At 40.5% G+C, this 117636-nt stretch overlaps 4 protein-coding genes across 17 annotated transcripts; 1 reads left to right on the top strand and 3 right to left on the bottom strand.

Moving 5' to 3' along the window:
- Positions 1–1956: 1956 nt before the first annotated feature.
- On the bottom strand, positions 1957–43732 carry SHLD2 (shieldin complex subunit 2). Of its 14 annotated transcripts, none has more exons than XM_054205397.1 (15): positions 43527–43732; positions 33959–33999; positions 32762–32845; positions 24908–25318; positions 24059–24174; positions 21995–22079; positions 21540–21646; positions 17340–19838; positions 15723–15830; positions 14732–14926; positions 12230–12364; positions 9185–9391; positions 8070–8304; positions 4114–4229; positions 1957–3491 (listed from the first exon to the last, which is right to left on the bottom strand). In XM_054205397.1, exons 8-15 carry the CDS (start codon positions 18859–18861, stop codon positions 3319–3321), a joined length of 2691 nt encoding a protein of 896 aa, XP_054061372.1. In that variant the 5' UTR covers positions 18862–19838; positions 21540–21646; positions 21995–22079; positions 24059–24174; positions 24908–25318; positions 32762–32845; positions 33959–33999; positions 43527–43732; the 3' UTR covers positions 1957–3318. The 14 variants fall into 14 exon arrangements, with proteins under 14 accessions (XP_054061372.1, XP_054061376.1, XP_054061378.1 ...); XM_054205401.1 differs by having other exon boundaries at positions 25162–25318; XM_054205412.1 differs by having other exon boundaries at positions 3338–3491; positions 4118–4229.
- Positions 43733–44017: 285 nt separating this feature from the next.
- On the top strand, positions 44018–74650 carry GLUD1 (glutamate dehydrogenase 1). Its single transcript, XM_054205898.1, has 13 exons — positions 44018–44562; positions 56407–56487; positions 57346–57401; positions 58274–58337; positions 60040–60134; positions 64600–64779; positions 66543–66680; positions 67641–67778; positions 67904–67984; positions 68846–68969; positions 70212–70303; positions 72580–72642; positions 73284–74650. Exons 1-13 carry the CDS (start codon positions 44130–44132, stop codon positions 73401–73403), a joined length of 1665 nt encoding a protein of 554 aa, XP_054061873.1. The 5' UTR covers positions 44018–44129; the 3' UTR covers positions 73404–74650.
- Positions 74651–88281: 13631 nt separating this feature from the next.
- ADIRF (adipogenesis regulatory factor) lies at positions 88282–91843 on the bottom strand. Its single transcript, XM_054206618.1, has 3 exons — positions 91724–91843; positions 90010–90072; positions 88282–88873 (listed from the first exon to the last, which is right to left on the bottom strand). Exons 1-3 carry the CDS (start codon positions 91782–91784, stop codon positions 88767–88769), a joined length of 231 nt encoding a protein of 76 aa, XP_054062593.1. The 5' UTR covers positions 91785–91843; the 3' UTR covers positions 88282–88766.
- An 8605-nt stretch (positions 91844–100448) lies between these two features.
- SNCG (synuclein gamma) lies at positions 100449–117191 on the bottom strand. The gene is made up of 5 exons (XM_054206262.1): positions 116638–117191; positions 111561–111602; positions 110544–110671; positions 101862–101948; positions 100449–100783 (listed from the first exon to the last, which is right to left on the bottom strand). The coding sequence occupies exons 1-5, from the start codon at positions 116756–116758 to the stop codon at positions 100763–100765; spliced, it is 399 nt and encodes a 132-aa protein (XP_054062237.1). The 5' UTR covers positions 116759–117191; the 3' UTR covers positions 100449–100762.
- Positions 117192–117636: the final 445 nt, after the last annotated feature.

The following is a 117636-nucleotide window of genomic DNA, read 5'->3' as shown; positions in this document are numbered from 1 at the left end:
GATGCATAGCACAGAAAACCCTCACTCAAGAAGTACGCAAGAAATAGATACAAGATCATACAAAATGTGACCCCTTCCTCGATACTTTCCATTACTATTGACAAATACAGGGATTTCTAAAGCTCTGAAATAAATCTAACATGTAACTTCATGAAAGTATAACCCCTTCAAATGACAGTAAGCAGCAATTTAGCACCATTGTAGAACAGACATGAATAATGGTTACATTCTTGTTCTAGAGAACAGGATCTTGGAGAAGAAGCCCTACTCAGTATTTCTATTCCTTTGTGGATCACTGTCTACCTTACCTTCTCTCCCAATTAAAATTATACCTATACTAATCCTTTAGGAAGCCTAATGATGACTGCAATCTGCACTACTCTATCTTTCCTCCGAGGAAATGAGACCAAGCTATATATCCTAAAAGCAGCAGCTTGATGAAACTGAAAGGGAGCAAGATGCATTACAGGTGATAAAGGATCAGAAAGCTCCTTCAGAAGAAATTTCTATGCCAGATGGAGGCACAGAAAGTGAAATGGCTTCCTATTTGAAAGGCAGGGAGTAAACACAAGGCAGCAGGACCTAGAAATTTTACATGGAATTACTAAAGTGAATATAGGAACCAAAGAAACAATAGAAGTTGTTAAATTTATTAAAGTTAACACTGAACTATGGTATCTGTCATGTTTGTAGCTTGGATTTCAAGACAGAATACTGTTAAACAGGAGTCAGAGTGGTGATCTGAAAAGTCAAGAAGGGGAATGAGGCAGTCAGGTCCAAGTCAGCTGTAGAGTCCTAACCATAGTACATAGAACTTGGTGGTTAGCCACACAGAGCTCACCAATCCAGATAGCATGGCCTCCACCCAAAGCTATCAAATCATCCTAATGAGATGCACATTGACAGGATGTAAAACAATCTTTATGATTTCTCTCATGTAATCAATATCCGGTTTTCAAGAGCCTTACTAAACTCAAAATACTTCTAGAATGTTTTCACTCATATGTTAGCATTGGTGCTAATACCTCATTTAAATCCAAACACTGAAATTCCTCTTCCCTTCAACATATTTTTCCCTGGCATTAAGAAATTCACATTCGAGAACCAGACACTTCTGAGAAAAGCAGAGTTAGAATAAGGTATAAAAGGCACAGACGCTTAGGACTTTCCCCAAGGTGATGGGTTAGGACAATATCATCCTGTTTTTGCCAGTCACATGAAACTAGAAAAAAGGTGCTTTTACAGTGAGGCAAAATTCAGTCATTGCAAGCCTCTTGCATTCTCCTTTTACAAAGCTGTGATTTTCCATATTATCTTTAGCACAATTTATTAACAGTAGCAAAAGTAAGTTTTCATTCTAGATTGTCAGATGAAGACACTCATCTGAGGACACAATTAGTCTCTTCTGTAACTGGTTCCTCCCTTGCCCTAGGCTTGACATTGTGGAAATTATCATTCCTCTACAGAGAGTCTGCAGTGTTCCCTTTGTATAAGGGACTACCTAGTTTCTGGAGATTTTGTCACACCATTTGCACACAGTTTGCACACCAGTGGTGCTAGTGTTGAGCGTAGTTTTTGGTTTCACTGTGCTGTCTTTCTTATACTAGTCTCAGGTATCCTGGCACAGCAGGAAATTGATTTTGCTGCTGTGAGATCAGCATTTCTATGCTTGCTGACAAAACTGTCAGAGACTGTTTCAGAGATAGACAAAAGTACTGGGGAATTATTTTATCACAAGATGGCTAGGGCTTAAACCAGAAGACTAAGTCTGCTGTGAGAAGCAGTGCTGCACAAACTTGTTTGATCAATATAATCTGACCAGATTGATCAGTACACAAGTAGTTAAATACAGAAATAAGATCAGTGACCTTGTGAAACTTCATCTGAAAATTCAGTTCTTCAAAGTCATCCAATAATTCTTTGGATTCCCTCTTGCTGACAGACTGATCAAACACATTACTACCTTCCCCTTTTATTGGTACACAAGAAAACACATGGCTTACACATAGCTCTAATCAACATCATTAAAAACCCGACAGTCCCAAATTGGTTTCACATGAGATACAACGACAGAATCCAAACTAGCACCAAGAAACATGGCTATTCAATTGGAAGTAGCCACTTCCAAGAAACAACATACAAAAGCTGTTCAACAGTCATATCAATTGCATTATAATACATTTGACAACTTGATTTATCAAATTGAGTTTTGAGAACAGTTCTGTTGGAAGCCTGAGGACAGCTGAAACAGTGTATGTGGAAACACATTTTCTACATGAGAACAGCGCAGGCGAAGATCTGCAAGGATCAAGCCAGAAAGTAAATATGATTCATACCCTATGGCTTCTACCAGGCTCAGTAAGAGGCACAATTTATGTCAGAGAAAGACACTTATATCAGAGAAAAATACTGATCTATATATTTAATCTCTTTCACAGAGTAATAGTTACGAGATTATTACTGTATGAAGTCAGGTACAGTCATAATGTACTCAGTCTTTTACTGATAAAAATCACTATCAGAATACACTAAGACTTTAAAAAGATTTAAATTAATTTCTAAATTTGATCAAGTTTGGAGAAAATTTTACAGACCAGTGTTAAACTGATTAAACTGGCTTAAGGCAATTAAGTTATTTGCCAGCTTATGCTGGATAGATACTACAACAATAAATGCTACAAAAATTAAATAACCTAAACAGTCCATGAAAGAATGCACCAGTTTAAGCTGTTTAAAACCTCTTAATTTGGTGCAACAACTTCTAGATACACAAAATTAGATTCAGTGAGACAGTTCTGTTTTACAAGAGAAAACAGTGGCAGCAAAATTGCTGAGGGTAAGTGGCAGAAATTCTGCTGTTAAAAGAAGGTAAGCAACCACAACAAAGCAAGCAAATGCATAACCAAGTTACAGATAATGTACAGGATAAGACACACAAAAATCTTATAACTAAACTAACATTACTGAATTGTGTCTGTCTTCCTCTAAGCTGCTATATCTGAGAAGAACTCAGTCTCTCCATACTAGTGAGCTTTCCTGAGGAGGAAAGGAAAACAGATACCCAGTAAGAGTTTATTAAGATAAAATACATGTATAAAAATATACTTTATAACAATTTATCAGTAGTACAGCAGCAGTATATACTATTAGCAGATATTCCATACCAGTCCTTTTGGTGTTTTTTGTGTAAGTTAAAAACAAAATCCTTTCTTGTATTTTTAAAAATATTTGCTTCCTTGAGTTAATTCATTTGTCTTCTGTTGGCCATCTGTGTGTTCCTATAGTCTCTGTTACTCAGTTATTGCAGAGGTCAATGCTTCAAAGATCAGGATGGAAATTTAGCAGATGGAAGTCCTTTTGCAAAGGATAGCTGTTTTCATCTAGCACAAAATGGCTCCTAATTTCCAACAAATAGGATGCTTCCATATCTGCTAGCAGCAAATGACACAGATCTGCTACTATTGTGCTGTAAGTTATATCTGAAGAGGGGACTGCAAAAAACCAGAAAAATCCAATTTACTCTTTATTTTCATAATAGCACCTAACATTCAAGATCAACCTCCATGAAAACTACACTGAATTACTGGAAGTGTAGCTCAACATCTGAATAGAAAGTTAGCTTTTGTTTTAAATAGTTTTTTAAAAACCAGATGCTAAGACTCACTCTCATTAAACTGTAGCACCTGTGAGTCATGTGAAACACCTCACTAGAAGCCAAACAGGATTTCTCAAGGGAAGCCTGTCTGAAACACCACCCGGTTATTTACATCATGAAAGCACATCAGCTATTTCTAAAAACTGCTAAGAGATTCTATTTTACACATAAGGAATCCATTTAGCTACTGAATACTTAGTTATATAACATATAATAAATGTTCGTACCATCTCACCTCTTGTTGCTACCTCAACTCTGAACTTCTGAGTTTGTCAGAAAGCAACTGAAGTTTTCTCTTGGAGGTTGGTTTTTTTTTTTTTTGTAAGTCTCATACAATATGAGCAATCACATTTCCAGAACAATCTCATACCAATTTTAAACTGTCAATAATTAAAAATTTTATTTCCATTGTGAACTTTACTGATTGTTTCTGTCAGAAGTAATTCATGAAACAGTACCTACTAATCTGTTCAGCCAGCCTGCAGGAATATTGAGGAAGATTTTTTCCATCAACTCAGACACCACATGAACATAAATTTCATATCCTCCATCTTCTACTGTCATCAAAGCAGGTCTAGATAAGAAAACAAAACACTCTTGGAAGTTACTTGCTATGTTTTTTTGACTGAAGCAAAATTTCTAAATGAGAGTAATATAATGTAATATTACCCCCCCAATATAACACCAAGAACTAGAAAAACTAGAAAATATGCACTCATCTCTGTCGAAACTGTAGAGTTGGAATGAGTTTGAGATATATGCTGAGTTTACTACTCAATGTTAAAACAACTTCCTAAAACTATCAAGTAAGCCTTACTTTCAGACAACTGCAGAAAACAATGCTAAATAAATACTAAAAAAAAATAATAAATGTTCATGTGTAAGTATACATACCTACAAATATACAAGGAATAAATAAAAATTTGAAATGCAAAGTAGGGAGACAGGCTTAAGTGTATCACTTGGAATTGTATCATCTGTATCAACATCACGTAATATTGTCTGTCTTCATAGCCACTACATAATACCAAGATAGTATCTCTTCTACTGTGACATATACCAAATAGTTTCACATACCACTGAACAAGTAAAAATTTCTCCTCTTGCTGGAAACCATTTCCTACATAAGGTATGGTCAATAGTATGCCTATTAGGTCTGAAATGAACCTGGTTAGGGACTACTGTCCTACAAGCACTGGTCTTTCCAAGTTTTGCTGTTTCACATGATTCAAAAATGATACTGGATGACAAGCAGCTGGTAAGAAGTGATCTTTTTCTTAGTACAGGTATTCCCTGTACTTTGACTGTTTGTCTTTCCAACCTGTCATTATTGATGCCATACCTTTTTTTATTGTTCTGCCAAATAAGTTTTGGTTTTTGCTATACTTCTGTGAGATGCTACCTTACCAGTCCTCTATAGTACTGGTATATACTACTCAACAGGTAGTTTCTGCATGTTTTCAAGTTTCTGAATTATTTTACTAAGCCTAATCACTTATACAGCTGATACTGCTTCTACCCAGCATATGCTCTTTGACTACGCTGAGACTATTGACAATTTGAACATCTGCACCATCACAATCCTCACACTTCCTAGAAAATCTGCACTGCTCTGATCACAGCAGGATGCAATGCTCTATCCTGACCATCCCACAGAAGAAACTAAACTAGTAAACATCAGGATATATCACAGTAATGTAAATCCTGGTTAGAGCAACATTGGAAGAGTACCAAACCAGTTTATGTTAAATAAGGTAATAAAATAGTGCACAATCATCTACGGTGCAGAACTTTTCAATAGGAGATCCTCCCAACTGAAGAAAATGTGCTCACTGCAAAGGTGGTAGAAATTAACGGCAGGCAGTCACTTCAAGAGAGTAGCAGACCTGCACTGTCAAATAGGACCATCAGCCAGTACTTCAGTATATTGGCAACTGGAGAGTTATTAATAGATCTATTTAGTTAGCATGATGCAGAATATTCCTAACAGCACTAATTTGAATGCCTGTGAGGCATGAAGACAAATGACTGCAAATATCCCACTTTCCCAGTAGGCAAACCATTTGACTTGCCATCTGTTAATCTAAAAGCTAGTGCTAAATTTCATAATCTTAAGTGAAGTGATCAAAAGAGATAAGAGAACTCCATGTCTGATCATCTGTGGAATTATTTCAAATCTGTTGGTTTAGACAGAAACCAAGGCCCACACTGTCTGTAGTCATTAAAGACTGCTGGGTCTCTTCATGAGAGAAAGCTTAACAACAGTACACTTATATGCTCAGCTTCCCAAATAATGGTGGGCAACAACACAAAGTATTTTTCCTTCTATTAGTTTTCATGATTTCTTCTAGCTTGATATTCATATTGTCCTAGCTCAAAAAGAATATGGAAATATTTACACACATTATATGACAGCACTTAAGTGTAAGTTTCTAGAATCTTCTGCCTCATTATTACTGCTACCGTTAAAGTGTTCAGTATTCTGGGTACCTAACATAGAAAAAAACCCAAAGTTATCTAAGCATATACTCATGCATCTATCTTAAGCTTGTGTCTTCAGAATCTGAAGGAAACGACAAACTTCATTACAATCACAGCAGATTAACAAAACCAGGCTCCTACATTTCAAAGGAAAACGATGATAGAGGATAACTTCACTGACCTACAGTACTGAAACCCAAGATTTTAAGGCTATGTAAGTTTCTTAAATACCAATATCCCTGACATATCTATTTTCCTATCATAGTGCCTATTTCATATCTTAAATAGTCACACCCTTAAAATAAAAGAAATTCTATGTTAGGTTAATAAGTTGCTACATTCCCTGAACTAAAGCAGCAAATCAAATTACAGACTAATCCTATGTTTTAAGAAGTCTGCAGTATTTAGTATTATTACATTTACTTACACTAAGTAGAAAACAATATGGAGATTTTACTCCCAAGATGATGCTGGTAGCATCACATTGCTAAAACAGAGCATACTCAACTTCCTACCCCCTTATGCTGATGGATTAAAAACAATCTGGGATAAGAGGACACAAACTAGTAAACTACAGAAAAAATAAGTAATTTTCTAATAGTTGTGCATACAATTTTTATAAACAAGACTACAACTAACCATTAACATATCAAGCTCTTGAGTAGTGCAATAATGCTAAGACAGCATATTTAGTCAATAAGCTAATTTCATTTTAACAAGGTATTTCTGTAGCAAGAGACAGATTTTTTTTCCTGTTAAGATGTAAATGTACTAAGTTATCCTACAATAAGAATTTGGAAATACTACCAACGAGATGCATTCTTACTAACCAGAGCAAAATTTCAGTGCAAAAATGACAGACTTTCTTAAAGAAAGTTGTGCATTTAAGTTCCACATCAAGATGTGTTTACATGCTGAGAATACAAGTATTGGAAGTCTTTACCATTTTTCCTATCACCTTTTGCATGAGAGAGTAAATTGAGGCCTTCAGGACTAACATGAGACATCAATCTCATAAAAGAGAGGGGGAACCTTCTCAGTTAAGAACAAACTCTTTGCACTTAAACCTCCCTCATCACAAAATAGCATGCAAACTTAGAAGATGCAAGACTATTTTGCAGAGGAAAAAGACTAAGTCACTACCTTGTTAGACAAATGGGCATCTAGTATTTCAATCAAAGCCAAGTGAGAAACTACTGAGTACGCAATGATTCATTAAACTCAATATGAAGTAGTTTAGGAATAATTTTAAAAAGAATTTTGGTAGAAAATTTACATAATCTAGAATTCTATTATGTCTATGATTGTTTCAACTTTCTCTACCTACACATCTTGCAAGTTGATATATTTGCATTTCGAAAGCCCAAGATAAATTTAGGAATTGAACAATCAGTTAATAATGTTGTTCCTACTTCACCTGGATCTGTTTAGTTTTTATTTTCTCCAAGTAAATGTGCATATACATCTCGTCTCACAGTGCCATCTGCTGATAACTTAGTATCTCTCCTCACTATGAGAATGTTCATTGAAAACATTTGTTAATATTATTTCTGCAAGGCTAAAATTGATTAATCAATTTAAAAATATGGTTGTGCGTTCACACGATTTCAAACTCAGGCTGAAACAAAACACTTAAGGAGCCTTCCTTTGGTCCTCAAGCTTCTACTCCATCTTAGCTTACTGACAGTACTGGGTAAACCTTGTTACTGTATGACGCAGTATTAAAAAAAATTAAATGTTAAAATTAAACAAAAAATATTACGTATAAATAATGGCAATATAATACAGCAATTCAGGAACAGCTCCTTGAAAATTCATTAGAAAAACAGAAATTGCTAGCCACACCTTAAATATAGAATTTTATATATGGGTGAACTTAAAATGGAGTTTACTTCTGTAATAGTACACATTATTTTAGTTTTATTTTGTTTACCTGTAGAATGCTTTTACTTTATTGTACGGCAAACATCTAATACATTGCTTGTAGATCATGTTCTCATCTGCCTGCAGTTCCAAACCACATTTAGCACAACCCGAATATGTAATCATAGGCAGAGCAGCCAAAACACACTCCAGTGAAGTGTCAGCTCGGAAGATGAGTTGCTTGTACTGACCAGTTGAAACAGTAAACTTCAGTTCTAAGATACGGGCTTTCACTTGAATGACTCCTACAAAAACAACAATTTCAATCAAATCTGCATTCAGTTTTATTTATAATTGAAAGCAAAATCAAGGGTTACAGCTGATTCAAACACAAAATAATTATCAATAAAACTTTATGAATGTTTTTTTCCTTAAGTAGCACATGGTCATATTTTTAGAGACCATTTATGCAGTGAAAAATCATTGTGGTTAAATATTATTTTAAAATGTACAAAAGTATTACATTTTTAGGTACTGCTGTGGTAGATGCCAACACAGAAGAGCCTGAATCAGAGACCAAGAGATTACAATTGTATAAATAATTTCCAATTGCTTTTCTTTCCTGCTAATTCAGAGACACTGAAAAGCATAGCTTTAACAAGTTAGCTTTCCACTATTTATACATAAGCTGGACTTAAATGCTGCAATACCAACTCTATTTAGTTACTTAACATTTAATACCAGCCTTAGCAATCTTCTAGGTTTATGTTGGAAGGGGTGACTGTGAGTAAAATGTATTCTTTGTTCTTTTGTAAGGAGTTTTCAATAGCACTATCTATTTTACTCTTGCTTTAGAAAATTCTATTTTTGCAGAAGAACTATTCAACAAACTTTCAGCGATTAATCACATCATTACTAGAGTGGTTGGCATGAACAACAAAAGGCAGCATTTCTCCCTATGTTCTAGAGCTACCACATACCACACCTATCTCACCTCTGCGCTCACTGAATGAAGGCTGCATTCACAATTTGGCTGGGTACTGAGCAGCAGCCTCCAGAATAAATTCAGACTCCAAAAACTGTGCTAACTTTAAAAAAAAAGCATTTTACTTGATCAACAGAGCGTCTGTTTTGCTTAGTTATACACTGCACAACAGACATTAGAGCTATGGATAACAACTTTACCTGAGCATTTTTCCTCCAGATGTGTTGAGAGCTTTGTCATCTGCATGCGGGATGTTTTGCTTTTCTGAAACTTTTCTTTAAATTCAATTGCCCTTTTGTCATCATCAAACAAGCACTCATAGGATGACCATGGAGTTGTGTGCAGTTCAAAGTCACCCGAGACAGAACTGTGTTGAACGAGAAGGTATTTAAAGTCCCATATGTGATCTACAGACAAAAAAAAGCAAAGAGAAGAGTTTGCTTTCTATACCTTGGTTAATGTATAGAAAGCCAAGGTCACTTACAAGATTGAGAAACAAATTAGCAAGACATTCTTATATGGTCAGCTCTGGCAATTTTATTTCAAGCCTGATCACATGTAGGATTTTTTGTTTCCTTTCCCTCTAAACTTTGCACAAGTTCTCCCATAACAGAATGATGCTTTCATTTCACTTGTACTGAATTCAGCTTTCAGGACAACTCAACTTTTTGAAAAAATAAACCAGCTTTGAAATTTCTTCTCAGCTCTAATAAGGAAAAGGTGGCAATGTCTAGAAGAAAAAGAAAATCTTCATGTAAGTAATCAACTTCCATCTTTAATATGTCCCTGTTTTTTCAGTCTTCTATCTCCGTAATGCTCAGATTTAAAAATATTAATTTCCCATCTTCCAACTGACTCTGTAATAAAGAAAAATACTTTAAAATGGAGATTACAGAAGAATAATATATTTTGGGTTGTCCCTCACTTTGTTATAAGAATCCAGTACTCACCTACTAATCAAGTCTGATAACCATTTAGCTGTTATTTTTTCCCTGTGTTTGTTCAAGCTCACAGTTGCAGCCAAAACAATCATTTTTGGAAAAAAGGTTAGAAAAATACAGATTTTTTTTTAATTTACTCATGTGTCTGCATAAGCATTTTATTACCATGTTTCAGTATTTTCTTATTTTGGATTAGTCTGATTTTTGGTGGTAGCTTGGTAAAATTGCAAGCTCCTGAAAAATCTGCTGTCAGATGCAGAGTTTTACAGTACAATACTCCAAAAAAACCTTCTCCTCTGAGCATCAGTCCAGTTTCATGCACCTCTTATCTGAAGAGAGATCTTGCAGCTCCCCAGAACTGACTATGATCCAGTCCAAAGCAAGATTCAGGCAGTAACAATAGAGCAACACTGAGGGAAAATCTAAACAGGAGGAAACAGAGGCACTTGGCAAGCGGGGATACATGGAAGTAGAGGACGTATTCTAACTAAGGTACAAGATTTGGTTGATACCTGAATTTAACCTATTATTCAGATCTTCAACATTCCCCTATTGATTAGAAAACCGATCACAAAACAGGAGTAAACTATAAGTAATCAAGTTTACAGAAATGTATTTAATGAAATAAATTTTTCTCTTTTGGTAACCTAAACCAGATAAGCGTAAAGCATGAATTGAATGTCTGACAACTGTATACTGGAAGCTTGGACTGATTTTTAGCAAGAGATGAAAGTAAATTTAACTCTTTCTGGCAACAATTTCTAGATGCTCTATGCACTTTATGCTCTTATGCACTTTTAAGTATGTAGATAGTTTAAAAATTACAACTCTCCATATCTTTCTCTACAAGACTATGGAGGTTTCAATCTGCTAGTGCAACCAGTAAACACATACCACAGCTGCAGTAAACACATACCACAGCTGATCTATGACTCCTAGCAAGAACAGACATTGTGCTCTTCCTGTAACCCGCTCACACTATTTAGCAGTTGTGTTGTGTATGCTTTAGTATCATGTGAATTTATCTTTTTGGCCATCTTACTGGGATCAAATGTTCATGGTTTGTCTGTGGTTAAGTATTTGAACAGTTGAGAAATCACTCTTATCTTTAATTTCAGGTAATCCTTTAATCATTAAAATGCCAACTTCTAGATGCACAGAATACTAGCTGGAGAATAAGACAAAATTTAAATCAAAACTTAATACCACAGATATCTACATCTTATACTTTTCTGCTTTAAGTATCAGAGAATGATATATTATTTTGTCTTAGAAATTACCTTTTGTATCGTCTTTTAGTAACTCCAAAAAAATTCAAAATTCTGTACTTTGAAAAGTGTAATATTCTAGCATACTAAATTCTGTAAGATTGCTAAGCATCTAACAAACAGTATATACCTGCTCACACTGAAGTATGCACAAAAATAAGAGCGATGTAGGTATTATGTAGTAAATTTAACTGGTTAATGCTTACATTGGACCACCTTCAAGTAGTTTAAGAGGTAGGTCTTGCAGTTAAATGATTTCTAGGAGTGGAGATTACTTATAAATTGAAGTACAATGGGCAGAATTCAGAATGACTACATTTGATAAGTAAAGATTCACCATGAGGTCGTTTAAACTTTTGGGTTTTACTTTGTGCTATTCAAAAAACAGACTTTTAGGCAGACATATTCAGCACTTCAAGTAATACAACATTTACTTCCTAAGCGTATCCATTGATCAGAAAATACAAACTGTTAAGTTATCAATTTAGCAAAAACCTAGTTTCACTTATTTTTAAAAAAATCAAAACAAGGAATAACCCAAAATTCAGTAGAGTCACTGCTAAAACACAGCCTATGTAATTTTTGCAAGAGATGCTTTTAGTCAGTTACAGCTAGACTTTATATCCTAATGGTCTTGCTATCAAGCCTGACACTGTAGTAAGGCGAAAGCAGAGAATGAAAATCAAAAGTAGAAAAAACCAGCAAGTCATGCTAAAGCAGACAACAATAAGGAAGACTGATAACATAGTTAATGCTCAAGTTCTTTTTTTTATAGTTACATGACTAGGCACCAGTGCACCTTGTATCTAGATTCACTTTTCTAAATGCTCAAGCTTTCTCACTCTTCTGAAGCGAGTGCATTCAAATTATGTTGCTGATGGCACTGCTTCTAAACAGAGGAAACATTAAAATCGGTATCACATATGTTGCCCTTCTAAAGGGAGTATTTAAAGGTTGAATGGAAAAAGGTTACCAGCTGACCACTTTCAAGATATCAATAGCATCACAAAGCTACCTATAAGTACAAGGACTTTACCTTTTTTCCTTTGAAGTTGAGGGCACCAGGCAGCCCCTGCTCCCCACAGCACCATCCTATATTGCTGATCTCTGTTTTGTTCTACTGTTAGAATAATTTTTCTTTGGTTGCCACCTCTGTAGCTATACACAGATTCTGAAAAAGTTTGAAGTTACATGACTTGTACAGTAAAAAGCACATAAACACACAAACCCCACACACCTCAATATTAAGATGAAATCATGCTGCTATTGTATTTTATGGTACTATTATAACCAAAGAAGAATATAACTACAATTTCTTCAGGCTAGAATGAAAGCAAGCTTATTTCTTCAGCAACATGAATCTAGTTTGAAGGAATGCATAAAGTATATTACTTTATCTTTGTCTACCTAAATACTCAGCAACTGGGCACCTCCCTTTGAAACAGCAGATATCTAAGCATCTTTCAGTTCCCACTCATCCTGACTGGTATAAGTGGAAAGAAATTATTCTCAACCTCTCCGCAACAGACCGTCATAATTGTCAAAGTTCCTGTAACTTCTGTGGAATGCACTGAAACATTTCTCCAGACTTTTTCACATAGAAGAAAACTATAGTCATGTACAAGTACATTAAGAGGATTCGTAACAGTATACATAAATTGAAAAAATTAAGATCTCTCCAGCATTCTTACCCAGGATACTACCTGTAAGTTTCAGTTCCAACTGACTAGAATATTTTTCATAAACAAGTATTTTTTTAAACAAGAACTCTTGCTTTAAATATCTAACAGTTCTGAGATTTATGTACAATAGTAAATTATCAAGATTTCTATCTTCAAAATTTTCCATTTATAATGAATAAACATAATACTGACAGTGTAGGTAAAAATTTGTATCTTACTACTACCAGATGATAACACAATATGATCAAATTTATGTGCAAAGCTTGAAGTCAAGCACTGAGAAACAGTGGTACTGTAAAGAAAAGATAATCAGAACAGTTATGCAGGGGAAAGAAAAGACAACTCCTTTTCCAGGTGGGAACAGCAGTCTTTAACTGCCCAAAGCATGTTAAAAAAACATGGTAAGACACTGCATGAAATACTGAGAATGCCCCAAGATAATTTGGTTTTGTTCATTTCAGAAGGTGGAGAAGATGCTAGGAAGCAGCTGTAAGGCTTAACTATGAAGAAATGGAAACAAATTATCAATTTTAGCATAGAAAATTGCTTCAGCAAAAGGAATCCTGAAGTAACTGCATTCACTATTAGAAGAAAAGTAATTTACGGCAGAAGAACAAACTCAAAAAAATCAGTACATGGACCATTGACCATGATCCTTTGCAGGAGAGGAGTCTTTACAACAAAAATATACAGGAAACTCAGATTTCCAAAACAAATTCTATTAATAAGGTAGTTTTGTTGTGCCTGTGTGAAAGAAATAGGAGTTTCACAGTAAGATATCTTAATAGTTTCACACTGTGCATTTTCCAGTGTTGAAAATCAAAAAGAACTTGTACAGAAAGGCACACAAGTAAAGATTATAAAGAAATATTGCATGTATTTAAGAAACCAGAAATGCTTAGCTTTAAAAATCTATTTTAAGTAGGAAAAATTAGAAAGGCATAAACAAGAAGTGTTCTGAATAAAACATTAGAAAAGAGCAACACAGTTCCATTATAAAGTATGAAAGGCAAGCAAATCCTGTAACAGATTAAAATAATCAACAACTTATTTAATTCTGAAAAACACCTGTTTTATAGTGCAATCATATTTTAATTACAGGATGCTTACATGAAGGTAGTTGGCAGGCTTTACTTTGAATAAGTAAAGCTTGACTATTCCACATGACATTTTCATAAGCCAGCCCCTTTCTCAAGCAGTGGGCTGCAGCAAGAATGTACCTCTTGAATTTCAAGAGCCATTAAAAAAACATATTTATGTTCTTCCACCATAACTGCAGTATTCCCTCTTTTCTGCACTCCTGCTATACACAACTATCTTCCCTGAAAAGGATTTCAAGCCCACATTCCACATATCTAAGATGTTCCTGCTGCCAACACTATACTTCGTACCTGCATCTCTCTTCAGTCCTCCATCTTATTGGAGATCAGGTCCACACTATTTGGAGCTGTGGAGATGCTCAAGCAATCTCACTGACAAGTCAATACATTAGTAACTGCGGTCTGTGGTGAGTGGTCATTCCTTAGAGAAAACACAGCAATCTCTCAGTACTTCGCGCTCACTGCCTGCATGCTTCTCCCACAGATGCGTATGCTATTGATCAGTGCTAGTAACTAGTGTGTAGTAACCTCCTTTCAGCAGATGACAACAGTCAATATTTCCTTCCTGTCTCTAACTCCATTTCTTTAACTGCTGTGCCTCCCATGAGTGGATCATTAAAAAGGTTTTCCTTGTGACTCCTATGTCAGGCACTGGTGTATGAAATAGGAAACAACCAGAACTGCCTTGCGAAATTATTATTTAAGTTTCATCTGTTGTTGAAGTTCTGGAAGTCGAAGTCTAGTGCCTGAACTTACCTGTTAATACAGCAATATTGACAATTTTCAAGATTGAGTGAACCAATGCATTTGGCTGGAGCTGGTCTAGCTGCACATACTGAACACTATCCAGTCTCTGAACTTGCCTTCGAGGAATGTCTCCAAAGTGCGGAAATTCTGATGATATGTATGCCAATAAACCATGGAGAACACCACCATCCACTACAGGATAAACTTGTATAAAAAAACCACAAAGTTAAAGGGACATATTTTTTTTTTAAGCTTAGAACTTAAAAGTTTATCAGTTGGTACATATTTACACTGACAAAACCAAAACCATTTCACAATAATTCTAAGGCAAGAAATTCTTGAGATGTGTAACACTTGATCCAAAATTAAACTGTACTTCACCTGTCTCCTTCATCTGCCTCCTCCATAACACCTCAAAGTTAAGCTAACTACAATATTTTAAATTACACCAAAAATAGGAAAAAAATCTTCTATCATAGGTTGGTAAGAAACACAGCTGTTCTTGATTATTTACCCCAGAACTTGCCTTAAATAGCTGGCAATAATGGACATCAGGAAGACCATAAGAACAATGCAAGTTCATGGTCATACTTACATTGTATTTTCCCCTTAGTCTCCAGCCCTCCATGGCTCAGGTATCTTTAAAGTCTTTGTGCTTAATAGCCTGCAGTGAATTACTTTCCTCGAAATTTAATCCTCATGAAATCTCAGACATCTTATGGTTGAGTCCTGGGATAACTGCTGTTTCTTAAACTAAGCTCAAAGAATTCAGGTTTTCAGAGTTCTGAATGGTAACCACCCAACTTCACCATGAACTTCACACACTTATCTAATGTCATCTTGTCCACAGGTGTTCCTTTCATACTTTCTCATAGTGTTTTGTATCTCTCAGTTGCTCACATTTCCATTTTATCCTATGTATGAGGCATTCCCAACAAGAAGTACTTTAAATAGCTATTTTACTGTGATTTTTGTGGAAACTTATGCAGAATAATCTTACATTCTTCTGGATTGAGGGCAGAGCAGTTTCCTAGATTCAGTAGCTGACTGGTAAATGTAGATTGCAGCATGATTTCTCCACACCAAAGATTCTCATACATTATTATATCTGCAAGAAAAATGCAACCTTATCAACAGTATTGAAGTGTATCGTACTTTTCTTGACTATAGAACCATCATACATATAGGTGTGAAGCACAGTTTGAAAGAGATCACTTGGAAACAAAGCAGTTTTTTTTAATCTACCAACACCATTTACAACAAGTTAATAAAATTTTCTCAATAGTTTGATGTAATTCTTCAAGTCATAAAATAGTCAATAGCCTCATAGCAGGTACTGTATAAGTGAGGGACTGTATTGGGTAAATTATTATAGTGCAACATTTCAGGATGAGTAGTAAAGCATGAGGCTTACCCAGAAACACTTATGATGTATTTTGAGACAATAATGTCCAAGAAGAAAAGAAAAAGCCCAGCTTATCTTCACTGCCTAAAATATCTACCTTTGCACCTACCTATAAGCACTTAAAGAACTCTTAATGAGAAATCAGCATCTTACTACCTGAAAGGAGGTTGGGGATCGGTCTCTTCTCCCAAGTAACAAGTGATAGGACAAGAGGAAATGGCCTCAAATTGCACAAGGGGAGGTTTAGATTGGATATTAGGAAAAATTTCTTCACCAAAAGGATTATCAAGCATTGGAACAGGCTGCCCAGGGAAGTGGTTGAATCACCATCCCTGGAGGTATTTAGAAGATGTGTAGATGTGGTGCTTAGGGACACGGTTTAGTGGTGGTTCGTCAGTGTTAGGTTTATGGTTGGACTCAATGATCTTAAAGGTTCCTTCCAACCTAGATGATTCTATGATTTTATAAGTATTCAAGCAATTTTATGTTGTGTAATTTTTTGCATATTGCAAAACCTAAATGGTCAGATCACTCTCAAGTTCTGGTCAATTCCAGCCTTAAATTAGGTGCAATATCATTTGTATAGTACGGCATTCTCTTACACAACACGTGGATTTTCTCCTATTAAGTATTAAAGAGTACAAAGAATTTATCAGGAAGAATATTCTTTATTAGCTGACATGTTATGAAGAAAGTGAACTGCAAACAGCATTTTATATTTCTGCAGTCTACATCAGTTACTAATTCACAACACAAGATGCTAATGCTAAGCTGCAAAGTCCTTCCTACGAGGAAAAGTATTTCTCATCCTGACACTGAGCAAAATCACAATTTTCCAGTCCATCTACCAGTCCAACAGCAGAGAATTACAAAAAGTCTATAAATCAAATAACTAGCACATCTACTTTGTAGTAGCACTTTCACCTTTCATGAACAACTGTTTTGAAACAGAATATACCTGACTACCTATGGCACTGCTGTGCCTCAGACCAAAGACTATACATGAGAGATGTACAAACTTCTATGGGACAGTCGATGTTCCACTGGCAGGATGACTGAGAATTCTAAGTGATGTTGAGCAATGCAAGTGATGCAAGAAAGATACCTACAAGTGCTTAGCCATAGTTCCAAATTACTGGTTACATATTGTTCTATTTTAAACAGGCATTTTAAAGAAACACATTTTAGAAAGGCAAATAAAGGAATTCTCACCTGTAAGCAGTACAATATCCCCAGGAAACACAGTGAGTGACCAAAATGCAGCACCACGCCACAGCACCACCTTTCTCTCAATTTCCGACTGGTCAATAACTACAATTGTTGCTACAGGAACTTTACAAGAAGGTTTTGGTCTAGTCTTCACCTGTATTTCTTTGATATGACAAGGATGTACTATTGTGACCAAAACATTGTACTTCTGATTTTTGCAGCAGCAGTTCTTAAGTGGTGATAGTTTCTTTTGAAGTTTCTTGAACTCTGTCACTCTCTCTTGATCCACTCTCATCCCAGGACCAGCTGGAGAAGAATTCAGTTTAGCTCTCTTTGATTTCAGCTGTGTTTTCAACACTGAGTGAAAAATATGAAAGGAATCTTCACACTTGCGTGCTCTTTTAGAAGAACTCTTATGAGAACTGTCTACTTGAGAGCACAATATTCCTGAGCTCAGTGGTTCAATATGGATTTCATTTACAAATTGCTCAACAGGAACATTAAGTTCTTGAGACTTCTCTATATTTTCCTGAGCATTTCCTTCTTGTTTTATGGCTCCAAAGCAAACATTTTTCCCATCACCCTCAGAACTGAAAAGTTCAAGGGAACTTGTATATTCTTCCTTATACTCATTTTCAGCCACATCAAAACACATTCCAACATCAGAATCATATTGGAAGTAGTCATACTGACTTTCTTTAGGTTTTTTGCCTGCTTCTGTTTCCGATAGTTTTATGATTCTTTTCTGCATCTCATTCCGATCCTGTGCAAAAACAGCCATCTGACTTGATGTCATTATACCACGAAATTCAGTATCAGTTGACACTGCAAGGTCTGAACAATCACGTGGTTCTCCTTTCAGTTTTGACTCTTGATCTTTGGGGAATAACATATCCAGATATTGAGTTAGATCTTCATGGCAATCACTTCTGTGATCTGATTGAAAACCTTGTCCCACAGACCTTAGATGTATGCTAATCTGCTTAGTACTGGCAACCAAATCAGAAATGTCAGAGCTGTTAACTTCTAAATGATTGGCTTTTCTTTCAGTGAGTTTTGAATAACAGCCATGTGATTGTTTATCCTGCCTATCTGATTCTGCAAATTTTTGAGGAAGGTGTTGGTCTGCAGCTTGATTTACATTTGCGTGTGTGCATTTATCTTTACATATTTGACAATCAGAATAAATTAAGCTTTCAGTCTTTTTAGGTGTGCTGCTACAAGTTACTGCCACAGGTATAAAAGATGTCAAATACTCTTTTGCTGCCATTAATCTCCCCTGTTTAGATTGCTGAGAGCTGTCATCATCTGTAGGAACTGCTGTGACTACAGAGCTTTCTGCCTCAAACACTACATGGTCAGGACCTTTGACTTTTTCTGAAAAAAGATTATGTATGTCACATGAGTAGTGGAGTTCTCTCCATTTTTCAGCAGCAGGTGCTGAACTACTTTGCACTGACACCTCCAGCAGGCTTGGAATACTGGGTGCTCCCACAAAAATATGAATTTGAGGTCTTTTTGACATTTTTTATCGCTGTGTAAATTTGTCTTTAAACAATATGGTTTATGCAATAAATACAACACTAAGCATTAGTAAATGCCAAAAATTATATTTGGCCTTTTTGTAACATTTTAAAAATACCTAAAATTCAAAGGACTACTTCATAATTTAACTGGTAAAAACACCACTTTACCACTTAAAGCCTATAAAATGAAATGTACAAAATAAAACAGTGAGTTATTTATTGTGTCAAACTTCCATAGAAAAAGAAATTATTTACAATAGGGCTTAATTTCTGATTCTGATACTTGGAAACATGTAGCAAATGCAGAACTATAGTGAAGTTCAATTTAAGTTAATTATTGAGCAGGCTTATCTTCATTTATTATTGCTAATTAAACAGCCAAATGTGAATTTACTATTCAGTACTTCATTTTAATCCATGTGAAATAAATGACTGTGGGAAACCGTCACAGTATATTTAGAAGATATTTCACCTCCCAGAAAATTACAGTTTCAACTAAAGGATTAAAAATACTAGAGCTATCTAAAATCACTTTAAAAGCTGTCTAGAAATGCAGTATTTTACATGCTCGATTAGCATGAAATACTGTATTAAGTGATTATTTCATGAAATGGAAGGTTTCAGGATATTACTGATAAATTATAAATATTTAATAAGCACTAAGATGTCAGTGAAACCTGAGCAGATGATTTAGAATTAGCTTTAATTCATTTACATAGTATCATACTAACCAAGAAGTTACTAGCTTTTTCTAGTTTATTAAAAATAAGCCCACCTTACACAGCACAAAAGATCCCTTTTTTGGGGGGAAAAAAAGCTATACTGTAATTTTAAAATACTCAGCTACAGCTACAAGTGTTCATTAAAATGCAGACACCTAGCTACATATTTTGGGAATGTTGTTAATATAAGTTGCTGCAATAGGTAATTCTGCAGAGGTAGGAACACCAGAAACGAAATTCAGGAGCTAATCCAGCTGCAAACAGAAGAAAAAAGACCATTGAAACACAAACAGTATTAAAAATATTTAGTTTTTTCATTTAGCACTTATTAAATTAACAACCATTTTCCTAACAATCCACTAGGGGTCGATAAATCTTCACTCTCATAAAGCTCACAGTAACATGGAAAAAACTATGAACATCCTGGAACACTGATCCTGGGTATATTATAGGTGTAACTGGAAAAACAATATACAAAAACTAAAATTAGATATATCATGTCATAATACAAAGAAGCTACAAAATGCAGTGACTGGTATCACTCCGTTTTATGCCTATTGCAAAATGCACAATACTTAAGACTGAAGTACCAAAACTTCTACAGTTGTTCACTGAAATTCAGGTTCATAAGAATGCAGCTTTTAAAGGACAATTCCCATACTTGTGAAAGTTTTAAGTTATATAATTAAAGAATGGTAATATACAAATAACCAAAAAGACAGAATTTACAGTTCAACACTAAAATAATGGATCAGGCAAAAAGGGAAAGACAAAGCAAAGTGACAGTGAGGTTGAATCCCTAAAGGAGTGATGTTAAAAGTAAGTTTTGTAGATAAAAGGCTGCCCAATATCTGATGTAAAAACAACTTCAGTAACAGTTCCCCCATGACAAATAGAAAACATTACCACCACTTCAAACGAACTTCAGAGGTGTAACCTAACTGATGAGATTAAATAATTTCTTCCATTTCAAAATGTGTAAGTCTACTGGTATTTTTTTTCATTTATTACCTTGGTTACAGCCATTACAGATGAGTAGCTTTCTTAATTAGGTACTCTATAGTATAACAATATAAATGGCTCTCAATAAGGAGGTTCAAGTGAATTACAAAACATTTCTTCTACACATATAGTACAGAAGAGGTTGAACAGCAGAATTCTGACACAAGTCTGAGCCACTTCTAAAGAACTTGCATACCATACAAAGACTAATGAAATAATCAGTTATTTCCAAACTGGGCTTTGGTACAGTGAGCAGCTCTTTCACTTCAATCTGTACCTTCTTCTACAAGGGCTGAATACCAACCTGTCACAGATATAAAATAATGTCTTATTCAAGCCTTACTGTTTTGTTACATGTCTGTAACCTGGAAGAGATTTCAAAGGCTTTTCCTAATTCCGCAAAAATTCTCAAGCTTTTGTACATTAAGCTTCAGGGAGACAGAAATCGTAAATTAAGTGAATTTAATTTAACATTAATTTAAAATATGTTCAGGACAAAATAATTTGCTTACCTACTTTCTATACCCTCAGAGTAAGCTAATAAAAAACAGAGTTCTAAGTTTGATAATGAAAAACTGAGATTCAACAACACTGTAAATGATCCCATTGGATACTTCAGTTCTTGACGAGTTCTGAGAACACTAGAAAGGCAATTTGGCTGCTAAATAGATGAGATTATTAGAGCAGTATGTTTAGAGGCCAGTTTACAACCTGGAGTTGCAAGACCTTTCAGAGATTTTGTATTCGTAGAAAAGTTGGTGCTTAAGAAGCCATAGTGTAAAGCACCCAACATTAAAATTAAAAAACTGTCAAGTGTACTAGACTACTTCATATAAATATAAAGCAGGGCCTCACATATCATACTAGAAGAATTTTTGCACTTTATAGCAAACTAGAAAGCAGTAACAAAGGAAAGCTTTTAGATAACTTTATATTTCATGGGTTAAACATACCTTTTCAATACTTGAAGTTCAGTATAAAAGTTTAAGATCCTAGGAATGCAGTTGTATTTCACTCTACCTCCAGAGATATCCTGTTTCATATTTCAAGTGTATTCTTCCTATAATCAGGGTTGAACAACAAATTAATCAGTTAACACTTGAAGGAAAAATATCACTGAAGAATCATATTAAAGCATGCAGTTTGTTTGCAATTCTGTCTATTCCCCACATTAAAACCATGGAAACTAGCTGTTTTTAATTCCCAAGCACTACTATATTATTTTTAATGAAAAGCTTTACTAATCTGTGAAAACAACAAAACGTAAATCTAAATGCATCCCAATAGTCCCAAACTTTCTTCTCAGTATACATATATATATACACACACACAAACTCTTTATGCAGAGTCTGAATTAGACAAAGCTGTTATCTTGGCATACTTGTGGTCTTCATAGAAATCTACTTACTATTTTTATCCTTGAGATTGAACTGTATGAATTCTTCTTACATTAAGATAGGATCCTTGTGGCAAAACAGGAGTTTTAGTTTAGACTTAAATAAAGGGAAAAATGAAGATATAGGAAGATAAAGATTACAGCAGAATTATGTTTAATGATTTTCATTTGTTATGTATTAACTTGTTCTGTGGTTTGCTTTAAGTAGTTTTGCTTGCACTACAATATTAAGTAGTATGTGTGTGAGGATTAGAATACAGCAAGACAGTAGTTATATATGTATCTCCAGTTAAGGAAGTAAGGGTTCATTGCAACATGAGACAATTAATGAAAGAACAGACTATCAAAAATAAGGGAACAAATAACTGGAAGGTTTATGAGATGAGCTTAGGAACAGGGAAGGTTGTATTCCAGAATCTCAATGTAAGCCGCTCTTGGATCAGAAGTGCATCTAGACTACATCCCACTACCTCTCATCTTCTACAAAGGTAAACTACCTACTTGGACATGCACTGAGATACTATAAACAGGGCAGAAAAAGACAACTACCGTGCCCCTTCCACCTTTTTTGCCTTGAGGATTTCATTTTGTGGACCTTGAAGATCTTGGCAGCCTCACACTATACTCTAAAAAAGCTAATTCCTCTTGTAACTGCAATGTTTTGGACTCAAGTTACAGCAGGCATGACACTGACCAATATGATTGAAAAATTTCTGTGTTTTCTTCCAAAGTAACTCATCTTTTTACATCTACACTATAAATGCACATTAAAATCTGTGACTAATATTAAGAAGTACTTTGAAAATACTTTTTTTAGACAAGTACCTCAGTATTTGCTTTTATAAGCACACCTTACAGCCAGGTAGCTTTGACATGACAAACATGTATGAATAATAAATGGTGACTGATTTACTACAGTACTAAAACGCCAGTGACAAAAATCTGTGAACTACTGATCACAAAAACTGAACACTGCCAAGATCTACCACTGTGTACATATAGGGACAATTGATATCATTAAGCAACTGAATTTCCCTGAAATAGATTAAATTGAATTTACAATAGGATGATGGCAATGCCAACTTCTAGTACAAAAGTGAGCTTAGCAAAAATGTGAGCCTCTGTACAAGTGTTCTGTGTAAATATCTGGTATATAAGAACACACCTGAAACAGTATTGCATATAATACATGTGAAATCAGACTAACAGAACTAATTAAGATGACAACAATACTTTACTAGGAAAACACTTTTCAAAACAAAAGTAACTTCTATACCTTGGTAAACTTGCAGTTATATAGTATTTTATCAGCCTCTTATTTTAACTATCACGTCTCTTTTGTTTTTTGTCATGTTTAAAGATTAACAAACATCACACATAAATTCAAAAAGTTTTCCTTAGCTTTCCAGTTCTGTGACTTCTCTAAACTTAGGATTTTCTTTCCTGATTCATATTTTGCAGTGCAAGTATATTACATCAAAGCAATCGAATCTTGATATTATTTAATGAATTTTTGCAACTAAAATATAATTTATATTTTCAAAACCTAAAATTTTTATTTTTCTTAAGATATTTAGAGCTTAGGAATGGTAAGTGACCTCTGCCTACTTCCTGCTTCACCTAATGAGCCCACTATTGAATGACATGCTTTGGTAATTTCTGAGTGACTTTTTAGGTCAAAGATACCGAACTCCACTACCAGGAATCATCAGTACTTATAACCATTTAAGTCTGTAAATAGGAAAAAAAAGAAAGTTCAGGTAAATTCTCCATGTGCAAATTTGCTTAAAGAATCTTTGCTATGATTCCTTAGAACAGCATTATTACTTATTTAATGAGTTTTGTTAGTGAAGTTCTGTTTTAAAGAAAAAGTCTGAAAGAACAGCTCTTAAAAAAATGAGCAAAAACCCCACTTATCACATTAGCAAAATGCCACTGCCACAAAAAAAAAAAAATCCATTTTTATACTGCAGTTAAATTATCTGTGGGTAGACAGGGGGTTAACTAAACCAAAGATAACAGGAGCTAAAGCTCATAAAGATATAAATGAAACCTGAATGCACATATCCATTATACCTGTTAATTATTACACCACTTCTTAATATGTGGAAAGGTGCTCTAGTCATAATAGCCAATGAAATCCCAGCTTCTTATCTCTGAAATGGTCAGAGTCTGATTGACGGGTCAATGATCTATTCAAAAACAGCAACTACGTCAGCAAGTTTTACATTTCCATGACACTGCAATTAAAGTTTAATATACCTATTACAAGAAATACATTACGGTACATAAGACAGGAATCCTAAATTTAAAGGTTTTAAAAATGAACAATTATGTCATTAACAGTTTCTTAATCTCCAGTAATTTGCTACAGATAGGAAAAAGTTAAAAATAGTTTTAAAAATTCTCTTTCAATGGTTAAATACTCTAGGACCATGTGTGCATGGCCTTAAGTTACCCTTAAAATACCTTAGAAGTATTCATTACTTTTATTCCATATTTCACTATTCATGATAGTATTCGCCCACCATGATAGTCACTTAAGCATTAGGCCAAACTAATTTAAAGAGGGTGACACAGCTTCAGCTTCCTGTCACTCTTGAATGTTAATGGTAGTGAGATGCATAAATTCCTGTTTTTAAAAGTTACATCCAAATATAGTTTCATCTAGTCTTTACTTAAGTCCTATACACTGAAAGTAAACCATGCTAATTCCACCTCCAGGTAATGGTTTCTTTCTTTGCTTCACACTACAGCTTCAAGCTATAAACAAAATTACAGACATAAAAGACAGCAGTGCATCAGAAGACAAAGGATTAGTGCAATATAATGCAAAAGTTTAGCTTCTTTTCCTCTCCAGAATTCTCATACACCCCCCAACACTGATGATTTTGGGAGTAAAAACAGTGTATTCTTTTAACTTACAGCTTTGATAGAACTTGACGATGAACATCCTAATCTAAGTAGTTAATAACTTGATTCCTGCAATATGCAAAAGCAATTATACCATCCTTTACTTGCTGAAAAGCTGGCCCTGTAGATAACAAATAAATAAAGTAGGATATTCTTTAAATTCTAAATTTTAACTTCTACTGTGAGCTTTCCCCTCCCTCATTTGCACACTTGATTTTACACTTCTATCTGTAGTATAAACAGAATTAAAGGACTGTTTCACTAACCTCACAAAAGAAGAAACTGAGTTATTAAAAGCCATCTTCAGAGTATTTACTTTCAGTTCAATTCAAGCTGTAGGGTTGGTTGGGATTTTTATTTTTATTTTTTATTTTTATTTTACAGTTACTCCCATATGATGGTAGAGTAGAAAATCTAAGACACCTGCCAACCAAAGAAAAAATAGAAATAAACCTCTGGATGCAGAATTCTGATCCACTACAGAAAACTCTTCTGGCACTTTTACCATGCTACTCAAATCTTCCTCCAAAATTCAATTTGTCTTTTAAAGCCAGGTACTGTAGCTGTATAATAATCTTGAAAAACTGAAATAACAGCAAGCAGTGTAGTAAGTTTCACACACTTAGAATCTGAAACAACTCCAGGATGAAGTGATGAACACATTACATGTTTGCTTGCAACTTGTGCAAGAAACAAGAAGGATGGGATGATCTTTATGCCAACAACTCCTACTGGCACTGCAAGTGAATCAATATACTAGAAACAGCACCTATCCACACCAAATCAACAACAAGCTTGGCCCCAAATATATATATGCATGTATTAAGAGGAACCCAACGGAAAATAAAAACTGCCAGAATAAATCAAACTAAGCAACTCATAGCTGAAGCAATCTTATACTCTACATAAGAGTGAGGGATGTACCATATGGGCTTCAAAGAAGATTATACCTCTAAGTGAATGGCAGCTCAAGGAATCAAAGTGGATTGCTTTAGACTAGGCTAGTGAGACCTAACAAGAAATCAAGAGAACACATGTGGAAGAAAGTACGCGTGCATAAGGGCAACTGGAAAAACAGACAGGACAGGTAATTACAGGTCTTATTTTTGTCATGCTTTGTTTGGCAATAGTAGCAATCACCAATTATCTTTAATCTAAATTTTAAGACAAAGTTTCAGTCAAAGACTGTAGTCCTATTTATAACTGACCTTTTTAACCAAACGTAATTTTACTCAGAGATGGTTATTTGACTCACGTAATAAAGCCATGTTTCTGGAATACAGCACACAGAGGCAGTTGTCGACCAGACGCGGTGGAACAGCAAGAATCCTGCTACTCAGTATCTAAATTTATGTAAATCACAAGCTTTCATTTGCCTACAGCCGCGCCTGTAATAATTAGTATGAAGTTACCTCTAAACACTATCAGAATATAGATTATTCTTGACCATACAGTAATTTCTTTTCGTATTTATTATTTATGTTAAACTGCAGCTATACTAATCCATTCAGTATTTAGTTCTTGTCACTGGCTGTTAGCAGAGGACTACAAAACCATTTGACCTCAAGACAGATACAGCTGGTTTACAAATACATAAAAGCTGTTTTCTGCAATATATATAGCCATAAAACAACATGTATCCAAACTTTTTTCCTTATCTGCAGTGCTTTCAGTAACAAAACGCTTTTTTGAATATGAAATACCTGATTTAGGCATTGCAATAGAAACGTTCTTAAATACTCCTACAGCATAAGCAGGGAGATCAGAGATTTAAACCAAAAACAGTGTTTTGAGAAGTTCCATACAGTCTGTCACTTTCCAAAAGTTAAATCAAAATACCGAATAAAAGGCTAGAAACACTAAGTTGTTCTTCATAACAATTACTGAATTATAAAATACATAACTAAGGCAAGCAACCAAATGGCATTGCTAACATTTAATGAGTACCAACTTATCTGCAGGATCAAGGCCTGTGGTTTCTAGAACTGTGCCCTAAAAGGAAAATATTTTCCTTGATCTGAGAGATTTATTCTGAAAATACAAGTTTGGATCACATGGAGGCATCCACTCAGCAGTTTCATCAGCCATTTTACTTTAAAAGGATTATTTTTTGGAACCAAATGATGCAACAATCTGAACACTGATAACACATTTTCAATTTGGCCACTGAGATGGTCTTCATTGTGTTTGAAAATTGGAGTAAAGGTAGTAGGCTTTTGTGATTAACTTGATAATTCTTTCCTCACTGCTTTTGTGCCTTGCGAGAGCTCCTTTTAAGTAAAGGTTATTTATTGATTTTTGTTTTGCAATACATGAAAATACATAATTAAGGAGATATGAACATACAGAGGCTGTTACTAACAGAAGAAGTTAAAAGTCCTGAAGAACAGTGACCTTTTGAGTAGGAAGGAAAGATAAAGGTAAAAGGTCAAAGATACACAAAAGTGCTGTGCATGTTTTGTTGAAGAACACTCATTTCCCAAACTCTTATTTTTGAGAACTATTTAAACTACTAAACTGCTATACCTTCTGTCAAGAAACATATTCCAGATATTTCAGCATATTTAAAAAACTCACAATATTAAAATGACATCATCACGGGTCTTTTTTTTTTTTAGAAAAATGGTTAAGTCTACAGAAAATTATCCATAGGGATCATTAGCAATGAAAATCTATTTTAGGACTTAAATCTTCTGATAAACTGAGGCTGATAAAACAATACAGGACCTAAGATGAAAATGAGCCAACTGGTCAAAAACATGGTCATAAAAGCCCTATTTCCATCAGATTAACTGCCTGTAGATTTGATTTATTAGGATTGGAAGATAAAAAAATCAAGATAACAGGCTCGCATGAGCTTTTATTTTCTTCTTGTAAAAGTCTTTTCCATTTTCTTAAACTGAATTTTTTTGATTAATGAGAAAATAGACTTTTTTTCCTAAACTAAGCAACAATTCTCTGGGCTTTGATTCAATGGATTTCTATAAAATCTATTTCCAGAACAGCAAATACCTTTCAGCTTGACTTAGTATATACAAATGGCAGAACATCACTACGATACTGTGCAACAGGCATTATAGTATTAATCAAGTACATTTTCCAGCACAAATTCATTGTATTTCTCAAAAAAAATTCTTATTTAGGCTCAAATCACATGAGCTGGTATTTCACATTATGAAAGTTATTGGAATCCATCTTCCACAGCAATTGCATACATCACTGGGATTAACTGGTTATAGCAGACAGCCAGCCACAATCAAAGGCTGTTCTCTCAATTGCAGTTGCTTTAGTGGCTTGGGAAAGAATTTACTCCCTCACATTGAATGTGGCTTCCACGCTATGGCAGAAAAAAATTATTTGCACTACAAAGCCACCACTCTTAATTTCTCACCTTTATAAAAGCCTCACTCAAAAAAGATGAAGTTTTCTAACAAGAAAAGTGGATGCTGGCTGCTCATTCACAGACAAAAATGGGGTATTGTCATTTCGGACAACAGTTGTAGGTAAGATTATCCTGTGCCTGTGCTTTTGTACTATGGGCGACAGGGGACTGAAGAGGTATCATTCATGAGTCTACTTAGCATTAGTAAAATGCCTTTCACTCTTCACCACAAGTAGACACGTTAGCAGTAGCCTTTAACAAAAGCCACACTTCCTCTTACATTTAAGGCGAGTGGAGTGTATCTCATTTGACAGCATCATTAAATAATTCAAGTTAGATGTCTGTTAACAAAAATAAACCCAGCCACCTGCTCAAAGAAGTCATAACAGGAGCACACAAGTCATCACTAGATCAAGACATGCTTCAAGGCTGTGCAACAAGCAGCTCCAGAAGCAGCCAGATGGCATACAAGCCCACAAAATCTCTTTAGACCAATAGCTCCATCAGGAGTTCATTTACCTCCTCAGTGTGTAAGCAGGATCTCTCCAGAAGAGCAAATATTTAACCTTCCTGTAAACAGAAACAACAGGAAGTATTTTTTGACAGGCATGAACCTATGGCACCAGACCTTTTCTATTCTTTTCCCACCCTGAGCCACATTCTGCATGTTTTACCTGTTTCTGTAGTATGCAGCCTCATCCTTCATGTGGTATCATTGGTGTATCTTTGTGAGGTTCAAATAACTGCCAATCTGATATACTAAATAGCTGATCTCCCAAATATTTTCATATCTCAGGAAGAAGAAAGCTGGTTTCACAAAAAAATTTCTATAAAACTAAAGTCTCAAAAAGGAAAGTTCATAGAACATGCTTCTGATGTGAGCACTGTATTTTAAATAAAACCCTTGACAGATGTCAACTACATGACAGTACTGATTTTTATAGCCAAATCACTATTATTTCTGTTCTTGAAAATTCAAGGAAATTTCCAGGTTATTTTAGGATCTTCCTATTGCACACACTACACACACCCCTCAAGAATACACTTCAGCATTAACAACTGGAAAAGATACACTCTTCTATCTAGAAGTTAAAAGGTTTAAGATTTTTTTCAGAAATAAAGCTCCCTTAAGGAAATACAACCTTCAGACTTGGACCAAGCTGTCTCTCTACAATAGTAACTAGCACTACAAAGATAACAGATGGTTCACTGCACACACTTGCTCCTTATTGTGGCTACAGAAGCAACATAGCTACCAACTTCCTTATAGAACTGTAGGAATATCAGCCAAGTAAATACTCTTTCACAGGTATTACGGATAGGGAGTAAAGTTGTTAATTTACTAAAGCACTGCAGAAAAATAAAGATAAAAATTTTAGAGTATTTTAAGTTAGTGAAAACTACAGTGAAACTTCTGGAAACAGAAAGAAAGTTTTAAGTCCTTTAGCATTTACCTAGCAAAAAATTAAGATATGATGCATAAAGGAAATTAGCATTACCTTTTTAATATATAAGCCTTTACATTTCAATGGTTTAGATAGAAGTTAGTTTAGCAAACTGGTTAAGCTTTAACAGAGAACAGGTGACACTGAGTAACTATCAACACAGCTGACTGAGCCAAAGGTGCCTTTTAGATGCAAATTTCCCTATTTCAAAGAGGTAACTAATCTCTCAGACTTTGAGGCAGCAAGGCACTTAGACTAGTTATTCAAAATAGCTTAATTGATTATGCTTCAAAAAAATTGTAGATCACAATGTCTATCCTACTATGCCCATAAAAGTTAAATGAAATCATCACAATTGAACAAAATCTGAATAAAATGCTTGAAGCTTTGATTTATAGGGCCTGTACATATATCTACCCTTTTCCTTGGTAATTCAGCTGTCTGAAAACACTTCAAGCAAAATCAGATAACTTAGGGTGTGGCGTTACAAGTCACCTTGGGTCTCCCTCTACTGTTGTAAGTCATAGTGCATAGCAGCATAACCACTGATAAAAAAACCGTATTGTACCCATCTATGTTCTCGGTAAAGATGCATAATTTTCTTCACTGTTTTTATGTTAGAGGCAATAACTCTATTTTCTGTACCATGCTATGTGACTATTTCTGTCTATCTTAATTTAGTTCTCCTTAATTCAACAACTCTTACAAATTATTCTATTACTTGCAGTACTATATAGTCCTCATTTTTGAGGTGTATTACACTAAGGGGTTCAGACCAGCCCTATCTGCCTAACTCACAGATAATCTGAAAAGTCTTCAATATCATTTATTTCCCTCTCACCATTTTGATACCTGGGAATATTCTGCCCACCCTAGCTTTTCCATCATGTCCTTTGGGAGAAAGTCCAGCCAAGTATATGCAGACTTAACACTTTCACATACACCAGCAACCCACTTAGAGGAAAGCACCTTTCTTCAGAGAGAAGCTGGTACTCTAGATGATCAATCTTACCACCAAACTATGTTGACAAAACCAAAAATACAAAATGTGCTGGAACCATGAAATTTTAAGTTGTGTAAATTTCAAACCTCCTGAAGTATGAAAAGTTAAGGATGGAAGCAAAAGAGGGTTATCTATTTATCCACTGTCTTCATGCAGAAGCTGCTTCAAGCTGAAGTAAAACTAAAAATTGCCTCTGAGTATAATTCAATATAATCAGGAAAGACTAGATTTAACAAATGCTCACCTCATAGTTTACTTAATACTTTGTGTACTGGAACTGCAATACTGTTTGCAAATATTTTTTTTTCCTGTCTGCCAAATGTTTGCAAGTTCTATACTTGATCTTTACTAGGATAGAAACAGTATGACTGATAGTGTATACAAGGCAAATGTGTCTACCAGTGTACTAGCATAATTTCTATCCACACAACCATGTGAGCGGCTATACAAAGCTACAATCACAGTAGTCTCCAGAAAAGTATTTTAAAAACTCTAGTAGGAAGTTTTCATGTAGAACAGAAATGGCAGGGTCAACATTAAAAATGTATCTTTAAGAAGAGTTCTGTTTAATGCCACAATACACAAATTAGTTTGGTAATAAATTAGCTCTGGATATTCTTTTGTAAAATTCATTCTTTTGTAAAATTCCCACAGGTGAATTTTACCTTCTGTGAAGACCTGAAAGAGGAAAATTACAGGTAAAGTAAATTATGATTTATCAGGGAATACAGGGAACTAGCTATCCATTCCATATCAAACTATTTTATGTATTTAGCTAACGATTTGAATAACACCAGATTTTACTTGCTTGCATTAGGGAGCACACAGAATACAAATAATCATCTATTGTAGTATTGAGCATGTAACAGGTAATGAGTAAATACACATTGGTTTTGTCCTTCCCATAAATTTCACATTAAAACATGTTTATATGAGCTTACTTTAAAAGATTTTAAAATTAGCAGATAAAGCAGAAAACCAAAAAGCTATTACATTAAACATATGACCTATTATCTTTCTCCAGAGATTAGTAACCCTTACAACTGACCAGAAAGGAATTAAAAAAGCAGTACAATTTGTTCTATCTTAGCTAATGTCCTGAGTCACCTGACATCTCATTGCAAGAACTATACTGATGTTTATACTATATATATATAACATAAAGCTTTATCTTGCAGCTAAAACTAACTTACCATCCAAATTAATGGCAGTTAATGAGCTCAGAACAACAAATGTTAAATGAAATACAGTAACAGTTCATGTTAACCATTATGATACACTGGAGCAGAAGAAAAATCTGATATAAATAAAAATACATAAAAACAAAATGCTAAACTATCACATTTGTCAGCATAAATCTAAAAAGCAACAAATGGAGATTCAATTTATGGTATGGAAATCAGATTAAAAAAATACTTGAAGGCATCTTCTCCAAAATGAAGACAGGATTCTTTCATTAAGTACAAGGTATTCAGTGACAAGTGAGAAGCAAAATATTACCTTGCTAATTAAAAGTTTCTCTCAACAGGAACTTGTATGACATTACAATATATTATACAATATACTATGAACTGCAGCTGCCAACAGAAAAAACATGCAGAAAACGGAACAGTCATATCACAGTGAGAAAAAAATTAGTAAATGACAGGGTATGGATGGAAGCCTTTAATCTTTACAACATAAGCAAGTGTAAGTACTTGATTTGATGAAGCCAGGAAGAAAAAAATTCAAAGCAGCGTCCACTTCAATTGTATTCCTCATTTAAAAAGGCAAATATTGAAGAGGGAAGACATAACATCATAACATATAAAAGAATTAAGAACTACACAATATGACTACACAGTTCTTAATTCTTGTATACATTATGATGTTACTTTATGCTCCGTTTCTCAGTCTGGCAAACAAATAATTTTTACTCTACCAGCTCTTAAGAAAGTTAAAATTCTAATCCTAAATGGGAACCAACTGTCAAGTCCCTTTACCTATGCCTGTCCCTTTAACTTGGGAAACCCAGTGTTCAGAATACAAGTACTTACATTTTAAATTTAGGTAATTTTTAATTAAGTCTGAAGCCCCGATCCTGAAACCTCCTTTATGCAGATACCATTCTCCAAGTACCCCTGAAACGACACAGTGTTTAGTGGGCATCTCAGACTTTCACCAGGCATGTAAAAATGCAGAGAGAGGGGCTGTCCATCAGTAGTATCCTCCACTGCTGAGCAATGCAAAGCCATTTGCACTGTACCACTATGTAGAATGGTGGTGTTACACAAAGCTTTTCCATCCTCAATCAGAGCCCAGCTGCTTAAGATTGTAAACATAAAATGAAAGACTATAAAAAAAGTCCTGACTCAAACTTATCTTTCAAAAAAAAAAAGAAAATTTCACTCTTGCAGATAACATTAGCATTTTAGAAAGGAGCAGGGAAATCTTACTTGAGACTTTGAAAGAATGCGTTTTGACCTATTCAGCTGCTCATCTTGTATGAATCAAAATGCAGCTAAGTGGAGGCTGAAGCTGCTCCCATTTAAAAGTTATCTAGGGTCCAGTATGGTTCCAGGCTCCATGGTAGAAATTTGCCACCATGCCTCATACTAGTAACAGTACTCATGATAATTCATGAGTAGTCTAGCCCCATTATCCTAAGGAGGAAATACTGACTTCTTAGGTCAAGAACTAGATATCAAGTGCAGTACTACTGGAAGAAAGCTTGTCATTGATCTTTAGGATTAGCGGTGCTTTACAAGTATTGATGCAATAAGGGGGTTGATCTTGACTGATTATCCTACTGTAGAATGAACGTCTCATGCCTGAGAAGTCAGAGCTCTGTCCACTGGGGTCACATGGCTGTACACAGGAAGAATGGGGAGTAGCTGAACTGCAATGTCCATACTCCCAATAGGTCAGTTAGAATGAGCAGTCCATGTAGTTAAAGATCTAATAAAATCACCTTGATCTATCACATCTCCAGACTTTATATTCTATTAGGATCTAGAATGGGAAAACAAAACACAAACAAGCAAATACAGACAAAGCTCAAGGAATTATACTGCTTTAAAGAAGTTGATCTGACATTCTCAGCAAAAAGGCACAATCACATCTACACTGGCACATTCCCAAAGAACTCATGCCAATTCCAGTATCTATTTCCTTTGTTTGTTGAGTAATTTCACCTTAGTTGGCATTTTAGAAAGTTTTATAACCAAATATAGTCACAGGTCAAGTTATATTACCTTCTCTTCACCTGTCATCATCCAATCTGCTGGATGAAGACCTGCTGAAAGACAGATTGTTTTTTTTCAGACACTTTAAGCACATGGTGTGGAAATGATTGAAGTAAAGTCTACTGGAAAAACACGTATGTAATGTATTTGACAATCACTCCTTTTATCCAAACTGACACTTTAAAGTAGCTTATGGAGGCAGCTACAGGTAGTATTTGATATTCCAAGAGAATTTCTGCTTATTTCTCTAACGCCAATTTCTATGGGTTTTTTTTAATCCAACAGAACCTGGAAAATCCTACATAACTTGTATTTTTCATTATCTTCAACATAAAGTGAATGAACTGTAGTTCCATTAGAGCTCACTGTTTCTGTTCCTAACAAGGAAAAAACCTGAGTAAATTTAATATGATCTAATAAAGGTTAAACATTCAAGGCAAGAAGTATTTCACTTATCACTTAGAGGACAATCTAAGAGTTTCCTGTATTTCTTGAGAAAACTTAAGTTTGACAGGAAAGAAAAACTGTATCAGTTTACTAGAAAACCAAGTTCCATTAGTTTCTCATTGAGAATAAATACTGCCCATGCTCTGTAATTTCTGACCTATATTCTTTCAGATATGAGGACCATACAAGTTTGTATAACCAGCTCAGTTCCAAATGATACTTAATACATTTGGCCTCCCTACACCTTTAAGTAGGGAATAAATTATCATCTGTTTTTCATGTGGGAACTGAGGCTAGGAAAGATTAAGTAATTTACTTTGGCTCACACAGTAACCTGAAACAAGCGGAGAACTCACTCTGTGTGACTCTTTCATACCCATACTTTACACATTGCCAAATGTGTAATCCTTTGCCAGTTTGATAAGTCACAAGACTACCCATTTTATCTCAACTTTTCAGCTTATCTGTTGAGATTTTAACATTCATCATCTCTGGTTACCCCATTTCTATATCTGTGATTTTTATCTCTTCCTGCAATAAAAAAAAATGTATTGTCCTCCTCAGTCAAATGCTTTTTATTCCTTATTGAGGTCTCAGGTGCTGACTTACACCACCATAAAATAATCAAATTATTCAAAGTTGGTATTAACACAGGGCACCCGGTGTTACTTTTTTTGTTGTTTAGTTCTTGAATCTCATACACTATTTGAAAGAGGTTTTCTCTTACCTTATGTGTTGCACAGAACCTACCCATACAACTAAGCCTTAATTTTCAAAATGTTAAGAATTACTTCAAAATTTGTCTTGATATGACTTTAAGACTCATACTCTCTGGAAGAAAAAAAGGTGAGGGGGTACAATGTTTTGCCAAATTAGATATCTTTTTTCTTTTAGTTAACAGGCCCATTAATTTCTTTGACTTAAAATAACCTTCACTGAATTAGCCATGTAATAAACAAGAATAAATTAAGCCTAAAACTAAATAACACTAATGGACTTGCACTACAAGTATGGGTTCACTGTTAGGTGAGGCGTAAAGTATACAAGGGAACAGAACAGTGAAGGAGATTGGCTTCTTTTTCCTTCTTTCTCCTCTATTACCTTCATGAGATACTCGTCACATGAAGCTGAATTTCTGCTTATATAGGCCAATGTTACATTTATTTATATAAATAACTGACACAGTGCTAATGTAGACTATAAATCTGAGATGAACATACAGGATACACTTGTGCAAGAAAGTTGACCTCTAACAATAATTGAACAATCTGAAAGCATAAATTAGATTGCCAGTTAGTTTTCCTTTACCAAAGACAAACACCAGCTTATCCAAAAAAATGACAAGACAAAAGAAATCAAGATAAGCTTTTACAAATTCCATGATGATTTTAACTCACTGAGCCAGATGACAGCAATATAATACTCCTTTTGAAATCAGAAAATCTGTTACCAATGATGTGCAGATGCTCTACCTTGTAAGTATTTCAAAATAAGCTTACCTTCAACCTAGTGACTTCCAAAAGAAAAAACAGAAGAGATAAAGTAGAACAGATAAATTAGACGTTATCTTGCCAATAGTGACAAGATTAGACAATAAATAATAATCAAGAAAAGCTTAAACAGCACAAAATCTTCACCTTGTTAATTAAAATGTATGTTTATCTAAATCAAATTCTATGGCAGCAATTGCAAACTGTTCTCATGTCAACTGCCAGTATCTCTTTGATGCTTCTCACATCTCCGGACACCACTAGGTCCACCCCACCCTTGCTCCTTCAGATGTCCACAGCTCCTACACCAGCACCAAGTGACAGCAACAACACCTCCAGAAGATATTCCAAGATACACATATTTTGCCCGTGCAGGTCTTGCCACGACTCCATAAACTGGCACTTACGTCTGGCTCTGCATATCTAGACATTGAACACGATTGCCATATGGGCATCTAAACATCATATATAACATGGGATTTTAATGAACTCCAGCATTTCCACTGAAGGATATTATTAATAAACCAGGTAATTTAACTAGAAGACAGACCAAAAGGACTGGAAAAATATCTAACTGTTTCTTTAAAATACAGTGTTTTAAAAAATTGTTTAGATGTGCTCAAGATGGGACAATTTAATTAAAACAGAAGTATTTCTTATTCTGATCTATTTTCACCCTTCTGAGATTTCTCTGGGGTGAGCTTTTTGCAGTGGATCTTTTTCCAGTGACTTTTTGCACTGGATCTCCACACACAGTGGGCACCACGAACAATTCTGAGGTCTGTGAAAGATGACTAAGAAAAGATATCACATACACATTTTTCATATCCAGCATAAACAGTGATTTATTTATATATACTTTTTGGGAAACACATGATGTGCTGAAAAATTCCAACCAATGTCCTCCTGGATTTTCTGATGAACAATACCAATTTCAACTGTACCAACAAACTTGAGAGGCAATTCTTAATTCCTTTGGATCTGAGCTTCATCGACCAACAACTTTCACAAAGGATTAAGCACTCAAATATATTTTACCAATATGGATTTCTATAAACAGTCTTCCAAAGTGAAAGAGGATAAAATTGATTTTGTTAACAGAAATGCAAACAAAAGCACTACAGGAGACTAGTATCCTCTACTTCATAAAAGCTTCAATGTTTGTTATTTAAACAATAGGCACTTAGTTTACGTCAACAACTCCTGATTGTCAATTGAGTACTAAAGCAAGAAAAAACTGGTTTGCAGTCTCTGATGCTGTGATTCCAGGCTGTTAAGATCTCAGGTATAATTTTCAGCCAGCCAAGGACACAAAGAGTTGCAAAAAAACCCCCAACAAACCCCACCAAACTAATTTCAATTGTAAATGTCACTTTCAAACAATTCTTAGTTCACTCCTGGCAAACCATACTTTCTACTACCTGGTTTTTGCTGTGTTTACTAAAAGAGAGAGCAATTCTCTACAAAAAAATATCATTTCCAGGAAATAAACCAACTAAAGTACTTACTTTCCCTCCTAGCCCTATTTAAGGCAACAAAGCTCAAATGCTCACAGTGCATCTGTGAAGGCTTTTATGCCTGTATACCTGTCAGCTTTCCCATAACTAGCCTTTTACATCAGCTAATTTCAAACACATTTAACATGTAAATGGGAATCTCAAATATATTGAGTCTGATAACTGTATCATTCCCTCTTCTGTCTTTTAAACTAGAAATGAGACAAAAACCAAGCAAAAGCTAAAGATTACTCCACAAAGACACAAAGCAGCTGCTTTAACAGATTCTCACCAACAGAGGAACTGAGAAAGGTAGAGCCTTCACATTAACCTGCAAAAGCCTCTATCACTTCATGTAGGGCAATGTTAACTGAAAGGTCACTGAAATCATATTAATTTGTTACTGACTTCAGTAAGCTTCAGATCAGATCTGCAGCTTCCAGAGAAAGTTACTTTTCGTCCTAGACATCTGAAAACCGAAAGTAGCATTACAGGAAATATACAAAAAGCATATTTTATATTTCTCAGATATATTTTCTGGCAATGCCTGTTAGTACTATATTGACTGTAACAGCACCAAAACATGGCACAGAAAATTTTTGCCTATCTATAGACTGTCTAAACAAGAGATGAGGACATTATCTCCTGTATACATGAAGAGCTTTTTATATCTCTTCTGTCACAAAGCTGAAGTAACCAGTTGGCAACCTCAGTCATCATGCACAGCAACAATATAAACAGATGGAGACAGACAGTCTTCAAAGCTGATAAACATAAGCACCACCACTTTTCATGGCAATCAAAACTGTATTTACTCATGAGGTACTTATCAGGATTCATTCAATATTTTCTGACTTCTGCAGCAGAATTATTAACATTTTAAAAGCTCAGAAAACTGCCTTCTGACACTTGCTCTGAAACATTGGCAGATTAGTCCACTTTCTGAAGGTTTTTCAAGGACCTTTCACTGAGAGAATTAAGAATCCCTGTCAAATTTACATTATGGAAAACAGACTAATAATTCTATTGTCAGAACTGTAAAATAAGAACAGTATCTTGCAGAAAATCTGGAAAAGTAAAAAAGTCTTATGATTGCTTAAGCAATAAATTTAATCATTATTTTGCTCACCTACTTGTTATTTTTATATCAGTACCTCAAAAGCAGAAAACAGGACTCTCACTTTAGACTAGCATTTCCTAAAGAAAGTCCCTACCAGCCTAAGCCTCTAAACTTCCTACTTTACTTGTACACTTGAGTTTCATTCCCTACTTTTACAGTGCTACAGACAGGCAAAAAAGCTACTATTTATATATGAACAAGATGTTAGCAGCTTATACTTGAATTTAGCAATCATGAAATACTTACATTTAATGCAAAACACATAAAAATAATGTTAAATAGTCAGACTACAGGTACCTAGGCACCTCGCTAATAACACAAAATACTGGACACTTTAAAGTCTTTATCTCAACAGGAAATAATCCATATACCTCTTCTCCCACTCTGCGGCACTACAGAAAGCACATCTCAGATTTGCAGCATATGCAAATCTAACTGCTGCAGCCTGCCTGGAAAACCACCAAATTCAGGTTCTTTTGTATCAAGGCAAAGGCAGCAAAAAATGAAAACCTGCCAGCCTGCTCTCCAGCTTTGGTATGGCTGAACACAGCTGAAGCTATTTATAAAGGAAAGAAAAAGTATCTCACAGACCTCAATTAAGTGATTCATAGGTCTTTACCAGAATTTTAAATTCAGCTGGCTCCCCCTTAGTCTCCAAACCAAAAGATCTAAGTATTGATACCTTATGCTACCAGTGAAATGCCTTTTTGTCAGCTTTAGTCTCTAATTGGTTATAAAGAGATGACTGAAATGAAGATTCCTAGTGAGGTGTTCTTTTTGTAAAAGTGTTTATATAGGCAGGTCACAAATTAAAGTCATCTTCTGGGATTCACCTAATTTGTGTGTTGCCTGTAATAGCATCTTACAGAGCCAGCCCTCTAGCAACACTGTAAAGCTAGACAACTGCGCCACCCTTCTCATTTCATCTCTGTTATATCATGTATTGGCTTGGCATAAAAAGGGAAAAATATAACCAAGAAATGTGGCACTTAGATTCATATCTGTGAATATAACTTATTCACAAATTTAGAATCAAAATTAGACTCAGATTACATTAATAATTCCTTAGATTCTTTAAACTGTAGTGTATTTATTTTATAAAAATATACATATTTAAAAGACCACATGCCTTATCAACATTTCCCCCCATTATTCTGAAGACTGAATGCTGGTACAACATTTTCCTGCAGATAAAGAAACAGCCATCTCTTCACTACTTTCACATCCCATGCCAAAAATAATTATACATGAAGTTTTACTTTAAAGCACTGTGAAGGTGGAAAATACAATCCATAAAACTTGAGAATATCTCAAGCTAAAGACCTGCAAAAGAATTAGATCGCTATTCGATACTATCTTAACATACTTTGCCACAATATGCAGGCAGCTCCAATGCAGTACGATTACTGTGAAGCCCTACACACTTGCTGCCTACCTGCATACCCTCTATTTAACAGACACACACACAGGATTTCAACCAAGAGGAATATGAATAGGACCACAGTTAGTATTCCTGACAGATTCAGTCCCTCCCATTCTCCGAGTAACTATTATTCAGCCATCCACAGGTCTGTTAACTCAGAGGCTGAACAATTTTTCTTCAACAAGAGTTTGGCATAAGACAATAACCCCAGCTCTCAACTGTTTAGTTACACTACCAAGGTCTACATAAAGCAATACGGCATAACACTTACGTCCAAGAAAAATACGCAATTTTTTTTGCAACTTCTGGTAAAATGAGGAAAGAAAACATAGTTGCTTATATAGGCAATTCAAAGGGGAACAAGAACATGTTTCAGCTTGTATAATATTCTCAATTATCCCACTGGACTAGAACCTCAGTTTTACAACTTGACAAATTATTTCTGGAATCACTAGAAAAAAAAGGTCATCGTATGTAAGTGTTACCAATATTTGGAATTTATCTCAACCATATCTTCAAGCAAAGGTTAACTGCCAAACGCTTCATGTGATACAGCTGACAGCTTAAAATGAAGCTTGCTGAAGCAACTGTAATTCCATTTGTAGAGTACTTCAAAATCCATTCCTGTGCCCAGAAGAAAGTTTGTTTAACCACAGAAAGGAATTAGTTTTCTGCACACTGTACGAATCAACTTTCCACCTGTTGTCCAGTGGATGTTTAGACTCTGGAGCCCCTGAACTGGAGGCAAATCCCAGGGTTACCCTGGATTCAAAGGGGCTTAGCCAGACAACAGGCAATTAGAGCCTTGTGAGGATCCCTAATTTCCAGCTTCTCTGCTCTCTCTCACCTACTTTGATGAGGTAGTAAGGAGACTGGGATGCAAACTGGGCACAGCAATCCTAGCTTCTGAGAGAATCCAGTACCAGTACATCCTAAGAACATTTTAGCCAAATTGACAAACTTTGTTGAACAACATTAAGCTAACTGACTTTTAACTTTAATAAACAAATATTTTTCATTTACAACAACATTATTAATGATGTTAGTCACAGGAAAAAGGTTATCCTAGTCACCTACATATTCTGAAATAGCTAATACTTCAAATAATATCATGGATTAAAGCAGAAAGTACTGGATTCCTGTCTGAGGTCACTTTTTTCAATAAAACTTTAAGATTTGACACATAAATTTGACTCCACTTGCTATGAAATTGCTAATTTACACCTTAAAACTGTGGATTGTTTCAGGAAGGCACAATACAGTTTTTATTATTGCTCTTATATATAATAAAAATAATCTCTTAAAATTATACATAAAGATATTTTGGAAGCAGGTTAGGAATTAAATCAACTTGCTTGTCTCTCTCACCTATACCGCACAAATTTTAAATAAAAACGTATACCAATCTGTTATACATACACAATTAAATACAACATTGTTGTAGAGTCCATGAATCATACAGTCAGCTCCTACCACACATGTACTAAGTTTTCTGAGTGTATCTCTCTCTTCAGATGCAGGCCTAAGGCCAACATTCAATATGAAACTAACAAAGTTAGTGAAACTTCTGGTTGCGAAGACAAAAAGTTACTTTTTAATTCATCCAAAAGATTTTTTTTTTCCACTGATGCTAGTCAAAAGTGAATCTTCTGATGGCACCCCAATGCTATACAAGAACAAAGATACAGTTAACCATTTATTATTACAATTATCCCTTTCATACCTGCTAAAACTCATTCTAAAGCATGTGAATTTTAATTTCCTCTGACAAATAGATTTTGCTTCAGTTGCTCACAACTTACCATATAAGAATATTGGAATAGGGCATACGACTCCTATTCTTATTTTTCTTGAATACCCTCAGGCAATGTGGTTACTCTTGCCTCCACAAGGGATTTCAAGCAAACAAAAATACAGTAGGGACTTGCTGAGGTTGGTAAAGTGCCTGTGAACTGTACACATTATTTCATTCACAAAAACTCGCAAATAAAAATCCCTAGCTATTTTTTAATTTACAATATTTTAAGACTAAGAAATTTAACACACTGATTCAGTTATTCTTAGCATTCAGCACACAGCTTGTTGAATATTTTGCTGAAATCCAGTCTCATTTAGAAAAGAGGGCAGCTATGGTGCTGCCATTACTCCAAATGGAGTTGTGTGACTGAACCCACAGAGAGATCCATTTTGTTCTCACACTGTCATGTCCCATACTCAGTCTCAAATACATTCACAAATGCATACTGCAAACACAGCACAATATTGCAAGCAGCTGATAATTGAGTAAAGCTCATAAATTAGAGATGCCACAGCTGAAGGCTGGACAGGAGCTAAGCATGCTAACCTTATTTTGACCTAAGTATACACACTTGCACAAACTGGTTAATCATATTTTTCATTCAGCCTTTGTGCCTGTGAAATACTATTCTAAATAACCTACCAAACCAGGTGAAAATAATTAGCTGATAAGGACAGTATCTTTCACCACCTTCTTTCTTACACATTTACAAAAGTTAAAACCTTGTATACAAGTTGAGCTGCTAATGAGAATCTGGAGATGATGGAAATCAAATAGTAGCTCAAAACCATTAGAACCACTGAGAACACTGCTATTCTGTGAACTGAAAATGAACACCAAAGTGGAAATTATCTACTAACCACCTAGAGCATGGACACAAAAACATAAATCAGTAAGTTTGTTTCTGAAGCCCTGTGGGAACATCCAAATAAGAAACTGACCTAAGAATAAGCTCCTTCCTTGCTTTTGTTCCCATATCACATACTATCCGTATCACAACCATATCAAGACTATGGTTATAAAACATCCTCACAACAGATAAGAGACAACCATTCTCCTTATTACTGGTCCTTATGACAACTTCTCAGGAATCTTAAGACAGAGAAACATGAAATCAAGATAAAATTTGAGTATCAGTTGCCTGAAAAATTTATGCATATTAAAAGAGTCTGTGACTAAATTTCCTGTTGACAAATACACACAAAAGTTATATTACTTTCCCACAAGCCTTGCAGCACAGTCCTTGTATGTCCATAGTGGTTAGAGAGATTCCCACAGAGATAAAGCAACTTCCTAGTTATTCCTGCCCTAAGGGCATTGGTCTCCCACATGCCTAAGCAGAAAAAAACCCAAATCTGTATTTCCTAATTAGCAGCCCAACTCCTACAGAAATGAACAAATCGCTTATTCTTTCTGAAGCAAACCTGGTAAAAATGCTGCAACACACTGTCTCGCAGGCCCCAAAAGCGGATCTGACAGTTCAGAACATCATTCTTAGAGATGTACTCAGAAGTCTGAGCTACATAACAACAAATTCCCCTTAACAGACCTGTTAGCAGATGATGCAGGTATTAACTTGAGGCCTCTGTGCCCACTTAACCGGACAGCCAATTAAACACACGTGGATAAGCTGTGTTTGCCTAACAGGCTCCCTTCAAAAGGGGTCTTCACAGAAACTACATTTTCCCTGAAGAATTTTGCATGCTGCGCTATGTGGAAGCACCCTTTCTTGTATTTGCACCCACGGTACGAGAGGCTTTGCCCAGCCAGGCCTCCCTCCCCTCGCCCGGAACCCTGTCGTACCCGCGCCGGGCACGGAGCGGACCCGGGCAGCCACCTCCAGTCTCACACTTGGGCTTCAGGGAAGGCTGCTTGCCCCACGTTCTTCACGGGCACCGGCGCCTTGCCCAGCGCAGGGCGGCGGTGCCAAGGCTGACGAGCGCCCCGCCAGCGGCGGCCGTTAACAGTCACCCAGGCGCGAGAGGAAAGGGAAGCGCGCGGCGGGAGCGGCTTTGTAGGGCGGGGCGTGGGGCGCGCACCGCCTCACACCCCTTCCCCCCCTCCCACCCGCGCGCGCATGCCCGCCACACCCCCCTCTGTCCCGCCCATGGCGAGGCTGCCCGCGCGCCGCGCCCCCTTCCCCTCCGCCAATGCCGTCGGGGGCGGGGCGGAGCGCGGAGCTCGCGCAGGCGCAGCGGGCGGGCGCGGCGCGTTCCTCGGGCTGCCCCCCCCCTTCCCAGGCCCTTCTGTCGTCCCCCCCTCGCCTCCCCTTCCCCCCTCCCCACCCCGGGTCCGTTTAAAGGCGGCGGCGGCGGCGCCTCGCGCCTCTGGCGGCAGCGGCAGCGCCGGGCTCCGCCACAGCCTCCCTGTTCCTCCCGTCCAGCGGAAGCACCGGCGGCCGCCGCCATGTACCGCTACTTGGGGGAGCTGCTGGCGTCCCGCCTGGCCGCCGGGTCGGTGCTGGCGGGCGCGGATCCGGGCGGGCCGGCGGCGGCGGCAGCCGGGGGAGCGGCGGCGGCGGCATGGGGCGGGGGCCGGTGCCCGCGGCGGCATTACTGCGAGGCGGCGAAGAAGGAGGACGACCCCAACTTCTTCAAGATGGTGGAGGGGTTCTTCGACCGCGGCGCCAGCATCGTGGAGGACAAGCTGGTAGAGGGGCTGCGCACCCGGGAGAGCATGGACGACCGGCGCCACCGCGTCCGCGGCATCCTCCGCATCATCAAGCCCTGTAACCATGTGCTCAGCGTCTCCTTCCCCATCAAGCGCGACAACGGCGAGTGGGAGGTGATCGAGGGCTACCGGGCGCAACACAGCCAGCACCGCACCCCCTGCAAGGGAGGTGAGACCCGCCGCCCTGTCGCCCCCCCCGCGCGCCCCCTCACGCCCCGCTGCCCGGGCCCACTCCGGACTTGCCCTGCCCGCCCTTCCCCGGCCCTCTCTCGCCGCCCTGAGGTACCGGGGGGTAGACGCTTGGCTCCGCGCCGCCTGTGAAGGGAAGGTGGGAGCGGTTCTTCCGCGGCCCTGCAGCTCGGGCTCCCCGGCGGTGACCTCCCGCTCAGCCGAGGTGCCGAGGGCTCCTCGCCCGCTGGCCCGGCGTCGGGCAAGGCGGGGGGCGGGAGGGCAGCCCGTCGGACGGCTCGGTGTGGCTCAGGCCTCTCGGTAGCGTGTGTGGGAAAACACACGGCTCCAGGTGTCTGCTCTTGAGCCGGCAGCTGGAGAAGCCATCCCTGCTGTGCTCGGGAAACCCGAGTGTTCCCGCAGAAAACCCCGAGTAGAGAAAAATGACAAGTTTTCCCAGTTAGCGGCTGGATACACAGGAAGATCCCAAAGTGCTTTTTCAAGGGAAAAGCTGACTTGGCACAGGTGAGGGCAGCGGCGTGGCTGTGCAAAGGGACCGGCCAGGAGGGAGAATCCTGCTGGATCGCTTCGAGATCAGAGCTGGGCTCACGTGGGATCAGCTCCGATCCCGGAGGAATCGAGCTCCCTTTTAGTCCGGGGTAGATGGCATTTACTTGAAAAACAAACACAGATGTCGTTCAGCATAATTTATTCAGGAGCTCTGGTCTTTGCGGATAGTTAAGTATTGGGAGTCCTTTCCAGGACTGTGTCTCAAACCAGAGCTTCTATAGCCTATAAATCAATTTTTTCTTAATTCAGCGCAGACCAGCTTTGTGGTAAATCATGACGGTTGCAGGAAGCAAAGTTTTCTCTCTGATTTTTTATGGGTGGAGACCTCTTGACTCCTAGAATAGAGTAGGAAGGGTGTTTTTAGGTAAAGGGTTCTTGATAATCAGTCAGCTGGTGTGTATATAGACATGGGAATTTTTCTCTTTGCAGCACTAATAGTCTGTCCTGTTAATGTGGTTCCTAACTTTCCAAAATCAAATATGTGGTGAGCATCCTGTGGCACGTTTAATTCTTACCCAAAAAGGCTGACTCAAAATAATTTCTGGTGATTATTTGGAACAAGAGTTACGGGCATCAGACTTAGTTGTAGCTGAAGTTGGGTATGGCTGAAGCTTATTCTGTGTGGAGCTACTGTTTCTCTGCCATTTCTATTACTTCTTTTAAAAACTGATGGGTATTACACTTCTGTTTTGTCTCTGTTTAGGTTAAGTTACTTTTTGCGGCTCCTTACAAGAAGTCCTTTTCTGTAAGGCCTGTTACTCTTAAGATCCCCACTTGCATAACAAAATACAGTTCAGTGGCAAATGAAGTAACAAGATAGTATTTAACGTATGATAATGTCTAATATTTCACATTAGTATTGCTCAGAACTGAAAGAATTAATGTCTTCACAACAAAGACTTATAAATAAAACACTTTGTACATGAACAAAAACCAGCAGCTGGGTGATTGGATACTTTCTGTTCTGATACCTACATTTCTAAATCCTCAGCAGAATATCTTGATTTTCAGTAGCATTTCTTATGCCTGTCAGCACTGACACTGGAGCAAACACTGGAACATTTATGGAAAGTTACAACTGTAAATTTCAAGGCAGTTGGAAATGACAGCTAAAGAAAGTACTGCCTCTTAACAGTCTGTCCTTTTCTTCCTCTGCTGGTCCCCACCCCCCACGGGCTTAGGGAAGGAATTGCAAATGATATTTCCTTTCCACTCTTTTCAGCGTAGTGATCATAAATGGATTTCACCTTCTAATGCTCTCTAGGAATTTGCTTACTCTCAGATGACAGATCTGGCTTTGTAGTAAATTTAAATGGGACGTATGATAAGTGTAGATCAACTGCTTGAAACCTGCTGTGAAAAAAGGTGGGAGGAAATAGAACATTTCTACTTAAACTGCAGAGAACTGGAGTAGTAAAGATATTTCTGCCTTTATGGTACACTTGATCTACTGGAAATGCACCAACAACTTGAGCTTTTCTCTAAAAGTGATTTTTTTAAATTAGAGTCCTAGGAAATTTCACAGGGGGAAAAAACTCAAAGCCCAGTGAAATGCAACTCAACCTCCATAGTAGTATGATATAGGAAAACTTGCTGAAGTGAGTGTTTCACACTCTGTGGAGTCCGGAGTCCAATGCAGGTAATTCACACCAGCAAGAAACACTAAGGGACATAAGGCCACCTTTTAAAAGAAGGGGTGAGTTGGCATCTGGAAGGCTTGCAGAGCAGTAGGAGGAACACAGCTTCCAGATCTTTTCAGATGCAGAATTGTGAACTCTATCTCTGCACTTACTGAAAAGTAAAGTTTGATAAAATAAGGTTCCCCATACTAGTTTTTTTTTAAGGATCTGTGTTTTTTACTAAGAAAGAGACAGCCTTTAGTTACTGCTACGTAATCGCTAGCAGGAAGGGATGCTTTGTCATCTCTGTCATTCTTTCAAGAAGCATTGTACTTTAAATGCTCATCTCTTGTATTTCTTGAGGTTTACATGTTATATCAATTGTAATAAAATTTGGCCTTACATCTCTAGGTACATTTGCAGACAAAGTATGCCCATTTATTACTTACTAGTAAGCTAAAGGATATGATGCTGTTTAAATATTCAGTACTGTTCTGTATGCAGATTAGACAAACGATCAAAGTGCACTTTAAGATTCAAGTATGGAATGCAGGAAAACAAATGTTTTTAGGTCATTTAAAGGCTGTCTTCCTTTAATTTTGTTCCTCATTTCTTTTTATACACCCATACTAAAATACTTCATTGGTGGTTGTATGTTACTTTTGTATACTGTTTTTGTTTATAAGGTCATATACAGATTTAACCATGAACTAATGAAGAATTTATACTGTAAATCACTTTAAAAAAAGATCTCGATTGAAATGCTCTAAACCTGGAGACAACTCAATTACTTGACAAAACAGAGACTAAATAAACATTTGAATTATCTGCACTTTAGCAGCACCTTCTGTTTCTACTAAATGTTTTTAGCTTAACGTTATAGCAGTTAGATTATGTCCCTTCTGCCACAGACATCATCTTCAATTTCCTTGCCTGCTCATTCTCTTCTAGGGTGAAACCTCAACCCCTGCTTAGTAGTCTAGCCCAAATCTGGAAAGTGCCAAACTTCTTATGCAAGGTTGATCTTTATGAAGCAAGTTTAAAATTAACATGCACCTGCAGATGACACCTGCCAGTAGAAATGCAGCAGTTCCTTGACTACTGCTCCCTCTGTACCTCCTTCTCTGCTGTCTTCTCTGTTACCTGCAAGTAGAAATAACTCAGCAGAGTGAATGCCAGAAGAGGCCTGACTGGATGGGTGACTGTGGCCTGATACAGAAATGGAATGGCAGACCACATGGGTTGGGCTGGATGAGTGAAAATTCAAGATTCGTCTTACATTTTTTGCATAGACAAACTTCTACACCTTGGTGGGTAACTCGACTGTCAGATTTCTGTTCAAGAAGGATGATGCTCTTAATACCCTAGTTCTAAGAATCTAAAGCCTAGTTAATAAAAATAGGAAGTTATTTAATGGCTTATCCTTCTCTCCTCGCTCCCCACAAAACGGGTGTAGAAACAAGTCAATTTGATTGTGTTGGACAAACTTGTCACTACATGGTAGTGCAGGTGATTCTTCATTGGGTCAAGAGAAGAGCTCTTCAGGAAAACTGCCACTAAGTACTGAAACATGCTTTCTTTTCTGTTTATAACTTGTGGGCTTTTTCCACCTCATTTCAAGAACCCAGAAATAACATTTATTGTTGCATCCTGTGGCGCTTACCTATTTAATTGTTGTAGAAATGAAACCTTTGCAACTCAAGAAGGTGGTGATTCTTTTTCTTTTGGTGTATTTCTCTTCTGTGCTTTAGGAATCTTTACAAAACGGTCATGCATATACCCATTTAAGCGGTAGGCCTTGCAGTATGATCAGCATGCAAGTACAGATTTTAAAGACTTTGTTTTCTGCAATGTAACCATTTGCTGGAAAGGAAAATTAGTTAGAAGCTTCCTCATCCCACTGAGAACATGGAGATAAGCAATTTTCTTGTCTGTTGGAACTCAAGTTGCTTATGATCCAAACTTAGTATTTGTATGACTGGACTGATGCTGCCTGGTAGCTGAAGTAATGCTGTGGGTCAGATCACTCTTTCCCTTGCTTACGCAGTGACTCGCGTGCTAGTGGCCAGCACTAACAGGAAACCACAGCTGCTCTTGTTCACTGCACTGACAGCTGCCTAAAGAACTAAAACAAACCAAATGGGGTACAGGAAATGAGATGGCTGAATACAGATGACTGTTGAAAAGTACTCTGGCCGTTCCTACTTAAAATAATGAATCTTTGTAAATGATTTTATCAGGTTCTATGAAAGGTATAAAACTGGTTACACTGTTTTTTCATGTGGTTGCTGACGGCTGTTTTCATTAATAGGTCAGTTTCAGAGAACAGACTGGTGAAAATAACCTATGTGCAAGTATGAATAAGCTTATTAAATTCCTACCTGCTTAGTAGTATGGAAGTGATTCCATGTTTGTTAGGCAGCATTTGCTGCGGGGGTAAAGCTATTAAGTGGTTTAAAACTCTGTAAAGCCTTTTCATGTAAACTGACTGTCCAACAAGTCTGTTATCAATGAAACCAAATGAATCAGAGTTGGGAAACAGCCTAACCTTTTGTTTATGCTCACCCAAATTGCCTTAACCAAGTCTCAATGGCTTCCACAGTTCCAAAAAGCTTTAACACCATCTTTAGTTCCAGACTCGATTTAGGCTGACTTTCACTTACATAGGGATTTTGAAAAACTTTGTCATGCATTACTTCAAAGTTCGCTAGCTGTATATAAAGATAGATGATTCTTACTTTATTTGCTCAGTTGACTTGGAGGTGAATGAATCTGATTTTCTGGGTGGTGCTGCTTCGGCTGGTTAGTGGAAGGAACTGTTCTGCATTACGAAAGTTTCCTGTGTTCTGGTGTTGGCTGCTTTTCTTCTGCCTATTAGGATTTATCTTCCTCACCTGACTTAATGCTTTCATGTTAATGAGCTTCTTTCTGCATAAGGTGACATTTTTTCATGCTATGCTTGCTGCAGTTTTCCAATTGCAGAGACCTATCAGTGCCCAGTCACCAAATAGCCTCTGTTGCACACATTACCTTGTTTAAAAAAATATATATTTACATCATGATGGTAACCTTACTTGCAGAAGAAGAAGGTTTACCTGCAAGAGTTGGACCGGTGCAATTCCATGTGTTGTCTTGGCTACCGTGACATTGTTTATTCCCCTTTGTAAGTGGGGGAAGTAAGAAGTAGTGCTGTAAGGTATCTTCACTTCAGCAGAGCTCTGTTTATTTTGTGGTTGTATTGGTAGCTTTGCTTTTTTAAGTCATGCATGGATGAAAGTTCTGAGGTCATGTCTTTGGCCCAGGGGTTTTAGAGGGTAAGACGTGGAAATATACCCTAGGGACCATGAAACAGATGGAACCATAACATAGACCATCTGTAACCTGAAATAAACCATGGAAACTGATCTAACTACAAAGGAAAATGAGAGTTTTACAGAAAAAAAGGTAATTAGCCTAACTGTGATAGCACCACTTGCAGTGTTACAGTTAAAGTTTATATCAGTGCCTTATTTTCATACTATTCTGTTTTCTTATTGTAGAGCATACCTAAATTTACAAATAGTACAACAGTGGATATATATTTAAATTGCAAATTGAAAAAACAGGACAAGGAACGGGCGTCCCATGTGTTTGCTGTCCTTTAATAAACTAGTTGCAATTCTCAGTGAACCATATCTGTTTTGTGTTTTTACCTTTGATATTCTTGCAGGAGGTTATCTATGCCTTGCTCTTCTGGCTCTCAATCAATCTTTTTGTTTCAAAAGCTTTTCAGCTTTTTCGTATAATCAGCTCATATTGTTCATGCAGTAGCCAGCTTTGTCCTTGATCTTAAATAGTTGTTTTCCCTTGCTGCTGTTGGCTCCTTGTCTATTTATAGAGAGATCATACCTCTCTCAGCATTGGGCTTTCTGGATAAACACGTGTTGGAGAGAGTGAGGAGGGGAATCTCTTGCGTGGTAGTCTCCCTCCTGTTCTCTGGGTCATCCTAGCAGGTATTCTTTGTTGCATGAATTAAAAACAGCTACGTCTTGTTAGGAAATAAACTCATAGGCAAGCATGGAATTTGCTTGCTTCATGTCAGCACTATGGTGGCTTATTGTTTTGTGGCTGCTATGGCATTCGGACTAGTCAGGGCCAACTCGTGTGTTATTTCCACCCTCTGCACATACCCTGCACATGGTATTAATATCCACATGGAAGTAGTGTTACTGCATCTTTCTGTATCAGTCCTTGTTATTACAGTGTGAGTGCAGTTCAACGAGCAACTTAATCCTTTAGGTAGGGTTGAGGTAGTTCTATAGGTGAGACTCTACTTCATAGCCATATTGTAAGTGCATGAATTCAGGTAATATCTCCTTGCCTGGTGGTATACTAAATTTGCCACGTTTGCATTAAAAACACAAGATCTTACTAATCCACCACTCTTCTTTAAATGGAGAATATTCTTGGCTTTTCTCTGCATGGAATGAAATAAACATATACGCGTATATGTTTAAGTATATTCCAAGTATAAGTACAAGTTATTGAAAGTATACAAGAAGTGGTATACTGAAGTGTTCTGTCTGGTTGAGTACCATAATGGCTGCTAATAGATAATTCTGGTTAAATCAGAATGGTGGGCTGTGTCCACAGGGGAGTTTCTTTTCTGTCTTTTTCCTGCCCTAGGTTATAGCTAGCTAATGCTGTGTGGGAAGATATAAATATTTTTATCTCTTCTCTTGGCAGTTAGTGAATTGAGTTTAGTAATGTTCTTGTTTTCCAGCACTGAATTACTCATCTTGCTTTGTTAGGTTTGTCTGGAATTTCTTAGTCTTCAGTAATTACAAATTTGTCATTGTGCTGTTTAACAGACTTTCCAAATGGTTAAATAACGCTAAGCAGTTTCCTTATAGGGAAGGCTGGATTGTTTTACTGGATTTAGAAAAATGTTCTTGTTCTGAAAGAGCCTAAGGATTGGTTGGAACATCGATTCCTTCTGTGTTAGGTGTCAGTGATTACATAGAGTTTGATAGTAGCATAATCACAGTCTCATTTACTTACTTCACAAACTTCATCTAAATGAAAATGTAATACATGATCCAGAGTTCATTGAGGAACATTGAGGAACTAAGACATTACAATAAATGCTGGAGCTGATTTATGGATTTTTGGGGGGGATTTTGCTGAATAGTTTGAACAAGGTGAGCATCTTTATTGAAGTCCCTTTAGGCTCTGGATGTAATGTCAGCTTTCGGGACAGGGTCAGGCAAGCTGTTAACCCAGAGAGCCTCTGTAGAATCCAGTGTTGCTAATTGGGAGATTAGTATGGCTGTAGTCAGTTCTACAAAGTTTCAAATGAGATCTGTTTTGCTGAGTGCCATATGGATAGCGTAGGATAGCTGCTGCCCTGAAATACTTGTTCTGATGACCAAGCATTTTGCACACAGAGGTGAGCAAAACAAATGTACTGTCTTAACAAGAACTGCTATCTGTAAAGGACCCAACTTAGTTTCAAAGATCAAAAGATGATCATAACTAGAAGAAAACACTGAAGTCAAACCAGGACAAAAGCCTTGGTTAGATATTAATAATTCAGACTGAGATGCAAGTCTGTTCCAGGTTGTGGGGAACTTGAGAGACTTGCTAAATTTTGCAAGATACTTGGTGCAGGAGGAGTAGTTTACCAAGTGTTTTGCTCTGAACTGTTACTATGGCAACTGTTTAGTTTTGAGACTTGTCTTTGAATAGTTCACACTCGTTAGTGGTAAGGGCCTACATAGACACTACCATTTAAGATCACTGGACTAGAAGGTCAGGAAATAATTACACTAACTTTTCTAAATATAGATTTTTAGGCATAGTAGAAAGGCAATAATCATCCTTGAAAAGTTGGTGGTTCTGTACACCATGTTTTCAAAGGAAGCATAATAAACACACTGAACTCTGTACAACGTAAAATCTAGTAGGATGTATAGCCAGTTTTCTTTGAAATCAAGACCTTTTTCACATGCCTGCTAGTACAAACTTGGTGATTAAAATGGTAAATGACTGCTGTTATTATAGAATCCGAAATACAGCCTTACAGATAATTACTACTTTGACATTTATTTAAAAAACACTGTGTTTCAAGTGCTTTGCTACCTCCATTTGGAAAAGTGAAAATTAATCCATAGCATCTATCTAAGAAGCTCAGCTTAAATCATGAGAAAATTTTACTTTGGACAAAACAACTACTGGGCTCAGTGCAAGAGGTAGCTGGGTGAAGTATAATATCTCCAAAATACAGATCATAAAAAAGAAGTTTTAAAAGCGTAGACACTGCAATGTGATGATAAAGCCTTCTCTTTATACTGACCAGTAATAAAATTAAAATTAAAACATTTCCTCATCTGGACGGCCTTGGGCGTTGAAAAACAGTCTCTCTTAGCATACTGTTTAACTTCTTGGGGTGTGGCAAGGAAAGAGAATTCTCAACTAGAACAAGAATTTGTATGTTTTCCAGTGAAAAGTATTTTCCATGGCAGTGAGTCATACTGTAACTTGAGGCTTTCTTCAAACTATTTTTTGTAGCTAGTTCGCTGTAAAAGTCACAAGTTTCCAGAGACTTACTGCGTGGGATTTACCAGGGCTTAAAAAAATGATAATCTTGCTGCATAGCAGTGACTTTCATTTGCTTGTATATATCAAGAATCTTTAAAAAAAACAACCCAGTACTTTATCTGTGTATATGGTCCATTTTTAGACTCAGGCTATTGAATGCATAGTAACACTGCCAAAAGAGCCATACAAATGCATGGCAATACTCGCCTCCTGCCAAGTTGGGAAGCTGTCAAACTAAATTTCACTGATGTCCAAATAGAATAGAAATTAAGTCTTTTATCTTTGTGCATCCCCTTGCAGATGGAATGTACAGCATTCTCAGATGCCTGCTTCTCATCAGTCCTAACAGCTTAGCACAAATAACTTCCCTGTCAAGAGGTGGGCCTCCTGTAGAGTAGTTACAATTCCTGGAAAATGGTAACTGGCCAATTTGTGAAAAGGAATGAAATGTTAGCACATCTTAAATGTTACTCACTCATGCCACAGAAGGGAAAAAATAGTCACATCTGTCAGGGAGCCTGGAATCCACACCTTAAACTATGCCTGACACTGTAATGAAAGTTTTTAGCAGATAAACTGGAGCAAAGTGGCTAGTGAAGTCAGCACAACTCTCAGAATTGACAAAGATAAAGCCAACAGACAAGCCATTTCAATTAAAGCGTTTAAAAGGCCAGAAAAAAAGCTAAATCTTGCTTAAAAATATGAAGTTTACCAGAAAATGACAGTTTCAGCCTCAAGACTGAACATTTTCCTTATTCTGGTATATTTACATGGGTGACAAATAGGTGTCTCAGCTATAGCCTTTCAGTACTTTGTTGGTCTTGGGGCTTTTTCCCTAGTTCCTTGGGTAGAAAGTTTAATATTTATTACAGTAAAGTTTATAGTAACCCTTGACTGTAATACAAGGAAACTGGAGACCTAACTGTTTTGCATGTGTTTGAGTCTTCTAGTTAAAATGCAGCTTGTTCACCTTTTCAGATCCCACCTTCAATATGATATGCAGAAAAAGCTGCTCTCTGCTTTTATGTTTTGTTTCCCTGGTAAAACTGTACAAAATAACTATCCCTAACTATTTAGCCCACTGCTGCTTTCCATATATCAATAAACAGCATCTTGTGTGCCTGCAGGAGTATAGTTGTAGCAAAACTGCTTTGTGTATGCAGCTTGAAGTTGAATAAATATCTGGGTTGAATAAATACACAGTGACCTATTTCAGCTGGGGGTGGCGGGGCAGAGTTCATTTCTGCCCAGCATAGATCAGGGCTTCAGACTTGTCTGGCTTGAGCAATGCTCAGATGAGACCTGTCCCCAGAGTACCTGCTCAGCCAAGAGGGAACAGTGTCCCCAGGCATGACAGTCAGTGCCAAAGGTGGTGTTTGTTCTTGCTCGGGGATTGACAGAAGGATGACCACTTCTCCGGAGGATCGGAGTAAGGTGTTAAAAAACCCACATACATTGTAACTTTGACTGGTCTGTTGGGCTCTGATGGAGTCCACTTAAATTTCAAATACTACTTCCTGTGAGAAGGTTCTTGAAAGCCCAGACATTAACACCTTACAGCTAGTTGGTTTGCTTTTGGAGACCACCCTTCCTCCATGTACACACAAAATCTAAATTCTGTTCTGCGGAGGCATGGTACTTTCTTTTACTGATTGAACTTACATAAGAAAGCAGCACTTGGCCCTGAGCTTTATTTGAGCAGCACTCAGTTCCTTTGAAACTGGGATTGCTTCCAGAGCATTCAGGAATGGCTTTCATAGCAGCACAGTGTTTTAGTTTGGATAATGTATGCTGGCCTTTTTTCACTCCCAAGGACCTGAATATGGTCTTCACTTTACATAATAGGAAATTTGTGATGCCTTGTACCTAGCATCTAAAGGACACTCTGTGCCTGCTACAAACTACCGTGCAACTTGGCACAACCTACAGACAAGGATTTGGGGGGTAGAGGTGGGGAGAGTTAGTTCTTCATGGCTCTGTTATATGCTTAGTGATGGAGGAGAAGCTTGGATAGAAGCTAACATATAGGTGTAGGGGTTTATTTTTGCTGTGGCCGCATGACTTTGGGCGCTATGTTGATCTTAAAAGTCATGTTTAAGCTTCTGTAGTTCTGTATATTTGCCCTATCAGTTTGGTTAAATATTTTCTACCCTGCAACTATCTCCAGAATACATGAGTTTTAACTTTGAGTTCAATCAATTTATTGGATGGCCACAACCCATTTTGTAGAAGACTGGCAATAGGCAGGTGACAGATTTCCCTACCTTTGTGTCATTGTTTTCCACTCAGTTTTGAACTGCCTGGATGGCTGGGATCACCCATTTTGCCTCTGAGCCGCTATCAGATCACAACAATTTGAATTTGCTTCTGGACCGTGTGTCAGCACACACTTGTGGTTCTGCTGAATGACTCAGAGCAGGGAATGCAGGTGTGGGCTGGCTCCCACACGGGTGTGGGATGGGTGGCCTGCTCACACAAGCTTGCTGGGGTAGAGTTATTCCATCAAAATGTTTTGAACAAATTTGAGTTTGTGGAGTGACTTGCTGCTTTCTGTTATGTGGCTGTGCCTAGTAGCCAGAGCTCTGAAGCTACATATGCTTTTGTTGGACCACAGCCAACGCATTGCAAGGCTTATAACAGGTGCTTCCATTACTTGAGCAAAGAGATCTTGCTTGTAACTTGTAGTGATAAGTTACGTTCAGGTACAATGGATGAAGTCCAAAGCTAAAGTTCTTATGGGATGCTGATGAGCTTTATCAGCCTCCTGAAAAGTCTGCTCTGAGTTACCTATCAGCTTGGCTTATCTTCCTTCTAAGGAATATTCACTTTTGGTCCAAGGTTGAGTACTGCTGTTAAACTACTTAATAGAGAATTGCTGACATTGAATTTCTGCTAACTGTAAGATAGATATTTAAGTAGGGGAATGGGGGATCGTTCTTTAAAGCCTTAGAGCAATTAAGTTGATAAATTACATACTTGCATGTTATAGATGGCTGGTCTAGAATTAACTTTCCCAATTGGTAAATACCTGTGAAGTTGTTCAGTGAATTCCTTTTTTTCTTGTGTGTCTTTTGCAGGTATTCGTTATAGTTTGGATGTTAGTGTGGATGAAGTGAAAGCCTTAGCATCTCTAATGACATACAAATGTGCTGTGGTCGGTAAGTGACAATTTTTCAAGCAAGGATACAATCGTTAATTTCAATCAGTACTGATGTAGTTTACAGGAAAGGCATCTAAAGGATTAAATTAAGTTTTAGACACTAATCTCTGATTAAAATCTGTAGCAAGATGAGAAAAAATATATAGTGACCAAAATAATAATAATAATAATAATACATATTCCTTCTGCTGTTACTGTAAATACTTTGAATAAAGTTACATTTTCATTGAAAAGTCAGAATTCTGCTAGTTACCCCCTCCTGTAAAAGTACTGCTCTTGAACTCAAATCAAAGTATGACAAACTTGGATTAGGAGGGGGCTAATTTTAGGGGGAACAGATGAAGGCTGTAAAAGATTCAGGTAGGGGAGCTGTGGAGAGAGAAGGATAAAATTCCTCTGTAGGTCATAAAGAAGTATAATGCATACATGGCTGCTAAGTTGTAGGGGAGTTTGGAGAGAATCTGCACATTATGTATAAGAAAACAAAATACTTATTAATGTATATAGAGACACTTCACTTGAGACTTCCAAAGTAAAATTTTTGCGCTAAACCAGTAAAATATAAACGGTAAAACTTACTGTTTCTACAAGTGCCAAGTACAAGAGCTTGAAGCATAGAAAATTTAAATAATGAATTTCAGAGTTTCAAGGCCATTTTCAAACTGCGCTTGAGAGATTTCTCATTTTATAGGAGTACCTAGATGAGATTATAGCTTACGCTTGTGAAGCCCTAAATGTGGCAAAAGCAAATTCACTGCTAAAATCAAAGTTATAATTCCTCACGCATATTACTGATGCATTCTGCCTTTATTGCCTTGTTGAAAAAGTAAAATGATTTTCCTTTGCATTCTTGTAGATGTGCCATTTGGTGGGGCAAAGGCTGGTGTCAAGATCAATCCCAAGAACTACACAGTAAGCTTAATCATAGATAAAAATTCAGTTACCTGCAGCACTGAAGCCAGCCAGTTAAAAAAGCTCTTCTAAGGGCATTACTGACCACTTAAAACTTCCTGCCACTTCTGCCTCTGTAAAGGCTGAATTTAGCTTGTGCATGCAATAGGTAGGAAAAGAATTTTTAAAACGTGTATTTCAGAGGTGGAATACTTCAAACTATTTAATTTATTACTTTTTTCCTTAAAGTCAGAAGACTACCAATAATTTGGAACCTGATTTTTTTTAAGTTGATACTGTTAATAAAGGCTTAAATTAAATTACTCTTAGAAAAAAGTTAATATTTTTGTTTATTTTAACAAATAGTTTTATGCTCCATTAAACCTTTCTATGCAGTGTTCCAGTGTGAATAATAACTAACTTGGCTCATAAAAAGTTTACTGCAGGCTTGCCATCTTGCCCTAATTAAAATAACTTGTACAGAAAGACATACTAGAATACGTAACAGATATCGTAAGCTGGAGACTGTAAGGATTTGTGTGAAGTCATTCTACTGTGTTGATTACACAACCGGCAGGCTGGCTACTGCTGTTGCTGGTTATAAATCTCTCACATAGGATATCAGATTTGTTTGCTGGAAATCTCTGCCACGAGCACAGGTGGTTCTTCCTGTGCTGCACTCCTGACATGAGGATCAGAATGTACGGAAAGAAAGCCGAATGTTTCCTTGTGCTGCCTGAGTACCAAGGGTCTGTTAGGCAGTGGCATATAAATATATGAATCATCCTTTCTTCTAAAAGAAAAGGGCATTTGTTTATGTTTGGGCATAAGTTCTAGCAAATATTCATAAACACTAATGATTTCTTGTGATATTTATTGCATTTTCTCTATAGGACAATGAATTGGAAAAGATCACAAGAAGGTTTACCATGGAGCTGGCAAAAAAGGGCTTTATTGGTATGTTGTGCAATTTTACTATTAAAATTTAGGAATCTGACTTACTGTGCACTGGCAGCGTCCACTAGTTAGTATCCTTAAAATAACCATATTTTTGAGAGCTGTAAATAATTTGGGTATAGAACTTTCAGCAAAGAGCCACAACGAATTGAGTCATTGCATCTTAGTGCATTTTAAAGGGAACTGTGTCTTAACTTTTTTCTGGTGGCTGTTCTGCTATGAAGAGCCCCAAAAGCTGAGCTCATAGGATCCAAAACGAATCACGTTTCTCTTTGAGGTAGATTATAAAATTGTGACCAAGTTTGTTGCAATTTTGACCTCTAATATCAAGCTCCTCACTGTTACTGTTGCCTGTGGTCTCAGTTGAGGCTTTTGGTAGATATCTGAGGAAACAGAGGAAGGAAATAGAAAATCTACCCCAGAGAAAGTTGATGGCTTCACCCATGGCAACCACAGGCTGCAAAAGAAGCATAGGCAAGAAGCATAGGTGCCTGTTGTAACAGAACCTCAGGTCTAATGTTAGTTGGTGTTTCATTCAGACTCTCAATCCTGAGTTGTTCTGATAGCTTGCTGTCTGGAGTTGCTATCTGGAAGTCTCTTCTGGAGAAAGCTGAATATTACTAGCTCGACTTGTAATTAAATGGAGGATCTTTACCTGGAGGAGGTTCTTACTCAACTGAATAATAAGGCCTGTAACTAGTTAAAGGTCTGTCATGTGTTCCTGATGTCTGAATACCCCTGGGAATGCATATCCATTTATCTGCATTTTCTTGCTCTTCAGCCAGTGTTTGTTATCTGCTCTTTCAGACAGAGCATTTCTCATATAAATTAAGTTCTGTATAAACACGCTTATTTATGTGACATGTGACTAGGGGAGTACTATACACTAAGCCAGCTATAGTGATGGTTAGTTCAGTGACAATTAAAATGGTTTAATTAAATTTGTCTTCCTTTTTGGCTCTATGGTTGGTTCTAGGTAGCTTTCACAAACCTTTTAAAAATAATTAGGAAAAAAAAAATGAGTAGAGGCAAAGTTGCATTTAAAATCTTGCTGAGCGAGTCCCTCTGATCTTAAATAGGTTGGGCAAATGCTATTTTTAGTTATCTATTAAAAACAGACAGAATTTGCTTTTATTACAACAGATGTGTGAAAGTTCTTTTAAAGCTTTATTTCATCAAGAAAGATGTAATGTCTCTTTCTTGAAGTGAGGTGTAAAATTGAATGTATGTGCTACAGTGCAATGACTAGGAACTGCCTATATTTTAAATTTTTAAACTCACACAGAAACAAAGAGGAAATTCTAATGCAAAAAGCCCTTATTAATATCATGGTATGTAGAAATCATACCTAGATATCACCCTTCCTGTTGTTACAGCAACGATTGACAAAAAAATAAAACTGTAAATATGGTTTTGCTGCATTATCTTACTCTGAATTTTTTTTTTTTTTGACAAACTGACGTTCATTTTACTGACTGCCTTGCGTGAAAGGTTGGAGGTCTTGACAGTATTGTATAAATGCATGATACAGCATCTAAAACTCAACTGAATCCAGAAGAATCTGTTGATTGCATAATAAATTGAGGATTAAACAGGAAAACAGTTCTTCTCTGCCAAGGCCTGCATAGTTCCCAAGGGAATAATGGTTGAAGATAACTATTCATGTTCAATCCTTAAAAGCTGTTTTCACTGTTGCCAACAGGACCTGGTGTTGATGTGCCTGCTCCTGATATGAGCACAGGGGAGAGGGAGATGTCCTGGATTGCCGACACCTATGCCAGTACCATAGGACACTATGTAAGTTTCGAGCAGAGGCTTTCAAGTATAAAAGCTTTCTAGGTCTTTACAGAAATCCTTTTATCTAGAAATTTATTACTGTGCTGCTTAACCATATAATTTTATTTAATTACGTGGACCTAAATATACTCTTGCAAACTGTAATAACTTAATCGGTGTGAGGTTTTTAGGGTGCAGCTGAGGAAAAATAGCCTTAAGGTTAATCTTTTTATACTAGGCTTAAATTAAGTTTGAGACAATACTGATTGCAACTGTTCAGCAAAAAGAAAATACACATTTTTTAAAGGTCTCATACTTAATCTAAAATTGATTTCTATTTTTTTTACCATTTCCCTCTGTTTTTCATTAGTACTATAATTACTAATTTAAAGTTGTTAAACAATTAGTTCATAATATTTGGTATAGCCTTAAGGTACTGAAATCTTTGTTTCGGACTACTGAATTTACAAGAGTTATTAAATAAATGCTCTGGTTTTGTGCATTCAAGACACCATGTAAATTAAGTTTGCACTATTCATATAATCTGTAGAAGTATTAAAGTCGTCTGGGGTCCCCTAAAAGTAGCAAGTAATCAGTGTAAACTTAATCAAAGTCTCCAAAATGTAAAACTGATACAATTTATTGCCCAGAAGGCAATAAAAAAATCAAGTTTTTAAAAATTAGTTTTTAATTATAGCCCTTAATTTGCACTTTGTTCATATGTTGCTGGGGTTATTTGTACCTGTTTTGGCTCTACCAAAAACATGACTGTAGACCAAGCACTTCTGTTGTATACTTTTGACAGGACAAAAGGAAAATATATTACAGACAACTTATTTCTTAGGGCCCTACTGTCCATGCTACCCAAACTTTCTAGTTTCTCTTTCAGACGTTGTTTCCGCTACTCCAGCAAGGCATGCTTTGCTATGGAATCTTGCCATAGCTTTGTATTAGTGTGTTGATATGCTAAGGTTTCACATGTTTGCCTGTCCCTGCTCCTTTTGAATTGAAAAGACTTTTCACTGTCTGCAGTCCCTTCCAATAGTTCCTGAGAAACAGAGCAGGGTGTGCGCTCCCAGTAATAAGGCATTAGAGCCAGCCAACATGTATTTCTCTCTGGCATGTCTGTTCAAGACGTGCCTGGCTTCCTGAGACAGCCTTTTAGCAGAATACTTGTCTTGTGCTGTCCGATGCCTTTAAAAATAGGAGGGGACGATGGCACAGGTTCTTCTAGATCTGAAATACAGTCTAAGGTATCTTAGGGATGGGGAGGAGGGAAGGAATGCTTGGGGAGTAGGCTACGGCATGCCGATTAGTTGACTTTAAATCACTTTTAGACAGAGCTGTCTGTTAGATAGGGATATCAGTATAAAACATTACTTGCTTTTTGTTATTTGTGTATGTAAACACAAATATTCTATTTAAAACTGTAAACCTGACAAAAACCCCAAAATTATGACTTCAAAAATACATTAGCATGCACAATGGCAACTTGCTCCCTCAGTCATAACATTTTAACAATAACATTTTAAGTTATAACATTTAACTCATTTCACTAAAATGTGTATTTCTCAGTGGTGCAACAGCATTGCTGTATTACGACTGACACAGAAGGCTCACAGCACATGACCTCCTTTAAGATTTACTGTATCTGTTAATAGTTCCCATACAGTTTTATACAGAAGCTTCAGGGTTTTTAATAGGTGGAAAACTAAACACTCATACAGGAAAAGATTTTTAAATGGCTGAATTACTTACTCTTTCCACTTTGTCATCTGAGCTTGTTGTATAGTCCTACACATACACATGCTTCAGTAACAAAAGAAGACAAACCAACAACTACCGAGGATAAAAATACAATTTGAATTACACTACAACAGCTTCTCTTATTCCGAGGCACTCTCTGCATGGCAGTATCTTATTCTTAAAGAATAAAAAAAAAAAAGAGAGGATTTAGGTACATTTCTCTGAAAAGGGAATTAAAAAATTGAAATAAGGAAAACAATTAAATCAGTTTACTTAATTTTGCTGGTTTGCTTGGTTTTATGTGGAAGAGAGAATGGTAGCCATATTGGAATTTATGAGCTATGGTGGAGAATGACCAGGTGTGGAAAAGGAAGGGGCAACTCTGACGAGGCTGCAAAAAGTGGAATAACCTATCAAAACCAGTTTGTAGAGGAAGATGTTTCAGATAACTATCTGGTTGATACACCAAGAACAAATATAAAGGTGATAAGGAACCACCAGATATATAAATGTGACCGTGGGGGAAGGAGGGAAGGGAACTAAGAAAAGAAAACGACCACTGAAAAAAACTAAAACTAAACCACAATTCAGAAAACAGATAGAAGCTATGCAAGGGTCTATGTTCAATTGAGTGAAAAGATAACTCTTCGGTGAGAAATCTACAGACCTGATGAGTCAGTGTGGTTGCACACAGATGTGTTCAGGGAGCTTGCAGTGGAAAGGAAAAGCCAAATAACAGATAAAAACAGATAGGGGAAGCCTGCTTGGAACCTAACATACAGAGACAGGAAGCTGGAAAGACAAGGAGAATATTATTGCAGCATGGAAATGGGTTAAGAAACAAGCAAAAGTTCAGTGTCTGAACTTTGCCAGCTAAGTTCATAGACTATTATTACTAATATAGAAGTCTTTAATGCCATAAGCCATTTTACAAGCTTCTCATTAAAAGCCATAGTCTTTCTTTTTGTCGCAAGATGCGTTAAACATTTTTTTAATAGACTTAAAACCAGAGGTTTTAGGACTTTGACACCGACTGTGGTTTCTATGTGTTTCAAAACAACCCGGACCTGCCCTCACCTCACGCTCTGTTTTCTTGCCAAACCATGCAAGTCTTTAATAACTACTGTGTTAACTGTTCCAGAAAATCCATCGTAAGTTGCTGGATTACTGAATTATATATGGCTAAAGTTTTTGATTAAATTCATCCTTTCCACTCTTCTGGACTTCCTGACACATCCAACTGACTTTTGGGACACATGAAGGGACTTTAATAAATACATACTTATGTACGGTGGGAGGCTGTATTTCTTTGGAAGTATTTATAAAACATACTTCCTCCTTTGTAAATGCATGAAGGCTATAATGTAGTTTCAGTCTGAAACAGAATGAAAACCTAAAAATACATCAAAATGCCGGGCCAAGTTGTTCCTAGCAAAACACCACCACAGATCTTGTTTATGGTCGATATGCCACCAGAGGGAGCATACAGCTTAATGAGAGCAATGCAGCTACATTTTGGGAAACTGAAATAAGAATTTTGTGGTGAGCCCAGCATCACTTTTATTGTTATTAAAGAGGGGTTTTCTTTTGCTTTCTATAGTTAACTCACTATCATTTTCAAATAATAAATAGGATTTGTTTCCATCATGGCTCTAGTCATCTCCTGCCATTCGGCCTCCACTTACTTTTGTCTGCTCCTTTCCTTCCTCTCACCAAGCATCTTGTGCTCACGCCACAGGCATGCAAATGCATTTGGCACAAGTGATGGAAAGGAGGGAGCCTCCCAGCGAATTTGTGGTTGGTGGAACAGAAACCCATCCGGCTGCTGGCAGACTCATTTCAGTGGATTGCCTTTCATCCCTACTCTTTCACTTGTGTTGGATGCCAAGCCACTGTGTGACTGTTCCCAGGGTGTGGGAGCATGGGAACCAGTGGTGACAGAAGAGGGACTCCCAAACAGTGTCTAGTTTGGAAGAAGTTTTTTCAACTTATTAATTTCAATTTGAAAAATTAACTCTGGTTTTAAATGGTCTATTTTATCTTGGCGAGTGTCTAGCATATGGAGAAACTAATTTTACTGCCACCAAATTAACAAGAGGCATGATTGTATATATTGCCTTTCTGAATAAAAGTAGTAAATACTTATCTAACTTTTCCCATAATACCTTCTTACTATAGATTTTCCTCTGAGATCAACAACAGAAAGGTATTAGGCCTGTATTGTTGTTTCAAAATAATTGAATTTGGTATAAAGGAACACTAAAGCCTGTTTAAAGATGATTAAAAACCAATCCAAGGATACATCTTAAGCCCTTTAAAAGATTAAAAAGTCAAGAATAATGATGGAAATTATGGCTGTAATAGGAGATTATTTTGAGAAACATGTCCCTCAAAGCTTTATGATTTGTTAAAGGCCTGCTCGTTGCTAACAGTGCTACATGGATGTCACCGTAATTAATTAACCACAGACTGAAGTTAACATGTACACTTAAATACAACAAAAAATTACAGAGCATATCCAATATTGCATTATGCAACTTTCCTGCCATCTACTAGAGTACTTCTGAGGTGTTCAGACAAAGTCAGGAAGGAAATCATCTTTACAGACTAAATGTATATAAACTATATCATGTTCTGACTCTTATGATTCGTGTTTTCACTTATCTCTAAAATGTACAAAACTTCTTGTTCCAGCTGTTTGATTAATTCTATAGCTCACAAGTCCTTCACTGTTTTACAGGATATAAACGCACATGCATGTGTAACTGGTAAACCCATCAGCCAGGGTGGGATCCACGGACGTATATCTGCAACTGGTCGTGGTCTTTTCCACGGAATTGAAAATTTCATCAATGAAGCATCATATATGAGTATATTAGGAATGACTCCCGGATTTGGGGATAAAACATTTGCTGTTCAGGTAACTTTTTTCCTTTGACTGCAGGGAAAAAGCAGTAAACAAACTTCCAGTAGAGCTGTTTTTAAAAAGGGCTGTAGCAATAAATCCTGTTAGGGTTTTACGACTTCCAAGTTAACCTTTAGTCTCTAACTTCAGAAACACTTCTCAAGCAACATAGGTGCCCTTTATTTTGGACTGTTTTATAAAAACTGAACTTTCAATTGCACTCTACAGGCACAGAGCCACATCTCTAGTCTTTATAAACATAGGCTGCAAAGAAAAAAGTGAAATACTATTACAGGAGTTCTTTAAACTAACGCATTGCACACTTTTCAATGAGCTGTGACAATGGTGCTGCCTACACAAAACTCATTGCACTGTTTTGTAATAAAAAAAATTTAGAGAGAGAAGGAATTGGGGGTTATGTTCTTGTTCCGCTATGGAATGAGCAATTGGAAAAGTAGAAACCAGTACCTTATTCTAAATATGTAGGGTTAAACGTACGTTGTTGGTGTTCGTAAGACTTCAGGATTTATATAGTTGATTTTTGAAGGAGTTTGATATTCAGTAATATGCATTATCATTCCTAAAATTTCAAAGAAAGAACTTGTCTGTTCAGCTTTGAACAGTATGTTAACTTGAGGGATTACTTTGTTTTGTTGGTTTTAGTACCAGTGCACTGGTTGTTTGCAGTAGCAGAGTAATTGTAACCTCCAAGTTGTCCTCTAGTTAACCAGTGGGCTGAAACAAACATCTTTGCCCTGCACGGACCCAGCAGCACACTCTTCTCCCTGCACTTTGGCATGTTCATGCCTGGCAGAGGGCTAACCAACAGGCACTTAAGCGTAACTTAGACTGAAAATACGGCCATAAGAATAGCTGAAGATTTTTCTACAAAAATAAGGATACAGCATTACAAAGAGACCTAATGCATGACAAACTACTGTATTGAAGTTTGCTTCTAATATATAAACAAAAATCCTAAATGTAATTGGAGCTGTTATACAGGAATTTAACATTCAGCTTTTTCCCAGCATATAATCTTACTATAAACTTTTGATATGGATCATGTGACCTTCTGGTCTACCACATGTGTTCCTTTACTTCCAGAATGTTAAATAACGGCCTGGAATTAGGTTTTCTACACCAGTGAGGATGTAAAAGATGCTAATTAAATAAAAGATTATCTAAATTTAAATTTAGGCAATCTGTTTTGTACAGGACCACTTCAGAAATGTGTTAGAAATTACATAGCTTCCTATTAGGTTGTATGTTTTAATGTGAAGAAGTAATGATGTTCTTGTTTAATGCTTTCCATTGTAGGGTGGGTTTTACACTTGTAAGCCTCCCTTGTCCAAATTAAATGGGAGTGTTTCTTGGCATGCAAATGTTAGTCAAACCTTTGAGTAGTCATACAAAAATCCATGAACCCCTCTAAGACAGCGTCAGTTATAAAATAGATAAGTATAATGTTTCTGTGTTGATAAATATCATAGTTTCGACACTTTCATAGTAGTGTTTATGCTTCCCTTCTGTATTTCCAGTATAAAACATTTAGCACAACTGTACATTGCTGGCTACAATGCATAATTTCTACAGTGGTATTCAGACTAGAACAGAACATGTAGATTTTTTTCCGTCTCTCCTATACACATCATCTAATGCCAAGATATGCCAATGGATTAAGAACTATTTAAAGCTGTTCAAATTTATAGAAACCTTAGCAGTAATCATCATTTTCGCTTAAGGGTTAACTACTTTTCCCTTTCTCTTTCCGCCTTCAGGGATTTGGTAATGTGGGTTTGCATTCTATGAGATATTTGCATCGTTTTGGAGCAAAGTGCGTTGCTGTCGGAGAGTTTAATGGTTCTATCTGGAATCCTGATGGGATTGACCCAAAGGAACTAGAAGATTACAAATTGGTATGAAACTTAGCTCCCGAGCGGAAATAATTTAATTTTTGTCAGCTTTGCAAGCACATAGGATGACTGTAGACTAGTGTTAATTTGTGATTTTTAAAATCAGGCTGCAATTAGTACTTACAAAATAGCTTAGGAATGTTGATTCTTCCAGCTTTCTCCTTAGCCCCAGTATGAGTGCAGGTGGTTAGCACTAACTGATCTTGTCGCTTTGCTCTCTGTTTGGTTCATAACGTTGTTCTTCTTTTACCCTTTGACCCGACTCTCAGAAAAATGGCAAGGCTTGCATGTGCGCAGGCTTACTTTGGTTTCAGAATTGTATTGGTGATTATTTTGCCTTTCTTATGACTAAACTAGGAAGGATGTATCAAGGAACCAGGGCAAGGAGGTTCCTAAAGGATTCCTGATGGAGAATCAGGAGCATGTGGCATTTAAGACTTCAAAGTGCACTTTTGCTGCTTCTTACCAATGGGATGTTTCTGAAAAAATGAAAGCCTGTATGGCAGCGTGACTTGAATATGTGGTTTATAATGAAAACTGGGTATGGTCTTTCAGTTTCCAAGCGAAGCAGCCTTGAGGGAACAGTTCACAGGCACTAAAACACGATTTCCCACTTAGGGTTTTTAAGGGGCTTAATCGATGTGTCTTCTTTTGCAAAGGTAGCATTTGAATGTCATCATCACCCCTTTCTCAAAATAACTAAATGCTCCAGAGCCCAAATGGTTATCAGTGTCTTTGGCCAGAGAGCACTTATGCCTCAATCATGGCAACTTGGTCTGTTATCCAAGTTTTGTAGCTTCCTTTTTATGCCTAAGCTAAGTAAAGATAGGAATTATGTTATGTGCTGTTTGTCTATTACTGTTGCTGCTCCCTTCTTTCTTTTTTGAAAGTTAGAAGAGGGCAAGTAAGCCAAACAAGTACACACACACACTAAAAACCTCCTGGTTTGTTTTCTTCAAACAGCAACACGGGACAATCATGGGCTTCCCTAAAGCACAGACACTTGAGGGCAGCATTCTGGAAACAGACTGTGACATTCTTATCCCCGCTGCCAGCGAGAAGCAGTTGACTAAGGCCAATGCTCACAAGGTTAAAGCAAAAGTAAGTCGGAGAGCTCAAATGCAAATGAAAAGTGGAGAAGGCCTGTTTAAATACTGGTATTCAATAATTAGCATGGATGGAAACTAAAATATACCTCTGATTTACTCTGCTGTGATTCCTTTCAGATTATTGCTGAAGGTGCCAATGGGCCTACGACTCCTGAAGCTGACAAAATCTTCTTGGAGCGGAATATCATGGTTATCCCTGTAAGATTCTATTATGACTTTTGATTTTCAGTAGAAGGGTAATATTTCTGTAAATTGTAGCAGGATGTTATTTATTGAAGGTTTTTATTAATAGCCGATCCTTTTCTTGAAGTGGTTTTTAACTGATATCTGGGAAATGGGTGTCAATGTTGCTTAAGATTGGTAGTAATTACTTACACTGCAACTGTAAACGACCAAAGATAACTATTAAATGAAGGCTATCTATTCAGAAGAGAGAACAATGCGCAATTAGTTCTTAAATCTGTAGTTTTGCATTTCGGAGTATTGGCTGACATTTGCTCAACTAAATAGCCCACTAAGCAAAGGAAGAAGGCAGAGTAAATACACTGGCCAATCTGTTTGTAAACATTGTGTCTCTGGGTGATGCGCTGACAGAACTGTGTATCATAGATTGTATAGCACAAATATTGTCTATAGTGATAATTTGAAAGAGTAAGACGTATTTACGTATAATGATATCCTTTTCCCAGAGAAAGGGTGCCCTGATCGAGTGATGCTGCTGAAAGAGTGGCTGATCTTCAGCCTTTACTCACTAAGATGGCCTAAGAACGTTTTAACTTTCTTAATTAAAAACTTGTACTAAAATAAAAAAAAGTGGTCAGTCAAGCACACCTGAACTTCACGTGTTCTAACGTCAAGTCCTCTAAATCAGTAAAAATTATCCCTGGGCTGCAGAAGAGGATAAGGATTGTCATGCAAGAATAACAGAACTGGATTGTCTTCTGTACTGTAGTTTAAACTAGTACTTTGTACATAACACTTGCGCTTGCTTTTCCTTAATACAATAGAGCTGTCTTCATCCCATGGTAACAATTCAATCCATTTACTATTTCTGTGCAGGATCTTTACCTGAACGCTGGCGGTGTAACAGTGTCCTATTTTGAGTGGCTGAAAAACTTGAACCACGTCAGCTATGGCCGCTTGACTTTTAAATATGAAAGGGATTCAAACTACCACTTGCTCAGTAAGTGCTCAGTTCCACTTTCACTGTTTAATTGATAGATTGAACTAGCAAGCACCACCTGTGGGAGAAATGAATACAAAACTATTTTAAATTCACCTTAATTTCTCACAAGTCTATTATTGCTGCATACTGAAGAGTAGGAAAGATTTGATAGGTTAATTGACTTGAACTCTAGTGACTTAAGTTAAATGCGTACTTTTTCAGTTATCTTTTAATTCATAAAGTGATGCTTTCCTCAGTTTTGTGAAAATACTAAACTTAGAGCACTTATGTGAAATATTTATTACTTCTTAATAAATGTCTTTCAGCTGTACTCTTGGTATTTGAGAAGTATTCAAAGTTTGAGTGGGTAACATTGTTCTGTAGATAGAGATTTTTCTATAAAGGACAATAATGTAATTGGTACAGGTGCTGTAGAAATCTGCTTATGGCCTGCAGCTCCAGGGCCAGAATACCAATTACATGGAGAGAGAAAACTTAATGGAGAAGAACTGCAGGATATCGCTCCATTTTAAACAGTACTCTGTAGAAAATATGAAAATTTCAGGACACAGGACTTGACAAAACATACATCTAAATGTTTTTTAATATAACATTTTCTCGTAAATGATACCTTTCAAGGTGTTTCTAAAGTGGTTGAGGGTTATGGCAATTCTAATTTAAATCCCTTTCTTAACTTAAAGGTTGTGTCATCTGAAACACTCTGTAATGTTGTTTAGGAAATCTTACTAATTAAATTACAAGAATTAAGATGAAATAAATATCAATTCCGAATACCAAAGCACTTCTCATGCCTTAAAGAAAAAAAATAAAATTCCACATTGTGCTTCTTTCATAGGAAGTAGTGTGTATGCAAAGTGCAATTAGAGATAATTGATTGTTTTAACTTTGGGAAATATTTTGTCTAATGCTATCTATCAAGTTAGGAAAATTAATCCAGATTGCTCTATCGGCTTTATGAGTTTAGTGAAGTGGGATCAGTAAGTCCACAGTCACTTGCTATGTGACTGTACTATAGCAATATTGCTGCTAATATTGGAGGGATTCACCTGTAAAAACAGATAAATCAACATTTCCCCCTTTTCTTAGAAAACAAAAATAAGATGACTGACTTTGCCCTCAGCCCCTGTATTCTGCATTTCATGCTATTGAATGCTGAAAGTCCTGGAGTCATCTCTCTTGTTAGGGAGCACATTCCTTTCCTTGTCCATTACCTTGCCTCTGCTTTTTCTTCCTCTCTAGTGTCTGTCCAGGAAAGCTTGGAAAGAAAATTTGGGAAACATGGTGGAACTATTCCAGTTGTGCCTACAGCAGAATTTCAAGATAGGATATCGGTAAGTTGTTGCTGTTGCGTTTCTTTTACTGTTACTGTAGCTGTACTCTGATATTATAACTGCAATCTAAATTTTACCGTTGTAGCTGTTGCAGAGGTTTTTGCCCCAGGCAAGGCATTAGTCATAGTTGGCCTAATGGCCAAACAAATAAAGCTAGCAAATGATCTGAACTGCTTAAGAATACTGGAAGTAAGCAATTTTTTCTTTCTTTTACTTGAGCCCATGCAAAATACCTCCAATATTGCTTAAAAGCTACAGTTTTAATACAGATGCATTTTCTATTTGTAACTACTGTTAGATTGCGTGTTGCCATTCAGAGTTTTTGAGAGCAACAGGTTATCTCCAATTGTTTAGGCAAACTGTGTGAGTTCTTTTTACTGGGGAGGGTGTAGGGAATGATTCTTTTTTTGCAGGCCAGTAAGGAAAACTTAAAAACCTGCGGTTTTTTTCCTCATGCTTTTATTTGCTATGAAATACTTGATATTTCTGCTGGCTAACCTGATAAATATATAGATTCCATAATTTCTTTGAACCCTAGCTATCAACGTCTACAGAGGTTTTGTAGTGGGAAATCCTACCTTAAACATTACCAGAATTAGTTTTTGAGATCTCGTTGATATAGTTTGCCCAGATTTCCAAACAACTTTCAACAAGATCCCACACCACAAACAGTTTGGTATGCTGTTTCTGTAATATAGGCGAGAGTTGACTGAAAAATTGTAGAATGTTCTTTTAGGACTGAATTAATGAGCAAAGAAATGTCAGCTAAAACTCATTGTCTAATGTGTGGCAATACACGGTGGGGAAATTTTCTTCTAAAATTAAGGGTTATGAGCTCATCTATTTGCATTCAAATGGAAGATCTGGAGGGGATGACAAAACATAAGCTTAGAAATCCATAGAAATCAAAAAGCAAACTCGGTGTTAAGAGATTGTTCTGAAGGGAAAAAAGACTGACTAACGATGCCACAATATTAACCCCGAGTGTGTCTGCCATCTGAAGCCTGCATGCAGGTGAGCTCTCTGTATCTTAAAACATTGTAGATATGAAGAAAGTTCAGAGAAAGATCACAAGAATAATCAAAGATGCAGAAGCTTCTCATACGTGGAACAATGGCCTAACCTAGGTCTACCTAGGGTAGCAACAGTAATCTATAGAACGAGTGGTGTGAAAATGGATGGATAAGGATAGATTGTTCACTGGCAGGAAGGGTGAAGGAGGCACTGTCAAAACCAGCGGAGTGAGGAACAGAATGAAGAATGGGGATGGTTCTTAGCACAGCAGACAGTTACAATGTGGAATACCCTGCCAAGGGATGTATAGGAGCTAAAAGGTTTGGTCGTTTTGTTTTTTAACACAAGTTCAGGGCGAGATGGGACAAATGACTGGGGGAAACAATCCAGTGAGATGTGAAAAACATTAAACCATGCTTCCTCAGGAAGAAATTGGGGGAAGTGCATGTAAACTTGTGCATGTAAACTTTCCAGATGATGGAAAGAGACTTTAGCCTGCTCCAGTATGATGCTAGCACTTTCATAAATGTTAGGCTGAATGAATAGCACGGTGGATAGGTTCTGTGGCTTAACATGATTACGGTGATCTTGCAAACACAAGCTGTAGAAACTGGCCTAGTAATTTCTACATCCAGCCCAAATTGGTATTAGAGGAAAAGCATGTATTTTGTGAAGCCAGGTCTCAAATTGTTAGTCAGTTACAACAGTCATAGTGATGAAACATTGAAGGCGATAGCCTGAATTAGAATGACTGAGTATCTTCAATTATTTATCATTCTGTGTATTTAAATTTTAATGGGAACAAAGTTATTGTGGAGTTGCTCAGGGCTAATACAGTATTGAATATATGAACTGGGGATCCATGCCTATCCTAAAACCTGATCATCTTCAAAACAATTGGAAGTAGTTTCTCTAGGTTATTAACTCTTGGCAGCTTTTTTGTTTAACATTTACTGGGTGTTTTGAAGGCTGAAAGCAGTAGTTAACAACATCAATAAAAAAGGCAAGCATCATGCGTGTAGAAGCTAGGCATATAAAAGATTCCAGTGCTTACATCTGAGGTTTTAGAATTGAGTTGACCATAATTAGCTCTTCAAGTAACACAGTAAAGGTGATTTAGTTTCTTACACTAGTTATTAGCAGAAAATGAGCGAGCAGACCTCGGTAATTATGGGAATCCAACATGTCATTGTCCCTAATATATGACTACCACCTTTTTGTGTTTTGAATTAAACTCTGATTTTTATTTCCTGTTGTTGCAGGGCGCGTCCGAGAAAGACATTGTCCACTCTGGGCTGGCTTATACAATGGAGCGTTCTGCCCGGGTAAATACTGCATTAGTAAATGTACTTACAGGAAAAAACTTACGTGGTTTTGCGACAGTTTTGAATGTGTGGTACAGAATTTCTTTACAATTAAAGGAGTAGATAAGCAGTTCACAATAATGGAAGTCACTGTGAGTATGAGGTATTTCTGCTCTGTGCAAGGATGCCCAACTTTATCTGAGTATAGTAAACATGAGAGACTCATACATGTAATCAGGAAGTATTTTCTAGTAGGAGCTGTAGTAATTAGAAACTTTTTTAGTTGTCCCTTTGTACCTGACTAGTCTGGGACACATACCTAAGAGTGTTTTACTTTGCCATCAGCAGTTTTAGATTAACCCCTTTATGCAGTATTTCTAATTAGTGGGGCAACGACTAGTTGAGACATCTTGTCTCTCCCTGTATCTTAGGTACATGCGGATCCAAGACCTGAAAAGCAGCAATATAGTAACCTGGGAAAGAGCCTTTCAGATCTCAGTTTTAAGGGGAATCAGGGAATTTTAGACTTGATCCTTAAAGGATCTGAGCTCTGATACCAATCTAGCAGCTCTTCTACTCCTAACCTAGATCCTCTAAGCAAAATCTAGTGTAGTTCCTATGGAGAAACTTGCAGAAATCACATGTAACCTTTTCCGTTTCAGCAAATCATGCGTACTGCCATGAAGTACAACCTGGGTCTGGACCTGAGAACAGCTGCCTATGTCAATGCAATTGAGAAAGTCTTCAAAGTGTACAATGAGGCTGGCCTGACCTTCACATAAATAGGCCATTACCGCTCCTTATTGTATCCCATCCCTCTCGCCATTAATGTACCCTCTTCTTGAAAAAGCTTATCACAAGTTTACATGTAACCACAAAATTTTCTTTTCTTCTGACATTATAGTGGATTCTATTCTCAATTAGTTTCAGTCCAAACTAGTCTTTTTTTACAATAAAAACCCATGGATTAGGAAATTGTATACAAGTATGCATCTGAAGACAACAGTTCATCTGCGCTTGTGGGGGCCATTCTGGGTATTTCGCCTACAAAACAAAATGGTACATTCTACATATGGAAGAGTGGTCTTGCCACCTGAGCCACTTCTCAGACTTCAGATCAGATACTGTACTAAATGAGCACTTAGCTCATTATTACTTCATGCACTTTTGTTTAATGATGTAATTTTGGCTTTGGCACTTTCAGTAAGGCCTTGTATGATCAATGCTGTGGCATTGTCAAAGGAAGAATGGGCCTCCAGCAGGGATTAACTTTGATAGAAGTCTAATTTTTATTTGTAGTAAAGCTTCAGGCCTGATTATCTTTGGGCAATGTTTATTCTTTAACTGTGCTGCTGTTATAGGACTGCCTTTTATTGCTTGTTGAAGCTAGCTTGACTATCACCATGAAGTATGTAGAGGTGGCAGACTAATATTTTTATAAGCTGAAACTATCGAGCAACTCTAGTTATGTTTTTAATCAAGTATCTACATAACTATTCTGACTATAGATTGTTTTCTTTTTTTTTTTTTTTAAAAAAAGGGATAGTCTGAATTTGGTAAAGCAATCATACTTAGGTTTTTTGGAATTCTTTTTTAGTCTTTTCCTTTCAGAGGCTTTCTGAAAATTAGATACTGCCTCAGTGAACAACTAAAGTGAAAGTGAACCCAGAAATCCTTGGCCAAACTACAGAGGAGCTAGAATGCTGCTATGAACTTAATCCACTGTCTTAACACACACAGCCTCTTTTTTTTATCATCAGGAGGTCTTGAAAGTTTTGAACATACTGGAGGACAAAATGGACCTCAACACAATATTGGATCAAGCACAGTTTTTAAAGTGTAAGGCTTTTGTCCAGTGGAGTCCCCTTGAAGTGCCAGATGTTATTTATGTAATGAATATGAATGTTTTTTTTAAAAGACAACTAGTCCCTCACAGAAACTCATGCTTTTTTTCTAACTACTTTGTAACTGCATGACATAACCTGGAGAGAAGAGCAGTTATTAAAAAAAGTTGACCTTTCCAAACCTATTATGCTGGTGTATTACTGTTTTCTGTTTCATTCAATAGCTTTCCGTAGTTACAATCAGTCCGTGAATCTTCACAGCATACTTCTGTTTATTCATTACATGCCTACTGATGAGATATCGTCTCTGATTTATTTTAAGGGGCTCACTAATATAGATCTCTGTCTCTTGAAGTTGCCTGTCAGCAAGACTTTCAAAGTTGGGTATATTTGGTAAATCATTTTGGGTCTTTACTGTGTCCTCTCAAATTTGTGTGAAGAACTATTCTAATAGTTAGCATGGAGCAATAAACCTGTGTGATGCATTTAATTAGTGGCTTACTCCATCATATATGCTGATATCTAGGGCTATAAAAGTACTACAAATCACCTAAATGCAGTATTTATATATACTGGCATTTATTTAAAAAAAAGAGAACCCTTTGAGCATGAAAGAATTACCATGATCAAAGTGTGGATCTCATGTTTAGAGATCTGTATCTTGGATCATACTTTTCACTGTACTTTTTATGGAAACATTTATTGGATAGTAAAATGAAACTAAGATTGTAACCTGCTTCCACCAAAACTTGGAGGCTAAAACACACACTAATAAAGAGTTGTGTTATTGAAAAGAGAAAGAATCTTAAAAGCTGAGTTGCATAATCTGTCAGCAAAGTTGAAAGCAAAGTGAAGTAGCTGTGAAGAACCTTGGCTAATTTACTGTTGTCCTCCCTCCCCCTGACATTTCTTCTCCAACTAGTAAAGCACGTTGAGTTTAGCTGTGCAAACTTGAAACATTGACCCTTTCAATGTTGGAGCATATAGGAAAGCTAACTGGGATATCTTCTACCTCCTACGTACTTGAAAGGAAAAAGCCAAGACCTGCACAATGCCTGAATTCCCTAGTTCATTAGAATCTTATACTTTTGTACATCCACACATTACCACTTCTTTTCCCAGGACATCTTGACATAAAGCAGACCTACCACTGGGTAGGATTTTACCAAACCCAGAGATGAGCCCTTAAGGTTGACTGGATTTCACCTCAGCCAACTTGATGGCAAATAGCAATAGTTACCAGCCTCTTGTTAAGAGAGTTGGTGTTGGAGAGCTGCAAGGCGCAAATCTAAGCACATGCAAAGGCTAGTATAAGGAGAACTTGGGGTATTTTTGATCAAAGACCTAAGATCTTTGAGATTAATGCCTGGAGTTGATGGGTTGTAATCTGACTTCAGGTTACAGCACATCAGCTCATTTGCCCTTTTGTTGTAGCCAAAAACCAAACTGTATCGGCGAGTCCAGACTTCTTATGATGGATAGCCTGTTCTGAAATGGCCTTGTACAAAAAGGACCGGTGCTTGCGCTCAGTCCTAAGATCAGACAGTTAAAAAATAAATAAAATTTTGTGGCACATACCTCTCAAGACCTGGCAACAGGAACAGAGAGAAGAAAGTGAGTTAACATGGTTTTAGAAGCTTGGGTTTAAAGCAGCTCTGGCCTTTTCCTAGCCACAGCTGAAGAAAGCACTCACTCTCTGGGATGTAGGTTATAAATAACTCTACTGGGGTTTTTTTTACTGTAACTCCAGTTCGGTGTTAGACCAAATATCTTGGGGAATGCCCCTCTCCTTACATAGACACACCAACACACACAAGTTTTATCTTCTAGCTGAGAACATTGTCACTGCTTGTATTCACTCGTGCCACTAGGCATTCACCAAGAAGCTTGCTAGGATGTTTGGCAGGGAGACAGTCACAATACCCGAAGTTAGATTTAAGCACAGGGGCTACTACCTAGAAAAAAAAAAAAAAAAACAAACCACACATCCTTGCCATAGCAGGCGTTTGTAATCTCTCAGGCAGCATTAAGAGTAGCTGGTTATGTATTATGTAGCTGGTTTGTGGTGAATAGTGGCTCAATAAGTACTCTGAAGCTGTGAGTAAATTTCATATGGGTTACAACTACAACATTTGGAGTTACATGCCTCCTGCAAACTACTAAATGCAAAAATATCTCTATTGTACAGAAGAGCAAGTAGAACAATCATTTTTCATACCAAGCAAAGAACTCAGACCTACGTCTGTTTTCATTGATGGCAACTGTCACCATCAGGAAGAAGCATCAGAGCAATGTTAATTCTTGCTGTGATTTCAAGATGCCAAGTAAGTGACCTTTAAATTACCATTAGTAATTGCTGAGCATGTAATATCAGGTCCCTTACTCATTACAGTAGCAAGTAATTTCTTCCCTTTTTATGTGCATGCAGGATTTTTTGTTTTGGTTTTGTTTTTTCACAGCCCAGGCATCATCAGTTCTTGTTTTTTCAGCTCCTGCTTGATTACTGTCTATCAGTAATGGTAATGACACCAGTGCCATGCTGTGTGCTGCGTTACACAGCGATGGTGTGCAGAGCTGTTGAACTTCCACCGACGATGCAGCTCGGGCAGTGTTAAGCAGTCCAGTGGTGAGCTACCTGCTCTGCTGGCAGTAACGCCTGGCTCTGCCATTAGCATTAGTTTGAGTATCACAGTGCTCTTTTACAGTGGTTTTGCCTACCTTAAACCCTCTCAAGTCTTTATCAGCACAGTATCTAATTGCAATTTTACAGATAAGACCAGAAGTACAAGCGCAGTCACAAAAGCACGCAGCTACTTACCTTGCCTTGTAAGGGCTGTTTGGCTGCTCAGCTTGTGCGACACGCACACACGATGGGGACTGACTCAGTGACAAAATGGGGAGAGACACCAAATCTCAAGTCCTTGGCTTTACAGTGTGCCTACTCCACGCCATCCCTTAGCTCATAAAAAAACCAAACAGCATTTGTCTGCATTAATAGCATAGCACAGCTTTAGCTGTCTGGTCGGTGACGTAATCCAGTCTTTCTAGACAAGGGATTGTAAATGCGTTTGGTTTGCTGGTTTTTGGTTTGGGTTGGTTTTTTGGGGGTTTTTTTTTGTTTGTTTTTTTTTTTTTAAATATCTGTAAGCAAAGGATTCCGAAGGAATACATGCAAGCTAAGTAGATTATAAGTATTTTCTTTATTTAACAGTACATGTAGTAGAAACTTGTTTACAAAAATTTCAGTGGTATTACATTTTTGTCTTCATTGTCCGAAGCTTTTGCCCCAGGAAGTCGCTTGATTCGCTACATTTTTTACAGCTTTTTCACCAGTTTCAGCAGCTTTGTAGACTTCATCAAGAGCTTTTAAAACAGAAAAATAAAGGTAACTGTAGCATCACTGCATGGGAAAGGGACAAGGGAGGGTTGTGGGTCTATCTGGAATTTCACTGATGTGACATTACTGAAACAAACAGAAACGTTACCGTACCTTTCTTACCAACATCCTTAGCCTGTTCCGTCGCCTGCTGCACGGTCTGGCCCACTGTGTTAACTGGAATTAGGGGAAAAAACAAGTGTAAATCAAGTAGTCTTTACCCTTCCCCTAAACTCAGTAATCATGTTTTAGAAGGCTTTGCTAAATGTTCCAGGGCTAGAAGATGAACAATTATTCTGTGAGGATGGGCACCCTGGCCTAGTGGGAGAGAGATGCTGTTAGGAAGCTGGCTGTAGTTCCCCACCTTATCATGTGTCTTGGTACAGATGAAGGTTATGGAAGTTACAATCTGTGTCACCTACAGCGTCAGGAAACAAAACCTTCCTTTTACTGAGCCTGGCTAGGATCTGCAGAGAAAGCAGGCTTGGGCAGTTTGGCTGGTAAAGATTTTCCAACTGCATAAGGCTTGCTGCCTGGAAGAAGCGTGCTGCGAGGGCAGCACATCAGAGTTTAGTGGGCAGCCTCATACTTCTCTTGTAGCTAGAGAAAATTGTATTCTGTAAGAGATCGGTCTAATTTTAAAGGCATGAAAATGTCCACTGGAGGAGACTTACTGAGATGTGAAGAACAAGAGAGGGTGTCGCCTTAAAGTGGAGGAACTGCAGCCTACAAAATAGTGATAAACATTTGTGTGATCAGCTATGATCAGGGAAGTCTTGCTCACAAGAGTCAAATAAAAGTTTGGGGCAAGTGGCGTTCAGTTGAAGCTGGATTTATTTTATTTCCCCAGCTCCAAATTCTACCTTTTAAGAAAAACGATGTCTTCTGCACAACAGAGACTGACAGAGCAAGCCAGATTCCTCACAGACATTGCATGAGGGAGAAGTGCTGAGGTGAGGAAGGACATTTAAGTGAACTGGGAGTGTCCAAAACTTCAAAGGTCTCCAAGCTCGGATTCACTGGCTCCCAAACAGTAGTTGTTTTGTCAAGTGTCTTGTAAAAACCAGTGGCCTATTTCCCCTTGGGTTTGTAGGGCACTTTCTAATGCTTAAAAGATGTGCTAATTATCATCATGCATCATCTGTTGCTGCAGTTTCCTAACTGGTGAATGGTGTACGCCACTCATAAGGTGCAGCTAAGAAAAATGCTTCCCATAGCAATCTTGGGTCACGGCTGAGTCTGTGGCTCCTCTCAGGAACCATGGGGTAGGTCATAATTTTAGATACTTCCAAAGCCCAGTTGTGTCACCCTGCACTTAGCGATGGCTCATGGGACTGTGCCTTTGGGGCACACGCGGGCACAACAGAAGCAGTCCAGAGATGAAGTAAAGAATAGTTGTACAGCCACCAGTTGGACAGTCTTGTTCTAGTTAGACTAGCATAAAATCCCCCTTTGTTTTCATTTAAATGGGGGTTTGGAAGGTACCTCTGCCTATAGTACTCTCAGGAGCAGGTGCAGTGCTGACACTGATGCGACACAAGTTCAGCATCAAGCGCTGTGTATTTACTGCCTGTCATCGAGGTACGAGCCAATGGCACAGAAGTAAGTGGCCAAAGTCAGGCCAGTGCCTGGGAGCTCCTGGTGTTCTTCCAGGATCCAACTCCAGCGGAAAGAGCTGTGCTGTGGCGGAGGACTTGCTGGGAAGATGCGTGTGGGGTTCAGGCCCTTTGCCTTTTTTTCTTCAGACGCTGGTGGTGTCTGAAGAACTGGTTTTCAGCTTCAAATGCTTGGCATAGAAGGGGAAGGACTGCTGCTACTATTTAAAAGCTTTGCTCTTAGAGTTTGTTGACTCCTAAACGCTTAGTTCAATCAGCTGAACATTAAGATTGCTACACAGCTCCTTCAAGATGACACATCCTAAACATGCATTGTCTAAAAGCTCCTTCAAGATGACACGTTTAAAACATCCACATCAGTCTTCTAGCATAGGAAGCCATAGATAATGTTTCCACAAAGTTAAAAAAACATAAGGAACATCAAAAAGCCTCCAGAAATATGCATTTCTAGGGCTTCTGTGCAGCAAAAGCACAATGAAGAAATCCTCATTCGAAAACAAAAATTGATGGTTACTCTCCACTTGCTCACGACCTGGTGTTTCTCTTCCATGCTTCAGCATAGAAATAGTTGATTTAAGAATCAGCTTTGTAAAAGAGGGCAGTGGGTCTGGGATTAGGCACCTTTCATCTTCCTAGCAAACTGAACCAAGGATAGAGGATAAATAAGCATCAGGCTTTCCACTTGCTTCATTGGGCACATAAACCTGCCAGTAATATTTCTACTGCACTTGAAGTCACAGGCAAAATATCCATTTACCTAAACGTCGTGTAAAGAAATATGAAACACTCTTCACTGCTCGTGTCTTATATGCTAAGCCCAAACATTTCAGGAATTGCACCAGTGCAGATCTCTCGGTGTTAAAGCTTCACTAACAGTGGCTCATAGAAGGAGCACACTATTTAAATTCGGGGCCGATTTGGCAAGCCTCTCCATAGGAGTAACCTTGACTCGGGTGCCCTGAGCCCCCACGACTGCGCTTGTGCTTTGTGCAGGGCGAGCGGCTGCGACACAGCCCAGCTGACTTAACTGCATGTATCTGTGCAGCACCCAGCCGCTCAAAGACCTCACAGCTTCAGGAAACTAATCCACTGCACTGCTGCAAAACTCTTATTTATCATGGCTGTTCATGTTAGGAAACAAAGCCCTCAATAAGCAGCCTTGCCTCCCCTCTCGCCTTTCCACTATCCTCTCTTCGGTGCATCATCTAGACACCCACACAGTCAAAGCCAGCGTGGGAGTTGTGGGAAATCAGTAGTTAATATCGGTCCTTCATTTACGATTGCGTTAGAGGGTTTGGAGATGGCAGGACATACTGACTGCACCCTTGAGCACAGCATCTACAGAGCTGATGCCTCAGAGGCAGATTTGCTCCCAGCTGCAGGGGTGGGAGCAGGGCACACACTTTAACACCTAAGGCACAGGAGGAGGGAAAGCAGCGATTCATATTTACCTGCCACCTGTGCGGCGCTTTCCACTTGTTGCGTGGCTTCCTCAGCAAGCTTCTTCCCAATCCCAAACATGGCTGCGCTGGGTTCTCTCTCCCCGCAGAGGATGGGTCAGCGAATCCCTAAATTGGGTTCTGTTACAATGTTTGGCAAAGTGCAGCTTTTTATAGACAAAGCAGGACTCCTCCCAGTAGTTACAGGGCAAACGCAAACTGGAGCTGGGAAAGCCATGAGCCCTTGTCGGGTGATTAATATACGAGGCATAAAAGGGTGAAGAAACATTAGTGTTTATTATGTTTTCCTCCCCAGAGAGAGGGCGTGGATTAATCGGCAGAAGTTTTCCACGGCCCAGGAATGAGAGCTTTGTTTTTCCATGTTGAGGAGTTGGTAAACAGCGTGTGTGTGCCGCAGCTGTCCCCACCAATGGCTCCCCGGCCGGTGCCACGGGGGGAGATAGAGGCAGGCACAGCCCGCGTTCCACCGGGCAGAAAAACATTGCATCGCAAAACACGCCACTGGAGAATTGCTTAAATCAACTTCGGCATTTCAAAACCTTACATAGAAAAGCATCCAGTTTCAGATGATTCTTGCCCACGTTTTTTTTTTTTTCCTCCCCAGCGGGACTTAAAATTCATGGTTATAAAAAGAAATGGGAGGAGCTAACCCCGCTTTTTAAAGTATCTGGTGAAATCTTTGTTGTGTTAGACGAAGCTAATAATTTTGTGGTGTGTCATGCTTAATACTTTAACCCCTTGTTCCCAATGCCTGGCTCAGGAGAGTGGACAGGGGAGCTTTGGGCCCTTCCCTGTCCCCGCAGCTAACACCAGCAGGATCCAGAGCAGCCATGGGGCTGGTGGGGTGCAGCCCCCCTGCCCCCCCGTACCCGGGGCCAGGCAGTGCTGAGCCCCAACACCAGCATCGCTCCACCTGGGCAGGCAGGTGAAGAGCTGCTTCTGCCAAGAGCTTGTCCAGCTATTTCACCAAAACACCAAAGTTATAGGTAGGGTTGTTTTCTAATAGTTAAGCACTCTACAAAAAAAAGTCTTGCTGCCACCTTGTTCCCCAGGCCAGGAACACCTCTCCTGATCCCAGACACGTCGCTTCATGCGCAACAGTTCCTCTACAACGTCCCTTTCAGCATTACAGCAAAAGTTCTGTTTTCTTCCAACCATTGCAGTTTCTTATTGACCACAGAGTCCCACTTTAAATAAGATGTGTAAGGGTTTCTGGGGGTGGGGAGGGGCTTCTCTGCATCATTTTGTCTTGTGACAGCAGGGAAAGGATCACTCACCATATCTGAAAGCAAATTCTACCAAAATATGCTCACGAAAAACAAAAGGAAAGTAATAATTTTGGTTTTAAATTAATGTCTTCCTTGACGTCAAGTCAAGGGGCATTGACAAAGTTCAGAACTGACCTACAACGCAGAAAAAAAAGCCTGAAATATTTCAGATAACTCAGAGCAACGTTAGACCCATGGAAATTCATCACACAGCAGCCAAGTGGTAAAATGCCCCCATTGTTCCCTGTAACATCCTCAATTACCCACGGTTGGCCTCGCTTGCAGGAAACAGCAGTTTCCTAGCCCTGCCCGGCTGTTGCTCCAGCTACTGACAGGGAGAGATGTGCGGAGACAGCGAGGCTCAGTCAGGCGTGTGTGTTTGGCGAGGCCACTGTTTATCTTGCAAAGTGACATTAGAAATGCCCCTCTGCATCCTATCCTAACTGCGAGGCAAAGGACGGTTCCTTCTCTCCCACGGTAGAGTACTGCAAACACAACCCCTTTTTTTCAAAAGCCACATCACCACTAGCTCCCGAGCAACTTCCATGAGAGGAGATCGGTACAGCACCAGCACTGCTGCTTTGGCTTCCCAATGAACCTGAGCATGGAAATAAAATTACAGCTACAACCCTAATTATATTACACCGACGCACTGCAGGTACATATTGAATTATAATGCTAGAGAGAGTACGTGCCATTACAACGCTCCCTACAAACAGGTGAGGGTGGTATTTGCCTCACAGGAGTAAAAATATACAGCACTAAAACATGCCACAGTTTTTGAATATAAAAAGGACCTATTTTCTGTTACTGCGCATAGACTAAAGCCATAGAAGACCAGTGAAGAAGTGCCGTTCTCTGCAGGCACCAGGATTTTCACCACATACACATTTAAACCGACATTTGGCTGCATTCAGCGCGGTAGCTCATGCCATCCAGCAGCACAGCCTCAGCAATGGTGTCTCCCGGCCTCACCCCATGCAGGCGGTGCAGGCACCCAGCACCAGGGCTCCCACAACACCACCCGCCGCTGCCCCTCCTCCCCCCGACACAGGGACATATCCCAGTGAGCTTCACTCGTTAGTGCACCAGAGCTAATGAGAGCAGGGCCTTGAGAGGTCCCCACGCCTCGCTCCCCTCCCCGTGCCCAGGGCTGCCGCTCAGAGCCAGGGATGGCAGCATGGCATGCTCAAAACATGGACTGAAGCTGCCAAGGCACAAGCAGATACACGTCCTGAGCTCAGCCACCAGCCCACATGAGCAAACACAGCACAGGAGCAAAGACAAAACCCAACCTCCTCTGCCACAAGCTGCAGGACGCTCAAACCCCAGCATGGCTGAATAGCAGCACCCACCACCCAGGCTGTCCCAGCCTCTGCCACCCAGGGAGGGGGACAGGAATCACAGCACTGGGGGCAAACCCACAGCAACCACATCACCCACACGACATGCCACCAACATCCCTCCTCCCCACAAAGCACCCAGCCACCTCACACAGCCCCACTCCTACCTGCCCACCATGTCTGCAGCCAGGAGCCACCCAGGCCCCCCCTCCCACAGCCATTTTAAAGCCTCCCCAGCACAGCTGGGCAGCCCCGGAACAGGTGCCGGCAGGATTCGGGCTCCTCCAGCCCCCAGGTGCCAAACCTTGTGAGGTTTCAGGTGAAGGGGCAATCTATGCAATTGGTAGGAGAGGAATTTAAAACATGAAAGGAAGGAAGGTTGCTTTTGTACTGTGGGCAACAAACCCCAGTGACCCCGCTGCCACCACAGGCTCTGGGAGCAGACAGTGCTGGCAGCTCCAAAAACTAGCTGGACAACATGACAGACAGTAGATCCGTTCATGACCGGAGACTCCAGGCCGGGATGTGCCCTCCAACATCGCTATCCCAGCAGCCGTGGCTGCTTGGGAGTGTGAGGGGAACAGTGTAGAAAGTGGACATAACCCAGTCAAACATGTCCTGCAGAGGGTCCCCGCATCACCTGCCTCATTGCTCCGTGTGCTGCTGCCACCCGTCAGGAGGGACAGGGGCTGGGGATGGCGTTGGGCATTTTTTTGGATCATGGTGTAATGGCATATCGCAGTCAGAGCGTGCGGCCAGCACGGTAGCTTCGCCCCCAGCACGTACCAGCGGCACACGGAGAGCAGCATCCAACGCAGCGCCCGCTTATCCAACTTTATGTTTAGTCAGGAAGGCGAGTTTCTTTCTGCGGACGTGCTGCCCCATCTCATGGTGAACAGTCTCTCCGTGGTGTCCTCATGAAGCAGCGAGCTGTTCCTGCACCTGTGCTCTGTGAGCCCTGGCACGGCCTCGGCTGCGGCTCCTGCCTGGTAGCTGCTGGCCTCCTGCAGCATCGACTGTGTCCTGCCTTTGTCCTGCCTGTGTCCCATCACTTGGCCCCAGGGCCAGGGAAGCCCACCACGGCAGCCCCCAGCCCGCCAAGGGACAAGAGGAGCCTATGGGGTCTGGGGACACGGGGTGTGCCATGGAGGGGAAATGAGAACCCAATTAACTGCAAAAAATGTGACTTGGGAAAAGAGGTAAAAAGAAGGAAGGTTAGTCCTAAAGGTGAAAGGAGGCTGTATTTCATAAAAGCTGCCTAAGCTAGGTATGGGAAATGAAACGGCAGCTAAAGCCGCAAGGTGTGAGAGCAGGACCTGGGGGAAACTGAGGCAGGGTGAGGTGACATGGGCAGGCCCTGGGGGGCTGCTCCTATCAAGGCCAACAGAAGAGCAGTGAGAAAGTGCTCAGCAGTTGTGTGCTCTGCTCCCCAGCTTCTAAAATTAACCAGGAGGGCTGGAAATGCTGAAAGGGTGCCCCCAGTTGCCTGGGCTATGTCTGGGAATTGCAAAGAAAGAAATAAAAAAAAAAATATATATATGTGAACTGTTACTAAATGGGAAGAAGTAGCTACTTATAAACCAGGTTTGGATGAAATTCCTGGTAATTTCCTATCTGAAGGCAAAAGGGAAACTAAACAAGCATCACTTGTGTGTGGGGGGGTGCATGCGTACTGCTGTGGTACTGGCTGAGGGGCTGACATAAATTAGGAGAAGCATCTATTAAGGCAGGGCTTATGAGCAAAGTGAAAATGGCTCATCTAAATCTTTCCGGAGGCTGTTGGCCCCAGTGGTATGGAGCCTGGCGGTGCTGGCAGGGAGGGGAGCTGGGTCCCAGGGCTGGGAACTGCATGGAAACCTGGGAAAGGGCACTGTGCTGAGAGAGAGGCAATGGGGATTTACCAAAAAAAAAAAAAAATCATCTTTGCATTTTGCCACATGACAGGAAACTACAGCCACAAAGACAGATTTCAGAAAGGCTGGATTCTCGATAACCCATAGACCATTAATCAAAGCATTCACCTGAGATGAGGATTCATGTTTTCTTGGGCAAAGGAAGGAGATGAAGGTGGATTTTGAGCAGTCTGGTAAAACCTGTGCCCCCTGAGCCCTGCCCTGCTGAGCTGTGAAGGGGAGATGTTCCCCCCGGGAAGGTCTCCGGGGTGCTGGAGTGGGGCACGGGGCAGGTGGTGCTCGCGCTGGGCAGCCTGGCCAGGCCAGAACATGAATCTCCTTCACTCAGCATTTCACGTCTCAGGCAGCTGTGGGCACACCCAGAAGCAAATTTTAACAAATTTGAGAACTCAGGTGTTGGGTAACTTCATGTGTCTCTAGGCCTGATGGCACAAGAACTGGTAGGAGCTTTAAAGACATTCCATTTGCTTTTACACAACCTCTGGAGCCTTCAGGTGGGGTGGGAAGGCACAGTCTTGGTTGGGACACGGCTCCCTGTGTGATGCACGAAGGAAGGTCAGCCCCAAATACTCTAAGGCCAAAGAGCACTGTGAATAAGGCAGTGACCTTATTTGTAGAGCAAAGCTCTAAAGCTTAGACCCAGAACCACTTGCCAGCAAGTGACTCAGACTCACGGGTGCCTGTGGCACAGCATCCACCCTCGGGACAAAAGAGATGAGAAATCCTCTCATCAGGCTCCTGGGATCGGTGCTGAAGTAGCAAAAGCATCCCTGCGCTGGGGACCAGGAGTCAGGAGCTGCCTCCTGGTGCTCCTTGGCCAGATGGAGAAAGGTGCTTCTCCTCTCTTGACCCAGCGGATGGCCTCCAGCAGTCCCTTCAGCTGGGCAGTCCAGCCCCTACCAGTGCTGCTGCCAACACTGGGCCAGCGCAGCGACAACCCCTGTAGCTACAGTGAAGAGGTCACCTGTGAGTCCTCAGCACGAGAAGGACATTGACCTGTTGGAGAGGGTCCAGAGGAGGCCACAAAGATGATCAGAGGGCTGGAGCACCTCTCCTGTGAGGACAGGCTGAGAGAGTTGGGTCTGTTCAGCCTGGAGAAGAGAAGGCTCCGGGGAGACCTTATAGCAGTCTTTAATACCTGAAGGAGGCCTACAAGAAACCTGGAAAGGGACTTTTTACAAAGGCATGTAGGGTAATGGCTTCAAACTGGAAGAGGGTAGATTTAGATTAGATATCAGGAAGAAATTTTTCACTATGAGGGTGGTGAGACACTGGCCCATGTTGCCCAGAGAAGTTGTGGAGGCCCCCATCCCTAGAAATGTTCAAGGCCAGGCTGGATGGGGCTTTGAGCAACCTCAAAGTGGGAGCAGGGCTGGAACTAGATGATCTTTAAGGTCCCTTCCAACCTAAACCATTCTATGATTCTATGATAAAAGCCGCACACCAGGAGTCAGGGCTGTGTTCCCCACGCACAAAGCAGCAGGACTAGAACCAGTCATGTAAGGGCATAACAGGTATTACAGCCAAAACCCCCACAACTGTTCTTTTTTTTTTTTCTGTAATATGAACGAAGAAATGGCTTGCAGAAAAAAAAAAGGTGTGATGGAGGCTGGTGTATGGACCACTGTCACCCACAAACGCAGCACTGGTGTCTGAAACGCCAAGCCTCAAGGGCTCATTCTCTGAAGATTTCACCATCAGGGAGGTAACCATGGAAAGTACTAAATAATTAAGTACTATTGAGGGTTGCCCAGTAACTGAGAGTGCAATGGTCTAATGCGTTTTCTGTGAGCTTGTTCTTGGGTAAATATTTAGGCTTTTAAACCTTTAAATGACAGTGGACATTGCATTGGGACACTCTGTGCAAAGCCCTGGACTATGTTTACCCGCAGATGGTCTATTACTTATAGGTTCCTCTAAAGGCTCTTCAGTCCGTGCAGTCCTTGTGCAGATTGCAGTGGTCTTTGGGTTCAGCGGTGAGTCAGTCTCTCCTAGGACTGCATTCCCCAGGATCGCTTCCAAAAACCCCTGGTCAACCACAGCTCTTGGTCAACAGGTGAGAGACAGCAGTATCTGAAGCTGGCCTGGATTGCCCTATTTCCTTAAATCCAGATGCTTTTGGTTATTCTTTGGTTTTCTTCAGTGAGGCCCAGATTAGCTTTTTACTGAAATCAGGCTGGTAAGGCTTCAAACCAGTAGGAAAAAAAAAAAAAAAAAAGAAAAAAAACCAGAAAGAAAGAAAATAAAGAAAATATTGCCTAGCAATGAGAAAGACCCAGAGGCCAAGGCAAGAGCACTTGCTGCGAATAAGCGGGTATGAGTGCCTTGTGTTGACAGAGGCAGCACTAAGTGGGCACCCTGTCTGGCTGCAGCGGCCTCTGATTGCCCAGTGAGCAGCAATCTAAAATAAATATTTCCATCTCCTAGGCGAGAAGATTACCCACTTGCCTCTCTCATGCCAGCTCCAGTCGTTGTTAGCGTTAGTGCTGCAAACGTGCATTGGGATAAAATCTCTTATTTCTATCTTTGTGAGATTTAACAGGAGATGTGTTGTGGATAACAAGAAATCTAGATGGGGAACAGACACAGGAGGGAAAGGACAAGGGGATGGATGGCTTGCAGAGACCACGGGGCTCCTCTGCGGCGCGGGGCTGTTGGTTTCCATATGTCTGTCTGCCAACCTGCCAACCGATTCAGTACTCACCTTCCTGACAGGATGGTCACCGACCTCACTGGGCTTTGAATCAGAAAGGAAGAGAGATTTGCAAGACATCGTGCAATCCTTCACTGAAAGCCCAATTAAATAACAAGAGTACATAAAAAGGTGATGCACCTCTGGGTGGTGGAAATCTTACAATGCATTTTATTTATCTTAACCTGAAAATACAGCAAATGGGAACAAACAAAGAGCTGACATGAAATACAAGCCCAGCTTAGCTTTAGATTACTGGAAGAAAACTCGGTTTCATCACACAAGTGTTCTGGTGTCCTGGAGCATGAATGTTTTCACTGGTTTTGGAAATACACTCAGCGAATGTGGCAATAATCATAGCGCTGTTGTAAGAGCAGGGCAATAGCATTGCTGAAGCCTTGTGAACCGTGTTGGAGATTGTGAACAGATGTTACAAGATGTGCTAAAAGATGTATTTTTCCTATACGAAGGAGGGGCAGGGAGTGTCTTCTGCCTTAAAATTTTGTATCTGGAGACAGAGAAATGATCCAGATCTTAAACAGCTTTTTTTTTTTTTTTCCACACAAAGCAGTAGGGAATCGCAGACCAAAGAGAGAATTTTTTTATATGCAATACTGTTTACTTAAATTAGCATCATTTCTTAAACCCGCATTTTTTCCCAAGGCCAGACAATGCTTCTGCAGCTTGTCCGGTTGCTTTTTCTACCCCATCTTGTGCCGTCTTGGAAGCCTTGTCAATAGCTGCAAGAGAGGGAAAAAGATAAGCAAAAAGCTGGAAAAATGCCACATGGTTTAATGTTTACGATGGAAGGGGGAGGTGTGAAAATAACTATAAAAATATAGGGATATATCTTTAAAAAAGAAAGGTTCTCCACATCCAGTTGTAGTTGGGTTTGTCAGGATGTATTTAGGATGGGCTGTAAGGCATTGCTAAATTGGAGTGGTCACTCAGAAGTTTTGGGTTCTGAGCTGGAGCAGCGTGAGATGAACGATGGGACAAAGCTGGAATAGATCGATCTTGGTGTACGTGCGGCCTGGCTGATGGAGGAGGGATCTTTGGGGTAAGAAGTACTGTGAACACTGGGGTGTTTGGGAAAGACAAATTGTATGAAGTGCTGGGGAAGGCGAAGGATGCTTTTCCCTCCATTTCCTTCTCGTCAGTATTTGAGGCACCGCTGGTGAGGGCTGTGCTCAGCTGTGGGCCGTGGGCGCAGGCTCACTCCTGCGTGGGACCCGACATCAGCCGGGATGGGAAATGCCAGCAGGGTCTCACCAGGAGAGAGGAGACCCTCACAGACGGGGCACAGCTGCTCTCTTTTCTCTGGGATCTTGGCTATATTTTGGCAATCTTGCTGCCTCCTCAGTCTAACATCAACGAGTGCCCAAGCCCTTCCTTCTCATCACTTTCCTGATGGCACATTTCCAGCTGCGGGACCACTAATGTTGGACCCCAGTTGCTGCCTCAGCAGGTGCTGGGGGCTGGTGGAGGGGCTGGACCTGGATGGACCCCTGATCTCCAGGCTGGGGAAGCAAGAGGCATCGCAGGATTGCTCAATCCTCAAGAAAGAAGAGCAAAGTTTTTTCTGTGCTGTTTCCGCAAGTTTTCTATAAAGGAAGCCGAAATCTGGATGCTGTGCACGAGACTGGGTGGCTAGGGGGGTGTCACCTGCCATGGTTCACCTGCCAGTAAGCGTAGGGAGCTACTAAGCAACAGATCCTAAAATATTTTCCCACGAGATTTGTGAAAGGCCAAAAATTTGTCACTGAAATCAAGAACTTTCAGGCTGAGAAGGCCCACGGGACAGAGGGGGAATGTACACAGCTGGCTTGTGTTGAGCTGCCCCATCGCTTCTTGATTTGCACCTCATCGCTCCTACCTTTCTGGCTTGCATCTGTAATTTGGTTGACTGCATCCTGAGTAGCCTGTCCCAACGTGTTTGCTGTAATTAAGGACAAAAAAAAAAAAAAAAAAAAATTCATTTCCAGCTGTTCACACTGATGCTTATAGGAATTCCCTGTGTTAATCGGGTTTTCTGCATGTCTGCAGAAGGTTATGCCCCTGGCAAGAGATAAGGCTGGTACGGAGCTCTGTGTGTCACCCTGAGCACCCTGGGGACCATGTGCGTTGTCGGAGGAGTTTGCTGTGAGATTAGCGTTCACCTAATCCCTACGGTCAGCTGAGCGAATCGATGACAGATAAGAAGATAAAATAAGGAGGAGATAAAGAAGCAAAGATTAGCAGCGAGTTGGAATGATGACATTTAGCTGCAAGTTGCTTATTTTACACTACACTTGCTTTTATTGATTTTTCTAGCATATTCTACTTGGAGAAGCTTGGCCATTTAGCACGCATTTTCTTTGCGGGCTGCCTGGGAGTAATGCCTTTTCCAAAACGGAAGCAAACACATTAAACGGAGCAGGATAGGAGAAGGGAGAATTTGCAAATAAGATATAACTAGAGTAAGAAGAGGAGCAGAAGCTAGAAACATAACAGATCAACTCCAGACTATATAGCATTAAAAAAGTGAGGTGCCATGTAATTGTAAGATGTCTGATGGTTTATGAAAGAGCGATAGCCATCCTATTGCTTTTGCTAGGAGAAGAAGTGGCCCCTCAATGGCATGAATACATTCAGGATGTAGCAAGGACTATTTTGTTTTTCAGAAAGGTGTTCTGTCATGTTTCTGGCTCTACTTTGCATTTGATCCCAGGCGTGTGGAAACTTACTGCAACTCCAAAGAAGTCGGTGAGGTTACTCACGTATTTCAGCCATACAACAAAGTGTTTGCAGGATCAGAATCCAGGACTGGTACAAATTATACCCTGCTAGGAATGAGCTGCACGCAAACACTGTAAGGAATATGCTATAAAATGCTAGCATAAGCTATTCACATACTGAAATTTAAAGAAAAAGCTGTTATATTTTGCATTGAAAAGCTGGTTACCAACACAGAGCACTAATAATAATGCAGAACTTGGCCCTACAACATGGGCACAGCTATGACGGAAATGCGTGCACAGATTATTTTTTTTAAACCCTGCAAAGTCTGGTGATCACTGCTGGAGAAGAATACAACAACAAGAATAAAACTTGTACTACTTATTACAAACAGTCCGTTGCAATCAATATAGCTATTACCAGAAGACACTGGTAGTCAGGCCAAGTAGCAAACGCTTATCAAAGGTTAACTCCAACTTCTTAAAAGGAGAGCAGTTTAAAAACTTCCGCAGAGGATGTGAAAGGACTGCCCTGAGCAACGTAAATGCTAGATACACAGGGTTATTTCTACCACGACAGCCTTCACTGCTCTAAAAACACTAAGTTTGGGGAGCGATAAGGGTTGGACGATGCCCAGGAGCCGCTGAGGGAGCTGTGGGTGGGTGGAGGTGGTTGCTTGTGCTGAGCCAAGAGCCATGGCCAGCCTGGGGCCTTCTCCAGGTGACAGCTAAAACAGGAATTGAAAGAAAAGGAGAAGCTATGTCCTGCTAGCACTGATGGAGCTAGTAGCTTAACTTCAGGTTGTGGTTTCTGTAAGCTAAAGCAGCCGCTAAGCCCCCCACAACTATACAACAATATTTAATCTTTCTTACCAGCATCTTTTGCTGCACCTTCAGCCTGTTCCTTCAGTCCCTGGAAGTTTTTAGCTGACATCGTGGCTTCTGACACCTGTTAACGCTCCTCTCCTGCAATGAAACTAAGCGCCGGGCGACGTAGAGCACACTGTGTGAGGGGTGTCCTGACCTGTCCTGGTTTTATACGTGTGCCAGGAGACCTGCTGATGCTTTTGGGGGTGATTGGTACAATGGGTGGAGTTTGAACGTGAGGAATGAGAGCTGAAAATACACACAGAAAAGCCACTTATTTACCCTCCCCAGTGAGAGGGTGTGCCCGGGTGGAGATTTCTGCTTCATCACACGGTCTTTGTTTATAAGTTTTGGTGTTTTTTTTAAAAATCAAAACCACAAGAAAACCTGTTCCACCATCACAGACAGAGAAAAAAAACCACTGAACTGGGTTTTGTAAAGGGTGCTGGAAAACTACTGAGGTGGCGGTGCCTGGGCATGGCCCACTTTCGTCCCCGCCGGGCTGGCGTCTTCCTCCTTCCTTCATCCGCTAAGCTGAACCCTCCTGAGAACAGAAACCAGTCCAAAATTCTTTCATTTTTTAGCAGTTTTAGTCACAATCCCCTTTTCTTGCTGGGTGGGATACTCTTAGATGGGGAGAGTTGTCATTTATGTGTAATTTTAGAAGAAATTGCAAACCTGATCATCGTTTCCAGGTGCCTGCTCAAGTCGGATTGCAAAAGCCCAGCATCGCTGAAGGCCGTGCCCGGGTCAGGCAGGTAACCAGTGCCAGCGCTGGCAATTCTCAGGGAAAAGGAAAAAAAGAAGCCAAGTTAGCAAAACCACCTTTTCCTAGTGCGGCTCTGCACTATGGGTTTTGTTAGTACAGAAATAATGTTTAAAATAATTTCCTTACCTAGCATCATAATGTTACATAAAAGTTAATAAAAGTTTTGGGCTTTAACCTCTGGCATTTCACAGGTTTCCACTAGCCTTTAGAATTTACGTTTTCTGCCATCAATCCTCAGCACAAAGAAACTTTGTACAAATGAATTATGGGCAGAGTCGGGGGCCAAAGGGCTCACCGGCTTTGTGGGGCTCGGGTTCCTCATTGCCGCTTTCCAGGGTACAAAGCACCTTGGTTCAGATGTTCACACTCATACCCATATTTGTCTTCCTTTTTTGTTGAGAAAAAGGAAAAAAGGAAAAAGGAAAGCTTTTTTGTTGAGAAACGGGCACAAGAACAAGATGCCGCGAATAAAGTAGGGTGGGAAGTGACAGTGCTCGTAAGTTTAGTGCTTCATTAGTACCCAAGTGAGGATGGGCAGCAGAAAACAAGGTTAAATGCATTCCTCTGCGGCTCCTGTTCAGCCCGTCATTTCAGAGAGCTCTTTTCAACTTTTGCACCCCTGGCACCGCTTATTTATTATTTCAAACAGCAATTCGCTTTCCCCCCCTCGATGGGTCAATTAGCATTTTAATTATATATTCACATCAGGTATCTTTTTCAATTCCTTGCTGATTTCTTTTTCGGAATGATTCTCTTATTTGGATTTGCAAAAAAACTCGGATAAAGGACACCCAATATTGTGGGGCTCTGGCATTTTTTGGACAAAACCACTATCACAGACCTACTTATCTTCCTTGCCCAAACCCGAGAACTCAGCAACAGCCAAGCCATAACAAACAGGTGAATTCCAGCCGCCCTCAGCCCCCATAGCCAGATGGCTGCAGCCTCCATTAACTTTGTGCCGAGTGTTTGTGAGAACAAGGAGGAGGCTCTCGGGCACCCACCAGGCAGCTCGTCACGGCCCAAGAGAGGACGTGCCCAGGCTCCAGCGGCAAATACCTTCCAGCTGCCCTCCCCGCTCTTCTCGGCTGGTGGATTTTCAGTTCAAGGGCCCCGCTGATGCCAGCTGGGACACTCAGCCTGAAAGGGAGGACAGGAGTTTTGGGAGAACATTTAAAACTGATGCACGCTTACACCAAGCATTAAACACACACCATGTTATAGCAGTATTTTAGAGACTCCTGGGCAGTTCAGGTAAATATTGCTCTGTAATTCTGCTCTGACGCCTACCTGGGTTACCCCAGCTCCAACTATTATTCTTCCAAGTGGAAAACTTTGGCACTTTGGACCCAATATGGGTGTCTGGTCTGTGCCACTGCTTGCTTTTACCTGCTGCTCAAAACATTAAGTACCACGAATTTGTGAGTAAAACCTACACTACTGTCAGCATAGCAGCATGACTTCTCATCTGTTGTAACCTTATCCTTAGCATTAATACCATTATCCTGGTTCCAAGCAAAAAAAAAAAAGGCAAAGAAAGTAAATTACACTTGGACAGCAAACTGACGTGATCATTATGATGCAGCCCAGAGCAGAGGGAAAAGGGACCCTGATATAGTATGTATTTATCCCATGAGATGGGACAAATGGTCTGTGCATCAGGTGGCTCACAGAGTTACAAAACCACATCAGAAAATTAAGGGAATGTATTGCATCGTCTTTATTCACTTTGTGGGTTAACATTACTTTTTTAAAGCTAACATGAAGTATTTTGAACCGATGTCAGATACAGATTAGAGCACTCAGATATAAAAACGATGGTTGACCCGAGCAAAAACGGGGATTTGCATTTCATCTGCTCAGAAATTTACAGCAGTTTATCCCTGAGTTTTCATTTTGTTCTGTTACGAGTATTGAAATTACTAATGTAGATTGCATCTATTCCTGGATTTTGTAAGAAACTATTTCTCAAAAGAATTTAACCTTTTCTTGGCCTCTAAAGAGAATAACGTCACAGGAGAAACTGTTGAAAGCTTTTCCTGAGACAGACTGTTTAAGGAATAGTAAAAGTAAAATAGTAGCTTATTTCTCATTATAGATCAGTGAACTAAGTGAAATAACCATATGGCTTTAAATTCATTCCTGTCCTGGTCCAAGCTATAGGTCGTCTGACTTACATTTCACTGCGTCTGCCTCCTGACATTAGGTATTCACGATGGGCTTCCACGGGCCTCTTACAAGTGTCATGGGAAGTGTTTGAGCTCATGATGAGCTGGATGTCCCACCTGGGCATCAGCCTTTCCTGTGACTTCAGCTGGAGTTCAATGCACGTGTGGCATCCCTGGGAAATGAGTTGCTATGTTTTCAAGAAAGCCAGTTTTCAAATCTGTGGTCTTCTGAAATGCTGTGTCTCCGCTATCCTGAACATCCGGGTGAAGAAATGAGCTTTTTTAAGAACTGTTCCTCATGAATCCCAGTCTTTGCTCTGACTCTTTTGTGTGCTTTCCAATAGTCTGTCACCACTGTCAGAGAGGATCTACCCATCACTTGATGGACCTGGCCGGCAAGTATTGTGGGGTTGTTCATTTCACCATTGTCAGTTCCCACCTGTGTTGTCTCGTGACAAGAGAAGATAGGGGTGGGGCGGGAGATTATAAAGTATTTTGAAAGCTAAATGCCCAAACACTACAGGCTGTGTGCTCCTTGTCTTCTGACGTCTTATTATTTGGGTAATACTTTGGAGTATTACCCAAAGATCCAGCCTCTAAGTACATCTACAGTTCCTACCTCTGTTCCTTCCCATGCATTACCTCTTTCCGAATGGGTTTCCTGGTCTTTGATTGCATCATTCGGTGTGTCCTAAGGTCAAATCAAACTGCCTACAGGTGGAAAATTAGTTTGGACTTTTGCTCCATTTGGGTCTTGGTATCTGCTGAGCCCGCAGACAGAAATCCTGGTTAACGCCAGCTGGGGTAGGTACCACGCTGTGCAGGCAGAGCCACACACTGAGATGCCCCTGAAATTTCAGGTTATTCCAAAAGTTACTCCACCTGGTAACACCAGAGCACATCACTGACATTGCTTGGCCAGAACCAAGACCTGAATAAGCGTCACCACCCCCAGAAGCTCTGTCTGCTCACCTCCAGCAGGTAACTTGTCTCACTGACACCCTCCGCCTGTGCCTGGTTCCATGGGCCTTTTCTCCATATTCTGCGCTTTCTCAGTCTGTTGTGTGTGACAAGCAGTTATTTGTGTTTGGAGGGAAAAACCCCAAAACTTCTTCCTTAAGTGCTAGGAGGGCTCCACGACCCACAGCTCTGGAGCTAGTTGGCAACTCCAAGCATGCAGCCCAATCAGCTCTGGGTTAAATCTAAGGCACTGCAGGGAAATTAGAAATTGTTCTGGTTTCCTTTCCTTTCCCTCCTCTTCTATGGCATCTTAGAGCACCCTTTCACATATCAGTAACGTGAACACCTGACACAGGTGAGAAGAAATTGATCAGAGCTAGAGCTCATGTTTTACACATGAAAATGGTCAAATGAGGTTAATTAAATGGGAAGTGTTGAAATTTATTTGGGTTTTGTTCAATTACAATGTCGCCAGTGTTGAGTTTCACAGATGGGTATGGTTTCCATCAGCAAGGTAAATGCAATGATGTGTCAGGGCTGAAAAGTGTCACACAGACCAATCCTGAAGTTAATGAAGTGAGCAGTGCTCAACATCCGCAGCTGCTAAAAGAGCCTGCTATCAGCGTGGAAGGGATGTGACGTTTACATTAAGAAACAGAATTGTTTTAAGAAATAGAATTGTTTGCTGATAAAAAGATATAATTATCGTAAGTCATAGGTTAGTCATTTAAAGGATCGAACTAAAGCTGTTCTAATTAAGCTAAATTAGCCCTTCAGTTCAAATACAGAAATATTTTTATGGGAGAAAAGTAGGTCTAACTGATTCTTTGTTTACATGGCTGGTAACTTTCTCCAGAAGTCATCAGCCAGCTCTGCTTGAAAGCATGAGATCAAAATAAGGCCAGTATATACGCACATCTTTACCCTCTGGTTTCTGAGTCTTCAGGCAACGTCTAAGTGAAGTGTCCAGTTTCTGCCATCTTCTGGAGCACTGAAGACTAAACCATGCGTAAATACTGGGATTTTTGTGGAGTCTCATGATATCCTGCAGCTTGAGTATTAGGAAAGGGAAAAAAAAAAGTCTGGTCTTTAACTTATAAGGGGTAAAAAGATGAGAAAGGCTCGGCCACCACCTTAAGATCTGGCACAGGGCTACAGAAAGAGATAACTGGTCGTATCCCAGGGGTGGCTGGGAAAGCTGAGGATGTGAGCTGGGATGTAACCCGAGGCTAAGGTCTCCAGGAGAGCTTTGTATATTTTTCTAGGCACACTGAGAGGAAGAAGCGCCTTGGCTCTACCCTCCTGGCCCATGGCCACGCTGCCCACCCCACCTGGGGCTCAGGGGCAGAGGAAAGGCAGAGGAGCGGAGCTGCCGAGCTCACTTCCCTCCCTTGCTGGAATCCACCCAAAAAAGCGGCGCCAGAGCTCAACAGAGAAACTTTGCGCTGCTAACAGACCTGTGCAAAGTTGTGCGGGCAGGGGTTTATCCAACATTTAGAAAGCTGAGTTTTAATCATCTGAGTTGTTTTTCTAATACCCTATTAAAAGTATGGAGGAGCTTCTTGTCATTCAGTAGGGTTGCAATGCATTTATGAAACAGTTAAAATATGCTACATTTCAATATAGAGAAAAAAGTCTCAAAGTGGTGAGAATATGTGATTGTATCTATTTTATGGAGAACAGTATTAAAAAAACCCAGCCCTTCAGCTTTTAATCAGGTGCTCTTTGAGTTCAGTTTTAGGACATGCATTATGCAGATGTGAAAATGGGACTTTCAGATGAAGTGGGATATTAAGAAGTGTATTATTACCTGATTTGCATTTAAATTAGTGGGATGCACATTGAGATATTCTGGAGAGAGCCACTGCTTTCCCTCCTGCATCCCAGACAAACATCTTTGAACAATCAGGCCCTGCATGCCCTTTAGCCCTTGGCCAAAACGTATTTAGGGGGGAGCTCTCAAAGGCTATGAACTGTATCAGAACAAACCACTTAATAAAGCTTAACTGCAGTTTTACACGGTACGTAATTTTTGCTGTAACAAGGGGAAAAAAAAACAACCCACGTTTTTCAGTGTTTTGTTGGTCATTTGTATGGTCAAGTTGAGGCAATGTTTGGCAGCGGCTGTTCCTGGTTCGTTGGGTGGTGGAGGTCTGAGTGTGAGTGCCCGTGGTCACGCCATCGGGGATGGACTATGGCCCCGGCACACCTGGCACCGAGCGCTGAACTCATCACAGGAGGATTAAATTAACAGCTTCTATGAGAGAGCTTTTACACAGACAACGTCCGCTTAAATAAATCACAGGGTGAGATGCGTAAAGCAAACTCTTGATCGCCCAGACCATGACCTGTCAGCAAAAAATTATTTTGCTAGTGTTTGCCTTCATCGGCTTTTACCTGGGGCAGGGGATTCCCAGCATCTCCCCTGTGAAAGCGCCTTCTGCTGAGGGATGTTTTCTGGTGCATCTCCTCCATCCTCCCACTTTTCAGTTTCCTTCCACCACCTCTTGTTACGCTTGTCTGAACACTCATTAAAAGTACAGGCTTCTTTTCCATGCAGTGAACCAGACATACAACGAAGTTTAATTGAGTAATTAATCTTTTGGCTCTTGTATGACAGACCCCTTCGACTTCAGGAGGGACGAGTGTTGACCTTCCTTACCTCTGCTCAGCCTGGCACCCCAGGTCTCCCTGGCTGGGTACTGGCCAGTCGGGAGAAGCGAGGGGAGGAATCATAGAATCATTTAGGTTGGAAGGGACCTTTAAGGTCATTGAGTCCAACCATTAACCAAACACTGCCAAACCCACCACTAAACCATGACTCTATGGAACAGGGAGGAACCTGAGGCTGACCGAGCCGGTCCCTGATGCATGATGCTCACGTGGGAGGAAACCACGTGGCCCCATCGCTGGCTTCATGGCTCGTGATTGCCCTGTGCAAGGTGCATAAACGATCCTCTGGGCTCTGATGGCAGCAGGACTAGACCAGACCTGGGCAGGGGCAGTGGCAGGGAGGTGCCGAGCCCCCGTCCCAACCGGGCACAACAGGGTGCTCAGTGAGCCGAGAAGCAGGCAAACGCAGAGCCCGATCTTTAGGGAACATTCAGACACTTTCGGTGCCCACGTCTTAGGCAATAGTCGAGCAGTGGTTTTAGGCTCACGGTTCTAGATATAGGTGTGTAAATACCAGTTAAATCCCTCCCTCCCCACAGGGAAGAAGATGTGGTAGCCCAGCAGATCGATGTGGAGTGCTGCAGCCTCCCTCCTAAGCAGGTACGTAGCTCCGCCGCAGCGCAGCGTGCCTGCACTCTTAGCTCAGCAATTGTAATTCTCTCCTGCTTTAGGTCCTTTTGAACCAGGGGTGAAGCCCACTTGAGAGATGGGCATACGGGGAGCCTCTCACTCCTGCTTTGAGCCACAGCCTGGCCCAGCTGATGCCTGCCCCTGCCTCCCCCATCTGCCGCCACTAGCAACAGCGCCCGGCTCCTCTTTCCCTCTGGCTGGCAGAACATCTTGTTTGTATCCCCGTAGAGCGAAACTCTGGAGCAGAGGGATTGTTCCCTGTCTCTCTCTAGTGAGCACTAGGAATCGGCTCCAGCCTCCTGCTGCTGGGCATGAGCATCACAGCCCTTTATGCCCTTTTACCTTGGCCTCGATTTTAGTCATTCTGTTTAATTGGCAAGTTCTGCAGATGTTTTGCAGGACATCAGAAAAGAGTATGCACATATTGGATATAACTTCCTTTGAGGGGCCTTGTTATCTCTGCTAGGACTCTTTTGTTCCCATTCCTTGTCGAGATCAAACATCCACTGGGATGGAAATCCTGTGGTCTCTGCAAGGCAAAGCTTTACATGCAGTGTCAGTGTGTGCGAGAGGCTGACATCAAAGCTCGCTGGATCCTTCCATGCTACAGCAGGTCTCTCCTGTAATACCTTCCGTAGTCCTCATCATTATGCAACTTAATGAAGAGTAATGGTCTGATTTTGAAGCAGCTTAAATCAGTTTATACCGGCTTCTCATGGATCCATGGGTGCTCTGCCTGTAGGTGAATAGAAGACCCCATTTTTATATCCATACTTACTGAGGTGCTTTAAACTCTTTCTTCATTATTTACAGCAATGGGCTCATAGCAACCTTTTCTGTCCTCTATGTTTGCGAAGGCAGAAGGTCTCTCCTGCTCTCGCTCAGCACCTTCCCTGCAGACTGACCGGCTGCTGCAGCCGGTACCAGTAATTCTCCGTGTTCGCCTGGCACCAGTAATTCTCCGTTGGCACCTGTTATCAGACTCACGCATTTCGCAGGAATCCTGCCCGCACTAATGCCATTCTGATCCAAGAGGCCAGTGCCCATCATGTTTCTTTAATTACCTGCTAGCCAGAAGACGTCAGGATAGAGTTTCCAAGCTCTGCTGTAAGCAGGATAAACAGCAAAGAATAAACGCTAACCGAGCTCAGCATGACTTTCATGTTCCTTTACAAAGCCTTCTATTTTCCTGTTTCCCCCATGCGCTGTCTCTTAAACGTGGGGGAATATTTAAAAAGTGAAATCTCTGTTTTTCAGCCCTGAGAGACAGAAATCTGACCTACCTATGCTATTGACTTCAGAAATACAATTTTTCATTATTCCCCATCTTTTACATCACACTCTAAGGGCCTTAAAGTCATGAGATCCTTGTATTTTAATACCATGCTTTTACAGGAAGAGTTCATCGGTTTGCAAGGATCAACGTCTAAAACGTGCAAATAAAACTGACAAAACCAAAAAACTTGTTCAAACACCTTTTTATTTGTTAAAAAAAAAAAAAAAGAAGAGTATTTCCACAATACCTAGAGATCCCAAGTGCCAGTGCAGATGGAGGCGAGACACGGATCAGTGTGTCCGACCAAAAGTGGTGAAGCGCGTGGGTCGGGAAGCCAGGAGGGATGTGGGGAGGGAGACACACACCCTGGTACACGGCTGCATTTTGCTTACAAACCAGAGGAGTCTGGCTTACGTATATTGTACGGGTGGTTTATGGGGGAGGTGAAAGGCTACAGAGCTGAGCGGAGTTAGTCTATGGAGAGCAGGGTGTTCCTGTTGTAGTGCCAGCTAATATTTCCATGTATGCTCTTGGAATGTTCTCTTTTGAGCTTGAAGCCCTTAAGTTGATTAATTGCCTTCATTTTCACCCTGTGAGAGAAGACAGACAGGAAAACGATTAATATTTCCAGTGGAAAACATATAGAAATAAAATTAGGAGGAAAACCCATGCTGGTAGTCACCACATAAAAACCCAATGTGGTGCAGAAAATAAATGAATTATCTGTTCCTTCTGGGTACCAGACGCGCTCCTGCTGTAAGTCAGGCCTTCCCCTGCCCCCTGGGAAAGCCAGGGTGTGATTTCTCACGTGGTGGAGGAAGTTGAGCTCACGCAGGGCCGGGCTGCCACCGGCTGGAATGTCCTGATTTCTGCTGCCACCTTGGCCTCCCGCCCCGGAGGGAGGCCAATTTTTGGGATGCGTGAGTGGCAGCCCTGGCACCGGGTGGGGGGGTGGGGGTGGGGCAATGACTGGTGGAGGGCAGTAGGTGCAAGCTGTGGAGCTTCAAGCACGAGGAAAAGAAGTCTGAGCTTCGGAGAGGCTGAAAACTGGGGACTGAGCGTGCCTGCAGGGCTGGTAGCCAAACGGCTGAGCACCCAAACTGTAAAGGCAATTCTGTGCTGGGCAGTAAGAGGTCGTCCTCCCAGAGACAGATGTTTGGTCCAGGGCTTCAAAAGGACATCGCAAGCAGAATAGATCAAAAACTAAAAGAACTAATTTAAGTATAGGAAAATATATAGAAAAATTGAGCTTGTTATCTAGAAAGCTACAGGAAAATCTGACTTGTTAGCTAAAGCTCTTCTAAAGCATGGCTGCAACCAGGGAAAAGCTATTCCATGTGATGATAAAAACCACAGGATAACATTAACTATTGTATGTGTGTTTTCACGCCCAAATCAAGCAGCAGTTTGGTCTGCCCGATCTATCACTCATGGCAAATTCTTGGTCCCGAAAAAGGAAGTGGCAAAAGCAAGAACCCATGGGCTCAGGTTGTGTCAAATAACCCCTGAAAATGGGAATACCGATGGGGCTCCACGTGCAGCGGATCTACAACCACAGAAAGCAAAGTGGAGGTTGTCCTGGAGAAAACCAGTAACCCAGAGAAAGCCCAGGTGCGGTGTCACCAGCCGGGGGACCGCGGGGACGTCAGGGCTGTGGCATCACCTCACCTCGCTGCCTCTGTCGGTGCTGGCCGCCGGGTCCCCCTCTCCCGCCGCCCCCGGCTGCTCGGGTGGCTGCGGCGCTGCCAGGTCCTCCTGCCAAGTCACAAGCGAGACATTTGTCCTTGCCAGCACACGCAGAGTCACCCCCCCGCAATCCCAGACAGGCTATTCGAGCAGGCTGCGCAAAACGGGTCTGAGCATTGCACACGTGAACAAAATACCAGGTTTAATAGTTGGCAAATATTGCTTGAAATCCGTTTTTTTGTGCAGCTTGTTAGAGCAGATGTCTATGAAAAAGCAATTCAAATTCATACAGCCTCATTTAGGGTCTTTTTCATACAGAAAAACAGTTCTTTTTCTGAAGTTTTCTTTCCTGTCACTGAAACCAAACGCAGTTTTGACTCCTTCAGCGTGAAGAAATTTGGGAGCAACAAATAAATTTACCTGGAGTAAGACAGATTACGCCTAGCCTTTGCCCACATTACCTTGCTTACGCTAAGCACTCATCGCATAGACTAATACCAATTTCAGATATTGTGGCGGCAGGCATTAATGTCATGCCTCAGATAAAATGTCATTATCAAAGGATAAGCTTTCCTTTGTGTTTGAAGTCCAAGCATTTTCATAAGCACTTCGGGCCCTTTCAGCTACTTCCTCACATCTTTCAGCTACCTTTCTATTCAAAGAAGAAGGGAAAAGGTTTTATTACTAGGTAATTACTTTAAACGTGATTTCATCACATGGGAAGAGAAGACAAAAGTCCTGACCATACTGGGTGTGCCCAGGGGATGGACGGGTTGCAGAGATGAACCTTTGTGGGGTCAGTCAGCAAGAGCAGGGGGAAGCAGGAATAGCAGGACCCCTAGAGTCCAGCCCCAAATCAGCAGGGAACTCCGCTAAAATTACAAAGCAGTATCCCTGAATTTTTACTCCCTTTTCCCACATAAAGTCAGGGCCACCATAGAAGGAACCTGGGACAGGTATATTACATAAAGGGAAAGTCAACTTTGCACACAAGGAAGATATATCATTTGAATTTCAACATTTTGGAAAGAAAAGGCCACCACTTTCCCTGGTGGTGCTGTTGACGCAGCGCAAATCAAATGTCCCTGTCAAACCTACTGGAAACAGAACTTGATACTCCGTGTGTTTTGGGGGACTCCACTCTTCCTTTTCCTGCCCAGTCACAACTGTTCTTGTCAGCAGGAGAACACCCCTGCTGCTCTTGGGACTGAATTAGGGAAGAAGAGGTGATGTGAGATAAAAAGTCAAAAATAGACGTATTTCACAGAGTTGCATCCCATGAAAATTTAAGCTGGACATTGGACTTCAGATCCATTTTTAGCAGGAATGGGAGCCGGGGAGATGGAAGCATTGAAACCTGATTGTCCTGCCATAGGCTTCTCGCTCTCCGTGCAAGCTACCATGAGAGATTAATCCACCAAAGAACGAAAATGGCCAAAATATGAGCCGCAGCCCAATACTGATGTCTGTCGCAGCCCCAGGCGTTCCCTTCACCTCCCTGCCGAGAGTCAATTAGTTTGTTTACAGCGAGAGCCATGCATGGGGGTGTCTCCATATGAAAAGCACAGTGTGAATAAATTTTTTTTCCCCTAAGAAAAGTGCCCTTAATTTGCATCACATTGTTGGCCGAAATGATTCTTGCTGCTATCAGCCTGGCCTGTGTTAAGTAAGCGCCGGGTGACCTCATGAAACCCGTTTGTGCACATCATGGAGAGCAGTCTGTGGTCTCCAGCTGCCGGCGGGACAGGGACACCAGGCTGCTGGGGACAGGGCACCGCTCCGGTGGAGCCACAGCCCTTCCCACATGAGTGAGCTCTCCTCTGGTCAGCAAGCTGAGCTCACTATTCTGAATTTATGGAGGCTCACCCAGCCTCAGGGTCCAGTCTGTGGCTTTAAAATGCCTTACATGAGTGTAGAGCTGCAAAAAAGGACTACACCTTATAACTCAAGAGTGCACATTAGGTCAAAGCAGGTAAAGAGCCTCAGATTGTATTTTGAAGGTTTACAAGCAGTTTTTTTGACTATTAGATGGAAAGAAAAGAAACCTGCAATGCAAGCCAATGACAACAGCTGCAACAGCAGTCGCTTCGTAGGGTTTTTTGCAGGTGGGGTTACCAGCTGCCTGCGAAATCGTGATGGTGAATCAATGGCAACTGCTGAAGGCGTTGAGCTGCGTTGGGAAAACTGGGGAACATAGGAACACAAGGACAAGCGCAGTGCACCCCATCTTTCTACAGGGCATGACCACCTACTCTTCCTGTGGGCATGGAGCTCAGCTCTGGTAGATGTGGAAACAGTCATGGAAAAGTGTATCCCTTCCTCAGGACCATCCTGAGGACACTGCATCCAAGGGCACTGGGTGGGCTGAAGAATCCCCATTCAGCTATTGTGCTGCTTATTATATCCCTTAAATCATGCTGCCTGCCAAGACTCTGCTCCAGAAGGATAAAAGTGACTCATCCATCTATTTTTAGAAAGGGAAGCAACCATGTTTCTGGAGAGCGTTTCTAAACTTGTGGAGGAACCAGCACAATCGCAGGATGAAGAGGTGTCAGGCCGTGTTAGGGATGTCGCCTCACAGCCTTTTTCTCACGCGCTTCCCACCCTGCCCAGAATAGCGAGCATGAGATGAGGAAGGGCTGCATTCTTCAGCTGGGTGTTAGCTGGCTGGGGAGATCAGGAAAATAATATAGAGAGGAGGATCATGTAATGTAAGGGTCTTCGCTTAGGATGGAGAGACAGAAATTCCTGGTACCAAACCCCAGCTGTAACAGTGACTCACAGGATGGTGCTGGGCAAGAAAGAAAGGGTGACAATCCAGCTTCTCTGGAGGACAGTGAGGACTTTGCCATTCCCTTCAGTGCTCGTCTCCTCATTAAAAGGGATAAAATGTTCTAAGGGAAAGGCATGTTGCAACTATGAAGTAATTAGTAACGCTCCTCCTGCTCTTAAAGGGCGAGCAGATTTCTTTTTCCCCTCAGAAATTATGTATTGCCTTAGAAAAAGCATTTAAAATGAAAAAAAACTGATTTAGTTTGTTATGGGCTGCTTTCTTCTTTTTTGGGGGGGGGGGGCAGGGTTGAATCTTTTTGGCTAGAGAATAGAGAAAAGCGAGTAGTTTAACATAATAATTAAGTGAAACACAAGACCTTAGAATTCATTACAGGAACGCTATACAAGTTTTTAAATATTTTATATATATAAAAATATATTTGTATATAGAATATGCACACTATAGAAGATTTATATATATATAAAATGCAATATTTCAGTAAGGTTATGAAACATAGTTACATGTTCAGATATCACTAATGAAAAACTCAACAAATTAGGGCCTGCTATTTATAAAAATATTCCTGCACAATGTTAAGAGGTCTTAAATAGAGCATACTACAGGCTTCTGGGATCAGATATTTTAATATGTTTTTTTAAAAACCTATTTTAAAAGTCCACAGATTTTGCAAAAGAAAAAATTAATTACAAGTTGATTCTTCAGATTTCTCTATTTCATGGGTTCTATGAAATTCCCTTTTCAGCTCAGCGACTGTGTTGTTTGTTCTACTGGCTGAGTCCATACATTAAATGGAATTTATATTTTTATCCATATTATGCTATAGGCCAGTGAGGGTTTTTTGCCATCCCCAAAAATTCTGAGATAAACAAGCTTATTGGGGTTATCTTCCTTATCTAACAGAGAAAGCATGCAGAGCCTAAATGTTTTATGCTGGAACATTACTCATCAGAAACTCAACAAATTCAGTGGCAAGTAAGATTTCTATTATTATTATTTTATTTCTATTTTATTTTAAGGCTGTAAAACCATAGAGGTTCACTGATGACCTAATCTGCTACAAATTTAACAGCCTGCAATGGGATATCAATTGCATAAGGCGGAGAAAGGTTCAGCCTCCCATAGCGCTCTTGACCTTGGGCGTTGGAGCAAAAGCAACGCTACTTGGCAGCGTCCCCAAACCGCTCCCCTGCAAACCCTCAGGCAACCTGGCAGGTCCTACGGACGGGCTGTCCTGGGTTGGGTTTCGGGCTGAACGTGATCAGAGTGATGCTGACAGCTCTGACTAAGAGTCAACCCGTGATTAAAGTGAGTGGACCCACTGACAGGACAGACAGATGGGCGCACAGGATTCCTGTCTTACCCTGCAAACCCAGGTGGACTGTTGGGGTAGCTTTGTTTTCATCCAGCTCACAGCCAGACTCTCCTAGGGTTTCCTGGGGCTGCTTATACAAATAATATATATTTAATAATGTTTGCGTTATTGTCCTACAGGATTACTGGGGCACAGCCTTTAGCCATGAAGCACACACACAGTCTTATGGAGTTTAAGGCTTCCCCAGTGCCGCTAACTCAGCTATTCTGCATGTGAAAAATGTAGGCCTGGATGCACTGATGAGACTGGGAGGGAAGCAGAGAAGAAGTGCCTGTGGGCAGAGTACCCCACGCTGCTTCTGCAGTCTCCCCTGCTCCATGGGACGCTGAAGGATACCATCGGGAGGCATCACGGCATCAGTGAAGAATAATGAAGCTTGAATATGAAGGACGAAGCTTGAATACAAAGGGGAAGAGTTTAGACTATTTATTCTACTTAATTGCAAGGTAGTTTGGCTGTTGATTTCCCTGCTCCTCCTGCTTAGCAGCTTTGCCCTCCGTGGCCTCTCAGATGCCCTTGGTTGTCCTCAAACCAGGACGCTCTCTCCTAGTGGCACTCGCCCTACCCAAACTAACTTCAACAGGGAGGTCACTCATCAGTTTCTGCTTCTAATTCCTTCAGTGAGACTGTCTCAGTGTCGGTGGCATCACAGGGTTTAACTGAGCAGAATTAAGGCCATGAACGTCAACCATTCTTACTCAAAATGTGCAGTGGTTATGAAAGCAGTAAGCCGCGGTGCGGGTACGGTACACGTGTGCTAGGTCAAGCGCAGAGAGAAACGATGTGATCCAACGAACGCGCCCAGCAGTTGTACATAACTGACAACTGCTCAAATTAATTAATGGAGTGAAATAACAAAAAGATCAAACCCAATTCAAAATGACAGAGTCACGAACTGACAACTAAACCATATGCAAACTGCCAGGGCAAACAGATCTAAAGGGAAGATCTTGGTGGAGGGCGTAGGGAAGCATCAGCTACGAGGGAAATTCCTCCAGCCCCCGAGGGACATTTTGTGAGTGTGTCTATGTACACGCGCCTGTTCCCAGCCACGTGGTGTCTGCAATGCAGCAAACTTCGTGCTGTGTCATGCAAACAAAGAATAAATCCTCTTCAAGATAGGGCTACTAAGTGGGTGGTTACCTCAGCGAAATCCCTTAGTGCCCACCCCAGGGGCTGGGAGGGGAGCAGAGACACAGCCAAAACGCATCACTCATGGGTCTCATTCCTTTGCATATCAGAAAAAAATTGTGGAGGGTTTATAGTCTTTTAACTTACATATTTTTTTACTTAATACTTAACAACTCCTCCGAAACAGTCAATACTTTCTTGTACTCAGTACGCAGTGACCAGGCCAGTGCCAAAGCCCTATTAGTGATGCCAACGCCACTCGAGGTTGCTCTCATCTGGCACTTGACACCCCTTGGCTCGCGGTTCCCTCAGCCCCACTTCCTTCTGCCTGGCTCCGAGTGCTCCCACCGAGGACAGCAAGGAGCAGCGGGCTGCCAACTGCCCCACGTGTGCCCACATTTCAGTGCCTGCCATGTTACACGAAGGGCTGGATTCTTCCCCATGGCCAATGTCGCCATCTGATACACCCTCAGAGCTCAACCACTCCACGGCTGCTGCCCCAAGCAAAACTTAATCCTTAGAGTTTCCCACTCCTTGCTAGTATGTGTCTGTCACTGATCCCAGCTGTCAAATGCACAGAATAAATGTCAACAAGCTCTCCATAATTGATATTAATACTGGGAATGCTGAGCTGGGGACATGCCTCCTAGGCCACTGGGCTCCCCAGATGCAAGTCATCCTGTAGCACTGCTCAGTGCTCACCATGCATTCCCGCAGATCCCCTGGTGCTTTGAACAACCCCTCTATAAAGTCAGCAGTGAACAATACTGGAGATAGTTGAAAATAGAAATAAGACATTAGCAACTGCTCTTTGTTATTAAAAAGGAGGAGGACAGGATGGAGCATGGGCAAGTCTCAGGGCTGGATACAACAGCTTTCTCGGACGTCAGGGGCTGGAACACTTGTGTGTAATTTCTGACTTGCAGGATTTTCACAGTAGATATTTATTTTTTAAATGTCTAACTGCTATACCTTATCACAGTGCATCTCCAGCAGGTCTCTCAAATGCATTACAGTGCCCGGCACTGGTCTTGGCAGCCTCTGGCTCTATTTCCATTAGCAAATTGTGCAGCACAATAGGAGCAGGTCTGGAGAGAAAACAGCTGGTGCCCAGAACCCAGCACAACCCCTCCGCTCCTTTCAGGGCCCTCCCTCTGGAGCAGCTCTGGCCCCACGGCCGTTAACCATTAGCAGTTGGGACACACTCAGAGCTCCCTCTTCCGTGTCATTGCTACCCAAAAGGTGTCTAGCGGGTGCAACTGAAGTATTGCGAGTGAGCGTGACTAGAAGATTTGCACTCCTAATTTAAGCTGCAGTAAAATGCTAGAGTAGATAATCCCTCTCTTTCACAGAAACAAACATTTTTCCTGAATTTATTTCTCCTGTGACTTCTTTAGCCTTGCTCTTCTCCTTCCTTTTTCATTCTGCTGCCCACCTCTGCTCTTTGGCATGATACCACGATACTGTATCCAAAGCAGTTTCCTGGCTCCCTCATTCAGTCTGCCCTTCGGCATGGGACACATCCCACTATTTTTTCTTCTTGATCAATCCCCACTTTACCTCTAAGCAGGTGGACATTGCCAGAAGATGCCAGAATGACAGTTCAGATGCTTAATGCTTTAACTCTGTGGAAAACTCTCGGCTTTTGCGTATCGCCGGCAGTCTGCATAAACTTGAACCATTAGTAGGGTGAAGGAATCACTGATTTTCTAAGGGACTACCTGCTCAAAGATGGAAACAGATAACATTGACCAGTTTGAGCTGTGAAATTACCACCTGTAGGCTGTAAGCTCATCAGTCTTTGAGGAGGGAGCTCTCATTTAGGACTAAAGGGGAAGAGGATTGCTGCTGCTCAGTCCTTGCCGTAAGGGGAGATGGTTCACTATCTACAGGATGGATTCCTACCATCAGCAAACTCCTGGCTCTCCTGGGTCAAACACCCCATGCCCTGTCAGTCAAAAGGTACAAGGGGGTAGTCTGGCCCCACGGAATTAGGAATCATGGGTTGCACTCCTGTAGCCTAACTGCTGTTCCCTATGGGAATAGGGATTACTCTTATCCCAAGGGTTTAGCAGAACTTCTGTATCTGCCTTTTTCACATGCTTTCAGGAGGACATTTTGCGTCACTCATAGCTGCTGTTCTCTTTTGTTAGGCTATTCTCTCAGGATTTATATGGTGTGTAGAAGTTTTGTTTCACATCACAATGTGTTTACGTGCAGGTCAGGAAATTCATCAGCCAACTGTCTGAACAATTAAAACAATTTTGGCCAGCCTGGCTTCGCTTTGATTCTGGGTTTGGGTTTGTCGTGACTCATCTAGCTCATGTCACTATCAACACTATTGACCACAGCTCCCTCAAGAGGGGCAATGCATCCGGGCTCACCAGAGAGCTGCCAAGTATTACCCTCATGTTCTGTACAAATGGTTGCTGTTTGTTACCACCCAGTGAAAGCATCTTCTCTAATGATCAACTTACTTTGCCTTCATCTAGGGAGCTGCTCTGCTCCTTCACATGCCCCCTTATCCCCTCACTTGAAGCAACCCAGTCTGTCAAATTAGGCTGGAGGACAGAAGACGCCTTGTCTGAATCTGGCTTAATCCGCACACAGTTTGGGTCACGCGGCCTTTATCAACAAGCACTTGGTTGTTGACAAAATCAGCATGAAGCAGAGCAGGAGGGTCAGGCTCTCTGCTGGGACCGGGCTTTGCTGGAATTGCTGCTGCCCTCAGCTGCCTGCGGAGCTTCCGGGGCCAGGGCCAAGGCTGTGTGTTGCACAGGCTCCATCTAGGTGTGAGGGCAAGCACTGAGCTCCTGCTCCTCCACACCTGGCACGTCCCAGAGCTCTGACCCTGGCCAGGTGCTTGCTGCACCTTTCTGCTCAAGTCCCTGGACATAATGCTTTTCTACATTTATAAGAGAACGGGGAGCCGGACTCTTGCCAGCAGTGCCCACTGATAGGACAAGAGGCAATGGGCATAAATCGATTAACGTGTCCATCTGAACACAAGAAAACACTAATTTTTTTTTCCTGTGAGGGTGGTCAAATGCTGGCACAGGTTTCCCGGAGAGGTTATGGAGTCTACATCAGTGGAGATGTTCAAAACCCAACTGGACATGGGCAACCTGCTCTCATTGACCTTAAGGGGGTTGGACTAGATGATCTCAAGAGGTTCCTTCCAAATTAAACAATTCTATAATTACATATTAAGCATTATACAATAATACTAAGCATTATATAAAAGTAGATATTGCTGAAAGCCTCTCATTAAATAGGTAAAACCATCAACTCTAAATGTTTGCAGTATTTTAAGTATAATCTGAAGACGACTCTTCTGTCCTGCACATCACCAAAGAAACAAACATACCTTTTTTACAACTCCTGTAGTGGCCACGATGGTCTCTGCTCCTTCTACGGTCTTGTTTGCCACTGTGTTCACGCTGGCTACTACCGCTTCTCCCACCACATTGGCCTGCTCTTTGGTCTTCTCAGCAACTGGGATTTCAACAAAAGCAGAAAGTCAATGAGCCAGGCACCACCAAAAGGCTGCCAAATTCACTGGAACCGATTGCAAATGATTACACCAAGGTAAGAGAAGAAGTTGGCCCTGGTACAGTCCTTATTTGGATTTTTTTCTATGAGATCACGTCTGATTTTAGATCATGTACGTGAGGGTTTTGTCTGACTCACAATGCTGCTCAGAGAGCAGCGCTGCAGCCTGTCAGTCTTTGTGGGCAATTGGAGAATGAAAAATTCACTGTAAGATGTTAAGAGACAGTTGTGCAAATAAGGTATTTCACATTGTAGACCGCGTATGACCTCTCTCCAGGTACCTTCTGTTTGATTTAATACCCTTGGGTAGAAAAAAAAAAAAAATAATTCAGTCATGAAATTCTCCAGGGAAAGGATCCATTAAACTCTCTTCAAGGCAGTCCAGACAGCTGCCCTGCCTTGGATGTTGGGATACCTAGGAAGGGTCCCTTTACAGGCCCTGAGTCTGTGACCGCCAGACAGGAGTCTCCCAAAGGCCACAGTTTTGGCCCATTGGGACCCGATGCAAGTAAATCCTCTCTGCACACTGGGCAGCACTCTAGGCATTGTGAAATGTCTAAATTGCTGTGAATTATCTGAGTCTGCCAAGTAACATTTGTTAGATTGTTTTTGACCTGCTCTACCGATTAAATATTTCTCCCATCCACGCGGACTGCAAATGCCAGACCCTGACCCAACGCTCCTGGCAAGCATTCTCCATTCATCAAATGGAAGGTCATGCAGATCAGCGGTATCCCCTAGAGACCTCCCATTTGGCAGGAACGATGGCCTTATCAAAAGGCCCGGCAACACGTCACAGATTTCCACATCCCTCTCGGGGATGTGCTCTTACCTGAGGTCACGCTTTGCACTACGCCTTCCTTGGTTTTGGTACCTGTGAAAGGAAACACACGGTCCATCAGTGCTACCTGGCAAAGAACCCCCTCGTTTCTGGACACGGACAGCTTTCTGTTCTTACTAGGTGCAGTAGGGACCCATGGGGCCAGCACCTCCTGCTAAGACATAAGCCATTTGTAGACCCAGCAGAAGGAACCAGCTTCCTTTCCAATAAAGTCAATGAGTCCCTTTTTGTCAGGAGCTGGAGAACTTCAACAACAATGTCTGGAGATGCCTAGACCTGAAAAATCCTGCTGAAGTATGAGAAATTGCCCTAGAATATTTCCAGAAATGAAAAGAACAGTTGAGTGGAGCTAAATCAATGTTAAGCTAATTGTCAAAATGAATGTCACCTGGTAAAATCTCACCTACATCTGTGATCCTCTCCTGCCTTTGGTTGCAGTGGTCATTTAAAGCTTCATTCTATACCTCTAGTAAAGACTCTCGAGGCTGAATTTACAGAAAAACCACCCACCTACTACATACCTACTTACTAGATTTCCATTTTGGTGCCTACAGCCTAGGCTGTAAGTGCCTGCTCGCAGCGATACACAGATTACAGATGCTTTTATCTCAAATTATGAAAGTACGCCATATGTATGCTTACATTGTAATTTATCTCGCTGTTCTGAAGGCAGAAAAGCTAACAGGATGTGAGGACATTCAGTTCACAACACAAGTAGCCCTTAAGGAATAATTAACCTCTGCAGTTTTCCTCCAAGCTTGAAGTGACCGGCTACACATCCCTTCAACTTGTATACTGCAGCACGTATGTTAAATCGTATGCTAGATGGGCAGCCCCCACAGAAACTAGATACTTTTTCACATTCCAAAAATAAAAGATCAAATTTGTCTCTGTTGGAAGTTAAATAAACATGTGCCAAAAGGTTCCACTGGTCCCACTTGGCTGTATTTTGTAAATCATCTGCACCTATAAGTTTCCCATACTGATACAACAAAGGGATTTTTACGGCAAACTGTCCAGATGATAGAAGTAGAGACCCAGGCAGATCTTTAACTCCAGAGGTACTAGAGCGTCCATGGGTGTGGTGGGAGAAATCAGCTACAAACATCAGCTACATCACGTTCTCATTAGCAGCCTGAAAAGCAAAACAGGTGCAGCGGCCTGATAACCACAGATCCAGCCCAGCTCTGTTCTGCCTGATACACATTATGTATTATTGAATGTAAGTCTCAATTGTTGATTTATTTTAGTGGTTGTAACGGTTGCCCGGGGCAGAACAAAGCTGTGCTACTACAATATGCCTTCAACATTTCACTCCACCCTCCCAAACTGTGTTAAAACTGAAGAGATGAAATCTTTGTACTTATACTTGTTTTTGCTGTAAACTGAAATTCCTAATGATGCATATGATACTTGTGCACTGCTGTAAACTGGATTTAATAGTGATGCCGATGATACATGCATGTGTACAGAAGCACAGCAGTAAGCAGAGCAGATGCCAGCCTGGAGCCATCAAGGTGAGCTCCTGAACGGGCCAAACACCCACAGCCCAGCTCAGCCCCCGTCCTGCTTCAGTTTCCCTCCCGGTGCCATTCCAATAAACGACTGCCACTGTATTGATGTGACATACAAGATCTTCTCACATCAGATGCAGATGTTCAAGCTTAGCCCTCCTGTGCTGTTTTTTTGGTCAAAGAGCAGATTTTAGCTAAGCAAAGTATATAATTTGCTATACTAGCCTTGCGTATGTTTCAGTTTTGCAGTAAACATGCATAGTGAGACAAGAGCTGTACCTCTGGGTATTTTTTTACCAGACTTTTGATTTAAGATGACTATCTGGGCTCAATTCTTTTGCAGGGAGAGGGGAATGGGTGAGTGTTGAATTTTCTGCTGGAAAATAATTTCAGAAAGGAGGGATGCAACTAGAAGAAAATTACCCGAATCCGTTTGAGGACAGAGGCGATGGCAGTGGGAAGCGCCACTGCTGGGGAGAGATGGCCTCATCTTCCTAACCAGGTCTCCTAACCACACCCCATGACTCAGGCTCAGCATCCATCATGCACCACACGGGATCTGACCTTCCGCCACGTACCCTTGCCGGCAACCCGCATCTGTTGAATCAGAAAGCGATCACCTGATGCTCAATCTCATTTCGCTCATTAGTCCTTGCCTGCAGCTTGCGTACACAGAATTAAAAGTTCATGCATCCTGCCTTTTCTGAGAGCTGTGAGTCATCTGTAATAGCTGAAGTATCGCAAGGGTGCAACTAAGGCGGCAGAGCGCTGTGCAGTGGGAGAAGAGCTGTGGTAGAAAACAACATTATGCCGTGCTATAAATCCTGCGGGAGTTCCTGCTGGAGTCACTTCGTTTAAGCAGAGCTTGGTGCGTCGGGGCTTTCTGCGGCATGCGTGATTGAAAGCTGTTCTGGAAAACTAGAAGGGCATTTTTTGTTGAGGCTTCCTGAACTGTAGTATTAAACAGTATTAATGACCTTATACTCAATACTCCGCTGCAGCTTTGCATTAACTTCATTAATTAACTTCAGCATCACTTATCCCCCTATTTAAACCCAATAAAAAAGGCAGCCCATTGAATCAAATTCTGGATACACATTAACCGTGCACGAACCCACAGCCCCTTCGGCATACCCAGAGACTCTTACAACTTGGAGAGCAGACTGTGATGTCACTGTGCGCAGAGGTGGCCCGTGCTAGAGGATTTCTCTCTCTTTTCGTGCACCCTCTTCTCTGACCTACACATTCAGCAAGCGGGGCAGGAGCACCCCACGCTCGTGACTCCCCCGGCCATGGCAGCATCTGTAACCAGCCAGGCTGTGGCCCACATTGCAGCGCTAGCACGGGAGGGAGGTACCTCGGGTGTGGTTGTGGGACCTGAACCTGCGTGACTCAGGGAGGAAGGATGAGGTGGCCGCAGAGCCCCGATGACACCGTCTGCTCCAAGCAGATGCCTCTGCATCAGCATGTTTTTTCTCCTGGGGTGGCAAGTGACTCACCAGATGTGGTGGTTGTGCCCAGACATCTGGAATCCTCCTCGGAGAGTCAGTGATGAGTTAGCACAAACCTGAATAAAAGCCAGGGATCCACTTAATCCATCCTAGGCTTCAGGATCCCCCATCACCCTCCACCCCTCACTTTCCTGACTCTCTGAAAAGACCCTCAAGCTTTTGTACAAGCATTATTTTCTCCTAGCATCCAAAAATTCAGGTTGCGTCACATAAGGCTCCAGCCCAAGCTACTGGGATAGGGCTCTGTAAAGGAAGGAGCAAGGAAGGAACAGTTCAGGTCTCTGATTAACCCTTCATGTGTCACAGAGCGAGAAAAGGTGGCACAGACAACATACTAATCACTCCAGTTTTAATTGATATACCAGGCCTCCACCTTCTCCACTTAAAAATCAATTCTCTGAGGTAATCAGCATCTGGCCTTTACTCTTCCTGCCTGTGAAAGACTGAATATTCCCCAAAAGGCTGCGCATCCCCCAGCGCGCAAGCAGGAACCGACCCCCCCCCCCGCAAGGCAAAGCACTATCCAGTGCATGACAGGGCAGGAATTGGAGCTATACCAAAAAACCCAATGAACCGAAACAAAAAACGAAAAGGAGAAAGCGCTTCATCTTCACCTTGATTCTTTATTTAACCCTCATTCAGAGATTTAGGTTTTAAGAAGGTTTTTAGAAAACTTTATTGAAAAGGTTGGAGTCTCATGAGCAGACTGTGTACCTCATGGCTGTGCAGAAATGAACACAGGTCACAGTATGGAGACGTACAACATGACTGAACAGAGATGTGCGGAATTATGTATAAAAGTTGGAATTAATCCTTTCTAACATCGCTCAAATCAGGAAGCAGCCGGAGCAGTAGGGATGCCACAACTTGGCACCTAGATGTGACGTTTCACAGGCTGGTGTTTCAGTTACTGCAGTTAGTTTAATTATTTACAGGGATGCTGTTTACCTTTTTTCTTGCGAATCAGCTTCAAATTGAAATGTGAACTGTTACATACATTCACTCACAGCATGCCAATACTTGTGCGTTTAAAATTTCAGCATGAAGACATTACCAGATCTGCTGCACATAAAATTTGTATTTCCTTTGTAATTTACAAATATACATCAGTAGCTATACAACTGTTTTAAATATAGTAGCTCCATCCAGCTGCAGATGTTGCAGCATGACAGCAGGAAGAGCCTGCATGTAAACTTTCCTACTAAAAAAACCAACCCCTCACTCCCACATCTAGCAAACATAAAAAGCTGTGTGAGCTGCAGTAATCAGCACCGAGGCAATCAGTCTTGGGAACCTAAGACTCCACAGATTTTAGAGTATCTGGAATATCTGACCATCCAGCCATATAATTACATGCGCTAGGTAGTGGAGATCCTGGATTTCGAGGGTGACCTTGAAGGGGGGGGTTCTGAAACAGCCACGTTAGCTGTGAGAGGTCTCTAGCAGAACAGCAGGCGGGCTGTTTTCTAGATCCTATCCTGTGGGCACAACGAATTTGGGTGTCTCTTGTAAAGCAAGATTAACCTGTGCATGGGGAACGAAACAGGTTGGTGAACAGGAGAAGGATTTCAGGTTAAAACAGTATGTTTGTGGGGAAACAGATGCATCCTGCAACCCCCACTTAATAACACTGCTGGCTCCTCTCGGGGACCTCCTCAGCGTGTCTCTCGCAGGGTAGAGGTGAGGTGGAGATGAGCAGTGCTTGGATGCTTGGAGAGTGACTGACTCACCCTGCAATCAGTGAATAGTCATAACAAAAACCTTCCACCTGGTCATATGCTCCTTAACATTGCTTTAGTTCTGCCTCCTCTGAAGCAGTGGCTGTTTCTATGTCAAATTTACAGTTGGGGAAACTGAGGCACGGGGAGGATAAGGCACCCCAGGCTTACACAGCCACTCTGTGACAGAGCTGAGGAGGATATCCAGACCTCCCCGCCGTTCACTCCAAATCTTTAGCCACGATATAATTCCCCCAGACTTTCTTAGAGACAGTCTATGCCGTGGTTCATGCTCAAATGTAGGTTGAAAATAGTTCTCTCTTACCTACATACATCACCCCTTCTTTAGTCTTCTCTGCAGCCTCCGTCACTCCCTGCTTGGTCTTTTCTGCAGCAGCCACCACACCTTCTTTAGCAATGGAGAAACCTTTCTTAAAGACATCCATTCCTGTTGCTTGCTAGGGTATTACCTGGGGGCTCCGAGTGAGGGACAGCAGCAGAAAGCACCTGCAGACTGGGACTGCAATGTGCAGCCTCACCTCGGCTGGCTCTCGGTTTCCCTGCCAGTGCCTGCCTTTGCTCTTACTCCTCCGCTGGATGAAGGCAGTGTGGCAAACCTCACAGCCTTTGCCGGCTCTTATTGATGAAGCACGCTGCAGTGTAGCCAATGCCTGTGAACAGCTGATACTGAAATATTAATGATATGGATCCGCTTGGGAAGATTTAAGAAGGGAGGGGGAGAGGAGGAGGAGGACATTGGTAGGTAAGGGACTGTCTGGAAAATTTCCAGACAGATAAAGCTTTTAAAATATGCTGCAATGCTTGCACTCAAGGATGCTCTCATGTGAAGAGGGAGACTTTTTATCTGAAGAGCTGAGTTCCTGAAAGGGCATCTCCCCGAGGCTGCAGCAGGAGGCAAACACAAGCCCTCCTGGGTTCCTGGGGCCGGAGAGCACGTAAAAGCTGATAACGTTTGTAGCAAACAAACAGGGTCAGGTTTCTTGGTCTGGCAGTTACCAGAACCCATCCTGCACAAAACCCTAAGAGGAACATTATTTCTAGTAAATACTGCAAGAAACCTAGAGGCTGGTGCTCCAGCGAAGGGAGCTGGAAGCCCCGCTTGCCATGTTTGTCAGGTCTGAAGTTGGCCCCTCGAGGCATTAAGTATAAATTACAGTTTTTGGTCAGCTACACATCCCATTACAATAGTTCATTTCTGAAAAATCAGGTGCCTGTTGGGGGAAATCCTGTTTCCTATTTGTTTCTCTGAGCTGCTGTGGATAGAGCTCCGCTGCCGCAGAGCGAGACACTGTTTTACACTGAC

The sequence above is a fragment of the Rissa tridactyla genome, chromosome 6 (genome assembly GCF_028500815.1).
Source record: "Rissa tridactyla isolate bRisTri1 chromosome 6, bRisTri1.patW.cur.20221130, whole genome shotgun sequence".
In the NCBI taxonomy this organism is placed as follows: Eukaryota; Metazoa; Chordata; class Aves; order Charadriiformes; family Laridae; genus Rissa; species Rissa tridactyla.
The sequence above is the reverse complement of the archived record's forward strand: the minus strand, read 5'-3'. Positions and strand labels throughout refer to the sequence as shown.

Excerpts from the sequence above, each read along its gene's own strand:
- GLUD1 (XM_054205898.1), top strand. The coding sequence starts at position 44,130 with ATGTACCGCTACTTGGGGGAGCTGCTGGCGTCCCGCCTGGCCGCCGGG. Across the intron at positions 64,780-66,542 it reads ATAAAACATTTGCTGTTCAG|GGATTTGGTAATGTGGGTTT; the intron begins GTAACTTTTTTC and ends TTCCGCCTTCAG. Across the intron at positions 72,643-73,283 it reads CAATGGAGCGTTCTGCCCGG|CAAATCATGCGTACTGCCAT; the intron begins GTAAATACTGCA and ends TTTCCGTTTCAG.
- ADIRF (XM_054206618.1), bottom strand. The coding sequence starts at position 91,784 with ATGTCAGCTAAAAACTTCCAGGGACTGAAGGAACAGGCTGAAGGTGCA. Across the intron at positions 90,073-91,723 it reads AGGTGCAGCAAAAGATGCTG|CAAACACGTTGGGACAGGCT; the intron begins GTAAGAAAGATT and ends CCTTAATTACAG. Across the intron at positions 88,874-90,009 it reads TACAGATGCAAGCCAGAAAG|CTATTGACAAGGCTTCCAAG; the intron begins GTAGGAGCGATG and ends CCTCTCTTGCAG.
- SHLD2 (XM_054205397.1), bottom strand. The coding sequence starts at position 18,861 with ATGTCAAAAAGACCTCAAATTCATATTTTTGTGGGAGCACCCAGTATT. Across the intron at positions 15,831-17,339 it reads GGATATTGTACTGCTTACAG|ATATAATAATGTATGAGAAT; the intron begins GTGAGAATTCCT and ends TTTTTCTTGCAG. Across the intron at positions 8,305-9,184 it reads TCTGGAGGAAAAATGCTCAG|GAGTCATTCAAGTGAAAGCC; the intron begins GTAAAGTTGTTA and ends TTGTTTTTGTAG.
- SNCG (XM_054206262.1), bottom strand. The coding sequence starts at position 116,758 with ATGGATGTCTTTAAGAAAGGTTTCTCCATTGCTAAAGAAGGTGTGGTG. Across the intron at positions 110,672-111,560 it reads AGTGCAAAGCGTGACCTCAG|TTGCTGAGAAGACCAAAGAG; the intron begins GTAAGAGCACAT and ends TTGAAATCCCAG. Across the intron at positions 100,784-101,861 it reads GCACCGACAGAGGCAGCGAG|GGTGAAAATGAAGGCAATTA; the intron begins GTGAGGTGATGC and ends CTTCTCTCACAG.